Below are 144179 nucleotides of genomic sequence, written 5' to 3'. Positions count from 1 at the left end.
ACTGCCCACTACCCGTGCCCCCTGCCAGTGTCCCCCACACGCCTCCTTCCTCTGCTCCCGGCCGCAAGTAGCCCCCCCCCGACCGTGGGTTCTGCTTCCTCTATAGTTACACCAGTGTCCTTGCCATTGCATCCATCTAGTCTGCTCTGAGAAATCATGTGCAAGTGTGTCTACAGATGCTGGGGCACCCCAAAGCTGCCTTAATCTCAACTTTTAAAAATGTTAACAACTGAACCAAAATTGTAAAAAGCATGTGCAATTGTGTTCACTTTGATTCTTTTAAGAGCTATTGCAGAGGGCATAGCTTGGCATGTAAATTATGCTGGAGAATGGTGATTTGCATTCGAACATCACACTTTGCACACTGCAATGATGTTGTAAATGAGCCTTTTAATTGTGCACAATGGTGTTCAGATGCACTATAAACATACTGTATTTAAACTCACTACCCTTGTGATCTAGCTGTTAGGTAGCAAGACATACTGAAGATCATGTAAATTTGGGGCCACAGAGTGTAGCCCTTGCAATGTTACACTTGATCTGCCATCAGCCCTTACTGAAATAGGGACACGATCAGTTGCCTTACATTAAACTATTATCTCCGTGGTGTCATAAATTGTCGTAAATGATATACTGAATAATTGTTATAATTAATTCTGCTACATTACCAAGATACACAGACTACTGGTATATTACTGCTTTATAGCTAGGAGATACACAAAGTAATGTAGCATTAAATGAACAGATATGCCACAAATTAGAATTCACTGGTCAGGACAACAATAAAAACCAATTTGCCTGCCAAATTCAAGATTAGCCCCTCATAACCAAAACATTGAACAGATTCTCCACTAGATTAATAATTAGGCAGTAAGAATGTCTGTCTGACCGATTAGATTGTTTAAGCCACTGGGGTGTCTTGACATTTCTTCTCATCAACAGCAATGCTTCTGCCTAAACACCTATTATTTGATTTATACTCAGCAGAGGCTGATTCACAAAGAAATGTATAAAATTGGTACTGATTTGTCTGTTGTCCCCATTCGATACTAATCCCAATGCTTAACAAAGATTAAACTCTTAGGGGGAGATTTATTAAGACATGAACGCTCATGTGAACGCTCCGAGCGTATTTTCACCGTTTTTTTCACGCTTGTGTGACTTTTTCGTACGCCACGCGACTTTTTTGGAAAGGTTCTGCTGCTGTTTACAATCATTCGGTACGAAAATTTTGTGGCTTTTGGATCGCCAATACGATATTATCATGACTAATACGATTTTTTCGTAAGCATTTTCGTGATATTTGCGATCTTCAGAAATTATCGTATCCAATCTGAATTTTTCCCATTTGGGATTCAAACTCGTGTTTTAATGAATCGGCCCCTTAGACTAGTGTCACACAGCATTTTCTCTGCTGGTGTAAAAATGCTGATCCAATAATTGTGGTCCTCCAGTCACAAAATTTTTTGTCTTATGAAAAAAAGTAATTCTAAATAACGTTCCATTGTTTAGTAATTAGAAATATTTGTATTTGTAAATGTAATTGCTATCAAACACATTGACTTCTGAAAGATTAAAGCTGATGAAAAGACCTGGAAGAAACCTGGCTCCTGTTACATTGTTTTAAAGGAACAGTAACACCAAAAAATGAAAGTGTATAAAAGTAACTAAAATATAATGTGCTGCTGCCCTGCACTGGTAAAAGTTGCGTGTTTACTTCAGAAAGTCTACTATAATTTATATAAATAAGCTGCTGTGTAGCCATTCAAAGGAGAAAAGGCACAGGCACATAGCAGATAACAGATAAAACACTATTGTATTCTACAGAACTTATCTGTTACATAGTTACATAGTTACATAGTTACATAGTTACATAGGGTTGAAAAAAGACCATTGTCCATCAAGTTCAACCCATCCGAGTAAACCCAGCACACAACCTATACTAACCAATCTATACACTCACATACATAAACTATATATATACAACCAGTAATACTAACTGTAGATATTAGTATCACAATAGCCTTGGATATTCTGCTTGTTCAAAAACTCATCCAGGCCCCTCTTAAAGGCATTAACAGAGTCTGCCATTACCACATCACTAGGAAGGGCATTCCACAGCCTCACTGCCCTCACCGTGAAAAACCTCCTACGCTGCTTCAAATGGAAGCTCTGTTCCTCTAATCTATAGGGGTGACCTCTGGTGCGCTGATTGTTTTTATGGGAAAAAAGAACATCCCCCAACTGCCTATAATCCCCTCTAATGTACTTGTACAGAGTAATCATGTCCCCTCGCAAGCGCCTCTTTTCCAGAGAAAACAACCCCAACCTCGACAGTCTAACCTCATAGCTTAAATCTTCCATCCCCTTTACCAGTTTAGTTGCACGTCTCTGCACTCTCTCCAGCTCATTAATATCCTTCTTAAGGACTGGAGCCCAAAACTGCACTGCATACTCAAGGTGAGGCCTTACCAGGGACCTATAAAGCGGCAAAAATATGTTCTCATCCCTTGAGTCAATGCCCTTTTTTATACAAGACAGCACTTTATTTGCTGTAGTAGCCACAGAATGACACTGCCTGGAATTAGACAACTTGTGATCTACAAAAACCCCTAGATCCTTCTCCATTAAGGATGCCCCCAACACACTACCATTCAGTAGATAGTTTGCGTTTATATTATTCCTACCAAAGTGCATAACTTTGCACTTGTCAACATTGAACCTCATTTTCCAGTTTGCTGCCCAGTTTTCCAATTTTGTCAAATCGCACTGCAAAGCGGCAGCATCCTGCATGGAACTTATAGTTTTGCACAATTTAGTGTCATCAGCAAAAATAGAAACAGTACTCTCTATGCCCACCTCCAGGTCATTAATAAACAAGTTAAAAAGCAAAGGACCAAGGACTGACCCCTGCGGTACTCCACTAACCACACTGGCCCAATTAGAAAATGTTCCATTTACCACCACTCTTTGTACTCTATCCTTCAGCCAGTTTTCTATCCAATTACAAATATTATGTTCTAGGCCAATATTCCTCAATTTGATCATTAACCTTCTGTGAGGTACTGTATCAAACGCTTTAGCAAAATCTAAGTAGATGACATCAACTGCCATTCCAGCATCAAGGTTCCTGCTCACCTCCTCATAAAAGGCAACTAAATTAGTCTGGCAAGATCTGTTACGCATAAAACCATGCTGGCACAAACTAATAGTATTGTGAACTGCAATGTATTCAACTATCCTATCCCTTATTACCCCTTCCAGAAGCTTTCCTACTACTGATGTCAGACTAACAGGCCTATAGTTTTCAGGCTGAGAACGAGATCCCTTTTTAAATAACGGCACCACATTAGCAATCCGCCAGTCTCTCGGCACCATGCCAAACCTCAACGAATCCTGAAAAATTATGTGAAGAGGCTTGGCAATCACAGCGCTCAGCTCATTTAATACCCTGGGATGAATCCCATCCGGTCCTGGACCTTTGTTTACCTTTACATGTTCAAGTCTCTTTTGAATTTCCTCCTGAGTGACCCATGCGCCAGTAGCTAAATTACTAGCACTGGGTATATTAAAAGGGAAGCCTTCATTATCTGGCTCCTCAGATGTATAGACAGATGAAAAATAAGAGTTCAAAATTTCAGCTTTTTCCCCGTTCTCATCAACCAACGTACCTCCCCGTGATAATAAAGTTCCCACCCCTTCTTGCTTCATTTTTTTACTATTCACATAATTAAAAAATAATTTTGGATTCTTTTTACTCCTAGCTGCAATATCCCTTTCCATCTCTATTTTAGCTTGCCTGATAGCTTTTTTGCATGCTTTATTTGCTTCCTTGTACCTGATGAAAGTTTCCGCTGTCCCAGCTAACTTGAATGCTTTAAAAGCACGTTTTTTATTACCAACCTCGACCTTAACTCTTTTATTCAGCCATAAGGGTTTTGCTTTGCGATGCCTCTCCTTGCTTACAAGGGGAATATACTGTTGTGTATACCTGCAAAGCAATGTTTTAAAGATGTTCCATTTTCCTTCTGTGTCTAACCCCATGAAAAGCCTTTCCCAGTTGACACATTGCAGAGATGCCCTTAAACTGGCAAAGTCTGCACGTCTAAAATTGAGCGTTTTAGTTACTCCCTTATAGAGCTGTCTCTGTAGCATTATCTCAAAGGAGACCATGTTGTGATCACTGTTCCCCAAATGCTCACCCACACAAATGTTAGAGATAAGTTCAGTATTATTAGATATTACCAGGTCCAAAATAGACTCATTCCGAGTAGGTTCTTGAACCACCTGAAATAAAAAGTTGTCATTTAGCATATTTACAAACCTACTAGCTTTTTCTGACTTAGCCACCCCATTACTCCAGTCAATGTCCGGATAATTAAAGTCTCCCATAATAACAACTTGACCCAATTTTGAAGCCTCCTCCATTTGCAAAAGTAGCTGGGCCTCATCCCCCTCATCTATACGGGGTGGTTTATAGCATACACCAATGATCATTTTCTTTGTGACCTTCAGCCCTACTGAAATTTCTACCCAAAGAGATTCAACGTTTTCATTGGTAATGTCTTTATTACATGGCTTTAAATCTGACTTTACATAAAGACAAACCCCTCCACCCTTTTTAATCCCTCTGTCCCTCCTAAAAAGCGTATACCCATTTAAATTCACTGCCCAGTCGCATTTTTCATCCCACCAGGTCTCAGTGATACCTATTAAGTCATAATTTTCAATACATGCAATAGCCTGCAGCTCCCCTATTTTTCCCGACAAGCTACGCGCATTAGCCAGCATGCAGCGGAGATTACTACTTCTTCCTCTACAGCTTACATTAGCTAAAGGACAGTTAGAGCTAAGGTGAAAATTAGTCTGTTTCCCTTGTAACAATGGAAGCTCCTTATCTGATAAACTATATGCCCCCCTCACTCCTCCCCCACAACCCTTTACTGGTCCCACTGCCCCATCTACACTAGCTCTCCCATAAGAATCTAGCTTACCAACCCCCCCCTTGTCTAGTTTAAACACTCCTCCAGCCTCTTAACCATTCTCTCCCCTAGCACAGTAGACCCCCTTCCATTGAGGTGCAATCCGTCAGGGCTGTATAGATTGTACCCCAAAGAAAAGTCAGCCCAGTGCTCTAGGAACCCAAACCCTTCCTTCCTACACCAAGACTTTAGCCACGCATTTAGCTCCCTAAGCTCCCGCTGTCTCCCTAAACTAGCACGCGGCACCGGCAAAATTTCCGAAAAAATTACATTGGAGGACCTTTGCTTAATTTTAGAGCCTAGATCCCTGAACTCACTCTTTAAGGTCCCCCACCTACCGTTCATTTTGTCGTTAGTACCGATATGTACCAAGACAGCCGGGTCATGCCCAGCCCCTCCCAATAATGTGTCGACCCGATCAACCACATGCCGAACCCTGGCACCAGGAAGACAGCAAACTGTCCGGTTGAAGCGATCCGCTCGACAGATTACCCTGTCCACTTTCCTAATGATTGAATCCCCTATAACCACCATCTGTTTAGGCCTAGCTCTGCTCTCCTCCCCACCACTACTAGAGAAACTGGTCTCCCGGCTGTTAGAGAGATCAGCCTCATCTAGAACCGCCAGTCCAGAGTTCACACTCCCATCTTCTTCACACAATCTGGCAAATCTGTTGGGATGCGCAAACCCTGGAGCAGCCTCCCTTTTTCTTTTCCCCACACTCGATTTTCTAACTGTCACCCAGCTTACTGCCCTATCATCCTTTCCTTGCTCCCCTCCCCCCATACTATCTGACCCCGCTAGTTCTTGTTCAGTTAGCAAGAGACTTCTTTCAAGATTGTCAATAGAACGCAGTGTTGCAACTTGTTCCTCTAGTGCTCTAACGCGAGCCTCTAAAGTGGCAACTCGCTCACATCCACAACAGAGGTATGCACTTTGGAACTGTTGTTCCACAACTGCATACATGCGGCAGGCTGTGCACTGTGTCATACCTTCAATGTTGCTGCCACTCATTCTCCCAGTTACAGAAACAGTTAAACAAAAATTGGTGAAAAAAGGCTATTAAACAAAAAAATTTTTTTTTTTTTTTTTTACCTTGTTTTAACTCCCTTAGTTTGTAACTCCTGTGATTATAACTCCACTTATAGAGCCCCCACTAACTCCTGTGATTATAACTCCACTTATAGAGCCCCCACTAACTCCTGTGATTATAACTCCACTTATAGAGCCCCCACTTAAAGAGCAATCACTTACAGAGCACCTACCACCAGAGCAAGCTCCACTGGAGTGCCAGTGGTTCTATTTATACAGTCTGTTAAGGTCAACTAATCAAACCCCACCCCCTCAAACTGAGGGTAATTACAAAGGAATGTAACTCTGGCAAACCTGCTGTAAGCCTTATAGTTAACCAAACTTTGTAAATTGGCACCAAAAAGAGCAAATACTTTTGAAAAAATTTAAACCCAACAGTTAGAAAACACAGTGATTCTGAATAAAGTTAATAAAAAATACTTATCCCTTTTTTTTGTTGAATTGAAAAAGCAGTTGATTCAGTCAGCCACCAGCCTGTTATCTGCTATGTAACCTGTGCCTTTTCTCCTTTTTTCCAGCTTGAATGGCTGCCCCCGTGGCTACACAGCAGCTTATTATATAAATTATAGTAGTGTTACTGTAGCAAACACACCAGTTTTACCAGTGCAGGGCAACAGTGCATTATATTTTTATTACTTTAAAGCTCTTTTATTTTTTGGTGTTACTGTTCCTTTAAGCTAGAACTAGAGAACAGAAAGGATAAATAGCGATGTCAACTGCAATTACATTTATATTTAATTGTGTACGGAAAAGTTGCAGGCAACTATAATTGGATATTACTATGTTTTGTAAAATAGTACATAGTAACATACTACTGGAATTGGGTTGAGACATGGAAGGTTTTACTTATAAAAGGTCTTTCCTTAATTTGCAATAACATACCATAGAACTACTAAAAATATTTAAACTTTAAAAATAACTCAATCATTTTAGCAACTTAAATAAAAATCAAATATAAGATTCTGTCTTATTAACACAGTGAGAATGAATATTAGCAAAAAATAAAATAAAAATAGTTTAATAGAAAAATAGCCACCTCGATAATTGGTCTCTGGATAATGGATGCCATACCTGACAATATTAGAAGGAACATATAATCATCATATAACTTACCAGTAAGAAGAAATCCTGAAAATGTTTCTCTGCAAAAGGATGTGGACAGAAACAATGACAGGTGTTACTTGTGCCAGGTTGTGTACAGGAAACAAAAATCTACATACAATGCATTTACTGTACTGTTCTTTTATTGTGTTTGCAGCCAAAGACGCAATAGATTTTCACATGCACAGTCAACTTCTTTTTAAAAAATTAAATCTAAAGGTCCTTTTCTGTAGGACAGTAAATTCCCTCCATAGTAAATTCCCCCTACTCATATGGGAGCTGTACTATGCTAAGGCAATCATGTTGTCAAGCTGAGGAAAGGATTGCCTACAACAGAGTTACAGCTTTAGGATGTTAAAGAGCTGAAGCTGTGTTTCCTTTGGGAATATTAAAAAAAACTAAATATCTGCACACATGCATAAATGCCAAGTACTGAGGGGAATTTATAAACGCTGACACTCCATTCGTTTTTTCAGGTTTGCCTACAAAGTATAGGGTGCAGTATTTTTCTGTACACACATTTATCACAGAAAGTAAGTGGTATTATGGAATTACTACCAGTTTCAGCAGAGAGGTACTTACATAGGTATGTATGGAGCCATGCTGAAATGGAACTTTAAAACGTTGCCTGCAAGATGTTTATAGCATTTACATTTAGTAAATCTTTCCCTCAACCCTTACCAATGAAAGTGCTCTTGCACTTCTGCCACATAAATGACCTCTCTGTTGTTCGACTCCTGACCTTTCCTTTGATTTGTTTCAAATAGCACAAAAATACTGGCACAACAGGACATAGTTAAGCTAATTTTTATTAGTAGCAAACCATATAACGTTTCGGGGACATGCCCCTTTGTGTATTTTTGTGCTATCTGGAATGTGGTGGAGAGTGCAGAAGTCTCTCCGAATACTGTGCACCAGGCGGAATAGAGTGAAAAGGCCAGGGTGTGCTGGTCAGTGTGGAGTGGCTTTCCTGATTTGTGCCTGCCCTGACCTTTAACTGGACATGGGCTTAATCTCTTCTCAAGTTTTTTTTTCACCACTTTGCCATTACTGTCTGTTACCAGTACCAGCAGTGGATGCCTTGCTTGTTCTGCCTGCTACAATTACCAAACTTACCTGACTTGTTTGTTTTACATGTACATGTCATGCCTGTACCAAATAGTCCTGCCGGGACCAAGTAGCAATCTTGCCAGTTCTGTCTCTAGTCATGCTGCCTTCCAGTCTTCTGGGATCAAAAAAAAAAACAAACATAAGTTACATCTGAGGCTTATGTTCTCCAGGTCATCAACGTTTTATGATAAAATCAAGATTTATATAAGTTTATAGTTAGAGGGCGTCATTTAGTCCATCCTCGAGTATAGAGATGGATTGTACATCTTGAATTTGATTTGGATTGAACTGATATCTGAGAGCTTTAAAAAAGCTTAGCATCTATTGATGAGGGGTTTTGATCTAGAAGAGACCCAACTACAGCTGTTAGTTGTGTAGTTGGGAGGAAATTAAGTGATCCTGTAGGGACTGGATGGATAATAGACTAATCTATTTTACTGATAGTATGTAAGGGCATTTTTGGAGATATATTTAAAAAATATTTGTGGTGTTATGGTTAAATATCTGTGTATGGCATCAACTATATAAGGCAATATTATTGTTCAGTACTAAGAGGTGGGAACATACCACTAACTAATCAACTGACTGAGGAATATTTCCTAGACTTTATTGTACTGCGACCTTAGTGGCATTTTAGTGGTTTTCTAGTAGATAGGATGGATAACATCCAATGCAGTTTCCACCTCCTGAGATTCTAACTAATTTGGTATCATAATTGATATTAACAGAAAGCTATCAGAAAAATGGCTTTGAACTGAAACACTTATATTGTGAAACATTACTTTTCCCCTGGCATCACATCCCATTTATCTCACAACTGAATACAACTTTTGGCCAATGACACATTATATTAATACACCGAGGGGCTTATTTATCAATTTTCGAATTTGTGAATTTGAGTTTGTTTTTCGAAATCACTTAAACTCACATATTGAATGCTCATTTATTTAAGTGTGAATAAAAAAAACTCGAATAGAGGTATGGGATCCCTTATCCGCAAACCTGTTATCCAGAAAGTTCAGAATTACAGAAAGGCCATTTCCCACAGACTCCATTGTAAGCAAATAATTCTAATTTTTAAAAATGATTTCCTTTATCTCTGTAATTATAAAACAGTACCTTGTACTTGATCCCAACTAAGAAATAATTAATCCGTATTAGAGGCAAAACAATCCTATTGGGTTTATTCAATATTTGAATGATTTTTAGCAAACTTAAGTTATGAAGATACAAATTACAGAAAGATCTTTTATCCGGAAAACCCCAGGTCCCGAGCATTTTGGATAACAGGTCCCATACTTGTACTCGAATATTTCAAACTTGAAACAAACTCGAAGAAAACTTGTAAACTCAAATTGAACATATAGCTTGACTTTGCCTTAGACAACTCCCATTGACTTCTATAGGTTTTTTTGTGCTTAATAAATACCAGACATTCAACAAAATATTTCAAAACATAACTCGAATTCAAGATTTTCGCCAGAAAACTCGAATTGAGAAAAAAAATCAAACTCGACCGTTGATATATCACCCCCTGAAAGATGAAAAGAAGAATGGTGCCTTTACCTGAGATATGTTGCATACAAAGTGTCAGTGCCACGGCTGACAATGTCTGTTTCACGCATGTCAGGTTCTAATGATACAGCTTTAGCCCTCCAAACCAAGGTAGCAATACATTGAAAATATGAAGAAAAAACTGTTCCTTCATTTTCAGCATCTTGTATTGAAGAATATTGCAAACAGTAATGTCTTAAATGTTATGGTAACTATGTGTAGGGACCCATAGGGTTAAATGGTCCCTATGGCTTTAAATCCCTACAGGTTCAGTTCCCTTAGTTGCTGGGCAGAAGGGAATGTATCTAAGTGAGTTCATTAACATGTGTGCTATTGGTTAGAAGGTATAGTGACCACATCCTGCCTGACTTTGGTATAGTGTGGGGAGAGGAGTGGCACCTTCCTGTTGTTTGCTTCCACCTTAGGGACAAGGTGGATGTGTGCTGAGAGCCCAGGGCATGGGCCCAGGCCCAGTAAAGTCGGGGAACAGGGCCCGTGAATGAGGCATTAGATAGTGGCAGGTGTAGCTCCCTTTATAGTACACTCTAGGAGTGTAAGGCAGTTAGGGCTGAGATAGAATGAGCAGCATGAGCTCCTGCATAGGATTTGCAGTTTTTCTGGAGATAGTTCTCCCAGGCCACATTGCCTGTAGTGTAGGGATCCAAGTGAATAGGGAATCAGGATAGAGAATTCCCTGAGGGATCCACTACAGGGTGTGTCGCAGAGGTGAAGGGAGATTCCTGCCAGTCTGCCCGCAGGAGAGTGTCAGTCTGAATATACACTCGGTATATGTTGCATGTACCAATGGCCTCTGAAGCTGTATTGTGAGTAAACCCTGTGGATGTTCAATAAACACTTATCATTTTGTTATTTGCAAGAACCTCTGGCGCCCTCTGGTTTCATTTTTCTGCATAGCAGCAAGAGAGGTGTAGTTGCACAACACCCTCACCTTCCTCTTCCACTTAGCGAAGGCCCATTCTGGGTAAGAGAGTACAGTGTAACCCATGTTCTACTGGTACTAGTCCGGGAAAGCAGCTATTGAGCTGAAATAGGTGTTACATATGCATCTGCTCATCTGGGGTTCAGTAGGCCCTCAAACCTTTCAGTGTGTTTTACTGGAAGTTAAGCCTATGTTTGTTGTGTTAAAAATAAGGTTTCTGGTCAGCTATTGCTACCAAGTAGCTTTAGAAAGCCTTTTAGACTTTTAGACTACTGAGTTAGGGTCACCTTAATCTGTTTCCAGAGTGAAGTAAGATGTAGTATCAGGTAGCATGGTAGCATTGTAGTACTATGAATTTCGACTGCTAAAGGGTTTCATGTGTTGATGAAGTTTCAGTGAAGTAGCCTTCTGAGATTAAATTTTTGATGCATTTATACCTTTCTAAAGCAACAGGAATAATACATTTACTGTGTCAACAATGGTATTATTGCCATATATTTGTTTAAAACTTTGAAAAGGTCAATGACACTCCAAGGAAAGATACTTATGAACTCAGGTGCTTTCCATTGACGCCTTGGTTTCCACATGATACTATTTTTCCCAAAGGATATGTAATCTGCTGGGGTGATTGTCACCAGGGCTTTGCACCATATAGTTACATAGTTACAAAGGGTTGAAAAAAGACCAGTGTCCATCAAGTTCAACCCATCCAAGTAAACCCTGCACACCTAACCCACACCTACCAATCTATACACTCACATACATAAACTATAAATACAACCACTAGTACTAACTGTTAACCAAGTTAACAGGAGAACAGGTTACCAGTATCAAAAATGGGCATTAACAGACAAATTTGCAGGCTATTATTTGTGCCATTGAAACAGCTGATGGTATTCTTCTTTATTCTTATACAGTGTTTGACACTGCACTATTAATGCCAGTTCCCAGTTCAGGTGCAATGCAAGTGCTCTAAGAAGTAGTCTTTGAGTTTAGTTCTGAAGAGACTGAGGGAGGATTGTCTCCAGAGGAATTCAGGGGTGGGATTCCAAATATGAGGAGCAGTAAAACAGAAAGGTTTATGTGAGGTTTAAGAGATGTAGTAAGGTGCAGAGGAACAAAGCAAAAAAATGGTCTTTGGAAGTATTCCTGAGCCATGCAGTGCTTTTCATTACAGAATTGTGTCTATTTTAATCCAGTGCCACCTAAGGGCCCAAAGATCGTGGACATCTTTTATTGGTTTTTATTTTTATTTCTCTGAATAATTTAGTGATATAATGTACTATAGATTCTTTGCAAATTTTATACATTTAACATTATTTGTATCCTGCTGTGATATTGGCCCAGGCAGTGTAGTGCCCTCCCCATCTTTATTTCTGAGAGACTCAACTTCTCTGGGACACTCTTTTTAGCATTAGACAACCTTTCCATTCTTTCGTTGCAACTGTCCCAAATTTTTTGGAAATGTGGTATGGGGGGGGGGGCCTATAATGGAACTATAATGTCAGTGTATACAGTGGAAGTATATGGCCATCAGCACAAGGTGTACTGACTTTTGTTCTATTCCGTCTACAGGTAAATATTAATCAGAACCACTTCAGTAAAAGAGTCACAGTGAAGGAAAAATCCATATGAGATACATTTACTAATTACACAAATATGGTGTTTTTTTTACATATTTGCAGAACCCCAATATTTATAGGCATATTAATTTGGTTACTCAAATGTATATTTGCATAAAGCCTCTAATGAGGTTTTCTGTTGTGATCCAAAGGAAAACCCACTAACCTGAACCAGTTTTTAGTTGTTAAGTGTCCCTGTTATATTTGCTATGTGATTTCTGATCTAAAAAAGAGTTAAAGAAGAACTAAACCCTAAAAATGAATATGGCTAAAAATACCATATTTTATAGTACTTACTGCACCAGCCTAAATTTTCAGCATCAGCAGCAATGATCTAGGACTCCCTATCCTGGAAAGTCTGTGGTACTCACAGATTCAGTGTGCTGAGTGTTACTAATAAGCCTTATATTGTCACATTTATATTCTATATATACAGTGTATTGTAAGTCAGTCCCTAAGCTCAGTAACTGACAGTGGCACAGAGCATGTGCAGTGAATCAGCAGAAAAGAAGATGGGGAGCTATTGGGGCATCTCTGGAGGCACAGATCTTCCCTGCTAAAGGGCTGTGGTTGCCTGGGGTCAGCACAGAAGCCCAAAACTTAATGTACTACATTTTCTGCACTATTTCTTTAGTTAGGCTTTAGTTCTCCTTTAAAAAAAAAAAAAATAGAAAAGCACTAAGTCACATTTCCTTTTAGCTTACAACTGAAATGTTAGAAGCTTCCAGGGATGGTTTTAATTAAAGTGCTCTATTGTGAATATTTAAATACCATAAAACTTTACCTGACAATATTCTTAGAAGTGATATAAATGAAATACAGAATTCTGGGAATCTCAGCATCTTAATGTGAAAGATGCCATCATTAATACAGATGATAATAATAAAAGAAGAATATCAACTTTTATGATCTTTTCATGCTGTTCTTTTTATTTCAAGTATTGTGAAATGTTGATGTGCAAAGTTGCACACATCCGACATATTTTAACTTGAATAGTTTAATGTTTTATATACAGTAGCAAGTTTGAAAAAAAAAATCTCTAATGTTGTCATTTTACACCCCGTTTGAAGTCAATGGGAGTTTCAATGAGAAAATGACAGCTACAAGTAAGAAGATTTAAGCCAAGACAATAAAGCTAGCATCCTTGCACATGGTGACATCTACTGACAATTGCTTTATTGTTTAGCTGCTGCTCGGATGAAGGTTCTGGAAAGTGGACTTTGCTCTGGTATGTATTTTTAAGATTGAAATTCAATGCAAATAAATATGGGAACTATCAGCATGTATAAAATTGCTTATGACTCCCCTTTTGAGTTCAGCGACTTTGTATATAATATTCACTACTAAAGTACAAAACTGAAAAATCCCACATATTCAGGGCTTTTTTGCCAATTTAAAGGGTACCCGATCAATTCAAATTCAATTTCTGTCTGCATATCTGTGATTTAATGGGCTTTTGTAAGCTATGGACATTAACAATTTGGCAGGATTTTCTTACTGAAATTGATTTTTTTTCACTAGGAATTTTGATGCAGTGGAACTAATCAGTGTTGAAAATATTAGAAATAAACATTTGCATAGGTATACTTGCTCCAATGCATTCAGAGGGGGAGGGAAAAAGCAATAAAAGCTTTAACATAAACCAAATTTAAATTATTTATGTGTTAATGTATCCTTGGCATGAGGAGACAAGCTACATTAAAGGGATTCTGTCATGATTTTTATGGTGTACTATTTATTTCTAAATTACATTGCAAATAATTTACTCTACTATTTAAATTTTTATTCTTGAACCAACAAATGTATTTTTTTATAGTGGTATGTAGGCAGCCATCTTCTGATGATTCTGAGCTTTCAGAAGGAGCCAGCGCTACACAATAGAACTTTCAGATAAGCTAAATTATTTTCCTACTCAGTGTACTGTGAGTAAGATGCAAGTCACATGATAGTTAAACAGGGTTTCTCCTGCTTGGGTGCTATTCTCATGCCTACCACTAGGGCATGTGAACGATTTCTGAAATTGCTCTGAACTCTAACGTGCCGAAATCCTCTCCAACCTCTCAGTAAACCTGCTTTTTAGAAGGGTTACCATAGTCATCACTATTGATGAGCAAAATGTTCGGCCAGGTATGGATTCACTGCGAAATTCCGCATTTTGCCATTTTCAGGAAACCGCCACACAAAAGATGAAGAAAAAGTCATGGTCGCATAAGAAAAAGTTGTAGTCGCATCAAAAAAGTCATGTCCAAAAAAAGCTGCACACATCAAAAAAGTTATGGTTACCTCAAAAAAAGTTGCACGGTATACGCATTTTGCTAACTTCTCGGCAGTTTTGTGAAATTTTCAGTGAAATTCGCTTATCACTATCTCTCACTGTATTTAATGTACCTGGCAGAAAAATGATTGAAGCCACCCTAAATTATTGGGAGGCAGTTTAGGCAATTTTGCTTATTATCAGCAGTGCTATTAGCCCATGGAGGCAGTATCACTCCAGGCAGCTGAATCCTCTAGCACAGGTGTCAGGAAGCTATCTTGATACCTTCCCATATGGCTGCTGTTAAGCTGCTGGGGAGGGCGGAACAGAGGGGTGGGGACATCACTCCAACTTGCAGCTTATTAGTAAAGTGTGACTGAAGTTTGTCAGAGCAAAGTCACATGGCTGTGGCACCCTGGGAATTGAAGAATATGGCATCAACATTAGGTATAAACCAATCACTCTTTTAAAAAAAAATGGATTTTAGTGCAGAATTCTGCTGGAGCAACACTATTAACTGATGTGTTTTCAAAAACACATGTTGCTGTGACAGTATTAATATACAGGCAAAGTGGGAGCTGCTTGTGCTGCATAGTGAACCGTTGCCTGGCACTGACTGTAGGAAACATCAGCACCTCACACAAAATAAGATCCTAGTATGATAAGTGTGAGTTCCCAAGGAACATACCCCAATTAAAGGATAAGGAAACCCCAAAATGTAAAACTTGGCAAACAACAGTCCCTTAAAGCCCCTTGCTAAATGCTATATTCATTTTGCACTTAACCCCTTACTTTAGCTGCAGCAATCCTCAGATGTTCAGCCTTTCCATTGCTTCCGCTGATGTCAACTTGTTCTATCTGCGCATGCGTGCTGAAGCGAGCAGGAGATTCAGGAGCACTTTACGTTTTGTGCTCATGTGCAGGATTTCAGACAGGCAATGTGCGCATGTGTTATGGTCTTGGTCCAGGGGCGCTCAGTGGGTCAGCCAAGTCTTCAGGAAACATGTACCTGTCGCAGCGCTACTGGAAGAATGGAGTATTTCTGGTTTTTTCTCCTCTGCACTAGTGGTGCAGATCTCCTTATATGACCAGCACAGTAAATTTAGCAATGAAAAATACTGTACACGTACACACACAATTCAATGTCCCATTTTTTGTGACCACCTGTGCATCAACATTTCAGTATCAGGATCCTGGTTAAGCATAGGTTGCATCCCCAAAACATTGATGCATAGGTGGGACCATAAATGGGGTAAGTCACCCAACTGCATAGAATCATGTGTGTGCAGCTCATTGAAGTATGTTCCAATTTTTAAGGGCTCATTTATGTCCACTATCACAGTTGTGGTCCCTGCAATGTCCCTGCAGTCAGTTGAATGCACTTCCCTCATTCCTTGCACACAACTTAGTCCTTCCTGCATTCCATTCTGAATCAGGGACTGCTGTGCCTATTGACTCAAAGGATGGCTGGACCAACAGCACTTCCAGACCCAGACTACCAGATGGTAGTTCTAGGGTTCCCTTAAATAACCTACACAAGAACATAGAACATGATAGTAGTGCACTTTGGAAATAACACCAGGCAGACTGACATACAATGAAGTGTGTGCCCAGTTGTGTCCATTTTCACAAATCAGATGACATTGCGGTAGGTGTAACACAATTGTGTCAAGAAAATCGCATATTTGTGTCCGCAATGATAGCAGAATTATGGGAATAAGCGAACCAGAGACCTTCCTTGCACACCCTTGGCTCTCCAAAATAATAAAGCGCCCGGTGCACACTGCTGGAGGGATCGGCACCCTCCCAAAATCCATGGGATTTTATGGGAATAACCATTGCATTGAGGAAAAAAAGCCATGGTGATTGCACTCAGAATTTCACTTTGGTTACTGTGCTTGTGGATGTAAATGAACCTTTTAATATTTCTGCTGTTATTAAACTAATATCCCCCTGACAGGCTCTCTGCTTTATACATTCCACTCTGTCTCCATGCTGTCCACACTGACAAATTCACCATTGAATATAACCACTTTTAAGCTAATGTAATAAAAAGGCTAAGTTTAGTACTACTATAGTAACCTATAACAACAAATCAAACTAAATTTTATAAAGCTGCCATGATGGCCACTCCAACTACACACAATGCAAAAACAAAGACTGAAAATAAGAGGGCCAATTCACAATGAGTGCAAAAACAGGCCACGATTAGGCATTTCTTTGTACTTCGCCCACTATGTGGTTACTTGTGTAAACTGCAGGCCTCTGTGGACTGAAGTTTAAATTTGGTAGGCAGAGGGAAACACATCCCCTACCCACCCCAGACCACAAGGTACGGCTCAGTGATTTACTTTATTGTCGGTGGGAAAGCATTTTGGGGAGATTGGTTACCCATTGTAGCCCAGTTTTTACTGCGGGCAATAAATCTCCCTGTGTGCCATTAGCCTATTGAGGCTTAAAGTCTCAACAATAAACTGGGAAAAAAGTTGTGTGAAATCTTCAGACACAATTCCCATTGACTTGTATAGAAACTCGGCCTTTACTTGCTATGCTATTCAAATTTTTCTTCATGACTATTTGCGATTTCAAAAAAATTCTCCAGTATATGTGTGATTTGTAATTTTTGGAAAAACTTCAATTGCAATATTAAATATTAAAAATATTTCTCCATCGTATAAGCTTAAAAGGGAGACGTCAATTGCAAATAGACTGTATTTTTTACTATAGCAAACCATTCAAATTCTGCTAATGAAGTGCGGCTATTTCTGGTGGTACAGATGGTTGAGAGTTATTTTGTACAGAGTTGTCAATTTGAAGCCATCTCCTGTTTCTATGGGGTACATTAAGAGACAGTGATTTTGCTGGCAGAGGCTGAACAGCAGGTACATTGTATTTCTGTGTGTTTCATGTAAGTGTTAATTGAAATGAAAATGATGCACAAGAGGCATTTAATCATTTCCAGGCCAAACACATTCTACTGTTTATTACACATATTACATTCTTAAATAAAAATGCGTCACATAACATTTTTGCATAGATATCTTACAATATACCAATTTAAAAAAGAATTATGAAACAGACCAGTAACAAAAATAAATTTTTTTCTTCATTAATAATTTTGTAACATTAACATACCACCATCATATAATACAAATAATATTTTATTTAAATCTTAAGACTTTTGTACAGCAAAACAAAAAAGACAAAGTAATATCTTCATATATAAAAAACACAAAAAAGTAACAAAAATTTTGAATGAAAAAGGTAATTAAAAACAAAAAACCATAAAGGGAAAACGGAGAGCTAGAATTGGGTACTTCTTGGATATAGTAGAAATACCATAAAAGGCCTGAGAGAATATAATTAAGGGTCTCTCCATAAGCACTTGTTCGACACGCCAGCCAAAAATAAAAATAAAAAAGAAATAATAGTGCAAAATGAACATTTTTTTCAAGCTATTTTTTCCAGTTTGAGTAACATTCAGAATTCTCCCAAAGGATTTTTAAATAGGTGACTCTAAAATATAAACCAAATTATATACCTAAAGGCAGAATCATCTAAGTATTTGCTTATAGAGCTGTTCTAATTTACAGTCCACCTATTGCAACGGACAAAAAACATTGCTGTGGTAAATACATAACTGTGTCAATGACCAAGCTATGTATGTGGTAAAATGTTTTTGTTTTTAAAAGACTGCATCATACTTAAATAATGTTAAATAGTAAAATGTAATAGGTACAGATTTATGCCAACCTCAAATTGAAATCAATGGAGCCAACTTGGTCCTATAGATACTCACATAGGGGGTTACAATGCACTTTTTACTAAACCTGTTTGAAGTTTGTTTTCAGGTTAATGATATAAATGTACAGATTATCCCTAAATATAAACATGTCACACAAATGTGTTTTTTGTCACACATATGAAATTTAAAAACTTTATGTGGCAGTATTAATACTGATATGAAATATATAGATTGTAGGGCATTGCAAGCAAAACTTGCACAATCAAATGATTTAATAAGGCATCATACAATAAAAAGGAACTGCACTTGCGAAAATCAAACTTTGCCCATTTAACCTATATATAACAGTTAATTTACAGACAATTAAGGTGGCCTTACACATTGCAATCTGCTTGTTTGGCAGGTTACCAAAGGAGCAGATCTAATCCTATATGACCATCTTAAGTGGGTGATATCAGGTTAATTCAATTGTACCACATTAACGAGCCGATTTGGTCCCTGGTCCAATGGAGAATCAAACCTGTCTGATTGAGATTTTGCCAATTTTAGGCTCAATGTCAGTCAGTTAGGCCCGTCGGGGGTGCCCATACACAAGCAAATAAGCTGCCGAATTGGTTTGAAGGACCTACAGGGGCTGATTTATCAAAATTGTGACATTAGAGCTTAATACAGTAAAACTCACCCATGTTCCATTTATTTCTATGAAATTTTTTAAAAGCGTATTTATGAATTGGTCAAACTTAGAACTCACCATTTGATAAATACACTTCTAAAAATCCCATAGGAATGAACAGAACAAGGGTGAGTTTTTATGTATTAAGCTCTTTACTCACATTATGATAAATCTGCCCCTCAGTCAATTAGTTCAGACAGTTTTTGCTATAATTTACTTTAGTGGTATTATCAAGCAGTTCTTTAAAACAATATCTGCATTATGTTTCCTTTTCAAAGTCTATTTAAAAAGTTTGGAAACAATATCTAGCTTTAAGAATTTTATCATTATAAACGTACTCAAAAATGTAAAGCTGTAACCCATCACAAACTAAAACAAAAAAAAAAATCTAAATTTCTTGGGATGCTTTTTGAGAAAAAGAATAAATGTATTAAAAACAAATCTTGGAATGATTCAGGTTTAGGCTATATTTATGAATGTGAATATATATATATATATATATTTATTTACATATATATATATATATTTATTTGTTATATACAGCACATTGACTCCTTTTTCATTGGTTAGTGGGAGAGCAAATGACTTGTCATTGATATTAAAACAATATTATTATTAATATTTAATTTATCTTTAATATCTGAAATTATATTTAAATGAGTGAGGCAGGCATAATAAATGTATACCAATACCCTTTTTGTACCCAGCAACTTTGTTCAAAATTCTGAATGGTATCAAAGTTAAAAAAAAAATAAATAAAACACAAAAAAGGCCTGAAAATTAAAAATTGCAAAGGAAAATGTTCAAACCCTCCCAGTGCCAGAGGACATCCATTGCTTTGCTGGTCCTTCTGGTATTGTAGGGATACATAGAAAGAAAATATCAGGCTTTTAAAATTTTCTAGCTAGACAACTCCATTAATGGGGTTGAAAATAAGGCAGCAGAATTACCCCATACTCGCTGAACATCTGCTTACCAAGAATTACCATTAGGGGAGTTAGACAAGAACGCAGTCACTCTTCTCTTTCATTCAACGGAGGGAAGCAGAGGGTGTTCACCTACTCAGCCTCTGTGTTCTCAATACAAGATTGAAAAAGTGCAACATTTATGAAATACTACACTAGTCTTGAGCTTAATGTGATCATTTTCAGGATTACATTTATGATTGGGAGGTAAAGAGCCCCCAAGACCCAGCAAGCAATGAGTGATACTTTAATACATTGACAATCTTCACCATAACCTATTGTGTAAAAATCAGTTATAAGGAAACATGAGCTGTGGAAAAAAATAAAACATTATTTGATTTGAAGAGATCAGTTTGTTGTTGATTTTGGTGAATCTCATAGTCTTCTAAAAAGTGATTGGCCATTTATAAGTATAAGGGTTTTTACTTGGAGTCAAAAGCCAGTTTAGGGCTTCTTAAAAATATTTCCTTCATTTTCTGCAGATTTACTAAAACTCTAACATTTCACATTTGTTTCAACGGGCAGATTTCAGCTGCTGATTCAGGTCCTTTAGACATTCAGCAGCTTATCTGCCCGTGTATGGGCCTCCCCGACTGATATCTGGCCTAATATTGGCCAAATCTCAATCAGGCAGGATTGATTTCCCTGTCGTATTTGGGACCATATCGGCTCGTTGATGCGGTTCCCAATCTGACGGTGCCAGGGTCCACGGTTGTAATTCTAGGGTGAAATGACTGAATTAGCCTGATATTTTGTGGGGACTTCACGAAACGAGCAAATCTTCCCACGTATGGCCACCTTTAGACATATTAGCACACCAGAATTTAGGACAATTGTGTAGTGCCTATACTCTATAAATTGCCTATAGAATTTTGAATATTATATGTGCTTCTCATATTTTGCAAATGTAATTCAGTGTTTTTTTCTGTAAGTTTAGACAGCACATAGGTTACAAAACAACTGACTCATTTCCAAATTTCTCCAAACTGCTTATGCCACACATTGCTGATAGTTACCTATAAACCAGTATTCTGAATATGTTTTTTTCTTTGTGAAAATGTTATTGACTGACTTTTCTTACAGACAGTTTTATTGGTTTTTACTCTGCAACACTTTGCAGAAATGTTTTCTAACAGCAGAACTATTTGCAGTTTCCAAGCAGTGTTCTTTCTTATCACTTTTGGGTGTGCGTGCAAGAACGCGGGCAAAATTTTTTTGTGTGCGCAGAGATGTGAGTGGATCGCAATTCCACAGCTTAGTGGGAACACTATTTTCAATGGATTGCCTTTGGCACAAATTAATACTATAACAAAAAGTTAATTGTTAAAAGAAAGGTTCAAGAAAATGTCTTTACTTAGATTACTACTAGTAGGAATCCTAAATATTAAATTGCAACAATTCTGTCAGGCTTCCAAGCAACTTACTGCAGTTCTATAAACCTACTGCTTTTTGAAAATATCTCAGCATGATAGGGGTAAGGGGGATTGCTTAGAAGGTATGACAATGCTTGTACTTTGATAAACCTAAAAGTTGACAACGTTTTTCTTCGTTACAAAAGCCTTTTAGGGGAAATTTACAGAAATTGCCAAGCTTTTTCTGCTCAAAACCCAGCATAAGTTAGCAAACTCTCATGGATTTAATGGGTTTCCATTAGCCTGAAGACTCAAGCAATCATAATCTAGCCCCCCAAACCTTTTTTTTAATAAAAATTTGAATTTGTGAATTTTAGCTTGAAATGTTACCAAATTTAAATATTTGCTTATTTATTAAAAAATTTGAATCTAAAAACTTGAGATTTTGAATTCATGATTTGCTATTCAAATCATGGCAAAAAAAAATTCAAATTTGAACATTGATAAATCAGCCCCTCAGTGTTTGACATCCAATTTGAAATTTGTTGTAAGTATTTAGAGTAAGATGAAGACACTCTGTCTAGTTAGTTGAAAACTTAACATAATAGCCAATGCCTTCATTAAAAAGCTATTATGGTGCCTGGCGCCAATAATTATAAAAGGCAAATGAGCCATTTATAAGTTTTAAATCAACAGTTTTATCCTCCTGAGACACAGCTTGGGTCCAGGACATCATGGTCCTGCTTTCCAACATAGTGCAGCATTTAGTGCATCAAGCCTTTTTATTAAACTTGTTATTGTTGTTAGGGAGTCTTATTAGATGCAGTTTAGATGTACAAATTAGGGTAAGATTTGGGGTAAATCTTCATTGTTTCTAGACACTGAAGAAGCCATAGCAGGGGGACTGTTTTATAGCTGGGCATGCCAAATGATGGTGTGCCCTGTAGGAACCCAGAAGGGGTTTCAAATGAAAATGCGTGAAAAGATGAGGACTAATGCCTGTTGCACATGAAGCATAGATTGCTGCTACTCAGTAGCTGGAATTAAAACACCTAAAATTAAAACAAGTCTCCTCCTGTTAATGAGAAATTGGAAAAAGCCTAAGTGGTATATGATTGTCACCTGCAATGCATGGTTCTATGCCTACCAGCAAAGCATTGCCCCTCATTCCATACCAGTATCACAGTGAGCCATGACCCTTCCTATCATTCCAGTAATCTTTATACAGATACCAGTATACAACATCTAAAAGCTGCTGTTTTCATTTATTACCCTGTAATATACAAAAAATATGGGTGCAAAGCTATTGTGCCAAGTGAATTCCTTCTCTGCTCTTATGCAAAAAATCACAGGAGTCAGCTGCTGGGTGCTTACCTCTGTGTGCTGTTAGTGCGTGTTGTTGTGCCTGTGTTAGGGGAAGTGGATGGGACTAATTATTTAATTTAATGTATGTTCCCTACAAAGCAATTTTTAGCATACAATTAAAGAATAATTATAATACTATATTTTGCATGAGATAAGTGATACTGCAGTTTCTAGTCATATGTATATATATAAGTATACAGTTTAAGTATGACCTGTGCACACACAAAAAACTAAGCCCTCTTTATTTGCTGTTTATAGGAAAATAACACATACAGGGCCAGGGTATATAGCACCCTGTACTATTTTAAACTGTTATAATTTACTGTATATTTGTTTTTCAAGTATCTATACAAAATAACTGTCACTGTGATGGCCCTTTCCTGCACCCTGACATTTCAATGGCTAACTTGATGTATTTTCTCAGTATAAAGAAAGGACTTCGCATAATGGTGATTGCATTGAATCACTGGGGTCTTTTATCCTGACCAGGGCTCTAGCTGTGCAAAGTTATTCTTTTATAAATTTACCTGTGTTTGTGTGGGTATTTTACACCCCTATGGTATGTCCTTGTTACATATTTTATAGATAAATGATGTTAAATGAATTTGCAGGCATGCACAAGCAAAAATTTCTGATTACAACATCCTTCACTGCCTCAGTTCTATATATTTCAAGGGCCATACCCAGACACCCAAAAATTAAAAGCAGTGATTAAAGCGTCACTCACAGCGGGTCAACATGGGGGGGTTAAGAATATCTTGCAAGAATTTGTTTGATGTAGACTTTAAAGGAAGAATATTTCAATTTTTTTAGTGTCCTGGAAAGTGATGGGTTTGGTTAATGTTCTCACATCTTTTCACCCATCCAGTTTTTAATGTGCAATAATAATTGCAATGTATACTGTATCAATACAGTAATGACCTTTTTGTTCAATTCATGAAAGCACAGGCTTACATATAAAGCTAGAAAAAGCTAATGTATACATCTCCAGTGACAGGCTCTATGCACTGGACAAAGTTTTAAGCATACCTTAGCTTAAACAATATACAATACATAGCTAATATATGTTATTAAACATCCTATTGAGCAGGTAACTACAGCATTCAGTGTGATACATATGGGTGTTAGTAATTCAGTGCTATGAAAAAGCAGGTTGCACATGGCATAGGTGATGCAAACCAGCCATTTTAAATTGATTATAAAAAAAAGAATAAATTGATAAGATCTGCGGTATGAAATGAAACCTAATTAATTCTCCTTCTGAACATTTTTTCAAATGTCTACTGTAAAAAGTTATGTGGTTAAAATAAAATTTAGCATCAAAATGTATGGGGTTATATAATAATCAAGGCAAAATCTTGTCCTGCGCCAGAAACCTTGACAACCACTCAGATATTTGCTTTAATTAACAGCACTATACCAGAAAAACCTAACTGCTGATTGGTTGTTGTTGGTAAATGGAGAAAGGCAAACTATGCCTATTCTACCACATAACCCCTTAGAGTTCTTAATGCATATCAGTGACCCTTGGCTTTTATCACCCAATTAAAAACCCATCATAATGGCCATAACATGAAAATATATATATAATATTTTTTTATATGCAGAAGCAGAAGGCTACAAGGATTGTCAACAAGCAGTGCTTCAGGTATATTTAAGTACATTTTGTTTTTAAATCTTTGGAATCAAACATTTTCTTTCATCCTTGTTCATAAGGATCTTCGGAACACCTAAAATGGTCTTAGATTTTGGTCTCTGATCATGTACATTTTTCAACGCCTCACCACCAACAATAAAATAATGAGAATATAAAGAAAGAATTCAGTGAGAAAAGAAAATGACCTATCAATAGGCAGGTTCTATATCTCAATATTAAAGGGGAGGTTAAAATCCATTTAACAGCCTGAGGGTGTGATAGCACTGCTAGTCCCTTTGGCAGTTAATGGCTTAAACCCCAAGTGCCAACGCTGCTCTTTAAGTTATCAGTCTATCCCTTCAGTTTTATTTTTCAAATATTTACTTTTTGTCCTTTTTTAAATTTTAGTTTTTTTTTTTATTTTTTATACCACTTTTTTTCTTTTTATACTTTTTTTTTGTTTTCTGTTTAACAGTCAAGGAGTCAAAACAAGTTAAAAATATGCTAGTTGGCTGGGATAAAAGAGCTGCGTTCATCAGGGACACAGTGGGACCAAATGTGCAATTTTACTAGTTGTTTAGGGATGGTCCCAAAATATACAAAATAGACAACCTATCCCCCTCCACAACTACTTGAATTGACCACTTGATATGATACGATTGGCAGTCTCTAGAGACTAGCGACAGCATAGTAGTATGTACATGAATTTCCTGATTGTGATGGATTTCGGGCCATTTTAAAAATATCAGAAAATTACTGATTTTGACAGGTACGTAAAGTTGTTTTGTGACCCTAAGATATTACTAACATGAGATCACAATGAACTTACAGCTATTTTACTGTAACCCTGTAAAAAAATCACCAATGGAAATGATATCCACTAAGTTTACAGATTTCTGAGCTCTTAACTAATTTAAGAGCATCCTAATAATGACCTTGGTATTCAAGGTAGTCGATCATTAATGAGTCAATCCCGCAAAGTCAACTTACTGTACTTTAAGGTGTCCTCCAATATCCAGTGTTGTATGGATTTATATATTTGGCTTTTTGTTGGTGTTAGACACTGAAACAAAATATTTAGTACAAAAATGCAGCTGCTCTCGAAATAACATCAAGTTTCTAACTAGTTATATTGTTAGGATTAAAAATCACTAATCAAGCACAATTTTGGAAAGTTCAGTTGGAGACGGCTTACAGCCCATTGACATGAGAAGTCAAGTCTAAATTGCTGGTCCAATCCAAGCTAAAAGTGTCCAGACAGAGAGCAAGAAGTTTAATAAGATAAATGTCCAACGAGAGAGTGTACTGTAAATGAACAATGTTTCTCATTGAGCCTGTTTAAATTAAACACAAGTAAAAAGGTTACTGTGACAAAACAAAAAGGGTAAGGTCTGTAACCTTTGGAAGTGCGCACACTGGTAGTTAGGACACTCTGGTTTTAATCATTTCGATCCCACTCAGTCAGTGTTAGCGGCTTTAAAAGTCACTAGTGCATAAGGTGTGCCACAGCCGAAATAAGTACAAAATAAATAAATTAAGGGAATGAGGGGATATAAATGTTTTACCATTCAAGAGTTCTGTATAAATTTAGACCAAACTATTGCAGAACCTTGGTCATGCTTGGAACTTCACCTGTTTACTGCCAGTAAGGCCTATGGCATTGAGTTAAAAAGGGGTTTAAAAGCTCCATATTCAGGTAAAACTACAGAGGACCATGTAGCCGGATCCTAATAGAAATAGGACATTTTTTTAATAGTCTTCAGATTCACGCACATGAAGCAGAAGGCTCATGGACTGAGATTTGGTTTCCTAGTCGAAATCCATCATTTTTAACCTCATAAAGTTTTAAAACAAAATATTTAGTGCTACAACAAGCAACCCGAAAGTGGATTTTAGCAGCTTCTGAGATGCAATAAATTGAGTTCTTCAGAGCCTCCCAAATCTACTGTTCGCTTGCAAAGATGTCTTGTTCTCTTGATTTCCTTGGTGAGACATATAAGAGCACCCAAAAAACAACTGCTTAGGATTTTGTAGATCCTCAATCATTCAAATCTCCATCCTTCCATGCCTTTCTCACTTAGGCTGGGGGTAAGGCAGAACAAACAGATGTTATATGCATGAATGTGACGGTGCATGAACATTTGATTTGGATTTTGTGTACAGAGTTTTACATGTGACAGTGTTCTCCTGCATAACCATGAGTGCCAACTGCAATCCATGGTCTGTTCAAGGCTGGGATGCCATCTTTATTATGAATGTCTTTAAATATGTCTCTTCATGTGAAGGGCAAGGTGATCAGACCTTGAAAAACACCTGCAGATAAAGGAAAGGCAGAAGAAAAAACATTTAGTACATGTTTTTATCATCATAAACCATTTAACAGCCAGAAGTATTCTGAATTTGGAAGCAATTGTTACCATTCAATTTAAGGATTATAATACCTAAAATTAATGCTTATATGTGAATTGATATGGGACACACACATGCACACAAAGGCCAACACATATTTGTCACAAAAACGGCACTTTCAGTCATACGTGACCCTGGTACATGGCTACAAGGGGTTACACTAAGTCACCTTACACACAGGTTGGACTAACATCAGACACCCCAAACACACAGAAAATCTATTCACTATCTGTCATTAACGATAGAGACCTAATATGGTTATCTCCTGCTCTCTAGGTATCATTTCCCAATACACAAAGTGGCAGATTTATTATGCTGTGTTAAAAACACAGCATGCCACACACCGGCAGGCTTCACAGTGTAAAAAATGGCGCAAAATTGGTGTAATTTTTTTTATGCGTTTTTTCTTTCGCCAGAATTTATGTAAAATAGCGACATAAAATATGGTGTTTGGAAAGGGAACTTCATTTATTTTACACAGCTTTTTAGACCATTTTTTTGGTGAATTTAATTTTACACCGCATAATAAAATGCCATGTGTAGCGCAGTGAAAATATTTTAACCACGCCCATTTTATGACCACACCCCCTAAATAACACTCTAATTTTTACAAAATTTGGCAGGTTATTTAAAGTTTGGACACATTTCTGGGGTTTTGGGGTCTTATTTTATGTGTTATTACAGTTTTGCTAAAAAAGGTGGAATTGCCTGTAAGCTACAAGTCTCAGTTCCCTCAAGAGACCTATTTAGCTTATTAGTTACAATTGTATCTAAGTGCAGGTGTAGTTTGTTAAGTTTTCTGGGCTCTCTGCCAATAGCTACTTTTTTAATTAAGTTTGAGAAACTCTGTATCTTTTTAAGCACAGTACAGGAGATCAAAGGGAAATGAGGGACTTTTCAGTAAGAATCCGGGACTGCGGATTTGCAGTATTGTCATGCCAAAATATATGTAACCTAGTGTATAGCATCTATATACACTACAAAGCATTTGCTCTGGTACCAGTGGAAGGTGCAATCTGTGATCTGCGCCTTGTACTGGATTAAAAATCTGATGCAAGGTGCAGAGTCACTCACATAGGCACATTGGAGCCCTGTACTTAATATCTGTCTTTGGTAAAAGGCAGGTACAGGGCTCAATTGAACCTAGCATCTTCTGATGGTCCTTCTCTGTATGTGCTGATTTATATGCAGGGGAGAGGAACGCCCGGGGATGCCTAGCCCACACTTATAAACACTGACCAAATTTGCACCCATAGTAACCAATCAGTGATTAGCTTTCTTCAGCCAGCTGCAATAAGAATGATGAAAGTCTGATTGGTTGTCATTGGTTACTGCCCAGTGTTTATACATTACCCCAATAGTTGTGCTTATAGGCACCATATGCAAATAGCTTTTGAGCCTTGCCCTCAGGATACTTGCAAATTTTGCCAAGTGACACTGTGGTTTAATCATTATTGTAAGTTTTAGGAAAACTAGCTCATCTGTCTTTAAAGCATTCTTTAAATTAAAAAAATGGAAAATGGAAAAATGTGAGGATTCATAGAGTAGAATATTCACATTGTTCTCTTTCATTTGCAGTTCTGAGCTCCATCCATACACTTTAATCACCATACCTTAAGTCTACTAAAATATTATTTAAACATTAAATAAACCCAATAGGATTGTTTTGCCCCCAATAAGGATTGATTATATCTCAGTTGGGATCTAGTACAAGGTACAGTTTTATTATTACTACAGGGAAAGGGGGAATCATTTTTAACCTTTAATTATTTTAATTTTTTAAAATTAGAATTATTTGCTTATAATGGAGTCTATGGGAGATGGGTTTTCCGTAATTTGAAACCTTCTGGATAACAGGTTTCCAGATAAGGGATCCCATACCTGTATGTGCAAGAGCGTAATTCTAAACTGAAATTTGCCATTTTAAAAATTAAGGGCCGTTTCCTGGGATCATAAAATTCACGAGCCACAAGCCAAGGCACACATACATGCTAGGTCACATCAGCTAATTGATGGACAGAGCTCCTTCTTTTGCTTCCACACTTCTTCCTGTTACAGTTAGAGCTGCATTATTTCTGGTAATGTGATCTCTGAGGGAGCACACAGACCCTCACTAAATGGTGAATCAAGGGAAAAGATGTAAAAGAGCAATATTTACTGGAATATCGTTTTCCTTTAAGAAACCATAGGGGCAACAGAGGGAGCAAATGCCATCAACATCCATCTATCTATCTATGACAAACACACAAAGTTACAAAAGATGAACTGCTTGTATACTTGGAGCAGCACTATAGCTGCTACTTCACAAATCACAGTAAAACACTTATTGTTTCCACATTAAGGTGTATTTAGGGCTCTTTTCCCAATTATCACATTAATCAGCAAACATTTTTTCCCCACTAATATTAAAGAAAATTAGATTACTCTCCAGATCAAAAATCTCATCTCCTATGAGACTTCCTCCAAATACTATGAATTTGATGATTATTTACCTCTCCCCCCACCCCTGCACCTTCTGCTTGCCTCTGATTTCTGAGCCATCTGTTGAAGATCCATTAGTCTCAGACTGAGTACTTCCACCTCCCTTAATGTTCTCCCTGAAAGCCTGAATATCTCAGGAACGGCTACAAAAGTTATATTCTCCCCTCCAATCTAATGCACAAGATTTCATTAGGATGTCAATTAACAGGGTGCTGACTGTACTATCAATTAGGCAGTGCTGAGAATGTTTGAAAAGAGAATTATAATGTAACTCTTCTACAATAACTGTATCTATTAGAATCCTAAGGCTCACTCTTAAATAACCAAGCCATTTGCACGGGAACTGATCAGGTCATCAGTATGGTCAAGGCTCATATTAACTGTTACTTACATAAGCGTAAGTACAAAAAAAACATACTGTATAAAATGGAACTATACCATTGTGTGCATAGGGGAGTCCTAATTTGCATAACTATATATATACACACACACACGCACGCACACTAATGATGGCAGCCATATTGCTTTCTTCTACATCTAAAAAATTGCATCATTATGGACACAAGGGATGGGAAGCTACTGCGGCCTGTGCACAGTTGTAAAGCATACCTCTGTGGAGGCAACAACATAGTAGTTCTCATTACAATTATAAACAGAGAAGAAATGTTATTTGCATAAGGTTATTATATCTGAGCTTACTAAATATTTACCCCAGTCAATGCTGCATAAGTTAAGGCTTTAGGCACACAGAACATCTCTATTTCTCTCAGCCTGTGTTTTTTCTTCAGGCTGAGAGAAGCGGATCTGCTGAAAAGTACAGCTTCCACATGAGTGCTGGTACATAGTGCGTAGTGGTGGCTGGGCCAAAAGTGCAAAAGAAGGCATTTTGGGCCAACCTCTGCTCCGCTCTGCGTACCTGCACTCAAGCGGAAGCTGTACTTTTCAGCTCCCTTACACAGACCTGCATAAGGGAGCGGATCAGCTTCTCTCAGCCTGCAGAAAAAAAATGTATGCTAAGAGAAGTGGAGGAAATGCTCTGTGTGCCATGGCGTAAAAAAAAAATAAGAAGACAAGAAGGGGATTAGAAAGAAAGGCAGTACATGCTACATGTAACTTTAAAGGAGAACTATAGCTTAACCTAGAATTAGGCTACAAATGGTAAGTTACATTTATTACCAGCAAGCCTACCACCTCAGTATTGTTATTTTTCTATATTGCATATGCAATATAGTCATCAAATAACATGAATTGCTGCTGTTGGATACCTACACTAATGGACTATATCACAATAAAAAAATATAATACAAGAATGATTAGCAATTAACTATCAAATGATATTGCATCAAAACTGATTAATAATCTTTTTTATTATTTTGATGATTTCCAGTGATTTCTAAACTTATCTTTTTAACAGCAGCCCAGTTCACAGGCTTGTGCAGTGTCACAAGTGTCATAAAATGGTGATCAGAAAATAGGGAGCTGCCCTGAACAGCTCTGAAGGCATAGATTGTTACTGTTATAGGGCTGCTGAACCTCTGGTGTAAAGACCACAGCCAGGTAAGGTAGGATTGGAGCAAGGCACTGGAACAGATTGGCCTGTAAGTATCCCTATTCCAGGCTAAATCAGGCTAAATTCATTGGACAAATTCCTTCTTCCTGGCTCTCAATAGCTGGTGTATCATGGGGTATGCATCTGGGGAAAATGCTCTGCTCTTACTTCCCTGGGATCATCTGCCCTATCTTTTTGAATGATTTCAGTCATGATTTCAGAGAATGACAGTAATAAAGAATGCTATAAAATGATAAAAAATATATTGATATAAAATATAGTTTTCTTTAACTTTTCATTCATGCTTTTCCTTATAATTACTTTTATGTTTATTTACAGTGGTTTCTATGGTTACTGTGACCCATTTTGGCCCCAATTTTTGTGGCTAGGGTATATATTGTGTATATGGGTTTTTGGGTTTTCAATCTGTTGTTTTTTTCCTGAGGAAGAGCACCTATTGTGTTGGAAGAGAGGAAGACATCATGGGAGCCAGAGGCCACTGGGGGGAGGTTAGGGGGGAAATGGAAGGTGCTTGGGGGCCCTGGGGGAAGCTGAAGAATGCTGGGGGTGCTGTGGGGGAACTGGAGGATGCTTGGAGGCCCTGGGGGAAGCTGAAGGATACTTGGGGGGGGCCTGGGGGAAACTGAAGGATACTTGGGGGGGGCCTGGGGGAAGCTGAAGGATGCTTGGGGGGGGGGGCCTGGGGGAAGCCTCATTATGTGCGAGCCCAGAGACAATTAACTTTATACAGTTGATATAAAATATTTTACTACAGTATTTGGTTCAGAATCTTTTTTTTCTAGATTTTCCACCTTTAAAATTGGGTGCGTCTTATATTCCGGAGCGTCTTATAGGGCGAAAAATAAGGTAGATTGCCATATGGCACTTAACTACTATATATTTAGTTATTACAGTGTTTATTCTCTGTGTTTGCACAATTCTATAGACAAACAATGCACTTAAGCTTAAGTACTATGAGCATTTCACTCCATGAAAAAAATAAAATACAGTGGGCAGCTCAGACAAAAACTGTTTTGGATAGGCATTTGTGATAACACTGCAATAATCTGAAACTTGAGATATCAGGATAGTTTCCATTCCACCTAAATGTAACTTTAAATGTTTTCTGCATTACTTGAGAAGTGATAAGCCATCATATTTTAGCATTTCCAGTAACTTCATCCCTCCATGTAAACATTTAGGTTTCTGTTACAGAAAGCTAATGTATCAATTAAAGCTTAGTAAAAAGGCAGGAATGCTTTAAAAATGCTCAAGGATATAACATTGCTCTATTGAAATCAAAGGTTGTTAAATATTTCCTTTATTCAGGTTAGTAATTGCACACCTCCCCCTGTTACATATAAAATGGTTTCTGTCTAGAATATGAACCCCTAACATAATCAGGGCTATAATATCTCCCTTCCCCCTAAGATACATATTTATTTCACAAGGGCATCAGTCAAAGAGTAGATTAGCAATGACAGGTTTGAAGCAAGTACTGCACATATACATATGTTTAGCGAAAATCCTGCCTGCGGCTTTGCATGCTGAGTATGGGTTTCTTGTTCATTCTTTACAACCAAAGCAGTATTATATGGCTGATAAAATGTGAAAGGTAAAGGGAGACATGATGAAATTTGATGTGACTTATGGAATTTGTTTTTCTTTAGTTCTTGTTACATCTGAAGCAAAAATATATTATATATATTATAAGAGGAATGTGCTAAGAAACTATACATACTACCAGCTTCTAGTTACATAGTTACTTTAGAATGAAAAATGACAAATGCCTAGCACGTTCAACCCCCAGCATGCCCAGTATCTATCTATCTATCTATCTATCTATCTATCTATCTATCTATCTATCTACTGTATCTACTGTTTCTTCCAATAACTTGGATCTTTCTGAATAAGGGGTATTTTATGTGTTCTTTTTCCTAAAGTTAAAAACACAACCTTTGCAAACTGAATACATATTTATGTCAAAATGTAAAATCTACCCAATTTTAAACCAAAAAAACATGTCTACACATATCTAGCTAGAGATAGATAAATTAATTGTGCATATTCATGTTAAACAATGTCTGCATATTGTCTAGCTCACATGTGTCAAACACAAAGCCCACGGGCCGAATTCGGTTACTGTGCCTGACTGTGCAGTCACAGTGGTACTCCAAGTGTCCACTTACATTCTGCCTATCTATTAAGTATCTTAATAAAGAATTCGGCCTACAACTTAAGGTGGCCATACACGCACCGCTAATATCGTACGATATTCGGTGTGTGTATGGTATGTCGGCGAGTCGACCGATATCGCAGGAAGCTGCTGATATCGGCCGACTCGCCGATCGGACCAGTTTGAAAATTTTGATCGGGCGCCATAGAAGGCGCCTGACCAAAATCTCCCTTCATCGCTGAATCGGCAGAAGGAGGTAGAAATCCTATTGTTTCTACATCCTTACCTGCCGATTCAGCCCTGAATGGTGTGTGGCGGAAACATCGTCAGATCGCCACGTGTATGGCCAGCTTTAGCCTGTGTTTTAGATTTCGGCCCCCTTATGTGATTACGTTTGACACCCCTGGTCTAGCTAGATATACAAAATCATAAAGTGTCACCATAATGTCAGATCAGCCCCTGGATTCCAGTTACCCTTTCCCCAGAGGGCATCAGAAAAATAATTCTGAAGGTAATGGTAGCTGCAGACAGAAAGATGGGGGTGAGAAAATGACAGACAACGAGATGGAGGGGGTGAGTAAAATATAGAAGGAGGGAGCCAGGAAGATTTATAAGCTGCCTATTGAATTCATGGTGGGTTTACTAAAAAACCTTACAACATGCAGAATAAAATCAATAATATGTTTTATCTGGATTTGTTAAAAAAAAGTATCTTTGGAAGCTTGAACAAACACAATATTATTACATCTTGTCAACAAAACTAATGATATAGGTTTTATTGCTTTCTGAACTGGGTCAGATAACAGGCTTACACAGAAGATAGGTATTAACACACAAAACAGGACAATAAAGCCACAAATCTGTGCTATTCATTTGACTTGCTGTACCATGGTTTATTATCCCAACAAACAAAAGCCACACCTGACAGATATCCTTGTAAAATTTCTAAAGCCTATCAAAGAATTTACAGAGAAACCCAATAAGACTCAAAGCACATTAAAGTGTCTGCCACAGTTTTTCAGATGGCCTAACGTGAAAGAGCCGCCTGTTATTAGTAGTAATGGAAACAGCCTGTCGCCATTGGTTTTTGTCCAGAAAACACACATCTGGGCATTCTCTGGCCAAAACAAACTAATGACAGGCTACTCGGCAGACATTGTTTCTGACTGGTTGCATGAAACTGTCACCATTAATGTCACTCGGAATCAGGACGCTTGTTTACACTGTGCAATCTAATCTGATGCCCAACAAACCAGACACACAATAATCACCACACTGAACTGATGTGGGTTTGATCTGACAGAAATGCCCAGTCACATCTCACAACTATGTGATTTAGTTTGATTTTGTTACATTGTTAAAGACAAAATACAATTAGTAAAGATGGAAATACAAGCAACAACTTCAGTACAGCATTGCCTTAAGGTGGCCATACACGGGTCGATTGTAGTTGCCGAATTCGGTCCCTTGGCAGCTTATCGGGCCGTGTAGGGGCAGGAACGATGGGTATGCCCGACCAATATCTGGCCTAAAACGTTGGCCCCAGGGCGTCCTCTCGCCCCCGCTCCTCTCCTCGCTTGCCTCTCCGCCCCTGCCGGCTGCGTCCTGGAATGGCCCCAGCTGCTGCTTCTAATAGCAAATAGCGTCTCATAACCAGACGCTAGGGGGAGCGCGCCTGCTTGTGCGCATGCGCCACCTTTAATAGTAAGTCTCCAAGTCCTGGACAAGAGCAATGCATTATGGGAATCTTTCTACCCAGCTCAGCATTTTTTTTTCCTATTTTGCTTCTGATCATCTGAACTGGAGATATATGGGGAGACGTAAGGGCACTATTGAGACAACTGAAGGTAAGCCTGCATTTTGAGATTAACTCTTTATTAGCCTTTCCTTCTCCTTTAAATTTCAACTTGTCTTTCAAGATTCCTATTCATCCAAGTCATGATATACAGTATGTAGTAGAATTAAAGGGATACTATCATGATTTTTATAGTACACTTTTTATTTCTAAATTACACTGTTAACATAGCAAATAATTCACTCTGCCATTAAAATTGTATTCTTGAACCAACAAATGTATATTTTTTTTAGTTGTAATATTGTTGTGTAGGTGCCATCTCTGTGCAGAGTCTAAACTTTCAGAAAGAGCCAGGGCTAAACATTAGAACTGCTTTCAGGTAACGACCTATTGTTTCTCCTACTCCCATGTAACTGGAGGAGTCCCAAGCTGGACTTGGATTTCTTACTATTGAGTGCTATTCTGATAGCTACTGGGAGCTGCTATCTTGCTCCCTTCCTATTGTTCTACTGGGAGGGGGTAATATCACTCCAACTTGCAGCACAGCAAAAAAGCGTGACTGAAGTTTATCAGAGCACAGGTCACATGGCTGTGGCACCCTGGGAAATGAAAAATATGGCTAGCTCCAAGTGAAATTTAAAAATTAAATATAAAAAAAAGTTTGTGTTTTTGAAAAATGGATTTCAATGCTGGATTCTGCGGGAGAAGCTTTATTAAAGGATGCGCATGTTTTCCCATGCCACTCCATGCTTCACATCCTTCACTGAATACATAAACTTGGTGGACAAAAACATCAAGTTCACAAGAAAAGATATGAAAGACAGCAAACTGTTCAATAGTTATGAAAAAGGGGGGTACCTGGATATTGAAGTATACAGGAAACCCACTTACACTGATCAGTATTTGCTGTTTGATTCCCACCACCCTCTGAAACTGTTACAGTCTGTATGGTTAGGAGCCCGGTAACTGCCTGGAATAACCCCTTAGGTAAGCAGGAGAGCCCTGCCGACCCCGGTGTTCACCGACGCCCTTTTGGGGCCCCGGACTTTCTGAGGCGGGAGAAGCAGGGATCCTACTTACGGCCAAGGCTATTCAAACGCGGTACAAAGGGATGAGACGAAATCGGAGTCGAGGTCAGGCAACGATCAGTGGCAGGCGGCAAGGATCGTAGTCAAAGTCAGGCAAGAAGTCAAAAACCAGAGAATCAGATACAAAACAAGCTTAGCAAGGCACCAGGAAATCAGGACCAGCTTGGGCAAGGAAAACAAGCAAGGAAACACTTTTAAAGTTTGAATTTGGCGCCAAAGTGACGTCAGTGCGTCCGCTGAAGTCATCGCGCAGCGCCGGGAGAGCCCAAAGCTATTGCGCATGCGCGCGCGCCCCCCTTGCCATTGCGCGTCAGAATGCGCCGAAGAGAAGTACGCGCAGGAGCGCGCTGTACAGGAGGAGGCCAGGGACCAGCGCGCCTGAAGGTAGGAACGCACGCCGGTCTCCTGGTACTCCTTACAGAAACATAAACTGGGGGTTATAAGGACTCTACATCATTGGTCTAAAACTGTGGCAACCAATGCAGAGGCTAAAGAAAAAGCATTTAAACATCTGAAAGCAGCTCCAAAAACATGGGGGTCTTTATCAAAACAAAATCAAAGTCAAGCAAAAGTACCAGACTGACTGAGTAGTCTATCTACATCTCAAGAAAAAGTGACACTCCTTTGAGGACAGCAATGTTCATATTTTGGACTGACAAAGATGGTTTGAAAAAGTGAGAAAGACTGGAAAAACCATCCCTGAAAAGAGGAGGACATGCAACACTGCTGTCAGCAACTTACAATGCCGCTTTGACATCCTTAACCTGGCGGTTTTACAACAATTCACACTTACAGTCATGAAACACCTGCCTCAATGAGAATTATAGTACCATTGTAACTGGATTATACGTTCTCACACCTGTGAGTTTGAGCCAACACCTAACTAAATAAGTTCAATGGAACCATTGTGATTGGATATCTGTGACTGTACTACCCTCAAGGGTTTAAATGCCAGGGAATTCCCTACCACTCAGTTGAACTAAACCACTCGAACGATTGGTGAAACATTGTTAAGAAAACTCAGAAAGTCCATAGACATAATTCAATTTAGGGCAAGTTTGGGAAAGTTTAAGTGGACATTTCCATGAAGCCATTTCTGGGAAATTACCTGTACATGTAATTTCTATTAAACTAATTTGATATGACAGTACACTTCACAGTTAAAAAACAAAACAGATTTTTTTTCTCTTAAAAGACAACCTCATCTATGATTAAACAAGTGAACACCTATTAATAAAGGTACTTGGGTACATATTGCTCCTTTGCAACTTGCAGTGAGCCCTAATATACCCCTTTAATCTGCTCTGATTAATTCCTTGCAAGTACACTGCAAGGGAATTCTGGAACTACCATCAGCTTGGATCTGGTGGTACATGCAAGGTTCTTGTAGTAGTTGCATCAGTAGGTGAAACTGACTTCTGCCAAGTCAATTGACTTCTGCCAAAATGTTAGACTTTAATCGCTTACCTTGTACCCCCAGTGCCCCTGTTAGGAGAAAACAACACCAGCCCGGGGCACCTGTAGTGAGCGCTTCCTTATTCCGCTTTTCTTCTGCGGCGAATAAAGTTCGGCTTTTCACTCTAATGCACATGCGCAATGCACCAACGCGGAAGAAGGAAGCCTAACATTTTGGCACTCCCAAGTGACTTAGCCTTTCCTTCTCTTTTAAAATCAATTTTCAAATAGGGAAATACTGATAACTTTGTTGATTCAAAGAAAAAATAAATACAATTCACAGGAGCAGATTATATCAATCAAATTGTACTTAACCAATAAGATGGTTAAGGACAGAAAAGGCTTTGAAAAGCAGGATGTACAAGAGCCCACATTTCCTTGCAATCAAAGTCAGAAAATGTCTTCCTGTTTCCTGACCTGTTATTCTACCAGTAGCTAAATATAAAACAATGATTGTATTACAGATATTTTCTTGGCCTTTTTTTAATGCTACTACTGGGTTCTTTGGCTTGATAACTCATCTTTTTTTCAATCCTTTTCTAATGTGATTAAAAGCACATCTTTATTCAATAATGTTGACAGCAGTCTGACCAAGCCTTTGCTTAGCCTGCTAGGCCTAGGCATCTCGGCTCTCATAAGATGATAATGTCAGGCCTGTCACTTGTAATTACACAAGCACTTGGTTTCTTTCACCCTTTGACACTTATTCTCATTGTAGAAATACTTGGTGCTTCTGGGAAATTTCTGTTTTAAAGACACTAAATAATAGAGAAAAGAGGTTCTGGAGGGACAACAATCTTGCCAAAAACATTTTTGAACATATTACAAAATTGATCTATACAGGTAGGATCACTGGACTACTGTAAAGCACGCACAAGTATAATGGATTCATGATATATAACAGATTCCTATGTATGCAAACACAGACTGCAAGGTTTCCTTTGGACCGATCTATATTTAGTTATCTCAAGTAGCAAGACATACATCAGTCATTCTTCAAAAAAAATCAGCCTCCAAAATTAAGTACAGATGACACTCATATGTATGCTATATTACATAAACAGGACATTTAGTTTCAATCATTTTTATTGGGATTTTTTAAACATTATAGCCAAATAAAGGCATTAAAATATTTTCAAACATTAATATTTACATTATGCAGAAAAATAATCTGCAGTACAAATAATAACAGCCGTTGAAAACTTATACATTCAGTATTGGTCAACATATGATAAAATATGATATAATATAATTTAATATTGTTGGTTAAGAAATTTGTGTATGTACACGTATATTTATACCCGTATACTAATCACGCGTTGAAAACGTGCAAAACGCGTATAAACTGACACTACTGAGATCCTAGGGGTCGCATCCATCTAAGGATTGATTAAACATAGTCAAGCTGTATCATTAAGAAATTTTGCTTCACCAAAAATATAGAGCAATATTTTACTATAATAAATTGATATATCCCAATAAGGAAGTATACATATAGTAAAAACTATAACTACAACTACACCTAATACTACAACTAATGAAGTTGTATTCAATTGCTAAGAGTTAAGAACAGTACGCTCTCTTCATAAATTATTGTGTTATGCAGAGTACACAACTGGAAAAGTCTCCATCTCTGTGAGAGGGTTTATAGGATGTATTGGATTTATTAGATTTATGGGATTTATAACCTCTAATTAAGATCATTCAATTTAGTATCTGGGTATATCGAATGCCATAAACTTGATCTCACCAGAAAGGACTGTAAATTTCCTGATCTGATTGCCCAGGTTTTTTCTGCATTGAGATTAAACTCTACAGTTTTAAGAATATCTTCAATTTTGGGAATTATTTTAGATTTCCAATTTTCTGCTATCTTACACCTGGTAACCACAAAAATGTGATTAAAAATCAGTCTCTCCTTGGGAGGCAAGTCCATGGTCTTTATGTGGAGAAGGGCCATACTGGGAGGAATACACATCAAATTCACAGGTAATTTCCTAAGAAAAACCTCTATTTCCTTCCACAATCCTTGGATTTTAGGACATTCCCAAAAGATATGTTCCAAAGAACCTGCTTGTTTACAGTCTCTCCAACAAAGTGGAGTAACTTTGGTATCGAATTTGGCGATTTTTACTGGAGTGAGGTACTATCTCCATATCATTTTTAAGAGATACTCATGATGAGACACACAGTGTGTGGACTTTCTCAGCGATTTGACTGCTAGCTCCCATTCTTCTTGGTCTATATCTAACTGTAAATATTCCTGCCATCTTGTCAACTGACACCTAGGAGGTTCTACTCTATGTGATAATAATGTCTTATAGAACACGGATAGTCCTTTTTGAAATATCTTTTCTGGTAGTAAAAGTTTATTTACTTGGGAGGGTAGGAGTAGTGGGGTTGAAGTATGGGTTTGTAAAAATTTCCGGATTTTGAAATATTTGTATAAACAGGACATTTAAAACAAATTCGTTTTACCAGATTTAGGAGCTTGCAAATAAATGTGTGGTAGAACTGCAGCACTAACCTGTCGCAATGGTTGCATTTGAATGGCTTTGCCCCTGTGTGCTTCCTGTAGTGCCTTGTTAGCTCATCACTTCGAGCAAAACGCCACTCACACCCTTCCCAGGAGCACTTGTATGGCTTCTCACCTGCATTGACAAAGGAAAGAATATGCTAAAGTTCTAATTCATCTAACAATATAACACAATAGCCCAAAATAAGGAACAAAATGAACTTTTGTATAAAAACATTTATCATGCCACAATGATTTTAAAGCTGAATAAAAACATATTGCAAAACTGCAGAAAATAGCACTCACTTGAAATTACTATGCATATTAGTGCTAGGGGTAACAAGTGATGAGTGAATCTGTTCCGTTGAACTTCACTGAAAAACTTGCAAAATGGCAAAAATGAAATGGTGCTAACCACAACTTTTTTTATGTGATTGTGACTTTTCCCCTCAGTCTGCAAATTTTTGTTGCTGCAAATTCACCAATGGTGAAATGTGGAATTTTGTTGCAAATTCATGCCTGGCAAAAATTTTGCTCACTAGTAACAAATTGTGGCTGTATAAACTAATTTCTCACACACCCTAACTGTGCTTATCAATAGTAGGTTCATTGTAGAGTGTGTAATTAAAGAGTTTTGTAAGTGTATGCTCATGTCTTGCTTGTGTGCCACTCCAGGGGCCCAATGCATTCAGTTTAGGCTACTGCCACATGTGGGAGGTTCTCAGCTTGCAGATAAATGTGTGCCTGCACTTGGGCTGTTGCAATGGCTCCGGGTGCAGGCTCATCAAGAAGCTTTTAGGCACACTGATTTGCATTTATCTGCAGACCCAGAATCCACCACATGTGGCAGTAGCTTTACTGGCACAAATAGCCCTTGGTATCTGGAACAAAATGTTCTGCTTTTATGCAGATGGCACAATTATGTCGGAATTCTTTGAAGGACACACAAACTATGATCTTGTGAGCACAAACACAAATTTTGGGAATAGGCACACTGCGGTGGGCACAAAAAAAAATGTGTGCAGATACAGTAATTTAGTGTGTATTCTAAAATGACTGCCTTCCCGCACACCCAGAAACATAACAATGTTCTTCACCTAAACAAGTGTGACTAAAAACTTAATGAAATAATATAGATACAATATTCTACATGCAGCAAAGTGACCTAAAACAGTCAAGTGAAAGTTTGTGGTTATGAGCTAATTGCTTCTTGCCTCTATGTTTGTCATTATGCATTTAGGACAAAGAGATCATTTGTAACCTGGAGGTAGATAGCAGGTTCATCACAATTTATTTGTCAACTTTGTATTTTGTTTACTTTTATATGGAATATTTATAGAACCAGTTTTTAATTCTTGCATTGTTGCATGCAAAATTGTGATTTGCTAGGTTTTTTTGGAGTTGTGTTAACGTGTAATTTGCAAAAACTATCGGAGTGTAATTGATCACATTTATGTCCAGAAAGAGAACATTTAATGGTGATATTTTAAAGTGTTTATAGCACTCTAATGTGCTGGAAATCCACATATGCAATTAGACATTTATGGGTGAACATGTATTAATGGCCAGTCAGCACACTATTTCTGTAACAAGCCAAACTCATTTTTGCCAGCTACAATCATACATCATTAGGCAGAGCAAGCTGATCTCTTCTGGATATATCCAGACATGGCTCCAAACTACCTAGATAAGAACATTTTTAATTGTTTGTGTTTCCCAGAACGACACTGATTTTTATAATCCCTTTTTTGTAATTAGTTTATTTTTGTAGCTAATGTTGCAGTCCACGTTATCCCAGTGCATAATTAGAAGGAAGGCTATAAAATTGTCAGTTTTTCACTTTCCACTCAATTTCTAGACACATGTACCTGTTTTCACAAAAAGAAAGGAAGTAAGAAAGAATATTTTTAGTTTTTAACAAAATAATTTGTATACATCTTTGTGAGTTTTACCAGCAATGCCTTTATATTATATATACTTGTATTTTAGATTTTATAGGTCTTAATATACTTGTATATTATGTTTTATAGGCCTCTATTATCTGTAATACTTGGGACTTCAAAGTCTGCACTAAAACATACCTAAAGGACAGATATAAAGAGTTGTGGGGGGGAAACAAGCAAACCTAGATAGTCAAACAACACTTGTTTGGGATACGTTTAATTTATTTATTTATTTTTGCATTTTAGGACATTGCAGTTACAGCTGCATTTTTTCATTTGGATGGAATAAAATGATATGCCCTGCACATTTCCTGCTGCCTTTGTATACAAAAGTCTACTCTATGGTCTGTTCTATATTTATTTTGAGAAAATATGTACAAATATCATATCTCATTATGTCTAAATATCAGAAGTTAATAATCCCATTATGAACTAATGCCGGTATATGTAAACAGAGATAAAGCATATTGAAGTAATACAGTATAGTATGATGGTGGAAATGGGAGATATGTAATTAATAGCAGTGGGTGAGACCATCTTGAACCGGGGCATGTTTCCCACCCTGAGGCAAATTCGAGATGGTTTCAGTTGGGATTTTTGGCTTCCCTCTGGATCAACTAGTAGATAGGTTGCATTTACTAAAAATGGTTGAACTTGATGGCCTTTTTCCATGCTATACTACTATGTAATCTGAATTTTGAAATTGAATTAAATTTTGAAGATTCTCAGAAATCAAGCAGCACAGACTAAAGCATTATTATTATTAGAAAAAAATATAAAGCATTACTATTAGATATTAACTAATATTAATAAGACATGGAACTTACACTTAAATGAAGTAACATTACAGAGTAACCACAACTAGAAAATTCTAGGGTCTGCTTCATTTACAAAATTTTACATTTAGCAACCATTATGCTGCAAAAATGTTTATTGTGGAATAAGTGTACATAAACAGTCCTGCATTCATGCCTTGCAGAATTATTTTGTATTTATGAGCTTAATTCTAGGGAGGTATATTGGGTCTGACAATTTTTTTTCATTTTTTCAGCATTTATAGGGCTATTGGTACATCTATCATTTGGTAGACAACGATTCATTGCTCTGCCTGAGGCTACAGTAGAGAGGTTTAGAGCTAATCACATTGTATTACTTAAAGCTAAATGTGTAGGTGACCTCTTAAACTCAGTCAAATGGGATTTTTCACCCTCAAAAGATTAGAGGCAGTTTGAAATGAGATGGGCTTCTTTGCATTATAAAGGGCCAAAAGCCATGGACATGCATCAAGAGTAAAGCATGTGATCAAATACTATTAATCCAAATTATTATTATGCTTTATTTTATATATTGCTGACATTATACACAAGTCTTTACAGAGATTGTTTAATATTCACATCAGTTCCACTTCCTGCCCCAGTGGAGCATAAAATTTAAGGTTCCAATGACATCCATATAACACAGAATATGGTCAAATTAATAGCAGCCAATTAACCTTCCTTAATTTATTAGAGTTTGGGACAAAACTAGAGTGCCCAGAGGAACCAACATAGGGCAGAATAGACAAAATCCATTAAGATAGTGGCTAAACTGGAATCAAACCTAAAAACTTCAGTGATGTAAGGTGGCTGTGCTGTGCTAACCATTGCCTGTTGTGCTAATTTTATTGTATATATGCAGTCATTTATGTCCTTCATTATAGTACTTTGGTACTCAGGTTTTGGATATTAGTAAGGGGTTATGTCAGTGTGTGCCTTACTCAAAGGGTCAGTATGGACACATGTTTGTATCAGATAAAAAATGACTACAAGTGCAAGAGCAATGTGGTTTAATTACTATACAAACTACTGCAGGAATTAAAAAAAAGGAAATACAGAATTAGTGCTACTACAAAAATACAATATGGTAATTATAATGGTTTACACTTATTTACACTTACATTTATTTATTTGCACCTCTTTCCCTTATCAGAGAAAATGGATTGTGTATGTTTAAAAATATGGAAGCATCTGTAACATGGCAGTTTGTTCATATGATATTAAAACAATGATAAAATATTGTCCTTAGAGTAATGCAGGACATTTATTTCAGATAATTATAGTTTTAGCCTATAAGTGGAGAGTCTGTGTCTTGTTGGGGAAGAGAGAACATATCAGTTACTCTAAATGCATTAAAAATTGTGCATGGCCCCTAAACACTTTCTATACCAATATCCTGTTACATTCTCAATTTCTTTATACATGCACAGGATACAAATCATGCAGTCCTACAAAGATAAGCCAGTAGTGCTGAACAATGGTCATGCAGAAGCTACTTTTGTGAATTTTAAACAGTCCATTGTATAATTCTAATTGGGGGAGGATTCCACACACCAGTTAAGTGCCCTCCAATTCCACAGTGTCATAAGGCTGCAGCATCATTGCCAAATATATTTTTGTAAAATATTTTATTGTATTGAACACTGATCTAGATAAAAGAATGTTTGTATTCCCTCAACTTGTTGTAAATATGTAGGGATGTGGAGTCAACAGAAAATGGGTATTTCCCTATACTTACTCACAGAGAATAAGTAGAGAAAGGAATAACAGAATCACAAAAGAAATACTTTACTTAAACATGTAGTTACGTGGGGAAGAATTTTTAATTGAACCTTGGGGCAGATTCTAAAAATGGAGAGTCTGGTATAAACAAGAACAGAGAAATGCATATTCCCTGACTGTGTTAAGGAATGATGGAGTTTGTGATATCACACCTAATGTGAAGGAAAGTAAGTCTTGAAAAATGGGAACATTCAAAAACGAGGTGAGAAAAGCCTCTTCCCGTTTATGCTTTTAACAGTTACTGAAATATCTCATGTTATATAAATGTATCGTCCTCCTGAAACAGTATTGTGAAGTAATTATCCATATTTAGTTTATTTAGAAGTGTCAGTTAAATAACATCTCCTGTTCAAAGCATCCAGTAGCATAAACTGAAACAAGAAGGCATCATGCTTTTTGCTTCAATGCAACTGCCTCACGTGAGTTGCAATTGCTGCTAAAGGCACAACTTTTTGCACTGCCAGTATGGAGTCATGCCTATAAGCTCTACATCTTGCTCTGGACATGCCTTTAGAGATGCAACAGGAACAAGGACATAGACTGGAGCTACTTTAAAAAAGCACCAGGTGCAGGCACTTAACAATTTTGTGTCTATTTTCATGCCCAACCCTTGCTCTTTGTGCAGGTTGGTGAACCCCAAAGCACCATTAAAGGGGATGTAGAGTGTCAAGAATGGGTTTTTGCCATTGCATTATCAACCATAAAACAAACAGAAGGGAAGTCCCTTTAAACACTGTTCTTTTGTAGTTCTTTACTGAAAGTTTCTCCAATCCCCACTCAGCCAGCAGCTATGCAGACCTAACAAAGAACCACAGTTTATCATTCCCTGTAAGGGAGAAATGAAGGCTACCCACATCCTGTTCTGTTTCTGGGAATGGACATGCTCACTATTCATTTTTACAGTTGCAAACCAACAAGGATATACATGGGTGCTTCATTATGATTGCCTACCTGATGAGGCAATAGGACTCATTTACATCCACAAAGCAATAGTTGCCCTGGTTTTTTCCCTGCTGAGTTTTTTGCCCAGAATTCCATCATCATTGCAGCTGCACAGTGGTGGTACACTGAGCCTACTGGAATTCTGTCTGATTTACCAAAATTATTGCAACTGCATGCACATTTAGTCGCAACTCGGATGCAATTATTTAGTGTGCAAATGAACTCTGTGCCGGATTCTTTTAGGAGAAAGTGTGCTGTGCCATATTTGTGCTGAGCGTGAAGAGAACCCTGGAATTACCCCCTGGTCAGGAAGGGCTGGTATCTCCAGAGTTCTCCTGCATTAATAGGTGTAGCAGCACTTGATTCAGACCTGAAGACAGAATGGACTGAGCAGCAAGAATGCTTTTTGATGCATTTAATGTAAGCACATCTGACTGCAGGGAACTTCACTTGTGGACATAAATGAGTCCTAATGTCTGCCTGAATTTCAAAAATTAGCAAACTATTCATGACAGTTATTACTGTCTGAAGCCTTTTTTAAGTTGAGCTATGTGTTACAATGACTGAAACCCAAAATTCCTACAAAGACGAGGTACTTATAAATCTAAATTAGCATTTTTAGAAATGATACAGATTTTTTTTTTTTTTTTTTTAATGGAACCTAAATGTACTTATGAGTAAAGCATTTGGGGTATTTTCATTTATTGTGACTGATAATTTAATATGGTGCTCACCTAAACATTTGAAGTTCAGGTAAAATAATTTGGTGGCCAATCTGCTTTTAGGGCTCTGGCACACGGGGAGATTAGTCGCCCGCGACAAATCTCCCTGTTTGCGGGTGACTAATCTCCCCGAATTGCCATCCCAACGGCGAAAATGTAAGTCGCCGGTGGGATGGCACACGCTGCGCAGGCGATTTGCCGAAATCGCGCCGCCGCGTGTGCCATCTCACCGGCGACTTACTTAAGAAAGGCAAATAATTGAAAAAATAGAAAAGATAAATAATGAAAACCAGTTGCTAGGAACTGGGCATTCTATAACATACTAAAAGTTTACTTAAAGGTGAACCACCCCTTTAAAGTCAACTAAACTACACTACACTAAAATACACACTACTACCATTTGTTAAACCACAAATTTTCGCTAATTAAAAGTACAATTGGAAAAAATTCAGAGTAACCACAATAATTTCTTATGTGCGAAAATTGTTTTCTTGGTCGTACGAAAATATTGTGGTTGCGAACCGAAAGTCACAAAATTTTTGTATCCGAACGGTCGTAAATGATGCAAAAATCTTTCCGGCTTGATTTTGGAAGCCTTCCATAGGACTCAATGGCACTCTGCAGCTCCTGGCCAAAAGATAGTCACTAGTCGTACTATTTTAACAATATTATCGTGGTCACTGCGAAAAGCTCTAGAAATGAGAAAAAATATGTTTTTTTTCTGAAAAAAAAATCGTGGTTTCATGAATGGGCCCCTTAGACTTCCCATTTTTTGAAATGCAGTTCTAAAAATAATCAACTGTATTTCCATTTTATAACATGCATTTATAGGGTGCACATTTCATTATTTAATGTTTTATATCTCATCACATATAAAGTAATGCAGGCAGTCAAAAGTATATACAGAAACCTAAACCTAAAGAAACCTAAATAAAAGAAAATAGATTTAGTTAACAATGGGCTGATAGGAAAAAAATACATTAGGCATTGTGACTGGTATGATCTTTACAGATTTGACTGTAAAAACTATTAACCAAATCATTAATTATGGAAGAAGCCCTTACTGTGTATCACAGCTGCTGTGGGCATGCAATTTATTTAACCCTTTGATGCTAGTACAACAAGAATTAACATTTACAGTAACAGCTAAAATAATATAAAATAAAAAATGTGATTTTTTTTTTTAATGTTTGTTGACATCAAAAAAGCTCATGTAAACCAGAGAGGGATTTGATGTGTTCTTAGTTGTACAGGATTTGGTTTAAGGCTGAATTAGGGGAGGACGCAGGTGGCAGACATTGTGTAGAATTTAAACTTGTGCTCCATTAATTGCTGACATATCCTTCTCTCTCTTTCTCCCTCCCCCTCCTGCCAAGTGCCTCCAGGGAGAACAGCAGAGATGCACGCTCAGACTGGTACCCGGCAGAAACACCAACCAGCCAGCCAGCCAATTAGCCTTCAGAATGTAAAGTGTGAGGGAGAGAAAATATGTGGTAGTCTAGCAACAGAGCCACTAAGAAACAGCTGAGAAGCAAGCCAAGGGCTGGTACCAAGGTTTTAACAGGCTAAACAATTAGCACACTGCACTTAATGCTGATGAGGTTGCCTAGCAGCCAGCATCATCACTCTCCTGCTCTGCCCTCCCCCTACCATACACACATACAGTTCATTTCCTTTGCCCTATGTAGCACCTTCTTCCTATCACTGTACACAGCTCTAATTATAGATCTCCTACCTCCTCTCTATTATTTTGGGTCCCTGGAGGGAGTGTGGAGATCATCTTAAGTGCAACGTTACCTTTTATTCACAAAGAACATTTGAAAATATAATTTTAAAATACTTTAAATAGCCTCGTAATTTAGTTGATGTTAAACTCTTGGCAATTTTCTCTGTAACAAAAAGGATATAAACATCCCAGATTTAGTTAAAATCAAACATATTAGTAATTAGTGTGAAACTCCATTGGCGATGGACCCCTGAAAAATGTACACCACCAGTAACGGATTTTTAACTGCTGCCATTTATAATAATTAAAAAAGAAAACAACAAGTAATACGCATGATGCTTGGAACTTTATTTATCATCTACACTGCCCTTAACTTCAGGGGTTACTTTCTAATTCTTGCTTAACTTTTTGCTAGGTTTGTGCTGTTTAAATTTGATCGTTTGGCCCTAGGGACCTTGCCAAACGAGTTAATCACAATGTGTATGGCCACCTTAATAGAGATTGTAGCCAGTTAGTTTGGAGCTTATTACTGTTAAGCAAAACTAAATCTGCAAACAAATCTAGTATTATCTTCATAGATAATAAAAGTAGAATGCCCAGGAGTTTCTGTAAACTGAAATTCAGACTTTTTGGGCACAGTGAGAGGGCATTTGGGCAATTTGTGGTAGACAATTGCTTAAAACCCACCCCAACAGGTACTGGCAATTTATGAAACATTTCAGAACACACACAGCTTAGTTGCCTAATATTGACTTAATTCAATCAAATTTGGGCTGTGCATTCCATCACATATATTTGTGGGTGAAACTTGGAAATGCACATATTCATTAAATATAATTTAAGAAAACAAAACAGGAAGATACACATATGGGGCAAGAGGTTTAAGCAGAAAATACACCAGTGAATAGAGATGTATGTTGTCAAATACACTAACTGAATAAAGGGAGGTAACCTGAACAAAGCCAAAATATACTAAGGATGGCAGGTTAATACACTGGGGAGTGTTACAGATCAGACAACAAAGGGGACAGGGATATTTAGAAAGGAAATATATAATAGGGAAGGAAACATGGAGGTGAATAATACAAAGAAGTGAAGGATGTCAAAGAAAAAAAATATACTTTCAAGAGGAATCATTAAAAAAAAGTTGTCTACTCAAAAACTATTTTGTAGAATCAAGAAAATTTTTTAAACGCAACTGAAAGCAGTAATTGTCTGGCTTAAAATTGTTTGCTCTGCTGGTTCTAACTTTAAAAAAATCAACATTAATAGACCCAAAGACCTTTGTTACATTGTTTCAAAAATAGGGAGCAGTAGACTGAAAGAGATACTGCCAAGATGAAATCTAGTTTACAAATAACTTTAAAAGGATTAAAATGTAGTAGTGTTTATTGAAAGTTGCTTAGAAGGTGTCTTAGCTGGAGGAAACATGATTTCTGCTACACTGTTTCAAGAGTCAGAACCAGAAGTACAAAGAGGGACAGATAAACACTGCTTTCACTTTTGATAAAATTTACAAATAACTTTAGTGACCAAAAGTTCTGAATAAATGAATACTGGAAAGTTTATATTATTAGGTTAAATATAACTTTTGGGGTTAAAGCCCCTTTAATAAAATACAGATAAATGAATTAATCTGAGGTGAGCCACTATAGTGTACCTGAACCACTGCTCATTCATGCTCATGCTTAATACTAACAAAACTCTCCAAAAGTAAAACAAAACTGTTGTGCAAAAACCAAAATCAAACTTACAGAAGTTATAGAGGAGAAGCACAAACCGTAGCCCTGTTGCTATTATTGAACTACATCACTCAGTATCTTTGGCAGCCTTGAGTGTTACAGGTCAATAAGAGCTCCGTGGTCTTAGGATGGATAGCCTTGAAATAAAATGGATGCTGGTTAGAACCAGAGAAGTACCTGTGTGTGTCCTCTGGTGGGCTTTTAAATGTGAACTCTTTGTGTAGACTTTCCTGCAGCCATTAAACTGGCAGCGATGGACCCTTTTCTTATTTTCAGGGGAAGCTTCTCCTGGGCCCCCAGTCTGTTCACTATCGCTCAGGCCACACTTTGACGTGACAGCTGTTGATGCTGACTCTGCAGCCTTCCCCAAGCTAACCGAGGCCTTTTTTGCAACTAGTTTTAAGGTCACGGTTCCATCTACAGCAGAAAGGGACTGTGGTGTTTTGACAAGGTGCCTGCTAAGTTCTGGGGATGATGGCGGTGTTAGAGACGTCACGGCATTCAGCTGCGCTTGGTTTACAGACGTGTAGCATTCTGTAGCAGAGCTAGCAGGCTGTAGGCTGACGCACGTCTCTGAGAGTAGCTTGTCTTGTGAAAGTAAAACATCCATGCTTGGACGTTTTTCATATGCACTAATATCCACTGGAATTACAATAGAATCAATCTTACGGGCAGTACCATCAACAGCCTGAGCAATGGAAGTGTTCAGAAAACAGTCCAAATCTTCTCCAAAGGTTTCTGACATCTTTTTAGGTTCTGTCTGCAAATACCGCTCCAGTTCCAGGCAAGTCTGTGAAATAAAGTGGACAAATGTAAAACCTTCAATAACAAGCTAAGGCAAACTAGGTCACAGAACTTCACAAACCACAGGTCCAATATTCACCACAGGAAAAGAACAATTTAAGACATTTATCCCCACACCCAGTACTGGCCTGCAACAACACAGTTTATCATTAAATAAAACCCAGTTTGGTAAGCTCTAAGCCTTTTTTGGTTTATGAATCAGTACTTTCCTTTGAATTCTATCTACTCTCCTTATGTCAATGTCTTAGTCAATGATAGGCAGCACGGCAGTGACAGACATTTCTCTGGTGACAGAAATATGCTGGAAGAGCAAATGTGTGGTGCGTCATAAGCTTTAGATAGATGGAAGAAGTAGATGTACATGCTATATTACTAGTTCTATTATCCAAAGGTTCACAGTTTTACATTAAAAAATGTTAAAGGGATACTGTCATGATTTTTTATGATGTACTTTTTATTTCTAAATTACACTTTTCACAAAGCAAATAATTCATTCTACCATTTAAAATGTTATTCTTGTACCAACAAATGTATTTTTAATAAATATTAGTTGTAATATTGGTGTGTAGGCGCTATCTCAGTGTATTATGCCTGAGTCTGAGCTTTCAGGAGTCAGTGCTACACATCAGAACTGCTTTCAGATAACCTATTGTTTCTCCTACTCCCATGTAATTGGAGGAGTCTTGGATTTCTTACTATTGAGTGCTATTCTGATATCTACTGGGAGCTGTTATCTTGCTACCTTCCCATTGTTCTGTTGTTCCGCTGCTGGGGGGGGGGAAGGGTGGGGGTGATATCACTCCAACTTGCAGCGCAGCAGTAAAGTGTGGCTGAAGTTTATCAGAGCACAGACCACATTGGTCTATGGCACCCTGGCAAATAAAGAATATGGCTAGCCCTTTGTGAAATTTCAGTTAAATATAAAAATCTGATTGCTTTTTTAAAAAATGGATTTCAATGCAGGATTTTGCTCTATTAACTGATGCATTTAAAAAAAAACATTTTTTCCATGACAGTATTCCATTAATAAGCAAAAAGGTGTATTGTAATGTATGCCTATTCTTCACATTACAGAATCTCTAAGTTCTGTAAAATAGGCTTGAATAGGCTTCCATGAAATACTGTATAATAACAAATTAAATCTTTTTCTTCATACCTCAATTTTTTCATTCCTAGCCTGTAATGATTTCTGGAACTTCTAAAATTTTAGAAAAATGTAACAAATGCACTTACTCAATACACTACCAAAACAAGCTACTTGCCCTGAGAATTGAAGCTGGATTTGGAATTTTCATAGTGCTATACTATGAGAAATTAACATGCTATTAACTTTAGGTAATGGGTAGCAAGCTGACAATAAGAGCTTTTCTAAAACATAATGGATGCCTAGAGACAATAGAAACTTAGATATATTTCCTCTGAGCTTAAATGCCTAGGAAAATAAGCTATTTCGTGGTTATTAAAACATTGCCCTGGGCCAGTGTAATATGATGGAGATTTAGAAGCAGACATACTGGGAGTTAAAATTTCAATAAATTGTTACGTGAGAGCTATTCCATAATTTGTCACACAACTGCTATCCAGCTTAAAGAAGGGAGGATTATAGGCATGTGCACCATTCACAGATCACCCTGGGGAACCAGCTTCCCATATGAGCAATAGTGAGCACTCAAATGTATAGCAGAGTTTGAACAATGGTTTTGTTGATGCCAGTCGCATTATTATGAAGGTCATGTATCTGGCTATGACCTACAACAAGAGCTGTCAAGCACACAAAATGTAGCTAATTATTAATCAAGTTTATATAGTTAGCATGTCTCTTTCCATTGAAGGATTAACTGAAATTAATCTCATAAAAACAGGCCAAGGTAGTCTATAAAGCCAGAGTATACTTTTATAAGACTTGAGCCACACAGGGCGATTAGTAGCTTGTGGCTAGTTAGAAACAGGTTTAGTGGGACAAAATGGTTTACTTACACCAGGGAAAACAACCTTCTTTTTGCAAGCTACTGAAATCTAGCTACATATTTGACATAGGCCTAAGGTCTATAGCACCCACAAAATGTCCAGTATGCAACTACCATCCCTAATGGTGATACCTGACAATTGAGCAATTATACCCAATACTAGATGTACTGCAAAGCTCTGTAAGCTCTGACTGCATAGAATTTTTTTTGTCAGTATGTGCTGTAATATATCCTGTTTATCCTGTGCATTAACCTCAAACAAGGAATAAAAAATAAATACAATACATGCTTTTATTCTAAATACAATGACTACACTAATATCTGCTACCTACAGAAGGAATAATGTATTTTAGTATGGTGAGATAACCAGCTGTCACTTAAAGACAGCCTCCCGGCCATTTCCTGTTCCAATCATACAGCTGCATCCTTTCTTCCCGAGCCTACAGCAGGGGAACTGCGCGAGACAGTAGAAGCACTACTTCATTCAAAAAGACAAACTTCTCAAAAATGTGCCTGTAAGACTGGGTAGGGCTGCTGCCAGAATACACATGAACAGCAGCTCTATGCATGACAAGTTCTGGCCCCTGAATACTCAATACACTCTGGGTCACATTTATTAAGCGGTGTAAAAACAGCTACAACGCCACACATATTACATAGCTTTTTACAACATTTCTTTTGGCTAATTACAATTTACACAGCATAATAAATAAGCCTCCTTAAGGCTGCATGTGCAATGCACTCAATGCCACATATATTAGGCTATCTGCAATGATAAGTTGTAAGGTTAGTCTATAAAATATATCATTGAGGAAAAGGACACAAGACAGAAAAATGAAAAATAATTGGCAGAAATATTAAATGGCTACAATTAGGTTGAGAAGGTCTAAAATATACAGTGAACCTATGCCATTGTCAGGTGCAGAGAACAGCACAGAAATCTTTCTATTTCAATATACTTAAATAAATGGAATAATAAAGATGCCATGTTTCTCATACATATTCACCAGATCACTGTCCTGCTGATTAGCAAAGATAAGTCTGCAGCTTTCACTCACGTCAATAATACCTAATACAATATCTCAATCTGATAAATTAAATGAGGGCTTTGTGCCTGTTTCCTGTTATTTACACTGAAAGTTCACAGATGCAATGCAGTATTTTATGTTTCGTATAATTTGTTTTTCCCCATATGCCGGGAATAGCCAAGCAGCAATTTCCTAGCATCATCCAGTTTTTGCTAAACTACAGTCACCAACTGCCGTTCTTAATATATTTTATTACTGTAGGATGCTGATAAAATTAAACTTTAAGAAAGAGGTCTAATACTTTCCTGTAATATTTAAATGAAATATGATTCATATTGTTGCTTCTTGTTTGACAGATTTGCTTATGCATTAGTTCATGAATTTCTCCACACATCTGAGTTAACAGTGTCCATGTCCACCCAGGCATAGCAGTATAAACATACAAATGCAGGCTATGGCCTTCAGAAGAATAATCTTTTCCTACACGCCACCGAGCCCAAAGTTGAGCTCAATAAGACTAACAGTAAACATTACAAAGGATAATGCTAGAAATGATGTGCTTTCAATATATGTATTACTGTTTCAGGGACTGTAAAAATTAAAATACACTTGAGTTATCACAATAAAGCATATATAGGACATATCACAATATAAGAACAGTGTCCACATGCTAAAAATTGTAATCAGCACAAAGCAAAATTGTCAAAATACCCTGGGCCAAACCAGCAGATCAATATGGTATCACCACATGGTGAGCATATCAGGGCCTCGCCAAACGAGCAGATCTTTCAATGAATGGCCAGCTTTAAGGTAGCCGTATGCAGGCAGATTTGAGCTACTGAATCAGCCCCTTTAGACCAAGTTGGCAGCTTATTTGCTTGTGTATGGGCCCTTGCCAACCGAAAATCAGACAGATATAGATCAGGCAGGTTTGAAAAATCCAGCTTTATAGAAGGTAAAATTAGTCAGCAACTCACAGAATGAAAATAGATCAAATAAATATACACTACAATTTATTGAATTTTTAGAACAATGGATCCCCTTTTTCAATTCTTTTTCTAGAAATACATTTAAATCGTTTACATTTGTTCATACAGAACAAGATCCATAATTATATATATCTAAGACATTAAAAAAATTAAATGGATGGAGAAGACCTCAGTTTTGAAAATAGAGGCATGGTAACAAAGCACCTACAACTATTAGAATGCAAGCTAACAAAGAAAGCTTGGTAATTTATGTTTTAATTCTCTGAGGTGAAGATGTTCAAAATTGTATTCCAAGTTTACAAGAAAAAATTGCCCTACTTTAAAATGCCTTCGTTTACTTCTATTACATAAACATCACCCTTAAAAATATTTCTAATAAACATACCAACGTAAAAGCTCAACTTGTATGATTATAATTTTGACAAACATAACTAGTCTTTATACTTCATAGCAAAAAGGCCAGTCTTTAAAGGAGAATGCAAGTCAAAATGTAAAAAGCATACTGCCCAATAGTCCTCCTATTGTTTAGTAAAAACACCACACTTTTGGCTCACCTAATCAAATATTTACTCAGTCACACTTACTTCACATTTTCCTGAACAGGCAGCCATCTCTAAAAAGGTATTCTCCCTTCCTTGCTTCATACTGCACATGTGTTTCATTCCCTCCCCCCCTCCCCTCTGCCAGATCCGCTTCTGATTGGCTGGTGGGTATGTGTAGCACAGAACAGGAGACAGGATCAAGTTACACACATGCTCAGAGAATAGGAAGGCTGCCGCTGGCAGCCTACAGGAAGGACAGAGATATTTCAGTGATGTCACTGTAGTCTTCACACTGCTGTAGGCTGCCAGCACCATATCTCAGAGAAGCAAGCAGGGATCTGGGAATTTAGATATGCAGTAAGTACTTAAAAAGAATGCCTTTAGACTTACTTTTTAATTTATTTTAACCTTTCATTGTCCTTTAAAGTTTACAAATAAGTGAGTGTAGCCATACTGTCTCAAGGTGGCCATACACAGGCTGATTTTTGTTGCCAATGTTGGTTCTTTATATCGATTCAGCAGCTTATCTGCTTGTGTATGGGCACAAACAATGGGCCTCCCCGAGCAACATCTGGCCTAAAATTTGCCAGATCTCAATCAGGCACGTTTTAATTTGATCGGTTTGCCCTAGGGCCAAATGACTGAATTAGCCCAATATTGCCCACCCATAGGTGGTCAGCTTTACTTGGGTTGGCTCAAAAATCCATTACACTATCTCTGACCCACACCCCATCTAATTTATTGATCTCTACTCACGTCTATTACCATTGATAATCCCCTCCATCTATTAATAATTCCTATCTATTTTCCCTTTGTTCTTTCTTCATTCACTATTTTTTTTGGATTCTTTACTTCCCCCACCAATTTTTTTGCTACTCTTTTGCACTCAGCCATTAACTCAGCTTATTAATTAAGCATTAATTAAGCATACCCCCTTTTTTGTTTTTAAATTCTTCTTCTCTCTTCTCTAGTATTATTCTTCTTATGCCCTGACCCTGCATTTAAAAATCTCCTCTTACTTTTTATTTATTGTGCCTAATTAGTGTTTCTCCCTTGGTTTTCAATTATTTGATTTGCTATTATGTTTCCAGATTAAGAACGCATTGTCACCAGCAGTTAAACAAACATTTTTAAGATACACCATTTGAAAAGTTAGCAGCTTAAAATAGAAAAGGCAGCAGAGAAAACACTAGAATTGTTTGAAACACATAAATATATTAATTGGTATACTTATACCAATTACACACATAAAATATATAGCAAGTGCAATATTCAGAATATATATATTCATACAGTACTTTTCTATATAACCGAACTAAATGAACATATACCTCTTTGTTCTTATTTCATTTAAAAACCATTCTTCTCAAACTATGCAACTTCTCTACTTCTGGAGACAATGATAAATGCAGAACTCACAGCTAGAAGTCAGTGAGTTGTGTTCCAATACGGTAAGACACAGCTGTTATATATTCACGCTATGGTCCTGTCTTGCAAAAGTTTGTAGCTGTCATAAACTAGTGTGAGATTTGTGTTGCCACAGCTTAATAAAATGACAACTTAATGGGAAAACACATTGTGATTTGAAAAGTATATTAAAGTCCACTGAACTGGGAAATGAGGGGAACTTATCAGTGATGAAAGCAAGAATAACAGTGTCAAAACCTGTTTGTTGTACAACATCCTGCTTGCATTATTCCGACACAATGTTACAGTTCTAAGGTGGTAAAAGAATATAGTGTTATTGTGTAAATCCAATAGGAATTTAGCGCATAAGGACCATACTAAGATTAAGATTATGTAGCTAAAACAGCCATTTAGTTTGTAAGACCTGAGCAACAATTATATCATGCTTAAGTGATACAGACACCTCTCAACACCAGGGCAAGTAGAGATGGATTTTGCGGAGCAGTTACGGCAAGTGTCATTATCATCAGATTCCGTAAAATGAAAAAACATGTTTCATTTGATATCACATGTAAAACAATGTGAGCCTATGCTAAAAACTGAACTTGAATAAGGGAACTTTTTATTATTCATTTGAATCTGACCCTTTATATGAATGTTCATGTACAGCTTTAGACTGAAAAATATTCTCCCCATGTCTGCATACGTTTCCTCTAGTACCCCAGTTTTCTATCACACATACAGGCAGGTTTATTTACCATATTCTGTTTGAGTGTGATGTGAACCTTAGGGCTACACTCATCAAATAACGAGTTTGAATCCCGAAATGGGTAAAATTCTGATTGGATACGATAATTTCTGATGATCGCAAATATCACGAAAATGCTTATGAAAAATCGGAATAGTCACGATAATATAGTATTGGTGCTCCAAAAGTCACAAAATTTTCATACCGAATGATCGTAAACAGCGGGAAAACCTTTCTGACTTCTGTGCATGATTTAGGAAGCCTCCCATAGGAATCAATGGCCCTCTGCAGCTCCAACCTGGCCCAAGGAAAGTCACAATACCGAAGCTTGAATGAATCGTACTCGCTGCGACAATACGATTTTGTCGCAAGGTACGAAATTGTTGCGCAAGGTATGAAATTGTCGTAGAAAATATGCTCGGAGCGTTCATACATTAATAAATGTCCCCCTTAGACTGCAAGCTCCACACTGGCACTGCCATTACCCTCATTATCTGGGTGCCTAATGGATAAAATAAACTGGGCCCTACAGTCAGGAGATAGAAATTGACTACTGCACCAGGAAGTGTCCAAGTCTGTCAGTGGATTCTCTCAGTGTAAATCCAAAATTGCTCAATGTACACTAACTTTGAAAGTTACATATGTAACAGAAATAGGAGCAGAAAAGTTTCTGAATTCTTCAAAAAACAAGTGCAGTTATTAACTTCAGTCTTTTAGATATGGGTTTTCCAACAATTATTACTATCTCCTCATTTTAAGGGGGTTAGTCTTAGCCTGTGCCATAATGCATTGCTCATTAACCAAAGTATACTTGGCCGCAAATTTTTAGCCATCTTCTTCTGCGACTTTAGCACTAAAAAATCCAAATTGGGAAAAAAAGGCCGTTAGTAAATGGCCCCCTATAGGCTTTCAGTGCTACTTAGGTCACTGCTTCAGGCATTACTTTTATCATGCCTAAAACAAGGACCTAAGTATTCCCAAAAGCTTGTGTTTTATAATCTGCTAATGAAGCCAATAAAAGGCATCATTCTACATTTTCCTCTTTTGGTCAACAGCTAAATCCTCTGTTACCACAGGAATTTAGGGGTATGTGAAAGTGACTGAGAAATTGCTTTTTTTCAATTTAAAAACACCTATACTCTTACCCACTGGGATATATAATTATTGCCAGAGCATACCCAGACAGTTGTTTTTTGGAGCTTAATTACATAGAGGAGATTAACTGCAATAACCCATACCTCATGTATTATACTACAAGCAATATTTTATATTGCATCAAGGGATGTGGTTTAGTTACTCTATGCTACTGCTAATTGTAGCAATCTGTGGTAGATATAAATGGACTTTCTTCAACTGTTAAATAATATGCCATCCCCAATTTTCTTTTATGCATGGAAACATGATATTTTACAGTGCCCTATTAATATATTTATTGCTCTATTAAGCGGTCTGCTGGCCACTCTATTTTTTTCATATGCAATTTAAACAATGTACTTCACATTTCGCTTGCCAGAATACAGAGTCTATTGTTAGTTATTTTCCCTGCTGATTATGTTATCACATATAACTCAATTGTAAATTCAGATATTCTGTAAATTCACATAAATAAATCAGTAAAGTTCTACAAACAATAAGGATCTATATAACGAAGCTGTTTCTTACACTATGAACTATAGTTTTGACTGTTAAATTAAACATTAGCACAATATTTCATTCACTTCTGTAGCAACTGCCTAGCACAGGTGTAAGGCAAAGCTGTTTAAGGTCCAGCTAAATAAATTAAAAAGAACAGAGAGGTTAAAATAAAATACAGTGTCTTTTAAAAACAATAAGACTTTGCAATCTTGATATTTATTCTATCTTTCATTAAACTCCAAAATAATCCTTAATGCACTCAAACATATAAGGGCTCATTTACTAAACAGATCCCGTGAACATATTTTAAAATATTAGTACAGTTGGCCATATGTTAATGCAAAATGCAACATCCCAAATTATTGTTCCATTTTAACTGAGCTTACAAAGAATTTAAAGGAGAATGCAAGTCAAAATTTAAAAAGCATACTGCCCAATAGTCCTCCTATTGTTTAGTAAAAACGCCACACTTTTGGCTCACCTAATCAAATATTTACTCAGTCACACTTACTTCACATTTTGTAGAACAGGCAGCCATCTCTAAAAAGGTATTCTCCCTTCCTTTCCCTCCTTGCTTCATACTGCACATGTGTTTCATTCCCTCCCCCCTCCCCTCTGCCAGATCCGCTTCTGATTGGCTGGTGGGCATGTGTAGCTCAGAACAGGAGACAGGATCAAGTTACACACATGCTCAGAGAATAGGAAGGCTGCCGCTGGCAGCCTACAGGGGGGACAGAAAGATTTCAGTGATGTCACTGTAGTCTTCACACTGCTGTAGGCTGCCAGCACCATATCTCAGAGAAGCAAGCAGGGATCTGGGAATTTAGTTATGCAGAAAGTACTTAAAAAAAATGCCTTTAGACTTGCTTTTAATTTATATTAACCTTTCATTGTCCTTTAAGCATAACATTTAAAGGTGCTGTTCACATTTGTGTTAAATGTTAGTATAATGTAGAGAGTAATATTCTGAGACAATTGGCAGTAGGTCTTCAATTGGCAGTAGGTTTTTATTATTTGTATTTTTTTGTAGTAATTTTTTAAAAATGTATTTAAACTTTTGTTCAGCAGCCCTACCGTTTGGAGTTTCATTAGCTATTTGGTTGCTAGGATCCAAATTACCTTAGCAACCAGGGTGTGGTTTGAATGAAAGACTGATAGATGAATAGGAGAGAATCTGAATAGAAATATAAGTACTAAAAATAAAGAATAATAATTAAACTAACAAAACAAGTCAGAGATGTTTAAAAGCTGCAAAGAGAAGAAGGCGGCGAATAATTAAAAAAACTATAAAGAATAAATAATGAAGATCAATTTAAAATGTTGCTTAGAATTGGCCATTCTATAAAGTACTAAAAGTTAACTTAAAGATGAACCACGCCTTTAAGCCGAATGCAATACTTCCACCCAAGTTGCAAGGGATGGCATTACCATGGCACAGGTCGGAACGCCTACAGCTCACGTCGATTCTAAAGCACAGGCTTTATTCTGCAAAGCAGGTGCAACAGGCATATCAGGACATGGTATAAGTTCACATAGGTACCATATATATTTATGAATAAAGCTGTTTAACCTTCACCGCTGCCCTGGTGTCCAATTGAGTGTGTGCCACATGGTGCTTTGATTCCATATAAGTACAAGCCCTTTCCTGAATATCAGTTTAAAAAAGTATTTCTTATATATTGCCAGCCTTCCATTTTGGACACTAAAGTACACAGAATAGCTCACTTAGCTAATTGAGTCTGTTTACTAAATTAGTTGAATTCCGCAGTCCAATTGTGCGCAAGTCAAATTCCACATATCTGTATAACAGTGAAAAACCTGTACTGCCTGACATTATGCACATACAAGGCATACAGATGCACAAAAAAGTACAAAGGAGCACCTATAGATATAAGTACTTTCCTGAATGGCAATATATGTAAACAAATCTGCCCCCACCTAGTGATGCGACCTGCATTTTCAAATAACCACTACACAATAAAAAAAATCTGCTTTGTTTAAAGACAAGATTTTTCCATTTCACTTGACAGAATGCATTTGTCACAGCAGAAATAGCAGAGACTATAGTCTTTAGTCATAAGACCCATTCTTCTTTAATTCTCCATATTACACGTACACTCTGAAATAGTGTGCATAAAAATACCTGCAACACTGTGAATGCAGATTGCAGAAATGAAAAGATGCTATTTCTTCTTTTTAGTGCTACATACATCAACTAACACAGCCATACACAACAATAACCAATCGTTTCTGTATGGCAGGACATCACACCAGCATTGTGTTTATAAATAAATCTTGCTGATTCCTAAATTCTCTTTCTAATCCATTATAAATGGAAGCTATTATGTCCATGGTGAGGGTTTGTAGCAGATCAACAGTTCTTTAAGTGCAATTAGAATTTGAATTGATGCTACTTGAGTATAACAGCAGGCTGTAAAGCTTCTGTGTATAATGGTGTTTACTGTAAGTGCTATTCATCTAATACTGTGGATTGCATGTGCATGGGTCTGGGCACATCTACAGCAGTTAATGAAGTAAATATAGTCCCTAATGCAGAAATAGTGTTATACTTCCCACCTTGGATGGACACTAGCAAAACTTTAGCTGCTTATCAACCACAAAATGATAAACCAGCAATCACATTTTTAATATGGCTTTTGTGATTATAAGAAATAATAGACTGATAAAAGTAAATAATTAGAGAAAAAGAGCCAATTAGTGGGATGAACATGTTGAATGCTAAAAGCGGCAGGCAAAGTGAGCTAATCGTTTGATAAGTGTTACATAAATAGATCTATTTTTACTAATGAGCATCTGAAAAAGAAAAACAGCACAAAGCAAAGCATCTTGCTGTGACATTTCTACTAGTACATGATTTAGGACGTTACCCCCATCCTTGTGATATAATACAGCAGAGGATATAAGCCAAAAAAGTGGCACTAATTGTAAATAAATAAAAGCTACCAGTACCCCAAATTATTTTCTCTGTTACAGGGAATACTTTTAGCTTCCTTTGATATAAATGTTAATTTAGAGTCTAGATCACAAAAGCTTTATTTAACTACATGTCTGTATTTGCTGGTATGACTGGAGCTGCCACATTGCTTCCTTAAATAAAATGCATCCACAGACTCCAATGAAAGCAGTGTCAGTAGACAAATGATCACAATACATTTTCCAATGCTCCTCTTTACCAAGAAATTATTTTCTACCTTTTACCATCTACTTATGTTACTCAGTAATGAAGTTGCATACGGCAGTTGTTTCTATGATCCATAATTAATTGGAATAACATTAATGAATGATAAAGGAATCCATAACAACAAAAATGACAACACAATAAAATACAGGTTATTTTTGTGGCATATTTTTTTATTGGAGCATTAGACTACTAACTTGGGAATTGCTGCTATATACAACAAAAAAAAGAACACAGAAGCTGCCTGCAAATATATTTCACAAAGTCAGTGTTCTCTTTCCAGTCTGGTCTGGTGCTCCAGCAACCTGTAATTATTAGGAGCTTCCCTACACTCTTCCCACTGTTCTTGCACCTGGGATAGTTGCAGGAGGCATCTGGCAAAGCAAGCATCTTACATGACTGCTACCCACTCTGGCCCATTTAACTACATCAGTAGCTTAGCTGATTTAATTCATAGTCAAGGAAACCTGATGGAAAGCTGAAAGGGGTAGATAGTGATAAAACGCAAAAATGCTGTGCTAAGGAATATTGTTTGCAACCTATTTTTCTTATAATAATTTCTTAAAATTAGCCATCTTCTACCTAGCTCAAGATAATGTTTTTCTGCATCACTAGGTTAGTTACTATTATATATGTACATGAATCATATACTGTATATATTTGCCAACAAAATATTAATATATGGCAAATCATTAAGCCTAGGAAATACAGTATTACGTTTATTTTAAGTGAAACATAATTTTCAGATTATATAAATTTGTGTATGGAAGTAATGTTCACTTTTGATGACACAAAGTCTCGCTGAAAGAATACATTTGCAATGTGTTTTTTGGAGCGGATTCAAGGCTTCTACTGCTTCTGCAGTGTGACCGTGAAGAAAGGTTTAGTGTCCCTGTAGCATATTTTTTTCGGTGATTACAAGTGATTCTAACCTTGTTTTTAAAATGCCTGTTTGGTCCCTAGGTATTTCCAAAACTGACCTTTCAAAGTTGCCAAAAAAAGCAAACAGGTTGTGTCAATTTTTTATTCTTTTGTCACACTTAGAACTCAGACAGCTCTAAATTTTGATTATTAACCTTACTGTTTACCATTAAGAAAACAAGCAAGCATACATTGTTATTCTTGTATGGATTCTTCGTTAAGCCTGCATAAAGCTTAAAATATAAAAAACATTGAAACAGATTTTTCACGCATTATCAGATGCTTAGATCACTAAGCATAATGCAGAGTAATGAAGACAAAACACAGATAAATGTTTACATTAAACTATTGCAACTAGACAATTTGTAACTAGGCCAGCGTATTACAGCTTTCTGCGTGTATGGACATGGTCTGTTCTCATCATATAAGGGATGAATCGCATCTCTTGGGTTTTTTCAGCATCGTTAATTATAATCAGTCAACCTTGGCTACTTCTCAGAAATATACTTCCAAGGTAACGCGTCTGTGACACATCAGACTGGAAACAGGGTCTACAGAGACAACCACTTCTAGTGTGCTCTTTTTATCGTTAATGCCAGTGTTTAAGAGAGAAATGCAACCTGTTGGATCAAGTTTCTTTCTGCCACGGGTTGGAAAACAACATCATTCTTCCTATACACTTCTGAGATGTGCTTTACATTTTTGCAGTACATTTGTACTGTATCTGTTCATCAAAGAGTGAAAATAATGCACAAAAATCTCAACACAGCATACACCATATTATTTTAAATAATTATAATTATCTTTAATATATGTGCATAACAACTATTTCACAAAGTGCCATGTTTTCTCTACCTTGCCCCCTCCCCGATATTTGCCCACAGTTGCAATTATTCACAAAAATTAAAGTGTTGTGCACATTTATGTACTCAGCACAGGGAGCACCAACTGGCCCATATGAAGGCAGCATGTAGGCCCACAGTAATGAATCAGCTCTGTTAGATCTGTGCAGTTTGGCCAGTGGAATTAGTGAAAAACTACACAATTTATTTGACCAATATGTGTGTAGCTGGATTTCATGGGCTGGAAAAGAAAGATTTAAGTTAAAATATAAAATTGTCATACAAAAATAATCCTGCCTCGGGCCATATATGTCTATTACCTAAGAAAGTGTTTTCATTTGAAAAGATACAACGGTTTATATTTTAATTTTACAATTTCTATTTACAAGGTCCAAAACATTGACACAGTCCAACTAAGGTCCCTCTCGCTTGTTAGAAAGAGGCCCAGCAGAAGTCAGGTTCTTGCCCTCGCAACCTCAACAAATCAAAGCAGAATGAAAGCAAAATGCTGCCAAGAAAATGTTACATAGGCTTTCAGCAAAATATGCTTTAAGATTTCCCCGAGCATTGAAGCGTTCAGTTTTTCTACTGTGGATGATTTGTTCGTGTAATAAACTTTTCATAGTGTTGTTGAAAGCCAGTATTGGTTTCTGAAAAGTCTTTTTCATGGTTTGAAAAGGTAGTGAATTACACCCCAGGGTCATAACTATAGCTGTGTAAACAGATGAAAACGACAAAACGCGTATATAACAAACATTTTGCTTGCATTACAGGCTCTGCTAGGCAATCTAGTTTCTGTGCAAGAGAATTAACTATGCATGATGAAAAGGAAAGTGTGACCGTGTATCCAGTACCAAAAAAAAAGTTTTGTGATTAACTGTAGAAGCTAAACAAGCGAAAGCGTTTTCCAAAACAAAGCATAAATACCAAATCACAATAGGATTCAATATACTGTATGATGATGATGTGTGAGCTATTTGATTTTAGAATGTATCTATCATATTCTTCTTTAAACTGCAGTTGGGTTAAGGCTGGTGAGTGGGAACTATAAGGGTTACGGCACACAGTCACCTGCAGGAAATCTGTATACCTGTGGGCTGCAAATATTCTGAAAGTGTTACCTTGCCAACTTGTGGATTGTCGCCTGCGAAACTGTTTAAATGTGGTGGTCCACAGGTTATTAAGGAAAAAGGTGTTTTCTAAAGATTTGTCCCACATGGTAGTGCAGATTTCTCACATGCAACAAATCTTCTCAGGTTCCGCTGCCCTGAGGTGGATGCGGTTTCTAGAGTAATATATATATATATATATAGTAATAAAAATTCTGCCCACATGATAGATAGAATGATATATGTCACTCATATGTGATAATGTATAAATGTTGGAATGACAGAAGAATACAGTACAGAACAGAGGACAAATTGGAAAACAAAGGTGTAAATAAAGCACACTGAAATAAAAGCTCTAGCTCTATGCTATGTGTAGGCCTGCAAAGACTGTAATCGGAAAACAATCTATATCACCACTTTCCATTGTTTTGAATTAATTTCTTCAGGCAAATATCGAGGCCTGCAATTTACTTCCGTGAGAATATGCCTTTTGGGAAAGCCATGGAAGTGGCAATGTACGGAATGCGGATACATGTGTGTATGCAGGAAGGGGAGAGGCTTCCTGCTTACTTAAAAAGTTAATGAAAAACGAAATCTCTGAACTCTGAGCAAAACTGTGTTCTTACTACTACAATCAATTAAAGGAGAAGGAAAGGAAAAATCACTTGCAGTGCCAAAATGTTAGGCATCTTTTAGTGATTTGAATCGCTTACCTTATACCCCAGGCTGGTGCTGCTGTTAGAGGTTTAGCTGCAAATGACTGATCCACTTATATATATATATATATGCACTTTAACACAATTGGCCAACTTGAATATATTGCAAAATATTGGCAAACAATTACTGTTTTGTTTAAAGGAGAGGGCATGTTTGGTAGTTTAAAGGAGAAGAAAATGTTAAGCACACCCTAGTGACTTTAAATCGCTTACCTTTTACCCGGGGCTGGTGCTCCTGTGAGGAGACAACAGCACCAGCCCGGGGTACCTGTGAGCAAGCGTTTCCTCTTCCTTCTTCTGTCTTTGTGCGCTTGCGCATTCGCAGTAGAGTAAAAGGCAGAACTTTAACAGAAAGAAGGAAGAGGAAACACTTGCTGTGTTTTTTTCCTAACAGGAGCACCAGCCCGGGTTAAAAGGTAAGCGATTAAAGTCACTGGGGGGTGCTTAACATTTGGCACCCCCAGTGATTTTTCCTTTTCCTTCTTCTTTAATGCTCAAAATGTCCTAACTATATTGACAGGAGTGAGTGCAGAGGATTCTTTGTCTTGCCTATATGTGTGTGTTAGCCTGCACAAACACATATATACACTCACATTTTTTATTCATTTTCTATTGAAATAACTGTGTAGGTTTGAAGCATGCTGTGTTCACAATACAGTGAATACTATTGCAGCTAAATTTCTGTTTGCCCTCCTCCGTTTGTAAAAAATAAAAAATTCCTTCTAGTTATAATGAGAGCGCTACTATTGTTATTCATGAAGAATGCCCCAGTCATGATAAGCATTTGTCATCTCCCACGCATGTATAGAAAAGCAAATAAACTGAAAGGAAATATTTAATATGTATAATAATTTATACCTTTTTGTTACTGTTTATGAGAAAATAAAAGAGGGTTAAAATCAAAATATATCTAATAATATATACAGTGGAGGAAATAATTATTTGACCCCTCACTGATTTTGTAAGTTTGTCCAATGACAAAGAAATGAAAAGTCTCAGAACAGTATCATTTCAATGGTAGGTTTATTTTAACAGTGGCAGATAGCACATCAAAAGGAAAATCGAAAAAATAACTTTAAATAAAAGATAGCAACTGATTTGCATTTCATTGAGTGAAATAAGTTTTTGAACCCTCTAACAAAAATAGACTTAATACTTAGTGGAAAAACCCTTGTTTGCAAGCACAGAGGTCAAACGTTTCTTGTAATTGATGACCAAGTTTGCGCACATTTTAGGAGGAATGTTGGTCCCACTCCTCTTTGCAGATCATCTCTAAATCCCTAAGGTTTCGAGGCTGTCTCTGTGCAACTCTGAGCTTGAGCTCCCTCCATAGGTTTTCTATTGGATTAAGGTCCGGAGACTGACTAGGCCACTCCATGACCTTAATGTGCTTCTTCTTGAGCCACTCCTTTGTTGCCTTTGCTGTATGTTTTGGGTCATTGTCGTGCTAGAACACCCATCCACGACCCATTTTCAGTTTCCTGGCAGAGGGAAGGAGGTTGTTGTTCAGGATTTCACGATACATGGCTCCGTCCATTTTCCCGTTAATGCGAATAAGTTGTCCTGTGCCCTTAGCAGAAAAACACCCCCAAAGCAAAATGTTTCCACCCCCATGCTTGACGGTGGGGACGGTGTTTTGGGGGTCATAGGCAGCATTTTTCTTCCTCCAAACACAGCGAGTTGAGTTAATGCCAAAGAGCTCTATTTTGGTCTCATCAGACCACAGCACCTTCTCCCAGTCACTCACAGAATCATTCAGGTGTTCATTGGCAAACTTCAGACAGGCCTGCACATGTGCCTTCTTGAGCAGGGGGACCTTGCGAGCCCTGCAGGATTTTAATCCATTGCGGTGTAATGTGTTTCCAATGGTTTTCTTGGTGACTGTGGTCCCTGCTAATTTGAGGTCATTAACTAACTCCTCCCGTGTAGTTCTAGGATGCTTTTTCACCTTTCTCAGAATCATTGACACCCCACGAGGTGAGATCTTGCGTGGAGCCCCAGAGCGAGGTCGATTGATGGTCATTTTGTGCTCCTTCCATTTTCGAACAATCGCACCAACAGTTGTCACCTTCCCTCCCAGCTTCTTGCTAATGGTTTTGTAGCCCATTCCAGCCTTGTGCAGGTCTCTGACATCCTTGGACAGCTCTTTGGTCTTTCCCATGTTGGAGAGTTTGGAGTCTGCTTGATTGATTGATTCTGTGGACAGGTGTCTTTTATACAGGTGACTAGTTAAGACAGGTGTCCTTAATGAGGTTGACTAATTGAGTAGAAGTGTCTAACCACTCTGTGGGAGCCAGAACTCTTAATGGTTGGTAGGGGTTCAAAAACTTATTTCACTCAATGAAATGCAAATCAGTTGCTATATTTTATTTAAAGTTATTTTTTCGATTTTCCTTTTGATGTGCTATCTGCCACTGTTAAAATAAACCTACCATTGAAATGATACTGTTCTGAGACTTTTCATTTCTTTGTCATTAGACAAACTTACAAAATCAGTGAGGGGTCAAATAATTATTTCCTCCACTGTATATATATATATATATATATATATATATATATATATACTCAAGAATCATATATATATATATATATATATATATATATATATATATATATATATATATATATAGGATGCTTGTGTACAGGATTCTTGCATACAGCTTGTTTTTTTATCCATAATTAGCATTGCATATCTGTATGTATAATTTGAATAGGAGCTGAATAAACATTTACATACCTCTGAGGCTTTCTTGGTTCACACCACCTATTTTCGTAAATAGATTGCACCGTTTTATTACAATCAGTAAAAAATGCATCTGTCACAGTAAGCAATATACTGTAGCAGCTACCACTGCTATATACAAATATGCGCAGAATCACAAAGCATAGTTGATTTATTGTGCTCTGTTAAACACATCTAAATAAATAAAATGATATTTTATTTTTCCTTTTACTGTGTATATAAATAGTGTAGGTTTTCATTACACATGAAAATGTTATTGTCCTTGTTTTAAAATGAATACACATTACAAAAAATAAGCAATAAAAGCAGTAACATTTGTAATGATGGAGACACTTTTGTCAGTACTCTCTTTAGTAGAGCACCAAAAGGGTTGAAGTTCGCAGTTGGTCAGCCTGAACAGAAAAAGCAGCTCTGTTTAATCTCGTTAAGAGAAGAAATTAAGCATAAAAGGTCACATAAACTTTAGGATTTTGATTACTGAACATTAAAGCCCAAGACAGATATTTAAATGCAGTGAGAAATAGATGCTTTTATATTCTTAAACTGATGTTTTTAAAACATTAGAAAAATATCTGTGCGGTTTTTATTAGTCTCCAGCCACCTGCTTTCAACCTGTGATGACAACCCTTCTAATAACCCTCTTTGTTCAAGAGTTATGATTACACAGATCCAGATGGAAATCACTGTAATATGGCCTTAGATGACTCCATACATCTCTCCAAACACAAAACATGCTGAAAAAGCAACTGAGTGGGATGCGGGATTGTAGACAGTGAGTAATGGTTATTTCAACACATATCCCAGCAATGCGCTGTAGGATTAACCCATATCATATGTCAGAGATAAACCCAACAAGCTATCAGCAAGCCACACTTAATAGTAATAGATGAAAATTGTAATAGATGAAAAAAGCTATCGTTAATGAAAGCATTTGTTTGGAAACAGACAATACTTGAATATTTTTGTCCAGCTTTTTTGCTTTTCTTGAACTTAAATAATATGAAAAATATGTTTGCAATTGTTGCAAATAGCAGTTGCATTGTATTTAGAGGGCAGCAACTGTAACCCCTCCCTTTCCCCATATTTGCCTTCTTTATTTCTTTCTGTGGTAGCAACACACTCTGCCTTGCAAAATCTTCCCAGTCTGGTAAGTCCTAAGCATTGCATCTGAGTCAGAGCCTGTGTACAATGTGTATGTATGATTGCTAGTTAGAACTTGTTATGCTTAATTAAGAAGAGATGGTAAGACAGGGACATGGCTTTTTATACTGAAGAGAGGATTTAATTTATGTCCTATTACAGGTATGGGATCCCTTATCCGGAAACCTGCTATTCAGAAAGCTCTGTATTACTGGAAGGTCATATCCCACAGTACATTTATCACAATTAATCCTTTTTGTTAATCTGAAGCAAAGTTAAGTTGGTTGTTTTGCAGTGTAAATTCTAATACATTGACCTGAACAGAGAACTGAAAATAAATCTTCAATACCTTAGATTTTACAAATTAGATTTGAGATTTTCAGCACAAGGTAAGGATTTACTAGAGAGTAACTGATTTACTCCAAAGGACAAGACACAGACTGTCCCTTTGAGACTCTTTAAAGAAGCCAGAAGTGGCCTAAAAAATATCTGCTCTAATTTCATTTTGGGATTGGGGGAACTAAACCGCCCAGGTACAAAAGCCCCTTTAACTGCCCTGCATGGACCCCCTCACCTCCCCTCACCTCTCCCTAATACCTTTAACTTTGAAAAGTGGCCCTTTAGAAAAACCCAAGCTAAAAAAGCAGAGCAGCGCAGCAGCATACCTAGGCACCATCTTCCATTCATTAGAAAATGCTTCGGGTCTCACCGCCAACATGGACTCTGCTTGAGCATGTGCAAAAGAGGGACAAAAATAATTTTTTTCGACCATGTCCATTTTTTTGACCACACCCCCTAAATACCACTCCCATTTTACAAAATTTGGCAGGTTATTTAAAGTTTGAACACATTTTTGGGGGTTTTGGGGACTTGTTTTATGTGTTATTACAGTATTGCTAAAAAAGTTCCTCCAATAGACCTGTTTAGCTTATTAGTTACAATTGTATCTAAGTGCAGGTGTAGCTTGTTGAGTTTCTGGGCTCTCTGCCAAAAGCTACTTGCGTAATTAAGTTTGAGAAACATAGTATATTTTTTAAGTGCAGGAGATCAAAGGGAAATGAGGGACTTTTCAGAAAGAATCTGGGACTGTGGGCTGAGCTTTCAAAATCGAACTGTCCTTAAAAATCAAGACAGTTGGGAGGTATGCCTTTTAATCAATTTATTCATACTTTTACAAAACATTTCCTTTTTCCCTGAAATAATACAGTAGCTTGCCCTTGATCCCAACTAGGATATAATTAATCCTTACTGGAGGCAAAACAATTCTATTGGGTTTAATGTTTAAATAATTTTTTAGTAGATTTACAGCATGGAGATTTAAATTATGGAAAGACCCCTTATCTGGAACACCCCAGGTCTCAGCACTCTGGATAACAGATCCCATACCTGTAATACTTAAAGCTCCAGCTGCCCTCACAATTTCTGTCTGCACTAGAACACAACAGTAACTAGTCCTGGTCAGATACTGAATACCAATTTGGTTTCATAGAGGTAACAATAGACGGATTACTGCATTGGTAACCTATGGCTGGAAGTAAACGGTCAATTTAAGAAATCCAACATTGCTAGCTAGTTAACACTGCAAGTTTGGACCAACTGCCAGTCTGCTCTCTCTATTTTAATAGCAATTTATAGATGTAAAGGTCGTTGGGAAGATCCCAACACCAACATTCCATTTACACATGAAGGAGATTACCTTCATTAACTCAGTGTATGTAGCATGCATAAGGTTATTTACCAAAACTGATACATTCTACCCAAGTGACAGATACCTTCTTACACTGATCAAATGAGAAAATGTGTTAAATCACCATCAAAATTCTAGTGGTTTTGCAAATGCAACATTGTACCTGCAAATCTGCAAATGGCTGGCTTCTTGCCACGCACAGCTGGATATATCAGTCCTAAGACATCAAAAAGGTGTTTAGTGTGTGAAATAAAATAAATTGGTCCCCAAAGTGCCAATGTGCCAAAGACAAAATAATAATAATGTACACCTTAAATATATGTTTAGCTGTGAAGCAGCATTTGTAGAAATGTTTACATTTTAGATAAATTTAAATATCAGAAATTGTATTTCCCCGTGCATATGGAAAAAGTGATTGTGCTTTACAGTGCACCCTGTTCAGCTGTGAGGAAAAAAACAATGGTAAAAGGTCTTACAGAAAAACTTCTCCATCAAGGTAGTGATATAAAGAATAAAATAGCAGAAACCAGTAGTTTGAATTAACTGGGTTTAGTCAGTGTGTGGAAACATTTTATTTGTGGATATACAGTTACTAGAAATCCGTATTTTCACAATTGTATCCATTTTCTTACGATGCACTGGCAGAGAAAGGATTAATTTTCAGCACATTAAGTCAGTTTAATTTTGTCATTTTGTTTAATACCATGAAGGTGAAATTGACTTGTCATGTCTGTATAAGCTACAGAGACAGAAGTAAAGGGAGCAGGAGGGCAGAAAATCAGTGACAGATGGATGGGGTGCCAGGTGTCCGAATGGAGCAGCTTATGGTTAATTGGTAAGTAAGCAGCACAGTCAGTATTTTGAATCCCACTCCACTATCTGGCAAATGATGCATGGCAGATAACCCTGGAATGGGCACATCTGCACACATTTACAAGCACTTACGTACCTGCTGAAATTTAGGCCAGATATGGTGCCTGTGAAAACCTGTCATAATCTGGAGTGCACTTGTGCACACATACTGTATGCATAATATATTTGTAACAACATATACACAAGGTTTGGTCTTTAGCCCTTGGGCTTTTGATCTAAATAATACATGTCAAAGTGTTTACAGAGCCCTAATAGCACTAGAGCTTTTTGGACAGCAACCAAATAAGATAATTAAACCCGCTACAGAATATTTTAAGCAGTTACAGTGGCACACATCCTCTGTAACTACTCGGCAGGCAGCTACACTGTGCATTCAACACCTTTTGGGGAAATGGCAGGGATTTCTCTGCACATTTACAGTGGAGCATTATAAGTTAAAGTTGAGTAAAACTTTAAAAACCACATTCCTTCTATGTAGGGATTCTTTTCTAAAAGAAAATAGTGGCCCTCCTATATTTTTTGCCTATTAATAACTTTGGCATCATGCGTTATTTTTACTGACAAGGCCAGGAAAATAGCGGCCAGGTGGTGACCCTGTTCCATGCACATTGGTCTCCAAGTGTGCAGGACATATGTTGTAGAGAACAACTGCAACATAATTCAGTCACTGAATTAAAAACATCCCTGCCAGCTGGGAGAGCTTGTGCACCTAAGGCTAATGCCAGATGTGGTGTTTGGCGTATATTTTTGGTAAGCCGAAAATCACTTGCCGAAAATAGCGCCATACGCCTCCTACCTGTGCCTGCACCTGAATGAATGAAATACGCTCGGGTGCAGGCACATGTAGCCGATATCCGCCGAAGATATGAAGTCTTTTTTGAAGTCTCTTATGAAGTTTTTTGCCGGATATCGGCTACGTGTGCCTGCACCCGAGCGTTTTTTATTCATTCGGGTGCAGGCACAGGTAGGAGGCGTATGGCGCTATTTTCGGCAAGTGATTTTCGGCTTGCCGAAAATATACATCAAACGCCACGTCTGGCATTAGCTTAAATGCTACTTGGGTGAGTTAAAATTAGACAGACTGAATAAGTTGACAGAAACTCTAATCTAGCATTTTTATATATAGATATTTATGATATTAATCATTTGGGGGACCTCTGTACCCACATTGCTTTTTTTACCTTATTTTTAAAACTTGCATTGTGTTATTACAAGGACCCTATATGGAGATCACATATGTGCAACTGATATTTAATACAAAATAGTTTTGCAAATATTCTGTGTTCTTTCAATTTACGACAGCAGCTGGTTCCTGCAAGGAATTGTTTCAGTGAACTTTATGTAAAAATGTGTATTCATTACTATGAATGGGTGCTACTGAACCAAGCTGAGCTATAAATTAAACATGTAGACAGGTATACTTCTGTGAATGAAGGTCATACTTGGCATCTTTCATGATTTTGATTTGATATTGCCAGTCCCCAGCTTAATAAAGGGTCAATGTAGACCTGAAACATTGCTATACTGGTCAGGCGGTTTTAAGAAGAAGAATTTGGAGTGCTGTTCATAACTGAAGAATTCTCAGTCCCAGTTTCTACACCAGCAAAAGAATGGAGTTTAAGAAATGAGACAAGATTATGGTAAACTGGGGGTAAGCGTTGATTTTTCCACTGAGGAATTGCCAATACATGTTGCTTTTTGAACTGGGAATTTTGGCAAGTGTGATTATGTGAATACCTAACCTTAGCAAGCAAACTGCATGGCTGGATGCAAAAAAAAAGGATATTTATACATTTTGGGGCACATTTATCAAAGTAAGGTCCGAAATACAAAAAATTTGTATTTTTTTTTAAAGGTTACAACTTTTGCATATTTTCTGCGACTTTTTCATACATTAGCCCGACTTTTTCATACTTTGCAAAAAAAAGCGCGACCAAAAAGCGACAAAATCGTGTCAATCAAGTACAAAAGTTTCAGATTTATTCAAGCTTCGGTATCATAACTTTCCTTTGGCCTGGTTGAAGATGCAGAGTGCTATTGAGTCCTATGGGAGGCTTCCAAAATCATGCACAGAAGGAACAAAGTCAGAAAGGTTTTCCCGCCGTTTGCGATCGTTCGGATCCGAAAATTTTGTGACTTTCGGATCACCAATATGATATTATTGTGACTAATACGATTTTTTTGTAAGCAATTTTGTGATATTTGCAATCATCAGAAATTATCATATCTAATCTGAATTTTACCCATTTCGGGATTTAAACTTGTACTTTGATGAATCAGCCCCTTTGTGTTCATTTTGAAACACTAATAAAATCTGAAAATTTTCATTCAGCTGAAACAATTAAGGAGGATAGTTAGCTATCAATTTTGCATAATATTAATAAACTGATAAAAGTAAAAACATGGCATATATTGCAGTAACATTTACACTCTTGATATACACAAAAATGTCAGTTCTGTCAACCTATGATTTCTTTTCTTTTGTCAATAGGTCACATAATTCATGTAGTTCTAAAATCAAATGTGTCCTTATGCTACTGATAATCCATAGCACTACATGTTAACCAAAATGGAATTAAAGCTTTATGTCATTTTCTAATAATGTCTAAAATATATACAGGTATAGGATCCCTTATCTGGAAACCCGTTATCCAGAAAGTTCCGAATTACGGAAAGGCCATCTCCCATAGACTCCATTATAAGCAAATAATTCAAATTTTTAAAAATGATTTCCTTTTTCTCTGTAATAATAAAACAGAACCTTGTACTTAATCCCAACTAAGATACAATTACGGTAATCCTTATTGGAGGCAAAACAATCCTATTAGGTTTAAATGATGTTTAAATGATTTTTTTTAGTAGACTTAAGGTATGGAGATCCAAATTATGGAAAGATCCCTTATCCGGAAAGTCCCAGGTCCAGAGCATTCTGGATAACAGGTCCTATACCTGTATAACATTTTTATATATAGTCTATATATATAACATTTTTAAACAGTAATATAAATATAGCTGTTTTATGAATTATTAGCAAAGATGTTTCTTCGATGCGTTTATCAAAAATATAAAAAAGCAATATTTATAAAAAAATCTATAGACGTTTTGAGAATAGTCTGTAACCTTTCTGCAGAGCTGATTAATAGTATAGCATACAGCTAAAAAATTCTGCTGCAGAACCTCTGCATACGTAAAACATTAATCACATCATAAATCAGTTTAAAGGGGGTAGTGGTTGAAGAGGGATTTTTTTAAATCAAGTGTCTGGAACTGGTTTATTTCTGTGAGCTCACATGGAACATTAGCAATGGCAAACCCTCTTTAAAAAACTGTTTTATGAATAACATGGCATTAGCAGATAATCACCTTCCCATAACTCATTAAACAAGCTCAGGGGCATGCTGGATTGTTATAGCAGAACTGCACATTGCCAGACTGCCATTATACAGCTTTGTAATGCAGTTTTATCAAAAATGGATTACAATTGATTAACACTCTGTTAAAAATGCATAGTAAATTGCTATGCTAATGAGCACAATTAGGCCATTAAGACCATGACAAGATATGCAAGTTACTGTATAATTCTGCATTAAAAAGAAAGGATTTTCTGCATATTGCGGGGTTTATGTAAATGTCTATTCAGTGATATGAAACAGGCTGCAGTTAACTAACTCGGTGCCAGTTCAGGGTTACTTTTCCTTTTAAAACAAAATATTTCAAAACTGCTGAGCAGTAGATCTCACTACTTCAAATTATCAGAGCTAAAAATGCAGGAAATCTATTGCTAATCTACACAAAAAAAGATATCAAATCACAAGTATAAGATTTGGCAGCCTTACAGCATATTTTGTATTTCATGACCCCCCAAATGTCAAGTTCATGAGTCCTTTTTCAGTGTGTGTAAGAACTGTGAGGTCATGAAGAAGCAACCAGCAAATAGCAGACACTAAAGGCTGTGAGTCAGGAACTTTTCATTACTGCCTTGTGCTCATCAGTGACACCAACCTTTGTTCTAACATAGCTATGCCAAATATGTTTTCCTTTGAGTGTTATTAAGCTTTAACTTTCAACATTCCCTGACTGTCCATAAAGTTCAACAAATATCTGATGGCTTAGGCTTGGCAGATATCACCTGCAATCATGCAAAACTCAAAGGAAGGATAACAAGACAAATGCGAAAAAGGCAGACAGACATATCTAATCACACAATGAAAATCTTCCAATTATCCAAATAAGATTATTGAAGCCACTTTAATAAATATTATAAAATGTAATGATAAAAAGAATATTAAAAGTCACTTAGAGTTCCAAAATTGTAGTTTGACCACAATATCACCACAATATGAAGTGGAGTGGAAATAAAATTACTGATCTATCAACTGATATTATATTCAAAATATTTTGGTTTGTTTTTAGTTTAGAACTTCAAATGAAAACATATTTACTGCAATCTTTTCAGTTTACAATCTGTATATTTTTCCAAACTCTTTCTAGTCCAAATTTAGAAAAGATACTTTTACCTTAAATGCAATATTAAGGATTCTAAAGCAACACTCTGAGAGACTGAATTAACCCAATTAACTGGAAGTGGTGCATCCTAAACTTTGCTTTGGACCAGCCCAAAATCCAGGACATACGATTGTTAAAATTTCATTTAGGAAAAATATATACAGGGATGCAATTCTCCTGTATGTATTTTTCATAAACATATTCTGTAAAACTGCCCCCTAGGGACCCTTCCGGGGCTCACCTCTGATTTTTACTAGCTTCCTGAGAGCCCTAATGCATTATTTAAGATTAAATTTACTGTTATCTTTGCAGACATCACATTTATAAGAGGACACTTATGAGCAATTCTAAAATGCAGAGCAGCATTTCTAGCAACCTGAACAGTATGTTTTAAATAAGTCTTTTATTTTAAAAAGGATGCCCTAAGTGATGATGTTACCTTTTAACTTTTTAGCAATAAGGATATTGATAGACACTGATATCTAGCCTGCAGATATAAAACAATATAAGTAACAGCTCTTGAACAGGGCACGTAACAATGCTGCCAATGAGGGCAGAGTCAACAAGGGGCAATGACAAGGTGTCCCGTATGTTGGGGCTGTACCTTAGTTGCTGGTAGGAAAGGTGTGGAGCTTATTAGAAAAGTGAAAGGGGGTAGTAGATTTGACATGGCCTGGATAGCCAAGGCCTTCAATTTCCATTTTACATAATTTAACATATGTATCCTTATGGCCAAAGCAATTGCCAGTCCATTTGGTATGAAATACTGTATATGGTGTGGTATAGGTTTATGTTTCCCTTTAGAGATACTCTTGGGGCTACAATCACAGGCCTACCCATCTGACTAATGATACGGCACCATTCTAAAGTATTGAAAACTACTCAGAAGTGCATTGTGGCATAGGGAAACCGAATACCTAGGGGTTTTTACACAGCATAATAAATATGCCCCTTAGACTTGTTTTAAAAACCACGTGCTTCAGTCTGCCAAATGTGTACACCAACCCAATGAGAATGTACCATTCTATAGTATAGGAAATCTGGGTTACGAAGTCCAGATATTTATATACATATATTATATAAAGAATGAATACTTATAAAGTACACACATTTGAAACAAAGTATTTTTTCATTCTCATCTTTTATTAACGGATATTTTATCAACTATATTTTTTAACAAGAAGAGGCAAGCTTACTTTTTTCTTTTTAAATAAGGATCATCATATACATATTATGTCTTCTTGTAAAGAAGAATGTTCTTTCAAAATGTGCTTTCAACGCATTTTCAGAGCCATTAAAGTTGTATGAAAAATCCATAATTAATTTTTTGTTTTTTTTGCCTCCACAGAAGAATGTCATTCTTGCCTGCTATTGTTACCAATATACCCTTTACAAATAGGGTACTAGTAAAATGAAGCTTATGTGGTACTGCAGAGACACTTTACACAGCAAATAAGAGTCATGGATTTAGAGGTACATAAGGTACATGATACATTTTTTGTATACCTTTAACAGTACTGCAATGGTAAAGGGGCAAGCTGGAAACCAGTTAATATTGAAAAAAGAGGACTACATAACAAATGTTCAGTATAGGTGAATACATATGTATAATTAAAAACAGGGGAAAACATTACAAGCACAAATTAAAAAAACATATATCAATGATGTTCAGAAAAAAGAAGAAATAAATGGTACACTTTTTGGTGATACAATTTTTATTTATTAATACACTTTTTATACCTAATACACTATTTATACACAGTTTTTCTGATGTACTATTTAGCCTTTTACAGAGAATGTTCACTAATCACTTTGTACAGCAAAGGAGCGCACAATATATCTACAGACACATAAATGCATGCAAGTACACATACACAAACACACCCACTAATGCATACATAAAATTCATTGTATGCCAGTTAATCTACCTGTTTATTTTTGTAATTTTGAAGGTGATTATCTAAATGAAAAATAAAGAATATATGCACAACTGGTCTGCATAAAACCTAAGAAAGCTCAACATGCTACTTTATTCTTAAGATCATGTAATTAATTATAATTAATTAGAACACTATATCTAAGTTGAAACATTAAGGGGCAGATTTACTAAAATGTTTTTTTCTAGCCTTGAAAGTCACATAAACTTGACATAGTGTTAATTTAAATTAAACTTGATCATTGTAATATTTATGAAATGTCACAATAATGTTGGTAGGGTAGAATAAAAATATTGCCTTTATTGCCCAAAAATCACAATTTTTTTCAAGACAAAAAATTTAAAAAATTCGAGAAATTTGAATGGCTGTTCATTTCCACAAACCCTCTTTATTTTTCCCAAACAGCAAATGCTCCAGCAGCCATTTTAGGAGCATTTGCACTCCTTCTTGGAAAACAATTTAAGGTGTGTGCTCAAGTTTTATGTTATTTACTTGAGAAAGGACATTGTCTGAAACATGTAGTAACACACCAATAAACTGAGCACAACAAAGATCTGTAGTATCAAGTGTCCTCTATCTTCAAAATATAACACTTATACTGTGTAGTGATACAACATGGGCACAGGAGTGACAACCTGACTAGCTAAGGATATAGCTGTATTGGAATACTGGAAGTTTAAACTATTTGAAGTTACTGCGCTGGTGAAAAGTAACTGAGCCATTGGATGTCCTAAAAAGTCTGCTTCATTGTGCCCTATATATTGCCTACACCTAGCTTCTGTTGGCAGCCAGTAGTGATGTGCGGGCCGGCCCACATTAACCCGCGGGCGGGTTTGGGCCAACCTCGGCACATCACTTGCAGGTCGTGGGCGGATTTGGGATGAGCTTTTCCGCTCACCCTCCTCGCCTGTGACCGAACACTGACTGGCACTCTGCTTTCCAGTGGTTGTCACATTTTAATTCACACATCCCATATCTTTTGCCCCCTCTACTCTCTGATGGCAGTCAGCTAACAGGTTCTATATAAGGCACCTATTTAATACTGAAACAGCTTATTTCATATCTCCTGCCTGCTTGTGAGTAACGTAACTAGTCACCCCCAGGGCGTGCAGCTGGGCAAAGATACAATCAATTTGGCAAAAGGAGTATATAGTGGCATTTACTTACACACATGCGGTGTTCAAAGTGCAATTTGGAGCAATTCACCATATTTTTTTGAGGTAGAAAGTAGCGTTTCTTCCCCTAATTCCAATATAGATGAGGGAGAGTTGTATCCCATGCAGCTGTGGCCAATACTTCAAAATGTCACTATCTCAAATACATTTTGAAGAATCGGACACAACTGCAAGATTGTGTAATTTCTGGCACTAGGCATCAAAATCTGTGTTATTCTTTAGGCACAAGTGTGCTGTACTTATTCACGCAGCTTTGGGAACCCTTTAGCTACCACACCCCCGATGTCAATAAGTGCAAAGGTTGGGGCCTTTTACCATATAGACACTCGAGGGCCTGTGCCTAGGGCAGCAGCTTTTGGGGGACGGCCCATGGATGCCTATATGATAAATATGACTTTAAAAAAAAAGACCCATTCCCTGCTGCCGGATACTTTGCTATCAAATGCGACACAGAGGTGGAAGGTAGGGGGTTCCTTGATCACGCTTGACTGGAAGTGATATCACATGCATGCTCATTGTGCTGTGATGTCACCGCCAGAGCTGATGTCATTGCGCCTGCATGAGCTTTTTTGTGTTCATGACAAAGTGCCCATTACTTTGTTAAGATATTTAGACATAACGCATTTGGAAATAGAATAAATTAGGTGACAATTTTCTCTAACAGCAGCAAGGGAAACTATATATTTAGGGCAATAACACAATGACAAACCATTTCTTACTAGTTCACTAGCAGAATGCTTCACACTACAATGTAAAGCCAAGAGATACTGCCACCACACTAACTATACTTTTATATTAAGCCTTTTTTTATTTACACATGTTCACAGTGCAGCTTTATTGTAGATAATGAAAATATTAAAAGTTCACTACTTCTGTTTACACATCTACTAACCCGCTATTACAGCCGTCCAGGTATCTCAGATAAAAGGCAAATAATCCTATTTGTCAGATACTGATTCTGCCACTATATATTTAGAACCACTGCCACAAAGCTATAACATTTTTATGTTGTTTGTCAGAAAGGAAACAATAACAGGAATTAACAGTCACATAGTCCACAAGCCAGCAAAAAATATTTTTTTTCAGATTTAAAGTAAAAAAATCATCACAAACCACAGTAATTTTGCTGAGCCCTTGAATAAAATGGAGTTGCAACCAAAATGATTCATTTTGCATACACATCATTGCATATTTATCAAAGTATGGGATTAGAACTCACCACAGAAAAATTCACCCACACTGTATATTTGCCAAATGGTGATCTCTCTCTCTCTTTCACCCATAAATAGAGAGTTGGTGAATTTTTATGTGGTGAGCTCTAATTTGACACTGATAAATATACCCCTCAGTAACACGTTTAAATCACAATTTATTAAGCCTGTTAAGTACAGCCGGGGAGGGAGTGCATTCCCTACAAATACAGAGTTATCTTGGCATACCTATGACTTACATTTTATACTACTATTTCCAATAACCTGCATTGTTGTGTGAAATAAACAATGTTGCGTGTACTTCACTGAGCATAACAAAAGCAGTAGTCTTTTTATAAGCCTATTTCACAAATCTCAGTTTACTGACAGGAGCACCCGATGCAAAAAAGTATAAAATCTACCTTGGTTTACCATAACTTTTATATATATATGACACTAGACTAGAACTCCCTTATAAGATGTTTTTTTATTGTTGCATTCAAGTAGAGCTAAATACAGATGTAGTTAATAATATAAAATGAGTCAATAATGAACATAACATCAGATTAAAAACTTTTGCTTATGAACTGAAATTCTAGTATTTCTTTGTTCTGTTGTTTTCAGATAGTTCTGCCTTTTACTGTTTTATCTCCTCTTTTCAGATCTACATGTAATTTATCTTTGATATGCTTAGCCTGCAATATATGAACATATTTTGGTGTACCACATAAGGCATTAGGATAATTAAGGGATTAGCACTTTTTGCAAAGTCCTATCAAAATGGCAACCAAACAGCATTACTTTAAATCGCATTAATTTACTGGTCACTTGTTTATAAGAAAACAAAATTTTGGTTGGTATGTGTTACTGCCCCTTGATAACTTTGTTTTATTATAAATAATATAATTTTGATATACAGCACTGACCTATGGACAGTTTTTTTGATATACAGCACTGGCCTATGGACAGTGACACAGGCATTTGACTGCATCATGATACTTAGTAAGTAAGCCTTAGATTAGGAAAATTATACCCGCGGGTGAAAAAAGCACCCTTTACTTTCACTGGCTAAAACCCCCCCCCCTCACCTCTCCCTTATTGCATTGTTTTTATGTTTACACTCTGTCCCTATCGCTAACTGCTAGCTAAAAATGCAGAGCATAACTCACAGACATCTTTTTCCGACTGAAGACTCTTCGAGTCTAACCGCCGACACCTAACCTACTTGTACATGCACAGTTGATGCTGATTTTCTGCTACCTCCAACTGTGCATGCGCAAGCAGGTTCGTATCGGCGAAGAGACCCGAAGAGTCTCCAAAGACCCATATAGTGCACACTCATCTCTATTGTACAGCTCCTACTTGAAGGTGAGTAGAGACTCAAAACATAAAGGCTGTAAATCTAAAACTTTCACTTCAAAGGGTGCTGCCACTCATGGACTAGTTAACTTTAAAAAACACAACAATTTGATTAATAGGTGCAATATAACTAAAATCCAAACTATTTAGGTTAAAAGCTGACAATTTCAATCAACATTGCTCAAGATTTTTAAAGTAGTGTCCTATGGATACCAACTCGAATGGGGGATTTACTAAAACTTGACTTTTTTCGGATTTATATCTGTTTGAAACCACGAAAAAAAACATTTCCACAAATGGCAGCCATTTATTAATGATCCAAACTGAAAAAAAGCACAAACAGAAAAAGTTGCAGTAAAGTCCCGAAAAATGCAACTTTTTTGACTTGTCACGCAATGACCATGACTTTTTCATATTGTTGCACAAAAGCCAGCATTAAAAAAAACAGAAAACCTCTAAGACCACAAAGCAAAGAAAGATCTTTAAATTGTAAAAGGGACATCTACCATTGACTTCTACATGATCTTGACAGGTTTTTGCTGGGTATTTTTAAATGTAAAATTTCCTTGGTTTTGTTGCATAATAAATTGCGAAAACATTTTCCCTCCGCAACAAATTACGGTTCTATGGCAAAAAGCCAGACTTGAAAAAATCGTGCTTGATTAAATACCCCCCTACATGTACTTGTTATGTAATACAATTCTCGGCAATTTGCCTTTTCTTTTTTTATATAATTACTTTGTAGCTTTGTTCAGATTTGTTCTTCCTAAATTATTAAGAGTCCAAAAAATAAGAGTTGTTAAATCCAAGAAATTATTAACGGCATATTCCAAAATAGTAATCTGTTCTGCACAGATATAAAAATAACCAATGAAAAATACTGCCTTCTAAGTGCCATGTAAAATTCTGCAATGCAAAGGGAAACTAGGATAAATGTATAACACATCATCTGTAGCTTTACATAGCTACCTCTTGTATATTCCAAAATCATGCACAGAAGGATCAGAAGTCAGAAAGGTTTTCCTGCCGTTTCCGATATTTGTATATTATACAAAAGTCATGTCCAGCAAGACCCTAAACCCTGTATTTGCTTTGTTCCAAAAAAAACACAACTTATAGGGGCACATTCATCAAAGTACGAGTTTGAATCCCGAAATGGATAAAATTCGGATTAGATACGATAATTTCTGATGTTAACAAAAATCACGAAAATGCTTACGAAAAAATCGTATTAGTCACGATAATATCGTATTGGCGATCCGAAAGTCACGACATTTTCAGATCGGAAATGGCAGGAAAACCTTAGTATGAAAAAGTCACACAAATATATGAAAAAGTCGCAGAAAATACGCACAGTACGGAAAAATAAAAATTTTTTGTATTTCGGACCTGACGTACTTCAATAAATCAGCCTGAATGTATATGTTAAATTGAAAAAGAGTCTATGCATGTTAATATGCCATATACTCACAATGCAAATTCAAAATCCCATAACATTGTTCATTAATTCATTAATGCACAAAAAATCCATTAAGTACATTTTTTACCTAAAAGGACCACTTGCACAAGGAAAAGAACTGGATTCATATTGTCATCCAAGTGAATCAGAAACAGAACACAAACAAGGTACCTGATGCATAGTGTAGTTTTGTAGTTTATAGTTTTGTTGTTTGTGTTAAATGAGTCTGTATAAGATCTACATAGCCCTATTAAAATGCAACTGAATAAAGGCCTTGTTATATTAACTATTTTGTTTATGTACTTATATAATTATAATTTTGCTAGTTGACATTTTGGGACAAAGAGAAATCTTTTATTGCACCAAAGTACGGATGCTGTAGCTATGGAAGATGTGGGTTAGAACAGTTCATGCTTCCTGTCATATTGACTGGTGTATAGGTTACCTTTTATGTATTATATTCTCCTTATGTCCGTATGTCTTTGTCACAGTTCAGATAACTACATGGTCTATAAGAGTAGAAAGATGAAGGCCAATAGAGATTAAGATGTTGTAAAAAGGGGCTCTCTTCACCTCTTGTATCGGTTATTGATTGCTTTATATGTTACTCTGTATGTCCAATGTATGAAACCCACTTATTGTACAGCGCTGCGGAATATGTTGGCGCTTTATAAATAAATGTTAATAATAATAATAATAAAGAATATTTTAATAAGATACTTTGTGGCGAGAAGCAGTATTTGCTAGATTTTAAGTAGCTAATAAAAAAATGACAACATCATTGACCAAATTTAGAGAAGGAATGTAGATAAAGACGGAGCACTCCAGGAGCTCTTTTCAATAAAAAATAATCTTTATTCGCGTGTCCATAAAAACATTCTTGTTTCTGAACTACCAAATTTAGAGAAAAAATTGTCTCATGGTTTCCCTAATGTGGTGTATTAGAAAATCGGATCAATATGAAAAATTATCAATATAAAAGGCATTTCTTTTCAGCATATAAATAAATGCACATACTAAAGCTGTGCATCTTGTATGTAGAGTAAAACAAAATGCCTTCTGATACATAAGTCAACCAATTCAGCAAGGTTTGCAGTTTCTAGAAAGCTATTAAAAGCAGAGCTTCCTCTCACCGCATAACAGTAATATATACTGCTCTTTAGAAGTTTATATTATACAGTGGTAAAAGGAGTTTCACAGCAGCATGGAATCAAAGGTCGTAATAGTGTTTGGAAGGACAATGGAATCATCCTCTGAATGCTGAGCACAGACATTGTTTGGGTATCAATATGAATTTTTACTACTGGTGTAAAAAAGGTCACAAGGAGACATTATCCTGGAACAAAATGGTATATTCTTATCTGAAAGGAAAATATTAATTTTGCTGGCAGAAGAGCATGCTGTGCATACTTAAAGTGTTTAAGACTCAGAAATTGGCCTTTACAGAAGAAATTGCAGCACAGTGTAGAAAGGCAAGTTAAAAGTGTACTTCTATATAAATGGGACCAGAAAGGAAAAAATACCACTAAATACTAAATTTCTAATTATAGAGGTCTTACAAGAGAGTTCTGCAGTACAACTCATATAAGTCCATTAGAAGATAATGGAAATACATATCATGCAGTGATCTCCATCCCATACTGTTCATTAGGCATAAAATAATCTAGACAGAAACATATTAAAATATATGTTCATCTTAAAATGAACTAATATCATGATTACAATGTAACCTAATTTGTGGTATTTTTATTTAACTTTCTTATTCTGTAGCTCTTCAGTGTAGCATTAAACCGGTAAGCTGGAAAAAAGTGTTTGAATGAATGAATGGATGTGACATAAATATGTTGTAATGAAGAGCCTGCAGACAAAGACATCATAGTCACTGAGCTTGTTGTAGGTATTGATGGTATATAATTTGAGTGTGATCAGCTAACCGTTCCACTACCTTCCGCTCTTATCTTATTAAAAGAAAGTAAAAAGCTCAGGCCCTTAAAGCTGCTTTGACTATGGACTCATGTCCATAATGCAGTGGGTTTTTCTATAGTTCCAGCATGACTGTGGGTGTGCTCAAGTTTGCATCTGCTACAAATGTGGATAACATATCAAAATGGGCACATTTGCACTTGATGCAAATTAGGTTCAAGGCGTGTCTAGCATTTTCGGAGTGGAGGTTCTGTTACTCCCAGAATGCAACTCTGGTGCACTGATTGATGCTGTAGGCACTCAGGGGCTACTGCCAGGTTCTGGGCGGTGGTAGCTCTACAGCTTCGGTACAAAAGGTAGGGTGGACACATTGGCACAATGTTGTAGTGGAGTAGAGCAATAATGACAGAGAATAATGAATTGTGCAATAAAATTGCTTAATTCAGACAAGTGTCTTTTTTGTGAATTACTGCCAATAGATTCGCCACATTAGTGCCACCTAGAACACTATATTTATTCTGCAGAAACCATTACCATACCTGAGTAAAGAGCTCTAGAAGCTTTTTCCCTTTGCTTAAAGAATAAGTAAACCTTTTTTTTTCTATCAGTAAAATTACTCTAAACAGCCTCCAGAATTACCTACCTTTGTCCCAGCATTCACTCTGACCTGGTTCCTCAGTTATAAGTTGATCGTTTTTCTTTGCTTCCTTGTGCAGAGTGAAGCCCCGCCCCCACTTCCTGTTCAGGTCGCTCATCAAAGAAAAAAACCCTGCTAATGCACAGACTGGCTCCTGCTGCCTCCAGGCATGCCCAAAAGGCTCACCCGGTTGACTACAGGTAGTCGAATTGAAGAGAGAACTGAACAGGACAAAGGTAGGTAATTCTGGAGGCTGTTCAGAGTAATTGTATTGATTTTACTGGGAAAAAAAGGTATACTTATTCTTTAAGACAGCAGCTGTTATTTTAAATAGCTTCCTGTTTGCAGTCTAGTCATTACAGCTCAGATTCATAAGATTCATAACACATTCATTAGGGAGGCGGGAGGGAGTTCTTAGAATTCTTATTGGAGGGGGGAGAAGGAGAGGGGCAAGAGGAGAGAACTGCGCAGACTCTCACCACAGGAATTAAGGATTTTTCTGAGAGAGGAAGTCAGACACCGTGTTTACAAAAAAGAGACAATAAATCCTGTGTTTCTTTTGATAGAGGTTTTCTGTGAGTGCTTATGGTTTCTTTCCTTCTCCTTTAAAGTGGACCTGTCACCCAGACATGAAAATCTGTATAATAAAAGTCCTGTTCAAATTAAACATGAAACCCAAATTCATTTTTATATTAACACATCCAAACCCATTATAAAGGCATTTAAAAATCACAGCTGTCAATCATATATTGCTTGCCCCGCCTCTATGCCTTAGGCATAGAGGCGGGGCAGACAGTAACTTTAGCTTTCCATTCAGCACTTCCTAGATGTCACTGCACATCTCACTTCTCCCCTCCCTCCTCCTTATCTAACTCTGTAGCCAGTGCATGGGCCAGGGCATCTGACCCCCCATTCTGGCACATAAACAAGATTTTGGCATGATACAAAGCTTGCCTTCATAACAGTGTCCACAAAATGGTGCCTGCCTGCTTGCTTTGATTGAGTAATTCCAAGACGGAAGGAAACAAGATTTATATTATTAATATAGAGTAAGTAAAGTTTATTTTGCTCAACTAACAATATAGAAAATAATTTGGACTTATTTCTTAGGGTGACAGGTCCGCTTTAAGTCCCTACTCTTGTAATTTTGCCTCCAGACCTTTTGATGGTTCTACTTAAATAAATAATTTAGATGACAACGGCCTGCTATGGGCTATTCCTTTTTTTGCAGGCAACAGAAACTATTTCCACATCTAAAAGCCCTTCATCTGTTCCTGGAATAGCTGTTTTCCAGTGAGGACTCCAGAATCCTGGCACAGACATAGAAAAAAAACATTACTCAGCATATATTTCCAGGAGCCTCTAAAAGTAGAAAGTGGAAGTAGCTGAACAACTAAAAATGCAAACAATCAAAATATCTAGAGTGTCTATTGAATTGCAGATGACTTAAGACATATACGGCACTCTTATGGGCTAATTTATCAATTTTCGAGTTTGTACATTCGAGTTTGTATTTCTACAAATTTGAAAGGAAAAGAGATACCGACACCAGAAATTAAACGTTTTTACATCTATCATAGTATTGTCTTTGCATGCTATTTGTAATTTTGCCCAGTGCTATTACATATCCTACACATCTCCATGTTAAAAGCAGCACAAAGCAATGTGCTGGGAAAAAGCAGAAAAAAGATAGGGAGCTACTGGGGGCATCTTTGGGGGATCTTCACTGTTAATGGGCTATGGTTGCTATGGGCTGGTACAGAAACAAAAAACATAATGTACAATGTACATTTCTATCCTATTTTCAAAAAGGTTGAAGTAAGAAAGATATCCTCTAAGGGTTATGTGGTGACTGCGTGGAGCTGCTGTACAAGTAAAGTACAAGTAAAAGTACAAGTGCACATAATTAAATGGGGTAAATTGTATTAAACCTTATTTGGAAACATTTGGACTAATCTGTGAAGGGCTAGACAAGAAGGGAAATCAGAGACAAATGATGCATCCACACATGTATCTAGCCTTTACAGCCACCTGTACTCTGTGAGTTCCACTGGATTAATAATATAAGGCAGAGAGAGCTACACTAATAGGTTAAAGGGAGCCTGATACTTAAAGGGAAACTATACCCCTAAACCTTACAGGTCTCTATAAAAATACATTACATAAAACTACTATTTCATTTTATTAAAAACCTTTTTATGAAAAATATATATTTCTGATAGTATTTGCTACTGGATAGTCCCAAATTGGAAGCCATTCCGAGCACTAAGCTCCACCCTCTGGCTTGTATGAGGCACACATACATGCAAGGTTACATCAGCCAATGAATGGACAGTGCTTACATACTTTATCCTGTTACAGTTAGAGTTGCTTTACTTCCTGTCAAGTGTTCTCTGGAGAGCACACAAAATGGTGGCTCTAGGGATGAGATGTAAAAGAGCAATATTTACAGATAAGCATATGGCAGTTTGGTAGGATTGTATTATCATGACACTAAAAATATAAATGATCTGTGCTTTGTGACTTTTTAAGTTTGAAAAAGGTTTAGGGCAGATTTATAATTGCTCCAGGCTTTCCATACTCAAGAGCTGCTGCACTTTTTCTTATTTAAGAAAGCCCTCTCAAGGAAAAATACCTCAGCTAATGAGGTTTTTTTCCCCAAAATCCCATGATTTGCTCGAGCAATCATAAATCTCCCCTTAGTGTGTTTGGTAATGAATCCAATTACCTGTGACAAAATATATATTTCTGCTTACATAAAAAAATAAAACCCTAAAAAAAATCCTAACACTTTTAATTTCTGGTAACATGTCAAATAGTGCATAAGGTTGCAGGCTGGTTGGTAAAAATGATGCTGGATGCTCATGCCATTAGGTCAATAGGCCAATAGATCAGAAAAATAAAAATATAAGAAGGACAGTATTTTTTCAGAAAAGGTGGCAACCCTAGATATAATGGTAAAAAACATAGAAAGAATTCAGTTATGTCAAAATAAATAAAAACTATGTTTGTGAAGCATGAGTCTCCCATACATTATGTTGGATGCCAAGTGTGCTGCCCTGAAGCTGTTACAAACTATCAGTCCCATCATCTGGAAAGCAAAGGATGCTGGTACTCTGAAGCACAGAACAGATGGAAAGCTGAGAGTTTCAAAAGCCTACTTGTAACCATCTGCCCACAAGATGTGGTACCATTACAGTTTTGCAGCTTCAGCAATATGTACATATATGCACCCATACAACTCTCCAGCTAGGAGGCCTGTAGGCACACTATTACGCTATGTGGTCAAATGTATGTGAGTATTTTGTTTGAAATCACCTGTCCTCAGCAAGAATTCTCACTGGCAAGTACCAAACCTGGAGCCAATGTTATCATAATAAATAACTGCGTGAAGCATGGGCAATCAGCTGTACAGATTGTCACCTATGGATAAAAATCTTTGTGCTGTTGTAACCTGTCACATTATAAGTGTACTAATACAATGCAATAATACTTACCCAGGCTCATAATCAAGACTGGTGGGTTGGATACAGGAAGTTCTATATCGTCAAACATCGATTTAGACACTGGTATGCATAGTCAAGAATAATACTAATTTGATTTATTTCATTACACTGCCATGTTTCTCAAAAAATTAAAATGTACAGTGGATGCTACCTAGCACATTACAATGTAAGGCAAAGTCAGGGAACACAAATTACTTTAACTTCCCTCTTTGCAATGTCAAAAAAACAGCCTCATTCATAATGAAATAAACTTGTCTCTGGCAAAAGAAAAAAAAAAACATGCTAGATTTTTTTACATACAGCTCAGACACCAGAAAAAAAGCCTGGTGCCTGTCTAGACATATTTTTCAAGATCATGATGTTGTTCTTGCTAGGCTTTGGATACTGGGTAAAATAATAATAATAATGCTATAAAGACACTATGTTCAGAATAGTGATGAGCGAGATGAGCAGATCTGTACCGTTTTGCTTTGCCAAAAAATTCACAAAACTTTGAAAAGATTTGTGAAACGGCGAAAAATTCACGAAATGTGGAAAAAGATGCACATCAAAAAAATTTTGCTGCACGCGTCAAAAAAAATTGTCACAATGCCGAATCTTCAGGTAGCAAAAGGTAACAGGTTAGTGCATACACAACTGACACATCTATCTTCTTTTTTCATTTAGAATTTACAGAACTACAGAATGTTTTGGTTTGAGAAAGCATGGTTTGGACATGTATTTGATATAATTTCCTATTCTGAAACCTGCAAAATTACAAATATTTTAAGAATCTGATTGTAAAGGGGACAAAATAGCATAAAAACTGAAAAATTCTAAGCATTGCCACCATGACATCTCCAGGACCTGGGAGAGGTGGCAGAAGGATTTCCAGGAGTTTATAGGGTTGATTCACTAAAGTGCGATAAAACGAGTGCTATTTATAGCATGCGTTAAAAATGTTACCACTTCTTATTTTTCACTACAACGCACAATTCACTAAAAGGATACTTGCGTTAATTTAGACGCGTTGTTGTTTGCATTATTTAAGTCGCGATGAACGTTTTTCTTGCGTTATTCTCCGCGTGCGTGATATATTTCGCCGCTTGCTATATTAGTGCGCGATTTAACGCATGATTTAATGCACGTAACCATTACGTTCGTAAAACTACTTTTCTGCAAATGACCATTTCCCTGAACATGACTCTAGGGCCAACACATACTTGACAAATTCCCACTGCAAAGTCCATATTCTGTTGCCAAAAGCTCACAAACCACAATTTTCTTTAAGTACCGCCTGCCCCAAGTAGGTGTTAATTTTTGCACAGACTAATGCGATATTTAGCGCATATAACGCTTCATATGCGTTTTTGAATCATGCGTTAGTATTATTTCTATGCGAGAATTAACGCATGCGTTAAAATTAACGCATTACGGTAGCGCACTATTTAACGTACACAATATGCGACTTAATGCATGTGATAATACTTTAGCGAATTGTGCGTTTTTTTCGCGTCAATTTGAATACAACAAAAAAGCATGCGATAACGCTTATCGCACTTTAGTGAATCAACCCTTAAATGCTTTAAATGTTTAAACTAGAGTACCCACACAGTCACAGGGAGATTTTTAGTAGTAAGAATATCATGACATAACTTACTCCAGTCTAATTTATGTGATTTACATTAAGTATTATACCTAATGTAACTAACAAATCAGGAGTAAAGTAGGAAAGTAAACATCAATTATGAACCTGATTTTTTCCAAAAATGAACCCTGAGAGACAATTTGTGTGGGCTACTAACTACTGGCACCCTTTTGGAGCCCCAAAACTTTCTGCAGTGGAGCAAACAGGTAGATCCTGAACAGGTCAGGCAGCAAGGATCAGAGTCAGGAGTAGGGTTGCCACCTCTGCTGGCTTTCATAGCCAGACAGGGGGGCTGGGAAGAGGCAGGGCTGTGATGTTGCGTGGCGGGGAAAAGGCGGGGCTGCGATGTCACGGAGTGGCACTATACCTGGGAAGGGTAACATTGATGCGGAGTAGTCCTGCCCGGTTTTCCTAATTTAGAAAGCAGGGCACAAGGTTTTGACCCGGGCAGCCCTTCTGAAAACCAGGCTGTCCGGGTCAAACCCGGACAGATGGCAACCCTAGTCAGGAGTCAAAAACTAGATTAACAAACACAGGCTTGAACATGGGTAAGGTGCTGTGGGATAGAGCAGGATTTAAAGGGGATGAGAACCAACCAGGAATGAATAATTGTGGTGAACAAGGGAACCAACCAATAGGAGGGTCTTCTTTATGCTTAATCCAAGTCTTACACATGTCGACTGGCACATTGCTTACATTTTATACTCTTTCTAAATATGGGTGAGTAAAATGAATTTTAAGAATTACCGTCCCCCTGGGCTTGTGCATAATATGCAAAAACAGCCCACACAGTAAGGAAGAACCAGAGTCCCAGAATTGCTAACTTCTTTAAAGGGGCATTAAACCTCCGTTTGTAACATTAGTTCAATGAATAGGGCTTGCGTTCAAACTTTTTTTTGGCCTATAAATTAATTTAAGAAATAAAAATCCATTTTGCCTATAAATTAATTCAAGAAATATACATATTTTTGTTATTTCTTGCACTAAAACAGGATAAATTCTGAAACTAAAAGTAGTCACTTTCTATTTCATTTGAGCACAATCAACCCCACCAGCTACAGCCCCTTAGGGTTTTAAATAAGCAGCAGCTCGTTATACAAATTGGTTTCCCCGTGCATCTATACTGTATAATGCTCCTTTAATACTACCTGTGACACAAAGCTGAAAACTAAATTGCACCCACCCTACAGCACAATCTTTTGAGTGCCACAAGCGCTGTGTCCCCTTAAGCTAAAGTGTTTTTTAAATGACAAAGTAACAAATAAAGCACCAGAATTGGCTCTGTTGCCAAAAATGTGTTCTAAAATTTGATGGAACTCAGAACAAAGATCTAAAGATTTTCCTATATATTTTGCATATTGCAGTACTCATGCAGAATAAGGTATGATAAAGTATAAGAATAAGATAAGGTCATCACTTATATTATATTTTAGTGCCATTGTGCCGTTATATCAAATATCAAGGTTTTTTTTCAATTTGTGCAGAACAATGCAGAAAGAAATCAACAAGCCAGGTATAGCACAGTAAGATTAATTAGCTTGTGGCAATGATTTTAAATAATTCACCTTTATCATTACTGGCCTATTTAAAATCTGGACAGGCCTATACACTAATAAAAAAGTATTTAGCAAATTTAAGGTTTAGATTTATAATAAAAATCCATGTTAATTAAATCAAAGCAAGGACAGACTCTTTGTGATTCGTTTTACTTCCATGAGACCTTACCATAAAAAATGCATTTACTAATTGTATCTGCTTTTTTTACAAGATAATAAAGTGAGGAGTCATTTGTAGCAAGACCTCTATTGCAGTCCCAGCCACTGCTGATAAAAAAATGATCTTGGGCTTGCAAAATTCTAATGAAACAATATTAATGGCATGAAGACCTTTATTTTAGAAGATTTGAGAAATTGCATTTCTTTGCAATGACCTATACATAAAAAATATGTGCATTTCAGTATATAGCACCCTATCTTGCAATCTGTATATCACAATGATATTTGTAACATATCAGTTTTTTTGCCAAGCAACTATGGTAAATAAATATTATTTTATTTTTATGAAGAGTTATAAAAGAAATATTGATTATTGATTTAAAAAGAATAGAAGATATTTTTATACATTGAGTATGAGCATAAAAATATTTATCTAAACAAAACCAGGACAAGTAGGTACTAAATGCTTTATGTGTATGTCTCTAGATCAGACACAAGCCTGAATAATTTGCACCATTAAATTGTAACAGTAAAGAGTATACTGCTTGTGTATAAAGGTATCGGACCCCTTATCCGGAAACCCATTATCTCTTATTCAGAAAACCCCAGGTCCCAAGCATTCTGGATAATAGGTCCCATACCTGTACACTGAAAGAGACTCTTCCTAATAAACATAAAAAGAGATAACATTTTTGGGAGTTTAGTTAATTTTGACAACACTACCTGTTCTTTTAGGTATTTATGGCACTTCAGGGGGACAGTTTGGACAGACCATCCAATATATCTTTTCCTTTGCAATGCACTTTTATTACATTATAACGTATAGCAGAACATCATGAAAATGCTTCTGAGCCTAAAAAAAAAACTTTGTAATTTCCTTTAGAAATACGAAGGAATACATCCAGTTAATCTGGTCTATACATGAGAACAAAAACAAGCATGATACACTTGTTTGTTAAAAGCATGGCCTCTACTGAAACAATTTTCTTGGACCTTGCCTATATATTATGTTTTAGGTTTTTTTTTTTTCGTTATAAAGCAATCCTAGGCCCACAGCTCTACCTGCAAGTACTTGCTGTCCAGGACTGCATGTATGCACATTACAGATTCTAAGAGACAGCAGGTGTCCAATGGGCATGTACTTCCGCTTAGAATCTGTAAAGGATATATGTAGTCTGGGTCACTTAGTACCTGACCTGCTTTATGCCATTTTGAGTACGAGAATGCTGCAAGCTGGATGATTTTTCAAAAATGTGGAGCACCAGGTGGTGTCATTTTCCTGTTCTTTAAGGTTGCAACTATGGTATTAACCAGTATGTTATAACCATCATTGCAACATTTCTCCTATAGGAGGAATAAAGAAATGCTAAAAAAGATTTTGTGGAAGCACCTCATTTTAGTCATTTTATCTACAATGGAAAACACTGCTTATATGAGTCTTCTCTTCTATTCGTTTCAGTTAAAGGAGACATATCATTTAAAAATTAAGAATGTACCAGTGAATTATACTCCTCTAGATATAGAAGGACTGTGCCTAAAAAAGTTGTGTTTCGGACTGATTTATTGAGAAATTCCACCAAAACCCTACTAGTCCCACCAATCTGTTCCACTTCCTGCTGGCTGAATTCTCTGGATGTGCAGGGGAGCCGGCGGCCCTCAGTACACTGCACTGTAGGATAGGAACTAATTAGCAACTAGGCTGACCTGATAGGGAACAGAAGCCTGTCTTTGCTTGTGTGAATGCAAGGCTGTGATTTGATATCCCCCTCCTACTGTGCTTCTGGCAGGGACCGTTAGGACACGCCCACCCCTCATTTGAAACACAGACAGAGAACGGATAAGATCTATAGGGAGCTCCAATAAAGGGGACATTTGCACAGATAAGATTAATGTTAAGCCCAAAGTGAAACCAGCACCATATATTATTCATAATTGCCTACAAAATTAGGGGGTTTCCATTTATCCAATATGTCTCCTTGTCTATCTAGTATATTCTAAATGTGACTTTTTAACTTGAATGAAATTGAAATTGTCACATAACATGAAAATGACACATTAAAAAAGTGCTGGGCTAATGATTTGCTTCAAGAGATCAATGGCCAGAGAAACAAGTATTAGGTTGGTCAAAACAACCCAAGAGCAACATTATACTCCATAAAATGGAAATGATCCAATAAGATTGAAATACCTGGTGGTATAGAATACATGGTTCTGTGGGCCTTTCTAGACTATAATAGTATTTAGTGATGATTATTTTATCACAACAAGCAATAATGATGAACAGAAAAGGGTTTTAAGAGATGTTCTATATCCATAAAATGCAACATATGTTGAATACACTAGACAACATTTAGGATGAAGACACACAGAGCTACTTAGTAGCAGCTACTTGTCACAACTACTAAATGCCATTGCCAGAAAATCCCATTCCATAGGCAATACTAAGAATTGCCTCTATTAAAAAACACGTAGAGACAATTATCAGTAAATGATTAGCATTGTCTATTTCTGTAACTTTGACAAGTAGCTGCTACTAGTAGCTCTGTGTGTCTTCACCCTTAAGGTTCAGCTTACTGTGCACCCACAAGGACTGCCAGATATACAATGTATAATGCAAAATAGGCCCAAAAGCACCAAAACATATATTTTTATTTAATAATAAATTAAAATAAATATACAGTGTTACCCACTCCAATCTGCAACCCTCAGTCATTATGCAACTACATCAGACACCACACTGAGAAGTGAAAGCCTGCAGGTTGCTCATTAGTTTTTATTATAGAATGAATAGAACACAAGCATATATTTTAAAAAGCATAAAAACATGAAAATTAACATTTTTGACACAATATTATTCCTAAATGCCCCAATCTGTAAAATGTTTTTAAGATCCAAACTGGAGATTCTCAGACCATAACTGCTTTAATACCATTTTCTTATGCAGAGAGAGATACTACTATTCTTTTAAGATTTTGTTGTGCAAACACATCCACTATTCTTCTTGACATATTGGCCATACTGTATTATTTCCAAAATGGTCATAATAAAAAAAAATTATGCTAATGGAGTTACAAGGCAACGCAGGTTTCGTTGTATACAGACTTTAGAAACTAATGGTTTTGCAAGTGATTTCATGTTGAATTATTAAAACATCAGGGCAATACTCCCAGGGTCTTATTTTAATTATTCATATCTGTGCTTCAAAACAGACAAGGAGTTTTAATCTAAACCTCTCTTTGTTTGAAATAACAGAAAAACATTGGCAATCAATTCTTGTAAAATGTAGTGATAAAAAGTGAAATGAATTTGAAAAACATTGTGTCACACTATTTACACAATGAATCAGTCAGGTAGTCATTAAATGCAAAGATTTCTGATAAGATCCTACCACCCATGTGGTTTTAGGCCACACTGTAGAAATCAAAAGAAAAGCAGCCTAGTCAGCCCTTTCATGTATCTACAATGACAAAATGAAGAACAGTGATTCTGATACATTCAATACACAAGTGATGAAGACAGAAAAGGAGAGAGAAAGGTTGACAATCTGAATGTGTTAATATCTTTTTTCCTAGAATCCCATATGTTTAGCAGAAATATGATCTGATCTATGAAGAAAAAAAAACACTGACACAATAGAACCATCCAGGCTAATGTATTAATAGTGTCTCTGAGTGTCTAGACCATTATAAGTCTGTCACACTTTTTTTTTTATCACACAAACCATGAATCATCATTGCAAACACCAACACGCAATATACATAGCACTACATCTAACAAATCTCTTCCATTTTATTCCTTGAGACAACATGGCTCCCCTTTTCATTGCTCCGTGTAAAATCCACATATATGGAAAAGCCAATGGAAAAGCAGGAGCAATAAACATACAATGATAGCACCACATTCCAAACATTCCCACTCAGTAAGCAGAAAAGATTGTTCTGGCTAATTTTTGTTTTTTTTCAGCTTGTAAGTTTTAAAACAGAAAATAAAAGCAGCTACACACTTCCATTTTAAACGCATACACTGCCAACAGTCGACTTTTAAAAGGATACCGAAAACAACTCCATGCAGATAGGCAAGTTCCTCATTATTATGATTCAAAAAATGTAAATTAAAATACTACTGTACTTTGATCTATTGTTCTAAAGTGCAAATGCTGTTATGGTTTCCTACTGGGGCAGGCAACAGCTGCAGCCAAAGTATCACATACAATGTGCCTTGGGCATGCTGGCTATGTCAACAGATTATCTGGCATTGTGCTGTCTAGACTGTTATTAATATGCAACTGAATCAGAGTACTGGCCTTGCAAGTAGCATGTTTTTAGGGGCTGAAACATTTTTATAATCACTTTAATTGGCCTGCTTAATAAACATGGCAGCGGACCTTATCCTCACCATACACACGGTAAAAATAACACTAAAAAACACATACATATACTGAAAATGATATGAAATACAAAACTTAATGTAATGGCTGATTTTTCTTTATATAATAAGCACTGAACATCAAAGTGACAGTGTTAATTATCCAGGTTCCGGACCCAGCTTCACAACTTTTTCAATCTGATGATTCAACCATTACAGAGATGCAGTAGAAATATCTCCAGCAATCAAAGGGTTAAATACAATGAAACTGTCCTATTTGCTTTTAATTATTGCACAATGACTGGTGAATTGCCATAGAACAAAAATCTTGGCGTTTCACTTTAATTAATGCCACACAAACCATAAAATGAAAAAAATCTTTCTCCGTTTTTCCTCAAAAGGAAGCTGGTTCTTAGCTGATGTGATTGTAGGTCCTTGTGACATTTATCTACTTTAACCTTCCAACATATTCACCAAGTGGCTGTAAGGTTTAAACATTCATCCATCAAACCATTTCTGTTGAGCAGCACACACCATATCACTCTGAAGTACAAATCTTCAGCACAACTCTTTTGTTTAATACTGTAAGTGACTTTTCAGACTAAAGCATCTGTTGTGCTACAGTAATTCATTACTCATCAGTACACTGGAAAATACCTTTTTTGCCCAGCATGAATTAAAACACAATAGTTTAAAGAGATATCAAGAGGATACACATTTATCTTTGCACTATAAATACTTTATCTGGCAGATCATTAACAATAAATGTATAATTGTAACATTTTGCACTGCATGCACCAACACTTCCAAAATGAATGACGTACATCCCAAATGAAACATTATAATTCCTTTTGCCATAATTGTTGAGAGATAAAATGATGCTAGTCTGTGAAAATGACACTGGATTTTGCTGATTAAGCACATTGCTTTTGGGAAATCTCTATCATTGCTGAAATGACACAATGCTTTGAAAACATCCTGATTCTGTGTGTTGATTGTAATACTGTAGCACAATATGCAAAAAGACACTGCCTTTGGTGGCTAATACAGATTTTATGCAAAGTACAGTAATGTTATCCTCCTGACTCTTTTTTTTATGACAGTATTTAAACGCAATTAAACCCACACATAGGCTAATGGAAACCTGGTGCATTTTGGAAATGGGATCTGAGGGCTGGCAAGGAATGTTATGTATTGGTTATATGGGCTGCTTATGATTATATTGCAAGGTGCCAGGGAAAATCCAGGCAAGAATGTGAAAGTGAATGTAACGTGTGTGCGGGTGCAGTTAAAGATTTACAGGATTAATTTAAATCATTCACCTGCTGCCAATTTTCCTCCAGGGATGGCATTGCTGAGAAGTAGCCCGTGTCATGTACAATCTGGAGCTCCTGGAATATACTATAACTAGCCAAAACATCCATGTTTGCTATGCAAGAAAAAATATGTATATTCCGTGAGCGATGTCCTCCTTAAATAGATCCACAGTCCCCTTTTTTTTAAAATGTTTTGTGTTGGTTGTTACAGTCAGTGGAGATTACAGAGAGCAGGAAAAAAAGCATATAAGTGCTGATCACTCAAACCCAAACATGTGAAAAAGAAGGAGGTTGCTTAAGAGAAATTGTGATAGAAATAGAAAAAAAATGAAACAGTTGTAAAAAGTCAACATCCAATGTGGTTATGGGATGCAAGAAATCCTTTGCAAGGCTGTAGTCACTCCAAAGCTTGTACCAGGAAGAAAGATGCAAACTCACTGACATGAATTGCCATCTATTTGTGTACTAGTGCTGCCTGCTCCTGGATGCAATCTTTGCTCTCTATTTTAGGAGGAAGGGGGAGAAAAAAGCTTGCATTTTCCCTCTCGCGAGCTTTTTTTTCCTCTCTCTCTCTCACCCCCCCACCCTTGATTCTTAAGAGACTTTTTCTCCCCCTCCTTCAGATCTGGGAGATGAGCGAACTCCTCCTCTCTCTTCTCTTTTCTCAAACCCCCTCCTTTTTCCTCATGCGCAGGCGCAAAGAATTCTTGGAAAAATCTGCCACTCAGGAGAGCTGGTGACCATTTTAGGGGAACAGGGAGGGAGGGGGTGTGCCTTCACTAACCGAGGGGCAGTGATGTCAGAGGCGACCAATAGAATCACCAGGTTTGGATTGTGGGCAGTGCAGTTCGATGACAGCGAGTTCTGATTGGCTGCTGGGTCACTCTCTGCTGCCTTACAAGGCAGTGCAAGTAGAGCTATTTTTAGAGGCCTATATAAGCTGGAATGAGGCGCGTACAGTTGCCTGTGAGAGAGATGTGCGCTGAGCTGTTCCTGGCAGTTTGTTGCTGAGTACGGAAGAAAAAGCGAAGTTCTGGCGTGATTTCTTGTATGGAAGCAATATTAAAATGCCAACCTGCTGAGCAGTCCAGCTTTGCACCGCCAGTTAATGTGGGATCTTTGCTTGCATAGTATTTAAACGACAATTTCGTTATCAATGCTGCATGTTCACATGTATATTAAATTAGGGATACCGAAAGTCGTAACGATAACGGTAACATTAATGACAGACTAAAAGCCACGGGTAAATGGATGCTTTTTGTTACACGCGCAAAAAATGAACAACATTTGGCATGATGATGGAATGCGGCTAGAGCGCTGATCCAATCGCATCACTGGGCTAATAAAGTATTGCAAGTAGTTTTGTTTCCTGAAACGAGATAATGTAGCGAGAGCTGTAATTTTCGCTCCCTCTCCCCTGCCTGACTGAAGTGCTGCGGGGCGGGGCTGCTTCGTGACGTCACGGCTCCCGTGGATGCGGTGTCGGTGCTGCTTAACCTGCCTGCCATTGCCTGAGTGTGTCACACAGAACCGTAGCGGGACACTGGGCATGGCGGCTTCAACTTTCCAAGCTTGTGTCCTAAGTGCAGGAAACAAGTCAACGATAATAAAATTCTTATAAATAAAATCTGGCTGTTTTCGCATATTAGTGGCATATGTAAAAGTCATTAGGCCCCACAGCACACATGGGTATCAGCCAGGATCCCTCTGGGTTTGTGTTGGCTCAAGTCTGCTGTGTCTGTTTTACAACTTAGATTGTATGTGTACTTTTTAATACTATCAACTTTTGTTTAAGGGGGTCTTCTGTCTGAAACATAAGCCAGAAATGCCAGCTTTGCAATATTGATACCTGGGGCATTTGCAAAGTAAGATCTATAAGCAATCCGTGGTATTCATCAAGGCATAATCTGTGTTATTCCTTATATTTTGCACATATGTGCAAAGTTGATGTTGCCTATTTGATGTTGGGCATGATCTATCCAGAGGCCTCTTTTCACACCACTAATTGTTCAGTGAGCATGTATACATCTGCTAGCGGCCTTTCTCATATCACAGAATGCTCACTGTACATGTACACATTATCCTCACAAGGGGAGCGACCCAAAACCAGATTACTATTGGAAGTTAACAGGTATGCATAAGCCCATGTTCTATTTTTTCTGATAGATACTTTTATTGTCTTGGAGAATTCACCTGCCAAGTTTTTATGTTTACTGTACCATTGTGCAAGATATAGGAAGTAATGCATAGTTTACCTTGATAAATACCTCTGATTGCATATGGATTTACTTTGCAGATTTAAGAAACTTTGCAGTTGGTTTTTATATTTGGTTGTTATAATGATTTGCCTTTTTTTCTTCCTCTGAAATCTGTAATTTAAAATGCTACCTGACTGTCAGAATTGACCAGACACAGGGTTTTTGGCTCTGGGAAACTGCACAAAGCTGCCACACACCCATACACTCTCACTTTGATTACAGCCTTTTAATGTCCATTAATTATAATGATTAAATATACATAAATAGTCACGCACCCAATAAGAAAACTAAGAGACATATCATGTTAAAATTAAGTTTAATTGCCAGTCAATTATACTCCTCTAAATATAGAAGGAGTGTGCTTAATTACGTTGTGTTTTAGGCTGATTTATTGAGAAATTCCCCCAAAACCCTACTGGTCCTACCCATCTGTTCCACTCCCTGCTGCCTCCTTTCCCAGACTGTGCAGGGGTGGCACTCACCACACTGCACAATAGGATAAGAACCAATCAGCAGCTAGACTGACCTGACTGCAGAGCTGTGATTGGCTACTCCCCCCCTACTGTGCTTCTGGTAGGGATCGTTAGGACACGCTCATTTGAAACAGACAGGGACCTGAGAGGATCTATAGGGAGCTCCAATGAAGGGAACATTTTTACAGATAGTATTAATTTTTAGACACCACATATTCATAATTGCTTACAAGATTAGGGTTTTTTTTATTTATCAATATGTCTTCTTTAAACTGTGTCTTTGGAGCAAAGTGAGGAAATAGACACTGGAATAAGATTTGTGTTTAATAGGTAATAAAAACTCTTAACATATTAGCATTTATTTTGCTCTGCATTGGGAAATAAAATACGTGGTATGGCTTTCTCATATCTCTGTGTGCAGTTAATAGCAAACCCAACTGGCCATTCCTATTAATGCTTTTCTTGGCCTTTAAGTGTACCCATATACTTTTAAGCATTACTTTGTGTTTTTAACACCTGCTGCATGCCATGAGATCATTCATAATTGATACTAATTCATTGACACCATGTGTGAATTTGGTCATGGACGTATGGATGTATTGTACATATCTTTTATGTTGTAGAAATGACGTACTGGTGGAACCATAGAGGAACCACATAAAGCAAATGCATTCAGCATATAATATGTCAAGTATGTCCTTTAGTTTATACTTGTATGTATGTATGTATTTATATTTCTTTTATATAGTACTACTTATGTACGCAGCACTGTAGAGCAGATTGAAGGGAAAATATGCTTAAATATAGCATGACACAAATAAATAGGACTTGTATTGAAAACCTGATATTCACTGTAGAGCACTTTATTTTGCCACCATACATTGTCCAAAAAGCCGCCAAAATAAATGTTTTTACAGATTTACTGCCCTGTTTAGTGCAAATAATATCGATATTTTTAATAAAAACAACTGGCATAATGCCGTTTCAACCGAATCTGTTTATTGGGGTTGTGGTTAAGCACATTTCTCTTTTTCTTTTAACCCTCTACATTCTGTGGATAAAAGGACTGAAGTGCCACAGAACGTATTTTCTACATTCTGCAATATTTCCAGGTTTGGGTACAGATTCAGTCCCTGCTCATTCCCCAGCCCCTAGGCAACGAGCAGAGGCAGGGAACTAGTGGCCCCTGGGGCGAAATTGCCCAGGTGCCCCATAAGAAAACAGCAGGTATGTGGTTATGACGTGGCTGTCATTTCCTGGTCTTCTGTCTTCTCCCAGCGCCGCCCACTCACCAGATCAGAAGATGAAGACAGTCCTCCGTCTCCTGCATACCATCCAGCTCCTCCAGGATGATCTGCCTGCCCAAATTAGCATCAAACAACAACCAAACACACACTTATTACACAAATACACATACATTTTGGGGGGAGTGGTTGGGGTTTCATACATTCACAGCACTCACACTTGCACATGCACACACATTTTTTCAAGTGTACACACCCAATTCTGTGGATTTTTTGTGCCTGAAAAAAAAGGTTTTATTGCCTTTTCGGATAGCGTATTTGCTAACCGCACTGTGCAATACCTTTTGTATGTTATTTTGGTGCTTATATTACATTTTCAGTTTGTATTTTTAGTAATTTTATTGCATTTTAGCCATTTTATTGCATTTCCAATTCTGCATAAGTGTTGTTCACTTGATTTTGTCTGTAAAACTAATTTGGCCAAGCCAAGATATTTAAACTGTGATTCTGACTGCAGATTTCACTAGGCAAAAAAAAAGTATTGAGTAGTAGTTGTTTCATTGGATTTTAACTATTTTATTGCATTCCGCAATGTTCTTTGTTACTCGTTTTTGCCCAATTTTGTCTGCTATATATCGATTTGGCTCTGCATGCCACATAGTTTGGTAAATCTATGCATATTGGGCATCAAACTGTTCAGTAGACCCCTGGCATTCATATATAGAATGTTTTATGTTGATACGTTACGAAATGTTGGATAAATAATGGGTTAAAATGCAAGCTTTGTGATGATTTTCAGAAAAAAATTTCAAAACAAATGTTTAGCATAGCTTTGTAGTTTAGTAGTTTGCAGTAGAAAGCTGTATTTACCCATTTTTGTTTTGTCAGAATGCGTATTTCAGAAAATATATGGTTTTCTAGGGTCTCTGTTCTGTTATGGGGTCTTATGGCACATAATATTCATGCTGGGTGCTTATATTGCATTGTGTCAGATGTGAAAATTCATATGCACTATTTTCATTTGATGAGTACCACACCCAATTTGTTGGTATAGAAAGACAAAATCCTATAACTGCAAATAAGTAGAATAAACAATATTAATTATGCAGCCAAAGAAATATATAAAAAAAAACCATTATAGATCAATTTTTAGCACAGATGAACTAAATATTAAATACTATTTTCAGGTATAATTTTTTTGGATTTTGAGTGCCAAGCAAAATGGAAACAATTGAAATCCCAACAACAGAATATCTAAAAAGTCACTTTTTGGTACTAGTATTTGACATTTTAACTTTAAGCATTTGACATTTTAACTTCCCGACTATATACAAAATAAAGTTCAGGTACTGAGTCTGTTAACTACAGTACATATTCTCAGGACCTGAAGTTTTTTGAATGACAGGTCTTTTTGTATTGTGGAACAGTATGCCTTAAAGCTGTTAAAAACATGTACATATTGAAAAAAAATCAACAAGATTTTTTTTGCCATCAGTACTTATTTAAGCTAGCTTAGTTAACATCAAGTATAAAGTACTGGCTTATTACAGAAAAAAAATAAATCAGATAAAATGCATTGTGCAAATAAGATGCAATGAGAAATGTAATCGCCTTATTTCAGTGATTTTTGAAAAACATGTTTCATTCATATCCCTTGCCCTCCTTCCCTTAACTTTCCTAGCCCAACAGGAAGTGTTTACAAAATAAATTGTCATTGGTAAAAACAACATTGAGGCCAAATATATTTTTATATTTTCAGTTTATCATGGCTTGCTCTTTGGTTGGATATTGCATTAAAATCTGCAATAAATAAATTTGTTGTACACACTGACAAATTACAGTGATCAGATAAATTAGCAGAGGGGCTTATTGGGTGATTGTATAATTTGGGAAGATTAAGGAAGGCTAGGACATTGTCACTTTTGAGCTGGCATCAGTAGGCATCAGAAGAACAGATTTTTAGTCCAAATCAATCTATTGTCCCTGAGAGACGTACACTAAAAAAACTAACCCAGCCATATTATTCTTAGGCTTAAACGATTTTATGACATTTCATTAAAAAGAGACAGATAGAACTGTAGATAATTATTTAATTGTAGTAATATAAAGAAAACAATTTTTTTTATTCTGTTTATTGTTGTACAATGCATACAAAACCTCAAATAGGTTATTCAGTACAAATTCCAATATTATTAGCTTACTGTATTATCATCGTACATTAGTTCAGTTGCTTGAGCTTATGGTAACTGTATAGCTCGGGGGTTCCATGTATTATTGAGGAAACAGCTGTTTCAGTAGTGGAGTTCGTGGATCGTTATATGTACTGCCAAAATGTAATTGTATATCATAAGAAAAAGAATATATTTTGTATATAAACAAATATATATATAAACAAATAAACAGAAAAAAACAATAGCAAGGAACATTAACATTGTAGGTATCTTGTTATATACATGGTCTCTAAAATTAATTTTTTTGGCAGAAGGTTGAGTTAACCTCTCTTTCTGTCTCTCATTGTATGGCTGGGTCTTCCTCTAATTTGGGCTTTGAACAGAATTAATGGGGTTAGGTTGGTCCTATGGAATAAATGTCATAGCATTTCTCTATATATGCTGGAAGGTAAGGTGTACCACATTTGTTTGTATGCTGCAAGAATTTGCTTCATTCACATTCCCACTATGTCTGTTGTCCATTGTCTCGGCCCTTTTGTCAGTTTGTCATAGTCTATATTTTCTGTTAAAAATGAATAAAGGATATATCACCTCTCCCACTGCTAGAGTTCCAGAGAAAGTTGTCTAAGGTGTTGTCCCAATCGTTTGTGAAAAGTGGCAGATAGTTCTGCTAGTATATGTCTGTGCTTGCAAGAAAGCAAAAACATTTCTGGGTACTGAGGCGTATTTGTTCTAAGTTTGGGTATATGTGAGTGGTGCTCTGCAATTTTTATCTATTAAGTGCCATATAGTTCTTACCCCATGCCTATACCAGTCTTGGTATATTTGTAGTGCTTAACGGCTTTGAAATTCAGGGTTGTATAGGAATGGGAGGTGTAATGTGTGACAGAAATTTAGAAAATGTAATTTTTGTATTGTTTGCCTTACCAGCCAGGTTGTGTATAACAGTGGGTTATCCACAACTTTGTCCAGTAGTTCTTGTTTCTGTAAGTGAAGCAGATATAATATGTGGGGATAGGGAAGAAATTGTTGTATGGTGTTATATTTTGATATTGTTTAACCAGTCCTTTCAGGAGGGATGCCAAGTTATATTGCTTAATGTTAGGGAAGTTCAACCCTCCATTTAGGTTTTGTTGTAGTCCGATCCAGCTTTTTTTCTTGTTCCAAATGAATTTTCTATAGATGGTGTTAATTCTCTGGATGTCTTTTTCAGCTATCAATTTTGTTATTATTTTGTAGTTTATATAGCAGCTTGGGGAAAGCAATTATCTTTAGTAGGTTGGCTCTGCCATGAATGAGAGTCTATAGGATTGCTATGTTTTTGGTGTCAGTGAGTAATTCCTCTATACATTTCGTCATATTGTGGTAGTACCGTTCCTTGGTATATTTTGTTAGTTGTATGCCTAAATAGGGGATTTCGTCCTTGGCCCATTTAAAAATTGTATTTCGTGCTCCACCTGGAGTTACATAGTTCCATAGTTACATAGGGTTGAAAAAAGACCATTGTCCATCAAGTTCAACCCATCCGAGTAAACCCAGCACACAACCTATACTAACCAATCTATACACTCACATACATAAACTATATATATATACAACCAGTAATACTAACTGTAGATATTAGTATCACAATAGCCTTGGATATTCTGCTTGTTCAAAAACTCATCCAGGCCCCTCTTAAAGGCATTAACAGAGTCTGCCATTACCACATCACTAGGAAGGGCATTCCACAGCCTCACTGCCCTCACCGTGAAAAACCACCTACGCTGCTTCAAATGGAAGCTCTGTTCCTCTAATCTATAGGGGTGACCTCTGGTGCGCTGATTGTTTTTATGGGAAAAAAGAACATCCCCCAACTGCCTATAATCCCCTCTAATGTACTTGGAGTTGATGCAATAGCCTGAAATTTGTTCAAACTCTTTTATTAGTTTGAGTATGTTAGATAAGGTTTGCTTGGGGTTTGCTATATATATAAATAAAAGATAATTTGCAAACACCGTGATTTTTGTTATGTGGAAACATCTCTGAATTCCTTGGAATTCTGTCATATTTTGGAGTAGTCATAGGAGCTGACCTATGGTCAAGTTAAAAAGGAGGGGGGAGAGTGGGCATCCTTGTCGTGTGCCTTTCTGTATGGCGATGGGGTTTGTAAGTTGACCATTGAGAAGGAGTTGTGTTTGTGTGCTGGAGTTTATAGTAAGAAGGTTGAGCCTAGATTTTTAGTCATGAGAATGTTTTTGCTGTTTCGATCTTTGGCTGATATTTTAGAGGCTACTATTGCTGTTTGGATTCCTAGTGTAGAGTGTCTGTTTCGCACAAATCCTATCTGATGGGTGGTTAATACGTTCGGGTTTGAAAGTTGTAAAGCTTTGTGTATTGGCATCTTCTATGTATATCTTGTAGTAGATGTTGGTTAGTAGTTGTACTGCGTGGGTATGTAGGATCTTTTAATATTCAGTGGTGTAGCCATCGGGTCCTGGTGATTTATTAGTGGCTAGTTGTTTTATTGCATTTGTTACCTCCATGGTGGTGATAGGAGCATGTAGTGCTTCTCTTTAATCACAGTTTATTTCTAGTATGTTATGCTATGATTTTGATTATTGTTTCAGTATTTGTGTGAACTGACTTTTGTTTGGGGTTTATATGTTTTAATATGTGTAAGCAAACACTTACACATGGGGGCATATTTATCACGCTGTGTAAAACGATTGCCGCCCGAACACCAGATTTTACGTCGTTATTTTTCAGAAGTTCCGGCGGAAGAAAAAACACATTAAAAAAATACGCCAATTTTACTCCGTTTTTTTACACAGCGAAGCCTGGCGATGTGTGGCAAATTTTCTCGCCGTTTTTTACACAGCATAATAATTATGCCCCATAGTCTTATATTTTCAGCTGCTATTGTGCATACTGTGGGAAAAGCACAGTAGGCCAATTATAGAGGCTTATGTCTCGACCCTTAATAAATCTATCTTTGACCTATATTTATCATTCAGCAGTTTTTCTAATATTAAAGTATAAAAAAATATTGGAAAAATGTATTCCTGCAAAATAAATGCAGGCTTTCTTACCAGGAGTTTATACAATAACTCGTGTCACAGGCAGGCACAGGTAGACATAGGCAAAATTACACTTTGTCCCAAAACACAAGACATTGACCTGTTTTATACAAGCTAAAATAGCAACAGTATTAAGACCAGGAACATCAAGATACCAATACTATTGCTGGCAGAAGTGATAGAAATTAAGTCAATACTGTGATATTTTGGTTTCTGTTGATATGAACACAGTTTTATAGGATAGTATTGATGAATGTGGCTTGCCACTTTAAACTGTAAAGTAATGGTCTTGTTAAAGTAGCAAATGACGTACAAGTGTGAGTCAACGAGCCATGATAGCTGTTTCTGTGAACCATAATTAAGACAACTAATTTAGCTGTCCCTGCTTTATCATTAAATCACCATTGACATCTTCAATTCATTTTGTTCTCCTCCTCCACGTAGAACAGCATTTATAATGTAACACTGCCTCTTTTAGAAGAAATTGCCACTGTTGTTCAAACTAATTACAAATGTATACCACAATTCTGCCTGTAACTGTCAAATTGTACATAAATATGTTTTAGAAATTGCTATTTTATCAGAAAAAAGTGATTTAACCTAAACTTCTTGGAATAAACCCTTTTATTCTCTTATTTTGTATGCTGTATAATAGGTTACTAATGTTTTTTTGTGCATAAAAAAACAGCTCTGAATAAAAGAACATAAATGTGCTAACTGTATATAGATAAGCTGGCCACAAGATATTCAATTTATGCATTTATTCCATTTAGGAAAAATTAGTTAACTGTTTTAGGGCAAAGCTGCAGTATAATATATATTATGTATTAGCCTATGATTTCAATGTGAGCAGTAAAATAATGGATCTTATTAATTTACATGCTCCTAAAATACTGTGTTTTGAAACAAATTGGCTTACATTTAAGACAGATCACATTTTTAATAAAAGTGCTTTTAACTTTATAACTGCTAAATTGTGGTAGAGTGGCATAGCGTGGTTTAGTGGGCTTGGTCTGGCCAAACCTTGTTTAATTCTTGCTTCATCTCTTTGTGCATTTGGTCAGTTGTCTTTGGTTCCCTTTGCCTCATGGCCCCTAAGGTTAAGAAATACAAACCAAGAATAATTGTGTCTGAAACATTCGTGTTTGGGGTTCTTCTTAAAACCAGCTGTGCTGAATAAGAATAAACAGCTCTGCATATATTATTCTTTTTTTCAACATCTTCCAGGCAGAAAGACCAGCTGCCCCTTGCACTTCTTTTTGCTGATAAAGGAATAAGATACATATAAATGAATTCTTTTAACTCTGGAAATAATGTTTGGTTATATTCTTTGCTAGTATGATGATTTGTGGAAGACAATTAACTTAAATCCTCCAGTTAATTGTGGTGCTGTACAGTGTTGAATATCTAAACTAAGTTAATTCAGTTTGGGTCAGTGTATTAATTTGAGCATTGAGATAATATGTATTCATCATGAATAACTATATGAACTGGATAAAGTGTTCTAAATCTAAAGTAAACCTGTTGTTGAATAAAGTTATATTTTATGCAGAATAATCCATAGATTGAGTTGTACACATGCCTGCAGAGATGCTATAGTTATTTCTTCTACATCTCATTCACATAGGCGGAGGGTGACTTTTTTTGTTTGGGAAGGCTAAAGATAGGACATACATAGACTGACCTAAAGCTAATGTGGCACATTCATGAAAACACGAGTTCGAATCTCGAATGGGATAAATACGGATTGGATAAGATAATTTCTTAAGATCGCAAATATCACGAATGTGCTTACAAAAAAATCCTATTAGTCGCGATAATATCGTATTGGCGATCCGATTCGAAAATTTTCGTACCGAATGATTGTAAAATGCAGGAAAACCTTTCCGACTTTGATCCTTTTGTGCATGATTTTGGAAGCCTCCCATAGAAATCAATGGCACTGTGCAGCTCCAACCTGGCCCAAGGAAAGTCACGATAACGAAGCTTGAATTAATCCAAAACTTTTGTGCTCAGCGCGACAATGCGATTTTGTCGCACAAATTTTGTCGCAAAGCGACAAAAAAAGTCGCGGATAATACACTTGGAGCGTTCGTGGATTAGTAAATCTCCCCCTTAGTGGATTCGCTGCTGGCATATAAAATGAATCTCCCAACTACCTTTTGCGATTTCCACTGACTTTCAGGCATACTGTGCAAAAGTGAGGGTGGGAGTGCTTTTTTACCATAAAATGCGTAGGATGTAAAAGTATTCATACATGCACTTCTGTGAGGCTTTTAGTTTGTTTTATAAAGAGGAAGGCAGTTGGTACTGACACCCCAGGCACATTATATACAGTGAGATGCAGTCTATATTTACAAAACCAGCACATTATATGCAGTGGGTACTGATGCCAGCTATTTAGGCATGCCCTCGCACACTGGCACTGATATACAACATTATTTTCTCAGTCTCATGAGGGCTCCACTGTAACTAACTAGAAATGAACAAAACAATGACAAAAGTAAGAAAAAATGTAAGTGCAAAATAACAACAAATATATAAAAGCACAATTAGTTTTTTAGGGGAAAGAGTTTATTTAGGACTGAAGCAAGGGTTATAGGGATATTATAGGTGCCAGGTGACAAAAAAGATTTAATTTAAGCTAGTGATTCAGCCTTTAGAACATATACAGGAAGAAATCTGCACGAACGTAGAGTTGGTGAGGTTCTTTTACAGCCTGCAGATCCTGCTTTTCAGTATTAATTTCTCAAGTGCCTTCAGCTTTTAACATCTCCCTAACCCTGCCCACATCTGTATCTTGATCAATTTTACTCAAAGTCAATTTTACTGTCCATCAAGAGAGCTGTGCTCTGATTGAAGAAGTCACAAGAAGAATGATCCAATCAGAGTTCAGCTGATTACAACAGAACCGGAGCTTGCAGGAATGCAAGAAGATTTCTCTGATGTTACAGGTTCCAGAGCAGTGCAGAAACAAAGTGAGTTTTGTTTTTTTTTTAAGGTGCCAAGCAGGTTTGGGGAGGCTTAGCCTCCCCTGGCATTATTGAAAATCTGCCCATGCTCACTTGTAGGAACCAAATAGATATTTGTTTTAATTATTCTAAATGCAAGAAATCCAGCATCTAAAATAACTTAAATAAAAGCTAATATTTGCGAACAGTATCTGTTTGTGCTGCACATATTTTTCCTGTTAACTACTTTCATTACAGTTCACCATATGTTTTTTTTAACCGCTTTGGGATTTTGATTTTGTACAGGACCTTTTCTTATTTTTTAGTATAGTTAATTAAATTAATATCTAGTTACTCATTAGGTGGATGATGATTATAAAAAGACTTTATTACTTTTATGTCCCTAATATAAAAATGCCATCAAGTTAACAGACTTTGTGAGACTTCTCTACTGTGAAATTAAAAGATTTTATGTTAGTAACAGAACATCTGTTGATTATATTCTTAATAATTTTTAGAGTCTTGTTCCAGGAAATAGTGTTGAATGTTTATCTGCCCCTATGCATTTCAAATAGTTTACCTGCTATTTTGCTGTGGCAATCCTATTTGTTAAATAAGAATGGTGGAACTCCTCTTATCTCAACCACATATTATTATTTACAACTTAGCTTGTCCCTGCCTCTGTGTTAACTTTATTTTACATGGAATTGGATGCAGGATTTATATTTCACCATAACTCCCTTCAACTAAATTCTGGGGAACGGCTGTATAGAAGGAAACCTGTACAAAAAAACATTTGTAATGGGGGAAGGCTAGTTTCCCCCACTTCGTAAGCAGAATAAAACCCATAACCCCCAAAATTAGAAATAAGGTAAAATGTAGGTAAATGGAACAGCCAAGGTAGATACTGGTAGACATGAGTATGGAACAGGCAGAGCTGGTAAGATTGGCAAAAGCCCAAAGCCAAGGTACCAAGAGATTAAATGTGTTGTTTTCCAATTAACGTAACTTCCGTAAAAACTTTCATGACTTGCTTTGAAACATTCGGGACTTAAGTAGAAGCTTACATAACTTATGTATCTAGCAATGGCAAGGCAGGGCAGCATGACATGGGCAGGTGGGTGTGTAGGAGAAACTGTACTGACCACCAATGAACTGACTGACAATGTCATTAATTATTTTAACTATTTATATAAACTATTTATTATAGAGTAACATCAGATTTTTATTTTGAGATCTATTTAGATAATTATTTGAGCTATCGGCTTCTTGAACTTTTCAGCAGTGGAATGGCTAGTTATTGGACCCACAGCAAGATCATTGGGCCCCTAAACTTACCAAATTTACATTACTTTTTAGAAGCTTTGGAAACTTTTGTATCAAGCAATGACATGGCAGAGCAGTGACTGGGACAGGCAGAAGTGTGGGGTTTAAACTAAGGAGAAATTCCACTGACCCCCAATGAACTGATTTACTTTTAATGGAACTATTAATATGACGTATGGACTTAATTATATTGGCTACATACACTTTTCAGCTGTGGAATAACTAATTATTGGGCCCCACAGCAAGATTATTGAGTCACTTAAGACATTTTTTAAAAACATGTATTAGAGTTGCTTATAAAGGTCTCACTGGGCCCCCTATAGTTACTGGACCCCCTGCAGCAGAAGGGTCTATTTCTTTAGTAGTTACACCCCAGCTGTTCAGTAAAATGCTTCATGAGTTTTTATCATGGTAGCTGCAGTGTCCCAACAAAGCCTACCTACAGTACCTGCAATTTGATAGTTTGTATAGTACACACTAGGGATGTGTCCAAAAAATTTGCTACTATACGCTTGTATTTATGGGTGTGGGCTAGGTAAATAACTTGTATGGGGGCCCAAAGTTTCTGATAGCAGCCCTGATGCTCCCACCTCTACCTTTGTGGGGTGATCAGAGGCATTGCTGGATGGCGAGATTCTAACAGCATCTGCCTTTTCTATATTATACTAGTCAAGCATTTAAAAGAAAAAAAACAAAAACGTCTGCTTAAAAGCCTAACAAATACAACAAAGCGCATATCTTACTTGCTGCTACTGCACTATATCATCTACATTCCACATCTGGATCATCTTTGTGTTATGTCTGTTTTATGATACAGTGCAGGAACAGCAGCAACTTCAAATTGTTGTCTGTTAAGCAATCCCCAGAAACAGCCTTATTCAACCATTTCAGTGTCAGATGATATTTATGCACTTTCTTTGCATTACGTGCCATTTGTGAACATTTACTGCTCTTTCACAAACTTGGCCCATTTATCAACATTCTAAATTTCATGATTTCAGAGGTTTTTGGAACCAAAAAAAAAAATCATTTTTTATAAAACAAGGAATAGCCTTGTAAAAAAAAAAACACGCAAACAAAAAAATCTCACACAAATGAAAGTGTCAAAAAACCCAAAATCCTCTAAAAACCACGAAGCAAAGAAAGACAACTGAAAAAGGACACCTGCCATAGACTTCTACTTGACCTCTGCAGTTTTTAGATGGTGTATTTTTAGCGCAAAAATACAAACATAAGTAAATGCCCCCCTTTAATGTTATTTTACAGGGCAACCTAAACATTTTAAGTCTGTTGGAATTACATATTTTTTTAATATAGACATAAAGAAAAAACACATTTTTTCATATGTTTATAAATACAACCCATTTAAAAATCCCTAAGTGTGCCAATTCCAAATATATATATTTTTTTTTGGAAACTCTTCATTTATATAGATGAATTACCCCGTAGTGCAATACAGTACCCACCCTACCAGAAATATGTTTTATAGCAGGACCATATATTCCAGTAACATTAAAGGACATGTCAACCCCAAAAAATAATTTTTTGCCTAATAAAAGAAATATATATATAAAGAATCTGGTGCAATGTGCAGAGTGCAGCATCAGCAAGACAGCACTATTTTACTGCCATTTGTAGGGCAGGTAGTAAGTACAAGGTCCCATTGTGGCCTTCTCCCATTAGCCCTCCCTAATTGTGTTGGGTTGAAAACCCCAAAATACTGTTCTTCGACTTTGGCTTATTCTTCCGCTTCTTCTTCTTCCGTTTCTTATTCTTAGCGCCCCCCCATTTTCTAAACGCTACTCCTCCTACAGTTTTATGGGTACAACACCCAAACTCTCCACACTTCTTCGCCCTATAGCGGAGCAGGTTGCTTGTGTTTTTCTAAGCGATTGGGCCCCCTGTCTTTTTGTGGCGCCGCTCCGACCCCCCAATTTTCCCATAGATTTTGACAGGGAAGATTTTCAAACTGCTGCCACACTTACAGCTTTGATGTTACACCCCCCAAACTTGAATAACATAATAATGGGGTCACCCCGAATGAAACAGCAACATTTGTTGGATGACCTCAAAGTGGGAGGGGCCAACAACAGCCAATCAAATTTCACCCATTGACTTTTATGGGGAAATTGAAACTGCTGCCAAACTTACAGCTTTGAAGCTACACTCTCCAAACTTGAATCACATAGTCATGGGGTCAGCCTGAATGAAAATATGATGATTGTTGGATGCCCAAAAGTGGGCGGAGCTGTGAAAAGCCAATCAGATTTTACCTATTGATTTGGCGGATATCCAATCTGCTGCCATTCTCACAGTAATAACACCAGGGTCCCCAGACTTTTTATACTTGGTCACTAGGGGACTGCAGTTTTAGTTTTGAAAAGTGGGCGGAACCACCAACAGCCAATCAAATTTCACCTATTGATTTTTATTAGTTTGATGCCAGATTTTCCAAACTTGTATGTATGTATAACTTTATTTATAAAGTGCCATAAGGGTACGCAGCACTGTACAATCTTACAGAATACAAAATTACACACAGGGAGGACAAGTGATATAATAACTAAATATAATAAATATATATATATATAAGTGCCATGTGGTATGAGACACAGTAGGACTTTGCACAGTCAGCAACCAACAGCCAATCAGAGTTTACCTATTGACTTTCAATGGGGAAATTCAACCTTCTGCCATTCTCACAGAATTAACACCAGGGTCCCCAAACTTTTCACAGTTGGTCACTAGGGGACTGCAATTTTAGTTTTAAAAAGTGGGCGGAGCCACCAACAACCAAACAGATTTCACCTATTGATTTTTATTGGTTTGTTGCCAGGGTTCCCAAACTTTGCAAAGTCAGACACTGGGCGACTACGCATTTAAGGTTTTTTGTATTTTTGTAAGTGGGTGGAGCCACCCACAGCCAATCAGATTTTACCTATTCACATTTAATGGGGAAATTCAACCTGCTGCCATTCTTACAGTAATAACACTAGGGTCCCCAAACTTTTCACAGTTGATCACTAGGGGACTGCAGTTTTAGTTTTGGGAAAGTGGGCGGGGCCACCATAGCCAATCAGATTTCACCTATTGAATTTTATTGGTTTGATGCCATGGGTTCCCAAACTTTGCACAGTCAGTCACTAGGTGACTTTGTAATCAAGGTTAGAAAAAGTGGGCGGAGCTGCCAAAAGCCAATCACATTTCTTTCATTGTTTTCAGTGGGGAAATTTTAACGGCTGCCATTCTCACATGTTTAATGTCAGGGTACCCAAACTTTGCACAGTTTGTCATTGGGTGACTATGTTCCAAGTTTAGAAAAGTGGGTGGGGCCAGCAACAACCAATCAGATTTCACCTATAGACTTCATATATTTTAATTTAAACTGCAGCCATTCTTTAAATATTAATACTATTCTAGGTCTCCAAACTTTGCAGAGCTAGTCACCTGGTAACTGCGGTTCAGAGTTAGAAAAAGTGGGTGGAGCCACCAACAGCCAATCAGATTTTAACTATTGATTTTCAAGGGGGAAATTCAACTTGCTGCCATTCTCACAGTATTAACACCAGGGTCACTAGGGGACTGCATTTTTAGGTTTAAAAAAGTGGGTGGAGCCACCAACAGCCAATCAGACTTCACCTTTTTTTGGTTTAAATTTAAAATGTTGCTTTTCTCACACTATTTATGTCAGGGTCAAAGTTAGAAAAAAGTGGGCAGAGCCACCAACAGCCTATAACATTTCACCTTTTTACTTTCAATGGAGAAGTTTAAAATGCTGTCAGTCTCACAATTTTTATGCCCCCAAAATTTGCAAAGTTGGTCACTGGGGGACTGCAGTTCAAAAATAGTAAAAGTGGGTTAGGTCACTAACAGCCAATCAGATTTCATCCATTGAATTTTATTGGTTTAAATTTAAAATGCTGCCATTCTCACACTATTTATGCCAGGGTGCCCACTTTTTGTCACTGGGTGACTTCGACTCAAGGTTAGAAAAAGTGGGCACACCCAGCAACCACCAATCACAGTTCACCTATTGACTTTTATTGGTTTAAATTTTAACTGCTGGCGTTCTTTAACTATTAATCCTAGGATCCCTAAACTTTGCAGAGTTAGTCACTGTGTAATTGCAGTTCCAGGTTAGAAAAAGGGGGTGGAGTCACCAACCGCCAATCAGATGTCACTCGTTGACTTTCAGTGGGGAAATTTAAATTGCTGCCAATCAGACACTATTAAAGCCAGGGTCCCCAAACTTTGCACAGTGGTTTACTATATAACTGTGGTCCAAGGTTAGAGAAAGTGGGCAGAGCCCATTCAGTGACTTCATGTGTTTCAACCCAACATGAAGTTTGTTCTCAAACTTCCCTTTCTAGTTTTAAATGATGTTCAAGTTAGGGGAAAGTCAAGGTGTGGCAGAGAGCTGATGCCTATGTGCCTCCTCCTCCCAAAAGAAAAAAATATAGTCACAAATAGACTATCATTATAAAGATATATTAGAAAGAATAATGGGCAGAAATAGTCAAAAAGAAATGTTTGTTTAAATTGGATACTGTGATAATTTATATTCTCCTATTTTGGAGCTTTCTGGATAATTGGTTTCCAGATAATGGATACCATACCTGTCCTTGAATATTTGTTATAGAAATCATTGCTGTTACTGTGACGTTTGTGTAGGTCATTAGAACGCATAAGGTTAAATAAATACCTATGATTGGAGATGGTTTAAATGACAAATTTTGCTTTGTGAGCCCTGATTGTTCCCAAATGCTGTTCTATGCATCTGCCTTGTAGAAAAACAGTTATTGGTCACACTTTCACTAAAGGCATTAAGATGGATTGTTCTTAACTGGTATCTGCCATGGTGTAGATTGTGTTAGAGGCCAGTGGTAAAGGCTGCAAAGCAAAGAGAAAATACTGTAGGGAGGAAAATTAAGAAATAACCTTCAGATTCCTGTAACTCTAAGATGCTTTTTCATTAACCATTGTATCCAATTTCAGCTGGGATTCTCTTACTGAATCTGCAGTCATTACTTAAAAACTGACATGACATATATTGTTAACAGTATGAACCTTTTTTGCCCAGTGGGTCATGTACAATATAAATGGTTCCTGAATCCAATTTAACTGCTTGTCCACCGCAAGAGTATGTAATTTATTTTAAGAAGTAAGCATTTTTTTCTTCTAAATGAGCCAGTTCAACATCGCTTTATAGAAGTCAGAAAGGCCTAGGTACTGTTGTCACTGGGGTCAAAACCAATCTGTGCTCAAACTTCATCCAATGTATATGAAAGTATATACAGTTCTCCCTCTGTGAAACTTCATCTTGGCGACAAGGTCATGCTAGGCATTATAGTGAATACGACATTGGGTTAAAGGCTTATTTTGAAGTAGATGGCATAGCATTACTAAACATTTGCATTTTTATATTTTCTGATAGAACCTTAAAGAGACCAAGCTAAAAATATGGATATATAGATAACCAATTTTAACAGATTGGAATATTTAATATACATTTACCCTATGTATAAGAGAAAAGAATGATTTTTTAAAAAGTTCTGTTGTTCTGTCTCTTGCGTCCATGTGCTCTGTACTTTGCACCTTATTTAGCAAAGTGTAATTAACCATTATATTGATGCAAGCATGAGTGTAGAGTGAATGACTCACTTTTTTAAAAAGTAATAAGGTAAAATCAGTTTTGTCCAAATATTTGTTCATTGCATTTATGTTCAACTATTAGTCCTGTTGTAGAATCCTGTTTTACATTCATACACTCTAATATAAAGTAAGGATATGCATATTATTACTGCTACACTTGTCCTAGACATATAATAGAGAATTACAACATATTTGCTCGTAAATGTATTTTATTAATACAATGAGCATTAAAGCTTTGTCTTTTATGCCAGATTTAGCTCTTGTCCAATTATACCTCCAGCTACAGGAAACCAACTGATGGAAGGGAAAATTTAAGCATAATTGATGGTTTAGAATCATTCTTTTGTGGTTCTTAGCTACTTTTAAAACAGTGGTAAAAATCAATTGCAGGTCAATGGAAAATGTCAATAAAACAGTTTCCCATTAACAAGCCTGTATACAAGCAAACACAAAACCTAATGATTATTGCAGTATCACCCACAAAGATTACTATGTGATAGTCTTTTTACAGGGCTCAATTTTGCTTTTTTCTCTTCGCAGAAAGAGATACTACAAATCTGTATTCATTTCATTGCCTTTATGTAATACAGATTGAAAGTGGGCTAATGTGAGTAAAGTTGTGTTAGAACGTGCCTTTTACTGCAATATGCTTCTGCACCATGAACATTTTTACTCATTAATCCCAGAGGTTTAGATTATTTACTCAGTAAAATGTGATTATATGCAGTACTATAGTGTCTTGCAGTGTGTTCTATTCTGTATGTACATTGCAATAATACATGCGGCTGGTAAATTGCCTTATTGCAGCTACTAATAAAACTTTCAATTATATTACATAGTTAAATAATTAAAAAGTTAAATAATAATAATTGAAAAAAGGCAAATGTCCATCGACCTTTTTGTCAAAATAAGACTACCTGACTGCTAGATGATGAAGAGGAACTAGAAAATCCCCATCTGAAACCAAATCGAATTGCCTCAGAGGGGGGAAAAATTATTCTGATTCCAAGAAGGAAAATTAACCAGTCCCTAAATTAACATATTCATTCTGTGTTTTCTCCCTTTCTAAAAAAGCATCCCACCCTATCTTGAAGCCTTCTAATAGGGCTCATTTAAAGTGCCCCACACTGTGCTAAGTGCAAACAATGGCTACAATCAGAGTACACAGTCCCGCAGAATGCGCCTTGAATCAAGTAGTGCCTCTTTTAGGTAGCGCTAATTTAAAAAGTGGCTGGCAGGGAAGGCAGAAGGTGTCCCTTCGCCTAACCGCCTGTACCTTGCATCTCATCAGGAGGTGCAGCATTGGGGCCCTGTCCTTACCGTATGCCCAAAGACTCTTACTGTAAAAATCCTTTCCAAACTGTAAGATAGATATTACTTACTTTCAAGGGTGTTTTTGTGTCTTCTGTAAGGGTCTACTGCTGAATTAAACATCCAAGAGTTTATTGTATGCTACATAGCATGTTGACTGCTATGCTATGGAGAATATTGAAGTGTTCAGCTGTTATGATACCCAAAAGCCTTTTTATCAAGGAACCTTGTGATTTGGAAGGGCTATCACCAAGCAATACTTTGTAATGCAAAATTACTAGCTATAAAAATTGCAAAACAGGCAGTAAATGTATTTACAATGGAAGCTCTTGAATTCCTTGCTCTGAAATAGATAGGCATCTGATTCATTTTCTTGAAATATTTAATATATATATAAAATAATATATAATAACAAATATATTGCTTGGACACTTACCCACATATGTAATTAAGTTTGCCTAAGTACTGTAACCCATACCAGCCAATGAGATGTTTGCATTTAAACAGACTGGATGCTATAGGTGTCTACAAACATTGCACCTTTTATTACATAGTTCTTTTAGGGAGCATAATAGGTAGTGCAGTAGAAATTGTATTCTTAATAGAAGGTAAAACATTAAAAAGAAGGTAAGTTGTGGATCTTGAGTGCACTTAAAGAAATAATGAAAAAATAGTAATTTGTAATCATCTTTTAAACTGTATTGACAATTTAAAAGGCGGTGTTCAGCAATTTTTCTTTGTGGTTTCTAAAACCATCTCTTGACTAATTATTTGGCAGGTTAAACTATATTTTAAGTTCTGTTATCTCTGTTAAGATATGGGATGCAGATGCACTTATTAGTGAATAATATTTCAGTATATATAAATTCACACTGACACAACCACAAGTATGTCTGCATTGTCCAGTGCATATCTGAATAAAAAATAATCTAATCCACTACGCTATGCTGACATATACTTTCCCAAATGGCATGCCCCCTGCTTCTGCCATGATATTTCCTAATAACCTCTGAATCATATTTCCTTGCCTTGCACATGATTTATAATTTGAGATGTTTTAAAAACCATTGTATTTACCATTCAAGAACATTTCCTCTAAATAGAGAATGGCATAGTTCAGTATGGCGGTTTTCCTGCAGTGTGTTTTTGTTTTGAATTACTCACAGACATTTTCAAAATTTTGAAAGGCTGCAGGGAGAAAAATATGTTTTGCTGGCATTTAAGGCTCTTTTCTCAGTATGGCAGAAAAATATGGTTTACATGGGAAGGTTAAGAAATGATTTGTGACCTATATTTGTGACTTTCCTTTACTGCATGTATTTCTTCAGGGTGAGTACAGTAACGGAGCTTAACTGGCACCTTCTGCACAGTTCATACCCCCTGCTATGCAAGCCAGAAATAGAGAGCTAATTTGAAAAATCTACTTAGACAGGTCACTCTCTCTCTTGCAGTAGCATGTATAATTATCTGATCATATAAAGGCTTTTTGGTGGCAGAAATTTAACAATACTTTAGAATCTGTTTGAATATCTGTTTAAAAAAAACAACATTAGGGCTTCAGGTTATCTACATCGTACAGCGAGATATACAACCCCACAGATTGTTAATATGGTAATATTTCATGGACATTTGCATTTAAATGTGTCCTCAAGGGTGATGTCAACCCAGGCGTTTTTATAGCCACGGTCTTCTAAGGGAAAATCACAGCAATCAAAATGCCTGAAACCAACTTGAAGTCATATTGTATGAGAATTATGTGGCCTATAACAGACAGGAATGGGAATTCAGATGTTTTCTCATGCTACTTACTCCCATTTGCCATAAGCTGTGCAATTGACTTACGGTATGGTGGGGAACAGCTGTTGGTTTTTCTCAGACCTTTAAATTAGCAGAATTTTCCCTGAGAAAATAATTGGAATCAAAATGCTTTGTCTGATGTGCTTTAATACTTATTCTAAAGTTACATAGTGTTATGTAGTGTAACAATTGCGTTAAACTAAAAGGCTTTTAAAGGAGATGGAAAGGCTAATAAAGAGTTAATCTCAAGCTGCAGGCATACCTTCAGTTGTCTCAATAGTGCCCTTAAGTCTCCCCATATTTCACCTGTTCAGATGATCAGAAGCCAAACAGGAAAAAAAACACTGAGCTGTGTAAAGAAAGTTCCCATAATGCCTCACTCCTGCACCGAGACCAAGTGTACATGCTCAATTAAGACTATGGGGGACATTTACTAATCCACGAACGTCCGAAAAGCGTCCGAATGCGTTTTTTCGTTATGATTGGTATTTTTGCGATTTTTTCGTCGCCGTCACGACTTTTTCGCAAATTGTTGCGACTTTTTCGTCGCCGTCGCGAAATAATCGTACTGTCGCGCCGAGTACGAAAGTTTCGGATTCATTCAAGCTTCAGTACCGTGACTTTCCTTGGGCCAGGTTGGAGCTGCAGAGTGCCATTGAGTCCTATGGGAGACTTCCAAAATCATGCAAAGTCGGAAAGGTTTGCCCACCGTTTTCGAGCACTCAATACGAAAAAGTTGCGACAATTCGCGAAAAAGTCGGAACTGCGATGAAAAAGTGCTTATGGCTGTATTTACATAGACCTTTCTGATAAAGCTTACTTAGGGGCTGATTTACTAAGACACGAATTCCAACCGAATTGGAAAAATTCCGATTGGAAAACGAACATTTTGCGACTTTTTCGTATTTTTGCGATTTTTTCGGCGACTTTACGACTTTTCGGAAATTATCACGACTTTTTCGTTACCAATACGATTTGCGCGAAAAAACGCGAGTTTTTCGTAGCCATTCCATTCGCGTTTTTTCGCACAAATCGTATTGGTAACGAAAAAGTCGCGACAATTTTCCGAAAAAATCGCAAAATACCAATCATTACGAAAAAAACGCAATCGGACGCATTCGGCCCGTTCGTGGGTTAGTAAATGTGCCCCTTAGTTTTTACCTTTATTTCTCCTTTAAATTAATTGTAGCAGAAACATCAACATGTCTTACAAGAGGCCATCTCAGTCCCTCTCCTTCTTTTTTTGATTATGGTTTGCCTGGTTCCTTTCCACCAGTGAGATTAGTTAAATACACATGTTCAAGGAACCTGCAGACCCTAGTGATTTACTATGTAAACGAAAGCAGATTCTAGCTGAGGCAGATTTGGGAAGTATTTTTCCCAAAAATAGATACTGCTGTTTCTGGCTATTTATACAGAAGACTTATGAATAGGCACCATCATATTAAGCAGACACAATTGTGCAACTTTTCTGGTTTTTTTAAATGGCTTGAACTGGATCTGCGTGCCATTGATAATAGAGAAAGTAAATGTCTCCCTGATCTAGGCTTAGATTTAGTAGAATAAGAGTTGCTCAAATAAATGACCTGGGCTTGCACATTTTACATTTACAGTAGTAATTCCCGAGTTTGCTGTTATAGGCTGTTGAAAGGAAACCCATTTAAAACTTAGCCTGCATTTAGGCATCCTTGCATCACGTATCTGTGCCAGAATCGTTGCACCCACACAAATCTGTGTGATCACATTACCAATATCATTTGTCACTGGCATCTTAATGCCGTTTGCCTTGTTTATTCTCCATACCAGGTTGTGCTTATTGTCCAGGTTTGGCTGTGCTTCTGAGCCTCACTGTAGCCTGTTTCCTGTATTTGCCTAGTACTAAACCATTGGTCTGTTGCTCATTCTTAAACCTGTTCTGCCCTCACCGACCTTTGCCCAGATGTCATCACTTCTTCACTGCCTGCCTGTGAACTTCAGCCATCTGGCTACAAGCAGGCTTGTGTTATGTTGGAAAGGGCATTCTATGATAATCCATTGGTATCACCTTCAGCTTCTGCCAGCAGGTCTACTTTCTATCAATGAAAAAACTCCACAGACTGAGCATGACAGCCCTCCGCGAATCCATTTTGGAACAACAAATACAAAAGTGATCACTACAGTATCTAAGCATATATATATACCTATTTCATTGCAAATCAAATATTTCTTTAAGTGGAAGCATTGTAGCACAATTTTTCAAGTTAAATCCAAGATATACATATTTTTAATAACATTTTCTTTTCACCCCTAGCTAAACCTCTCCAGAAGTTTAATCACAGGTCCATTAGACATGTTTTTTAAGCTTTTCCTTTTTTTAACAAAGAGGCAGATGCAAGTTTTCTTGCTTGTCTTTAAAACAAACAAGCTATGGTTTTTGTACACCCCTCATGCACTATAAAACTAATAAGCAATCATGCTAAAATCACAGTTTGCTGCTGTTTCATGCTGAGCCACCAGCTCTATTTTTTCTGGATGCTTTTTGAACCAATCAACATGGTTATCATATATGTTTGTGTTTTTTCATTTCGAAACAATGGACATACTGTACAGCATAGTTCAAATATATATCTATACTAAATAGTTTGGAAAAAAAAATTTATGTTATAAAAAATATATGTTTATAAGAAATATAATCTTATAGAGTGTTGGATTTCTTAAGTTGTTTCATGCTTGCTACTCTAAAGTAGTGTTTTTAAAATAAATTGAGAGCCATTATTTTATTTATTCTTCTTTGAAAACTATTATGCCTGTGGTTGCTGAAGCAGACAAAATGGTGTAATTTGCTTTGTCAATAGTAGCACTCCCTCATGATCTGTGCATTGTAGAAAATTGAGTCTATTTCTTCTGCTGTATCCAAATGATAAAATATTGTAAAATATGCATTTTATCAAGCTTGCATTCCTATTCACAGATACAGACTTAATTAGTGTCTTCGTGGTTTTATCCTGTAATCTTTCTTCCTTGATTACAAGGTTTTTTTGTGAAATTGCTATTAAAGAACAAGGATACAAATGAAAATGTTATCAATAAAAATGTGTGTATGTTTTCCTTTCTGGCCCTTATGGCCTGTTCTTCTGGACAGTAAAATATTGAAATATATATATATGAATATCGTGTAAATTATATCCTTATAAACGGAGTGTAGTGATGTCATTTCTGTCACACCACTTTTATGAATTATAATAAATAATGTACCCCCTGTTGTAAAATATGAGGGTATAAGTCACTTTAGAGTCCAATGACCTGTAAAAGCACCTGGCCTTCAGCCTCATGTGACTCCTCTGTGACTTATAATATCCCTATATTTTACCACAGGAGGTACATTATTAACTATATATTGTTGATTGGTTCAAAAAAGCATCCAGAAAAAATAGAGCTGGTGGCTCAGCATGAAACAGCAGCACACTGTGATTTTAGCATGATTGCTTATTAGTTTTATAGTGCATGAGGGGTGTACAAAAACCATAGCTTGTTTGTTTTAAAGACAAGCAAGAAAACTTTCATCAGCCTCTTTGTTAAAAAAAGGAAAAGCTTAAAAAACTGCCCCACCATTGGCACTCACCAATCAAAAACAACGGCCGGGTGCTGACCCACAGAATAACCATAGATCTGTGATCCAATTGGCGTTGACTACTGGAAAATCTGATGTCCCTTTGGCTAGACATTTCGTACAACACAAACATTCACTGCCTATGCTGAGAGCAATTTTAATTGATCATATTCCCCCCCTATCACGTGGAGGAGATAGATCCAAACTTTTGCTACAGAGAGAGGCCCAATGGATTCGGAGGCTAGACACCATTGCCCCTCGTGGGTTGAATGAGATGTTCTCACTTTCTTGTTTTATATGATCCAAACTTTTGCTACAGAGAGAGGCACAAGGCATTCGGAGGCTAGACACCATTGCCTCTCGTGGGTTGAATGAGATGTTCTCACTTTCTTGCTTTTTATGAGCCAATAATTTTGGTTTTGATCTTACTAGTAAAATTATTAAGTAATTCTACTTGGAGACTAATTATGCTGACTATGTTGTTATCGCTTGTGAGCCAAGATGGACTGACATTATATGGATTTATATAATTGGAGTATGAATTGACATGATTTTGATCCTTTGGACTGTACAGTATGTCCCTTATTATGGTCTCATACACAGATTCCATCTATGATCTTTTTTTAACTGATGTTTTTATTATTTTATTTTATTCACACCTACTTTTTATGTCACTAGTGAACTATCACCTTTCTATACGCTTCACTTTTTTAGATTGACTGTTTTTTTGTATATTTATGGAGGGATACTCTTTATATACTATATATACATTATGAGTATTGTTCACGTGAAGGGTGGGTTTTAGTGCCCCTACACCCATTGGGAGTTACTATTTGTACTTGATCCTTTAATGATGAGTATCTAAGTTTTATATTGGGGCTGTTTGGGACTTCATTTGGGATCTTTTGTAGATGTTTCACTGTCACTGCTACAACAGTGGGATTTTATACATTGGGTTAATATATGTTAATTGCAGGTGTGCGCTGATTGGGTATGTTTTGTATTTAAACATGCACCTCACTTCCTGTCTTCATCCTGATGAAGCGTAGACACTATGGGCCCGATTCACTAAAGTCCGAAATAAGGAGTGCTATTTATAGCATGCGTTAAAAATCTTATCACTTCTTATTTTTCGCTCGATTCACTAAAAGGACACTTGTCATAATTAAGAAGCGATGTTCTTGGCGTTATTTTCAAGCAATATATTACGCAGCACACAACATATTACGCAGCACGTTGCTTGAAAATATGTCGTCGCAAGATAAATAACGCCAAGAACATCGCTTCTTAATTATGACAAGTGTCCTTTTAGTGAATCGAGCGAAAAATAAGAAGTGATAAGATTTTTAACGCATGCTATAAATAGCACTCCTTATTTCGGACTTTAGTGAATCGGGCCCTATGTCTGAATAAAGAACTTCTGAGATGCTTATGCCGTGAGTGCTTTCTAAGGACTATATATGTATATATATATATATATATATATATACATTTTTTTTTTAATTTGCATTAATTCAAACCTCATCCAAACCCATGTTGCTTTATGGTTTTATACTATTAACAACTTAATACATAATTTTTAAAGATTATATATATAATAATGATGCTGGAATGGCAGTTGATGTCATCTACTTGGACTTTGCTAAAGCGTTTGATACAGTACCTCACAGAAGGTTAATGATCAAATTAAGGAATATTGGCCTAGAACATAATATTTGTAATTGGATAGAGAACTGGCTGAAGGATAGAGTACAAAGAGTGGTTGTAAATGGAACATTTTCTAATTGGACCAGTGTGGTTAGTGGAGTACCGCAGGGGTCAGTCCTTGGGCCTTTGCTTTTTAACTTGTTTATTAATGACCTGGAGGTGGGCATAGACAGTACTGTTTCTATTTTTGCTGATGACACTAAATTGTGCAAAACTATAAGTTCCATGCAGGATGCTGCTGCTTTGCAGAGCGATTTGACAAAATTAGATAACTGGGCAGCAAACTGGAAAATGAGGTTCAATGTTGATAAGTGCAAAGTTATGCACTTTGGTAGAAATAATATAAACGCAAACTATCTACTGAATGGTAGTGTGTTGGGGGTTTCCTTAATGGAGAAGGATCTAGGGGTTTTTGTTGATAACAAGTTGTCTAATGCCAGGCAGTGTCATTCTGTGGCTACTAAAGCAAATAAAGTGCTGTCTTGTATAAAAAAGGGCATTGACTCAAGGGATGAGAACATAATTTTGCCCCTTTATAGGTCCCTGGTAAGGCCTCACCTTGAGTATGCAGTGCAGTTTTGGGCTCCAGTCCTTAAGAAGGATATTAATGAGCTGGAGAAAGTGCAAAGACGTGCAACTAAACTGGTTAAGGGGATGGAAGATTTAAGCTATGAGGTGAGACTGTCGAGGTTGGGGTTGTTTTCTCTGGAAAAGAGGCGCTTGCGAGGGGACATGATTACTCTGTACAAGTACATTAGAGGGGATTATAGGCAGTTGGGGGAAGTTCTTTTTTCCCATAAAAACAATCAACGCACCAGAGGTCACCCCTTTAGATTAGAGGAAAGGAGCTTCCATTTGAAGCAGCGTAGGTGGTTTTTCACGGTGAGGGCAGTGAGGTTATGGAATGCCCTTCCTAGTGATGTGGTAATGGCAGATTCTGTTAATGCCTTTAAGAGGGGCCTGGATGAGTTCTTGATCAATCAGAATATCCAAGGCTATTGTGATACTAATATCTACAGTTAGTACTAGTGGTTGTATTTATAGTTTATGTATGTGAGTGTACAGATTGGTAGGTGTGGGTTGGGTGTGCTGGGTTTACTTGGATGGGTTGAACTTGATGGACACTGGTCTTTTTTCAACCCTATGTAACTATGTAACTATGTATGTAACTAACTATGTAATGCAGTTACATAATTTTTTTAGATAATATATATAATGCAGTTTGAGGGAGCATTTATCACTTGCATAGTTGCAAGCACAGGGGAATAAAACTGCACACCTTAGGCTAATGCCAGACGAGGTGTAGGGCCGCCTCCTACATGTACCTGCAACCAAATGAATGAAATACGCTCGGGTGCAGGCACATGTAGCCGATATACGCATGAAAACGCGAGATAATGCAAAGTCTCGCATTTCATGCGTATATCGGCTACATGTGCCTGCACCCGAGCATATCTCATTCTTTCACTCGCTTTTCCGCTTGCCGAAAATATCCGCCCTACGCCTTGTCTGGCATTAGCCTTAGGTCTTATATACAGAGCACTTGCACCTGTACTTATGGCAAGTGCCAACTGTGCTCTGCTATTACACTGAATTCACAATGTGGCAGAAGATGCAGCACTCACTTCACACAGACCAAGGGACAGATCTACTAAGACACAAACGCTCTGAGCGTCTTTATGCCGAATTTTTCGTCGATTGCGTGACTTTTTCGATGCCCGCGCGACAGAACTGTAAAGGTTTTCCCACTGTTTACAATCGTTCGGTACGAAAATTTTGTGACTTTCAGACTTTTCTTCAGAAATTTTCGTATCCAATCCGAATTTATCCCATTCGGGATTTGAACTTGTGATTTCATGAATCTGCTCTTAAGAGAGCTACTTGGATTTAGTAAGTTATAAGTACAGGACTCCTTTGCTACTATCTTTGGACTGTGGGCTTAAATCCCAAGGGAGCTAGGTGAAAAGTTCAACAAACATGGTTATTTGCATTTCAGTGATAGGATTCACAGTTGGTCTAGTGCTCATCCAAATCTTGTAAATTTTATATTTGGAGCAAATTCAACTGCTTCTAAACATGTAAGGTGAGAATAGGGTTACCAGATAATTTGAGAATTCAGAGATGCTGTTAATAAATGCAAGTTGCCGGGCTGCACTTCTGTCAAATGGATTGCATTTAAAGTGTACATACCCTACCATATTTTAGGATGTGGAATTGCTCAGAGTGCTCTCCTAGGCACTTTTACAATTTACAAGAATTGCCATTTTTTATTTCATGTTAATCACTCAGGTGTAACCTAAGGGCCCAGAGCTGTTCAACCCACATGAGTGCCAGGTAGAAGAGCAAAATTTTCTACAAGCGTCCCTTATTTGAAATTAAGCAAGACCGCAAAAGTTTGTATGCACAAAACATAAATTTGGCCAGATTGTGGTATTCACAAATTTATTTCAACTTTTCATTTCAACTTCATTTTCATTTCAACCTCTATTCTGTGAATTGGCTATAACCTCATGTTTAAGTTGGCAATGCCAGTTTGTATGAGCCATAAGGCAGAAATACATGACATGAAATGTATTATGATCTTGCTTTATTCTTGTGATTTACATTTCCTCCAGTTCTTGATTATTCTCTTAAGTCCAACAGCACATCTAGGGGCCCATTTACTAAAGTAAATGTGCCCCCTAGAGTTGGAATTTGACTGTATTATTGTGTATTTCAGGAGCATGAAAACTCATAATGCTGTTTTCAATATTTCATGAGAATTTAATTTCAGTCTTTGGACAGGAATGTAGTTAAAATGGAGATGGCCCTGATCAGAAACAAAACCAATAAGCATGGCAGACTGTATAAAATAACAGCAAAATAAAATACAAATTATTATGCCCCAGTTATTTATACCTCAGTAGGTGAAAACCTAGTTGGTAAAATGAGACACACACCTGTGTGTGGCACAAATAAGCAACCCCAATTAAAAGGGTAAATATTGTTTATTTATAATTAAGGTTATTTTATATGTGTTTTCCTTGAGGTAATAAAGCATATGGTAACACCCATGTTAAACATTTAAAAGGCAGTGATTAAATGTTTTGTATATTCAACAGGCTATGCCATCATGCCTCACTGCTAAATAGATAATCAGGGACATTTACAACCGCTGTGTGTTGCTGTGTGCAAAATGCAATTGTGAATGCAAGTTGGCATGTTTTCTACACAGAAGACAGCATTTCTTCCAAAATTCCAGCATGGGTTACTAGACCTGGTGGAAAAGTTACAATATTTATTAGATCAACTCCTTGCTTAAAAGTAAGAGACTATAGAGTAAAACAATGTTTAGCACTCAACTCATAAAAAAGATTTAGAAATTTAATCAAAACTGTTTTAAAAATCAATGTACATCTTGTGTCCATAGTGTACTTTAATAAGAGGAAAATGGAAAAACCTGTTTACACAGGCATTTTATGTACATGCTACATTAACAATCTCTCTATATTAAATTTATTATTTTACCACTAGAATGGGCTGCAGTTTTCTGTTTTTTATTTACCCAATTTCCAGTAGCTTATGCCTTTTAACAAAGCTGACAGTGGTTGAAAAAAAGATATGACACAAGCGAGAAACTCCACTGAAACCACCCTGTACTGTAAAATGGCTTATTTTAGCCTACATAAATGAATTATGACTACAACTAGCACATTCAATCCAGTACACATTCTTTCTGGATGGAGAAGTTCTTTCCAAATGAAACATCCAGTCAATTACTCATTATCTCCAGCTTTACCATCACAGAGGTTAACAAACAACTTCCTTTGAAAATATATATTTCTTTAGTGTTGTTGTGCTCTAGGTTGAGGGAAGTACTTTTTACTCCTGCTAAATTAAAGGGGTTGTTCACCTTTAAATTAACTTTTGGTATGATGTAAATAGTCTTATTCTGAGACATTTTGCAATTGGTCTTCATTTTTTTATTATTTGCGGGTTCTGAGTTATTTTGTTTTTTTATATTCAGCAGCTCTCCAGTTTGGAATTTAAGCAGCAAACTGGTTGCAAGGGTCCAATTTAACCTAGCAACCTGGCAGTGGTTGAAAGAGAGACAGGAATATAAATAGAGGAGGATCTAAATAGAAAGATAAGGAATAAAAAGTAACAATAACAATACAACTGGAGCCTCACAGAGCAATAGTTTTTGGCTGCCGGGGTCAGTGACCCCCATTTGGAAAGAGTCAGAAGACGAAGGCAAATAACTCAGAAACTAATAAAAAATGAAGACCAGTTTCAAAGTTGCTAGGAATAGACCATTCTGTAACATACTAAAAGTTAACCTGAAGGTGAACAACCCCTTTAATAGCAGCTACACTTTTGTGAATATGTACCATGTATTAACAAATGGGTGAGATGTTTCTCAATGCCACTGAAGGTTTTTAAGTAATAAGAGCACATGCTCATGGATTTCTATATAAATCGTGGCTCACCCTTTCATACAATGCAGCATAGACACTGGGAACATATTTTTTTTACATATTATTTAACATGAAAGTTTTTTCAGTATGTTTACATGGTTACTGCTGACTGCAGATTCAAGCAATATTGCAATATTAAGCTAGCTATATCCAGGCCAATAAATACTGCTGGCTTTAACCCTGAAGATCAGGTTGACAGGCTACTGACACAAGTATGCAGCCTGCCCAACTTATAATATTCCAAATATCCACTAGGCTGAGCAATAACCACTTTTAAGCCTCACAATCTGAAATAAATACTTTTTTATGAATGATTTTCCATTTCTCTGTAATAATAAAATAGTTCCTTGTGTCTGATGGTAACTCAGCTGCATGAAACCATATTGGTGGCAAAACAATCCTATTGGGTTTATCTAATGTTTAAATGATTTTCAGCAGATTTACGGGAGGGGGATTGAAATTATGGAAAGATCCATAATCGTGAAAACCCAGGTTCCAAGCTTTCTAAATAATAGATCCTATTTCTGTAGTAGATACTGTTGGAAAAGGAAAACATTAAGTCAAATTGCCTCAGGGCAGAGTATAAGGCTTAAAGAAAAAGCAAGTTAAAGAAAAGCAAGACAATAAAATGGGGAAACTGTTTTTGGCAAAAGTTTCATTTAAACCAAGAATGTTTCCCTAGTACTTTAGTGTATACATTAATACCACTTGGCAAAAGTTTAATGCCATAGGAGAGATCAGGGCGAAAACAGTAAATACATCCACAATAGATACTTTTTCAGGTTAAAAATAATAAAAGGAAAGGGAGAAACCTCCAACAATAGTGCAACTGCAATTTATACAGGGTGTTCTACAGTGGCAGTATAAACCTTTATAAATCTTTTTTTTTTTCAAGATGAGCAAATTAAATGGAACATTCTTATAATACATTTTGTCTATACTTTAAACAGGTGCATAACTAAAGCAGACCCTGTAATTGCAGAAGGACAGGGGGCCTGGACCACAGTGTCTGCTGACAAAAATTCCCCTCCCAGCTGCTATTATACTGGAGAATTAGCGTGTCCGCTACAGCTGGGGCGAGAGGGGTGCATTTGTGCATGATGTCTTTTCATTTAAAAAAATCATGTCTTAGTTATTTTAGTTATTAAAAATTGTTTAAATTGCAAAGGATCCTGCTGCTTTACTGGAACAAACTTAGAATTAAAATCTGTTTAGCAGCTTGGTGTAACCTCACAACAACCTAAAGGGGCCAGGCATAGCCCTAGTTATGCTGGGGAAAAAATCTGGAAAATTGCAACCAATGAAAATATCACTTACATGTTAAAAAATAAGCTGAATAATTATAACCTGATCTGGAACCCATGAGTAAACAGATAAAATTACAACCAGAGCAATGGGTATCCACAGCATTAGTAAAATTTGGGGTCATCTAACTAGATGCAGTAAAGATAGATAGCATGGTGGCAGTGAATAATGGTTAATGTTAGTTAAAGGGGTTGTTCACCTTTGTACAACATACACAAATCTAACAGTTCACATTAATAGAACTATCTTTGCCGTATGCATAGTTTACAATGAGCAGCTGAAGAGATATTCACCTCAGAATCATCCCACTGCTGATCCTTCACTTCTGCCCAGACCCAGTGCTGGGAGGGGTCAGTCATCCCCTACTTTTTTACCTTATATGATGTCACACATAGTACTGGCAGCAGATTTAAATCCTATTGGTTGTGTCTCCTGTAAGTCTAACACTGCTACAAATCTAACACAACAGTATGTTAGATCTGTGATATGCTGGGTCTGTTTGCCTATGCCATTGCAAGGGAGAAATTAACCAATGCCCTTTCAATTTATGCTGCTGGTTACAGTGCACAAGCAACCAATGAATTAGTCCATTAGGAGAAAAGTAAGGGCAAAGCCTGAACGTGATGATGTAAGCATTTTTGAAGTTCTCAGTGTGTCAGGTTCAAAATAGGCCACCACTATCCATTCAGAAAACTGATCAGAGGCACAGAAGAAGGACTTAGGTTTAAAAAGTAACTTTTACAGTGGCCTTTTTACTTGGAAAATAGATTTTCTGACATGCTGAGAGCATTGATGGTGGTTTAATAAGATTTGGACAATCAAAGTGAAAAGCCTCTTTAACAGATTGTTATCACATAAAACAAAGACTGCAATATTGTTCAAATGTACACATTCAAAATTGGCAGAATTTTCAACATTATGGTATTATAGATGGCATATACTCAAAACGGATGGTGTGCAATGGAACACAAACTCAATGAACACAGTTTAGCAAGAGATACTAAGCCCTAAACAAACATCCCCTCCCTTCACCCTTTGTTGTGACTGTTTTGACCTACAGATATGCAGAAATCCATTATCTTTTACTGTTTTCTCCATTTAAATCAAGAAATAAAAAAAAAAATTTAGATTGATTAAAACAATTGGCAAGGGGTATGTTCAACACAACACCTTTTTATTGAACAAGGGAGTATACTGCCACTATAAGACCAAGACAAATATGTTACTATTCCAATCTGAGATACTTCGAATCATCATCATTTATTTATATAGTGCCAGCAAATTATGCAGCGCTACACAATAAATTTAAACAAACAGGGATCTTAAAACGTTTAACAAACAGGGTTTTACAGAGTAACAATAAGATCAGACAGCCCTGCTCGCAAGAGGTTACAATCTACAGGAAGCCATTTGAGATTCTTCAGAAGATTGTTATATTTAAGAAGCAAGGTTAACTGCTTTTGAGAAGATCGAAATGCGACCAATTTTTTTATATAGGACCTTGCTTAATGCACCATTTCGTTTATAGTAGCCCATTGTCTTAATTTAAATTGTCTGTAAGAAACATGTTGATGGATGCTAATTAAAGGGGATCCTTTTCAAAGTGAAAAGTGGATAATGTCATAGAAACAGTCTCCTGATTCTCTCACAAACCTACAGTTCAGAAGCAGATATCACACAAATTTGGTCCGTGTTACCAAACCCTCTTTAATTATCTGCAAACTGTACTCAAATACTTAATTGTATGTGCCATTTTTTGTGTCCTTGTCTTTAGTTTCATTAATAGGTATGTTTATCTGCAATAGCAGCTCTTAAGTGAGGTCTGTGAATTACATACAAAAAAGTTTATGTACATTTTTTTTGCATATTCAGGTTTATTGCAGTCTCCACCTTTAAAACTATGTACATAGTACAATCAAAGCAAAGGTGATTGCCTGGGATCACACTTTGTACTATGGACTCGTAAAAATATTGTAAATGTTACAGTTACTATAAACTATATATTATTGGATTTAACCCCTAGTCTACTGTCAATCGTAAAATCTATGGGGCCAGCTGTCAAGCTGTCAAGGACTTGACTGGCAACTGCATGCATTTTACTTTGGCATGTTAGTCTTTGATCCACACTGTGCCTTGTGTTGTCAGTATGGGGTATGGCACCTGGCAGGGAAAGGGGTAAATGCTGAATGTAGTATGGTCATGTGCCATGCAACAACTACTACAGTTTATCAAGTAAATCTGATTTGTAGTTATATAAACTTATCATAATAAACATGTACTTAGGCTTGCGTATCACTTCAAAGTATTCTTAGTTCTGCATAAATCTTATGTTTTAGCCTGTATTTTATTCCGTAACTTACAGTTACACGTATATTGTTATGAAGAGTGCTTTTAAAGGTCTCTCAAGACGGGCTCAGTCTTATTCCAATGAATTAATTTAATAACAAAAATCATGTAACACGCTAATAACATATTGTAGCATTCTAGCCATGGCAAAGTATTGGTTGCTATCTGCATTTCCTAATATTGAATCACCATTTATTTTATGCACAACTGATTTAGCTTTGTTTATTTATAAGAAGCAGCTTTTTGTGGCTTAATGAAAATCTGTGACAGTCTTTGACTCTTAAGCAGTAGGAAAAGCAATGTCTGTCTGTCTTCCTTCTTACATGACTCTGCTACTAGCTTGTCAAAGGTCTACAGTTGTCAGTCAGGAACGAAAGCAAACAAAGCCATTCTTGTGGTGTTACAGCCAATTCCACAATCAGTGCGGTGCCAAGAACACAAAGCCCCACAGGACACAAGAAATTCTCTTTATGTTAGTGTGCTTCCTGATTCTCTCACAAACCTACAGTTCAGAAGCAGATATCACACAAATTTGGTCCGTGTTACCAAACCCTCTTTAATTATCTGCAAACTGTACTCAAATTCTTAATTGTATGTGCCATTTTTTGTGTCCTTGTCTTTAGTTTCATTAATAGGTATGTTTATATGCAATAGCAGCTCTTAAGTGAGGTCTGTGAATTACATACAAAAAAGTTTATGTACATTTTTTTTGCATATTCAGGTTTATTGCAGTCTCCACATTTAAAACTATGTACATATTTCTATTATTTTGTTATCTATTTGTAAAGGTGTACATAAGTTGTGTTTTAATGTATAATGCAGACTTTTAAAACAAAGCACTTTTATAAGCCATACTTTATTTCTGTTCACATGAGGCTGCTAACCTAATCTACTTTCTCTTCATCAATCATCCAGTGCTCTTGTCCATGAATATACTGTATCTGTTCTCCCTTATACCATTTTTGCTTAAAAGTGTTGAAAAGCGTGGCTGCAATGGGATTACTCAGGGGGATGTATTTTACATTTATAGTGAAAGTAAATAGACAGTGGTAGAAGGACATGTATAAATAAAATAATAGTGCATTGGGGCTGAGAAAGAGAAATAAAAAGGTAGAGTGGAAAATGAGAAGAGATGAGAAAAGAGTGAACCCTAAAATAAAAGACAAAATGTAGTGGAAAGATGATTGGTTAAATGATGGTTAGAGAAGGAAAAGGGCAGTAGATAGTAGGATATAGGTCAATAAAGAACAGCAACAATCATTCATAAATGACAGCAGAGAAATACAGGGAGAATTGAGAGTCTAAAGGAAGGAGAATTGAAGGCATACAAAATAGATGCTAGGGTTTATTTATGACTGCAATTGCAGTGTGCAATGTTTGTACCCATAATGCAACTTCTTCCCCATAATTCCAGTGTAACTGCTGCAGTACAGGTAGTTGTGCCTGCCACAACTGCACCTGAAGGTGGTTTGCTTGTGATTCATTTGGTGCAAATCTGCTACGACTATTCATTCAGCCTGCTGTGGGATCCCTGAAACTAGAGCCATATTCAGGAGATCAGTACCTCCAGTGTTCCTTAATGTCAATAGGCATCCTTGCACGTGATTCAGCAGAAGTGGCAGGATGGATGCAGTGGTGCTTATTGCAATTATATGGAAGTTAAGGAGCATGCTTAGACACAAGTACCTTGGAGGATAAGAACACAACACAACTGCACTTGCAGAGTTTTTAAATTAGCCTTACTATGTGTAGAAACAGTGGAGAAAATAAATAAATACTGATCCATAACCATTTTAATTCACTTTGTGTACCCTGTTTACACAGATTTGCCTGGCAATTAAAAAATGTTTACTTAATCTGAATAACATAATTTTAGGTATATGCTTATATTGTGCCCTATATTTTGAGTCAAGAAACCTAATTTTTCTGCTGCCTAGGATATTGTGGTATTTAACCAACTCAGCACTTCTAAAGCTGTAAATATAGATATACATGTATGGTCTTTCCAGTTAGGAGCTAGTAATTGCACACACACACACATATATATATATATATATATATATATATATATATATATATATATATATATATATAATGTCATTATCTATCTATCTTCCAGGTACCCCATATTCCTTATTATACCTAGAATACAATATTGTAATTGATGCTGTGTTTGAACTCAAACACATTAGTTTTGCATACTCATTTAAAGCATATGTTATGCCATAGTTATTAGGGTCTCAATGTTAAATTTTACCTAGAAATGGTAGATATATCACATTTAGGGGGTATTACCTGTGCCAGAAAATACATTTAACAACACTTTTATACTAAATCAGTGTGTGAAGTTAATAGGCTTGTTTTTGTCTAGAGTGTTTTTCATCTTTGTAGACAGTAATAACATCTGTACATTTCTCACCTTGTACTTTGTAAATAGAAATAGCTGTGTCAGATGGTCAGTCATATATCTCTTATAGTTTATCTCGCTAGTTACAATTTTTCTTGATGCAAAACTGCAATCAAAGGTCATCTAGTAATTCATTTTCATAAACCTCTGTGTGGTTGTTTACTGTGTTTAAAAAAGTAGCACCTTTTTGTCAACTATTCTCTCCTTAGATCAAGGAGCCTTTCATGCTTTTTTAAGGTAAAATCTCCTGCTTATCTCATGAAATTATCTTTTATAATTATTTTTTAAATACATTTCTTTTCCAAGTTCATTGTATTAACCTTCAACATATTTGGCATAATTGCATTTCCAGCAAACGTTTATAGAGACTAAAGCTGTCATATTCAAAAATAATGCTTAATATATTTATTGCTTTTACTGAACTCCTTTCAATCCATTCATTTTTCTGTTATGATATAGACATTAAACAACACTCCTAATATACTCCTAAGTGTTGTATTAGTGTAGTACCCCTTGACCTCCTGAGGAAGCGCTGTTAAGCACAAAACATGTTGAAGCAGAAGAGGGTTTTCAGATTTTGATGAATCTTTTATTCATTTGCTGTGATGTAAGTAAAACACAGAACTTTGTCCATTCATTGAGCTGATGTAACCTAACATGTATGTGTTCCAATTATTTGTTTTTGTGCACCATTAATCATTTGATCCCAAGGGGGTGCGAACCTTAGTACTTAAAATGTAAATTTTCTATTTTGGATTACCCAATGGCACATACTACTAAAAAAGTATATATTTATATACATTGTTTATTTTATTGAAGCAGGGCAGGGTTTTACATACAAGCTGTTTATGTGTTGTGTATATATGTGTGTGTCAGTATGTATGTATCTGTGTGTATATACAGTATATAGAAGTCCTTTCTGTGTCTGCACTCTAATGCAGACTGGCACACCCTTGTTAAAACTTTATATTAAAGTGGACCTGTCACCCAGACATAAAAAGCTGTATAATAAAAGTCCTTTTCAAATTAAACAAGAAACCCAAATTCATTTTTATATTAACACATCCGAGCCCATTATAAAGGCATTTAAAAATCCCAGCTGTCAATCATATATTGCCTGCCTAAGGCATAGAGATGGGGCAGACAAGTACTTTAACTTTCAATTCAGCTCTCTCTTTCCCCCTCCCTCGTAGTCATCTAATCGTGCAGCCAGTGCATGGGCCTGGGCATCAGGCCCCCCATTCTGGCACATACGAGGTATCTATAACGGTTAACAATTCTACCATCACCCCATCTTCCCAGGCCCAGTGCCTTGGGGTTATCCTTGATTCTGCCCTGTCCTTCACTCCTCATATCCAATCACTTATCAAATCATGTCACTTTCACCTAAGAAATATCTCCAAAATCCGATCATTTATCACCCAAGATGCTGCCAAAATTCTTATTCACTCTCTTATAATCTCTCGCCTGGACTACTGTAACTCCCTATTAATTGGCCTTCCCCTCCAAAGACTGTCCCCTCTCCAGTCCATAATGAATACTGCTGCCAGGCTCATACACCTCTCCAACCGCTCCTCCTCTGCCATGTCACTCTGCCAATCCCTGCACTGGCTTCCCCTACCATCCAGGATAAAATTCAAACTAATGACCCTCACATTTAAAGCAGTCCATAACTCCGCCCCACCCTACATCTCTGAACTTATCTCTAGGTACCATCCAACCCGCTTGTTACGCTCCTCTACTGACCTGCTCCTCAACTCCTCTCTCATTCCCTCCTCACACGCTCGCATTCAAGACTTTGCAAGGGCTGCCCCCCTTCTCTGGAATTCGCTCCCACAAACTGTCAGACTTTCTCCCAATCTCTCTGCCTTCAAGGGATCTCTAAAAACACATTTATTCAGAGAAGCCTACCCTAATCTAGTTTAGCAATACCCTGTGCCACACCTCTCACAACTCTGGTCATGCACATTCCCACACCTTGAGTCTCCACCCTTCTCCTTGTAGATTGTAAGCTCTTTTGGGCAGAGCCCTCTTCACCTCTTGTATCGGTTATTGATTGCTTTATATGTTACTCTGTATGTCCAATGTATGTAACCCACTTATTGTACAGCACTGCGGAATATGTTGGCGCTTTATAAATAAATGTTAATGTTAATGTAATACACAAGATTTTGTGGTGATACAAAGCTTGCCTTAATAACAGTGTCCACAAAATGGCACCTTCCTATTTTATGTGATTGTGTAATTCCAGGACGGAAGGAAACAAGATTTATATTAATTATATAATGTAAGTGAAGTTTATTTTGCTTAACAAACACAATAGAAAAGAATTTTAAATTATATCTTAGGGTGACAGGTCCCCTTTAAACAAAAAAAAACTGACATTTCGGTCCTTATCAGGAACTTATGGATGCTTGTCTTTTTTTTAACCAAAAATAACTTTATAATGATGTTATGACACTGTACATTTACTTCTTACTTTTAAGAACCTGCAAATTGGGCTGATGGGGAATACTTTCAGATTTCAAATTTTAATCTATTATAATCGGTACTATTGCTGTTGTTTGGACTTTCCTAAGGGAGAATGGAAGGTTCAGATGAATCTTATATTAATGTACAGAAATGTAAAAAATGTTCATTTGTAAAATGTTCAATACATAAAACTGCAGAAAGGAATCTTGTCCTTTTCAAGAATTGCTGTCTCTATAAATGGAACCGCATCCTTTAGTGATTACACATCTCCACATGTCATCAAAGACATGCCATCTAATCAATGCAGTCTTGTTGAATAAATGAGCACTTAATAGATGCAGTGATAAATAAAGAACTTAAGTAAGTTACTGAAGGTCACACCTTCAAGATACAGGGCAAGTTGTAACTACAAAGATCATTTTGCAGATATATATATTAAATGACAGTGAATGGAAGATTTATTTATTAACACATGGTGCCCTTTGTTTGCATATGTTATGTTGTAAATGGTAGATACACACGCACATATATATATATGTTTATTCCTGTAATATTCCATTTCAATGTTTAAAAGAATAGATTTTAAAATCGATTTATTGCATACATTTATATATATATATATATACTGGGTTCCTATTAATGTAATACATATTTGTAAACATTAATTGTTTATAAGTATTTTTAAATCAAAATGCAATGAATATTTAGCACAACCTAAATATAAAAAATAATAAAATAAAACCTGCTGGTTCTAATAGGGATGCACCAAATACACTTTTTCAGATTCAGTTGAACCACCAAAACCTTCATAAAGGATTCGGCTGAATACCGAACCGAATCCTAATTAGCATATGATAATTGGGTTTTGGAAGGGTTAAATGGAAAAAAAAATGGAAAAAATTTTTAACTTCCGTGTTTATGTAACAAAAAGTCACATGTTTTTAGGATTCGGATTCCCTTCGGCCAGGAGCGTGGATTTGGCCTAATCCGAATTCTGCTAAAAAAAGTCAGAATCTTGGCCAAATCCTGGATTTGTTGCATCCCTAGTTTCTAAGGAGCTCAGCTGTAAACCAACGGTTTGGAACAGCAGAGAGGGGATTCTGGGGAAATTTAAGGAGACTTTTAAGGGATGGTGTAGTTGTCATATGCAAATGTGATATGTCCTATAATACTCTAGAGATGTACAATTCTTGTCTCAGTTCCTACTCAGTTAAGCCTGGCCTAATAGTTCCCCCTGGGCCCAACCAGAAATATTCAGGTCTACTCAGGATATTAACCAGGAAAGCTTATTTAGGTATACATTAATAGAGAGTACTACAAAGCGCATGACATGGCACAGGTCTGGTGCATGTATGATGTTGTTCTATATAATATATATATTTCTGTCTAATTATATGACAGAATTCTTTCATACTATTTATATTATACTACTTCATTATTTAAATTGTCTTTATGAGTACCTAAAATGTGGCAACATTTGATATTTCCACATTAATATATTTCTACTTATGTATGCTCGACTCTAAATCATTTGAGTTATCTTACAAGGCTGTGCACCTGAATCTCTGCATACTTAAGGGTGTGGTGATGTCGTCAACATCATCTTGAAACCACGAGATTGGTTGTCTAAGCAACCACCCCCAAAGCATTTTAATGCCAAATCACTGTGTATAGAAGTCCAAATGTAGCAACATGCATATTGTAAGTAAATCTCTGGGGTTCAATCTTCCACTCTTCTACTCTTTTATATAAGAGTATATTGGAATATCAACATTAATGTATATCAGTATTATGTGTAATCTCTAATGTGTTTATTACTTCTGAGGTCATTAAGTCCCTTGTTTATTAAAAATTTATAGTTTGGAGCATTTTGGGATGTCCCCATGTGGTAATTAACCATTTATTTATCTACAAAACACCTAGAGGGTGGAATTGACTTTGATGTAAAACAGGCACAGGATCCAAATTACGGAAATGCCATCTCCCATAGTTACATAGTTACATAGTTACATAGGGTTGAAAAAAGACCAGTGTCCATCAAGTTCAACCCATCCAAGTAAACCCAGCACACCTAACCCACACCTACCAATCTATACACTCACATACATAAACTATAAATATAACCACTAGTACTAACTGTAGATATTAGTATCACAATAGCCTTGGATATTCTGATTGTTCAAGAACTCATCTAGGCCCCTCTTAAAGGCATTAACAGAATCTGCCATTACCACATCTCTAGGAAGGGCATTCCACAACCTCACTGCCCTCACCATGAAAAACCACCTACACTGCTTCAAATGGAAGCTCCGTTCCTCTAATCTAAAGGGGTGGCCTCTGGTGCGTTGATCGTTTTTATGGGAAAAAAGAACATCCCCCATCTGCCTATAATGAAGCCCCATAGGCTTCATTATAAGCAAATAATTCTAATTTTTTAAAAATGATTTTCTTTTTCTCTGTAATAATAAAACAGTATCTTGTACTTGAGCCCAACTAAGATAGAATTAATCCTTATTGGAGGCAAAACAATCCTATTGTGTTTATTCAATATTTAAATGATTTTTAGCAGACTTAAGGTATGGAGATGCAAATTATGAAAAGATCCTTAATCTGGAAAACTCCAGGTCCCGAGCATTCTGGATAACAAGTCCCACACCTGTACCAACATCAGAAGAGGACGACAATATAAAACCAAAAGTATGGATTAAGGGAGAGGAAGAGGCATAATCTGAATTTATCTTTTTATGAACTTACAGAGACTGAAACAAGTATTTTACAGTTAAGTCTATCTTTTTGTCCTACTCAATCATTTAATATTTTCAATACATTGATGTTAATGATTTGTCAGAAAATAAGTGGTTTTAATACATTCCAAGGCAGGTGTAATCTTATGTATCTTATGGATTTGGAAAGAGAAAGTATTGAGAATACATACAAAGTGGGGGCCTTATTAATGATAAGAAACAAAAAATTCAGGCAAATATATACATATTTTCCTGTGAATCTAAGAGATATAAAGAACAGGAGAGGGGGGAATTTGTTAATTTACAACAGCTCAGTAAAACCAAGGATATAAAATATAATCTTTGCCGTGCAGATAGAACTACAAGAAGGACTACAAAATAACAAAAAATTGTCATACGTGCAGCAGATAAAGGGGGCTGCATTGTAGTCCTGAATAGAGCAGATAATATTAATGAAGCTGAATGTCAAAAACATGATGAGACCACATATCAAATGATAAAAAGTAATCCCACAAAACAATTTCAAATAGTTTTATTCAACCTTGATAGAGCAAAAGAGAAATGTAATTACAGATGACATAGTTTCTTATCTTAAAGTAGAATTTTTTAACATCTGCTAAAAATACACAAGCTAGGTCAAACACCCCCAGGGAGACCTATAGTGGTGAGTACAGGCTACCTGGGGGAACCTCTCTCAGAACTAACTGACTGACTAATCTTCTTCAACCAATGGTTGCCATATTATCACTTTACTTGTGGCCTCTTTATATTCATGTATTACACACACCTTAGGTTAAGAAGCTCTATCTTATCAAATGAACAAATATAGTCTATATTCTGATCCACTTAAAGAGTTTATTTTAGAGGCTACCCAATCGGGGTTGACTCTGCCCTATTTAAGCCCAGCCCTCCTCATACTCCTTGCCTAAACACTGGCCTATGTTAAGCACTGTGGCTTGCCCCTGGCTCGTGTTCTGTGCTCTGGTTCCTTGCCTTTGCTCCTTGCTTCACCCCTCCCGCCCTGTCAGTCTTCACCCACTCTCTCCTGTCTTGTCAGTCTTCACCCACCCATCCTGTCCTGTTAGTCTTCACCCGGCACTTTGATGGAACTCTCTCTAAGTTGTCAGAGTTTCTGAAAGAGGTTCAGCTCCTCCCAAGGCAGCAGCGGTTTTGAATCCCTCCCTCATTGACCAGGTCTCAGAGATCATATTTTTCCTGCTGGAGGGGGAGGCTCGATCCTAGGCAGATAATTTACTATGCTGCAACTCCACAGTGATCTATGATCTACTCTTTTCCTGCCGACCTTACAAAGTAAGTTTGCACCCAACCTGCTGTCTGCGCCCATAGCTCCAGTTCTGACTCCCCAGCAGCTGCCGCTGCCTCCAGCTCCAAGTACTGGCTCCCTGGCACTCCAGCCTGTCTGCTCCATTGCCGGCTTCCAGCCTATCTGCTCCATTGTTGGCTATTTCCATGTCTGCTCCTTTGACGGCTAAGTCCATGTCTGCTCTAGTGCTGGCTATGTCCGTGTCTGCTCCAGTGCCGGCTATGTCTGTGTCTGCTTCAGTGCCAGCTATGTCCATGTCTGCTCCAGTGCTGGCTGAACCTGGGCCAGCTCCCTAAAAGCCTTCAGTACCTTATCCATGGCCGGCTGCCCAACCTTCAGTACCTGCTCCAGGGCCGGCTGCCCATCCTTCAGTACCTGCTCCAGGGCCGGCTGCCCATCCTTGAGTACCTGCTCCAGGGCTGGCTGCCCAGCCTTTAGTACCTGCTCTAGTCCTGCACCCCGTAGAGAGGAGCCTCTGCTGTTTTCACCCTTAAGGGTGCTTCCTCCCATGTACCCACCTGAACCCTGGGCACCCATGAGGGTGGCTCTGCAGCAGACTCCCTGTGCTTTGTGACATCACCCCAGCAGCCCTATTTGTTAGGTGGGGTCAATTAGGCTGACTCTGCCCTATTTAAGCCCAGCCCTCCTCACACTCCTTGACTGAACATTGGCCTAACATTGAGCACTGTGACTTGCCCCTAGCTTTTGTTCCCTGCGCTGGGTTCTTGCCTTTGCTCCTTGCTTCAGCCGCCCCATCCTATCCTGTCAGTCTTTGCCCACTCCGTCCCATCCTGTACTACTGTCAGTCTTTGCCTGCTCCCTCCAGTACTGTAACAGCCCCTGCTTTAAGGACTTACCTTTCCCATCTCCCTCTCAGAATCCTTGTTCACTCTTAACAATCTTTCTCTTTAATAACACTATTTACAAGTGTGGTACCAATATGGGGCAGAATTCACCCCCCTCCTTTGTGAAAATTTACATGGGGTGGGA

General features: G+C 37.0%; 1 protein-coding gene across 1 annotated transcript; it reads right to left on the bottom strand.

The window, feature by feature from the left end:
- Window positions 1–24851: 24851 nt before the first annotated feature.
- klf7 (Kruppel-like factor 7 (ubiquitous)) lies at window positions 24852–99048 on the bottom strand. Its single transcript, NM_001079466.1, is given in 4 exon segments — window positions 24852–26704; window positions 39872–39995; window positions 49709–50321; window positions 98603–99048. Coding segments are annotated over 4 exon segments (891 nt in total). The 5' UTR covers window positions 98705–99048; the 3' UTR covers window positions 24852–26652.
- Between the last annotated feature and the right edge of the window lie 45131 nt (window positions 99049–144179).

This window comes from Xenopus tropicalis, chromosome 9 (assembly GCF_000004195.4).
Source record: "Xenopus tropicalis strain Nigerian chromosome 9, UCB_Xtro_10.0, whole genome shotgun sequence".
Lineage (NCBI taxonomy): Eukaryota > Metazoa > Chordata > Amphibia > Anura > Pipidae > Xenopus > Xenopus tropicalis.
Note: the sequence above shows the minus strand (reverse complement) of the source record. Positions and strands in the feature narration are given on the sequence as shown.